This window comes from Populus alba, chromosome 11 (genome assembly GCF_005239225.2).
Source record: "Populus alba chromosome 11, ASM523922v2, whole genome shotgun sequence".
NCBI classification, from domain to species: Eukaryota; Viridiplantae; Streptophyta; class Magnoliopsida; order Malpighiales; family Salicaceae; genus Populus; species Populus alba.
Genome location: NC_133294.1, coordinates 13,030,530 through 13,137,250, shown reverse-complemented (window position 1 = coordinate 13,137,250; position 106,721 = coordinate 13,030,530). Strand labels below are relative to the sequence as shown.

The following is a 106,721-nucleotide window of genomic DNA, read 5'->3' as shown; positions in this document are numbered from 1 at the left end:
ATTAATTTAAGTATTATAAATTTTAAAATTATTAGAGATTTATATAATTATTAATTTTAAAATTTAATTAATTGAAATGCATATAAATTAATATGTATATAAAAAAATATATTTACTTAAAGGAAGTGTGGTCGAGAGAGAAATATATGCATTATGTCTAAAAAAATCTTGGATTGGTTATAATTACATATGGTTACTGTTTGGAGATATTCAGCTGATTTTGTTGAAAGTGCTGATTTCTTTTATTTATTTATTTATTTACCATTACATTGAGAGGATTTTTTCACCTAATCTCCTAATTCGTCTTCTTTTTATAATGTAGGTAAATTTCAATTCTTTAGATGATCCATAATTGGAGATCCTCATAATTATTTTTCATGACCCATTTTCATTGAGTAAATTACGTGGTCATGAAAAAATAAAATATTTTGTATTTATCATACAAAGTTAATCAATGTACTTTATAGAAAATTATCACAAATTATTTTATATATATATTTAAAAACATTTACGAATATAATAAATTATTATATATATAAATTTGGGTGCAAAGATTCAATGGATCAAAAGATACCCCACCTTCATCTCAATTACTCAAATAAATAAGGCATTTCTACCTGATTTTATCTTTGCGTGAATGAAATTAAATTTCTATAAAGATGGGTGACCATTGATCTATAACAAGTCTTAAGGTTTTCCATGGAAGCCTTTCGTAGATGATAAGGCAATTTGGTATAAAAACTCCTCCTTTTTTTCCACTTAACGATTGTCTAATAAATTAAAAAACCACAAAAGTAATTAAATGACAAAAAATATTAATTGATAATCTCAGTACCTCATGGCCTGATGGCATGCCGATGATTTTAGGAACATGTGTTTTATTCTAGTTTTGTACAGTTTATGATGGTAAAATTCAATAAGAATTACCAGATAATCTATTAGAGATATTGATTAAGGTAATTACAAGTTCAAGAAGTAAGAAGATTAAAAAAGCATTTAATAAGTTTATTTAGGATATTTGATTAAAGTTAAACTTTTAGACTTCAATTAAAACAAAATCAGAATTTAATTAATATATATAATCTATACAAGAGTTAAAAAAGCTTAAATTTGTTGTTAGCTTTATTTTAATGCACAATTTTACATTAACAGACACAATTTTCAATCTGAAAGTTAGATTATGCTGAAAGTTTCTAGAAGATTTTAAAGGTCTTGTTTTTTATATAGTTAAAATTTTATAATGATCAAACATCTAAAAAACCTTACAATAAGATACAGAAGTTACTATACAGGATTTATATTATTTTCATAGTTAGTTTATGATTTCTTTTTTTATTTGGATTAGTACTCTTTTATTATTATTTTCATCATTGTTTAAGATATTTTTTGTGTCCAAGGTTGCTCTAACTCTTGGATCTTCATTTAATTCTTTAGAACTTATAAAAAAACAATTCCTTTAAGGTGTTCATCCTTATAACTTTGATTTTTTATTCTTTAGAATCAAAGCATTGGGGTCTTTCAATCAATAATTCTGATTCCTTGGTTCAGGTAATCGTTAGGTTGAGTTTTCTATCAATCTAATTTTATCTTTCTTGGGTTGTTTTTTTTTTTTTTTTTATGGATTTATGGGTTCTTACCCTTTAGATTTACATCAGTTAATATCAGATAAAGACTTCAAAATCAGCTTCTATATATCTATCTTTAAGTTTCCACATTAATCTTTTTCATTATTTTCAATATGTTCTTGGGACAATAATATATATATTATATATATATATATATATATATATATATATATATGTTATTGGATTCCATTACTGTTGAATCAATATTGTATTAAAAAAAAGAGAGAGAAAAAGTGTTGAATTGTGTTACAAAAAATTGAAAGTTATGATTCTTAAGAAATTGTTGTTGGCAAGTTAGTGTTGTGCCAAAACTAGTGTGTTTATCAAACATACTAGCTTGAATTTGTTATTTATCATTGATTTTGGGATTAATTGAGCATACTTGGGGTTCAGGTATTTGAGAAAATTATGAATCAGTGTTTATCAAAATCAGTTTACATCATCATTCGATTTGTTTGTTTGTTGTTTTTAGTTTAGGGTTTATAATGTATTATAGTTTTTGGTCATTAAAGATTTTCTTATATTAGTTTTCGCTTTCATATTTGTTGTTGTGTTTGTTGACATATGCATTGTTGTTTTCAATTTTACTTTTATTTTTATTTTTATTATTATAAATATGTATCATTGTTATTTTATTTTTCTTAATTCTAAAATCTATGGCTGATCATTATGAGGCTATGATTTTTTATTGTCTATGATTAGTTCCTTAAAGAACTTAAAAGGAGACCATGCGAGGTAAAAAAAAAAAAAAAAAAAGTGATAATATTATTATGAAAAGCTAGAATTGAGTGAAACATGAGTGGAATAATATCTTATTGAGTGTAAACACATGAGAATTGTGTGAGTATATTGTTTTTAGTACTAATATAAAATATAGATTTTGACAATGTCTTTCAAAGATGGATGACCTATGAAGGAGAAGGAAAACTAATTATTTATGTTACGGATAATGCAACAATAATCTGAGAGGATGAATATGGTGTTTGGTAAGGTGCAAGAACAAGTGGAAAGACAAAAGGTTGTGATAGCTAATTTTTTAGAAGGGTCAGTCTGAAGGGGCCCTAATATTAGAAGGTTGGAAAGACATGTTACCTCGCTTTTAAATGAGTTAGTTGATGAGAATAAAGATGAAGAAACCAAAGATCTTGACCATGTATCATTCTACCAAAGTGATGGATTTTGACAGCCTAATAGTGGTGATGGGGTATTTTGGCAAGTTGAGAATTTTGGACATAAAGGAGTAAGAAGAGATTTTAGGTATTATAATGGTCTAGATAGAGATTTGAAAAGTATTAAGATGAAAATTCTAGTTTTTTAGAGGAGGAATGATCCTCAAACATATTTAGAATTGGAGAAAAATATAGAGTTGATATTTGATTTTCACTACCATTCAAAAATAAAAAAAAAAGCATAAGACTTGTTGTAGTTGAATTTATTGATCATGTTATAATTTAGTGGAATCATCATGTTTCAAGTAGGAGAAGAAATCATGAGAGGCATGTTAACATATGGAATGAGATAAAAGCAATCATAAGAAAGAGATTTGTTCTAAAATATTATACCAAGATTTATATCAAAAGTTGCAAAGTCCAACTCAAGGTTCTAAGAGTGTAAAGGACTTTTATAAGGAGATGCAAGTAACTATGATTTAGGAGAATGTTGTGGAGGATAAAGAAGCTATTATGACTAGGTTTCTGAATGGGTTAAATTGCAAGATAACAAATGTAATAGAGTTACAACACTATATGAAGTTAGATGACATAGTGGATATGAATAAAAGGTACAACAACAACTTAAAAGAATGGTAGTATATGGCAAGTTCAAAACTCGAGTTTATTTTTGATATAGAGGTTGAATTTTATAAAAGAGAGGGTTACACAAATCATATTGACTGTAGGGTCTAAGGTCAAATAATATAAAGGCAAGAAAGAAGTCTCCACTAATGCTAAAGATAAATCTAATACTCAAACACCTTGTAATCATGATATTAATTTTATTTTTTTTTTATGTTTGGGAAAAACTTGATACCAAAGGTGGAAAAATAATACAGCTCTATAGAAATTATATAAAATTTAGGTTAAATATTTTAATGGATGGATATAAGATATATTGTTATTCATGTTTAAGCATAATAGTAACAATACAAATAAATATATTTATAATGACTATAACAACACAAAAATAAGATTACAATAATATAGTAAAATCAATCAATAATAAATTTTATATAAATAATTGATCGAGATCAAAATTATATTATACTAGTTACATTACCCGCGTGATGCCGCGGGTTGATTTATTTTTGCTTAAAAAATATCAAAAAAATAAGGTCTAAAAGTGTTACGTCTTTCTGTAAAGTTATACCCAAGAGTCTTGGGTTTGGCTGCAATACCTGATCCAAGAGTAATATTTATAATATTAATAATAACATTAAACTTGCATGACCCAAGTTTAAATGGGTCTGACTGCAATACCGGACCCAATAGCCTTGGATGTGGGTCTGGCTGTAAGATCGTGTCATAAAAGTATGATAATCAAATAGATTAATTAAAAAAAAAAATAAAGAAAAAAAAACCAACAGGAAGAAAAAAACTAACGAAGAAAAAGAATTTTTTTTTGAATTAACTAGGTTAACCTTCAAGCCAGATTAACCCGTCAAACCTTGGATTCATGTCGTAAAAAGTTTGATAACCAAATAGGAAAAAAAAATTGATGGGTTACCCAGAATTAATTGGGCTAACTTGTAAAATCAGGTTAATCTATCAAACCCGGAGATTTGTATCATGAAAGTTTGATAACTAAATATAAAAAAATTTAACATTAACAAACTAAATTAAACGAACAAAAATTTAACTAAAAAGAAAAAAAAAAAAAACAAACAAAAAGCATCAACCTTTTTCATTGTAGACTGCACTGTGAAATCCACAGTCAAAGGCATAAAAACAGAAAAACAAAAAAAAAAAAATAAAAAAAACTAAAGGCATCAAACGATAACTAAATAGAAAAAAAAAATTTAATATTAATGAACTAAATTAAATAAAAAAATATTAATTAAAAAGAAAAAATAAAGAAAAAAAACATATAAGAGGAAAAAAACGAATGAAGAAAGAGAACAAAAAATCTTAATTAACTATGAATTAACTGGGTTAACCCATCAAATCTGGGATCCGTGTCATAAAAGTCTGATAATTAAATAAAAAAAATTAATATTAAAAAAGTAAATAAAAAAAAAAACAAAGAAAAAGAAAAAAAAAAAAACTAAAGGCATCAACTTTTTCACTGTAGATTGCACTGTGCAGTCCATAGTAAAAGGTTTAAAAAGGAAAAGAAAACAAAAAAACAAAAAAACAAAGGCACACACCACTGGTAAATTTTTTTTTTCTTGCATAAAAAATATCAAAAAGGCTAAGATCTAAGAGTGTTAGGTTTTTCTGCAAAGATATACCCAAAAGCCTTGGGTTTAGCTGCAACGCTTGACCCAAGAGTAATATTTATAACATTAATAATAATATTAAACTTACATGACTCAAGTTTAAATGAGTCTGACTGCAACATCAGACCAATAGCCTTGGATGTGGGTTTGGTTGCAAGGTTGTCATAAAAGTGTGATAATCAAATAGATTAATTAAAAAGAAAAAAAACCAACATGAAGAAAAAAACTAATAAAGAAAAAAAAATCTGAATTAATTGAGTTAACTCTCAAACCAAGTTAACTCGTCAAACTTGGGATTCGCGTCATGAAAGTTTGATAACTGCATAGAAAAAAAAAGTTAACGGTTAACCCATAATTAATTTGGTTAACCCATGAAACCAGGTTAACCCATAATTAATTTAACAAAATAAATTAAATGAAAAAATTAATTAAAAAGAAAAATCAGAAAAAAAATCTGGGTTAACCCGTTAAACCTGGAATGCGTGTTATAAAAGTTTGAGATAAAAAAAAAATTTAACAAAATTTTTATTTTTTAAAATTATCGATTAAAAAAACAAAGAAAAAATGAAGAAAAAAAACAACTTTTTTAAAAAAGCACAAAGTTAAAAAAAAAAAAAAAAAAAGAATACAGCTCACATTAACAAAAAAATTTTTTAAAAATTATCCATTAAAAAAACAAAGAAAAAACAACTTAAAAAAAAAACACAAAGTTTAAAAAAAAAAAAAAGAATAAAGCTCACATTAAAAAAAAATTTTTTAAAAAATATCCATTTAAAATAAAAAAAAAAAAGCACAAAAAGTTAAAAAAAAAAGAAAAAAAAAAAGAATACAGCTCAGCTTTTACTGTGGGCTGCACTGTACAGTCCACAGTAAAAGACTGAGCCTTTTAGTTATAGTTTAATTAATATACTAGATTAGATATTTTAGGAGATAACAGTTATTACTTATTTATGGTTGAATACTCATCCACTTAATACATACTAGTTTATTATTGGTGTTTTTGTTGAAGGTTGGATTTAAATTTTTTTTAATGTGAAAAACACAACATCTAAACTAAGCTGTTGGTATTATTATCAAACTTAGTTTAATGGCGAAGCTAAACAAATGATGACTTGATTTTTTTTATTAGTTTGAATTTTAAATCAACTTCTTTGGTATTGGTATAATATAATTTTATTAACTAGGGAGGTTTAAAGAGAAAAGAGAGAGAGAGAGAGAGACAAAGTAGATTTATTTTATTTTTTTATCAAATTCATCACTTAAATTATAAATTTTTATTAAAATAAATTAATTTTATTATTTTATTATACGGTAAAAATACAAAAGCTGATCTATAACGGCACTGAACAAAATGAAGAGAGAGAAAAAGGAGGCTAAAAAAACAAATGGCACTGCCATGTGACTACACAAAAAAGCCTAGTTTGTGGGCAAGAAACAGGCACTATAAAAGGGCATGGGCCTATACCAAAAAGTCTAGGCATCAGACCCACAAGCCTGTGCCCTTATGTTTTTTTTCACTTTATAAAGGGGTTATAGACAAAATATGTCGGCTGTCACATCGCTGAAAACATTAGCAACGTGAAGAGCCCTTGGAGCTGCGTTTCTACCTGTATTTCATAAAATTTTGATTTTTTTAATTAAAATTAAGTATGATTTGTACTTTTTGAATCGTTTTGATGTGCTGATGTCAAAAATAATTTTTAAAAAATAAAAAAACATTATTGACATGTATTTTGACATAAAAATCTATTTAAAAAACAAGCACTACCACACTGCCAAACACGATTTAAAACTCGAATCGGCAACCTCAATCACGCCTTGCCATACATCATCTGTGTTAATAAATATTAAAAATATTACATCAACTTCGTTCATGTGAGCACTGATCCCCTCGTCTTTTAGTAATTCTTTGTAGTTTGTGGTCGAATATCAAAGGACTGAAAGATCGAGATGTGGCGGCATCTGCATCCATTTTCTCACAGGAAGGAACAAAAGAAGCAACATGCTAGTACATAGAGCAGCTAGCTGTGTTTTTTGGTTAGTAGCAAGAGCTAGCACCCGGTTTTCCAGTGGTGTCATATAGCGGCGCCCTGGTGTGGCTAGAAGGAGAAGTTGCAGAGGGCTAGTATTTTCCCTACTCAGAGAGATTTGTGTTTGTCTGCACGTACATAGAGCAGCTAGCTGTGTTTTTTGGTTAGTAGCAAGACCTAGCACCCGGTTTTCCTGTGGTGTCATATAGCGGCGCCCTGGTGTGGCTAGAAGGAGAAGTTGCAGAGGGCTAGTATTTTCCCCAGAGAGATTTGTGTTTGTCTGCACGTACATAGAGCAGCTAGCTGTGTTTTTTGGTTGGTAGCAAGAGCTAGCACCCGGTTTTCCGGTGGTGTCATATAGCGGCCTGGCGTGGCTAGAAGGAGAAGTTGCAGAGGGCTAGGTCACCATCTACAGGCGAGAATCCAGCCAGCCTAATCCAAGCTACAAACAAATCAGGACTGACGACGAGGAAGCTTGTCGTGAAATGACGGGCTATGAGCATGACTTGTGAGACTTGAACTTGTATATTTCTCCGCCTGCAAGTTTTACGGAGAACCGTCAGAACTGTCTCAGGCTGGCCGGTGAGGAATCTCGATTATACGATTTACACGTTGTTTCTGCCATCCCTATTTTTCAAAGAATCTAGCAGCCACTCTCTAGGCTAAAGTACCTTTGGCGCGTTGTGTGGCTTCCATAGATTAAGATGCTCAGACAACCACCCGAAGACAAGAGAGAAAAATAAATCCTCATGATAATGATTATATCGGAGAGTAAGGAGATAAATTGTCTTCATTAGTTGCATGCATTCCTTTTTGTACGGAAGCAATAGGGTCACTACGTGCATGAAATATATCTCTTCAAATCAAGAGCTTCTCATTATGTCCCCCATTAGGACCCCTCATTGACATTACAGATGCCATATACATTGAAAGTCTCTCTGCAGTAATGTTTTGAAAGGTTTTTTTTATTTAAAAATATATTAAAATAATATTTTTTATTTTTTTAAAAAAATATTTTTGATATTATTACATAAAAACAATCCAAAAACATAAAAAAAATAAATTAATTTTAAACAAAACAAAATAATTACTTGTCTCCACTCAAAGTGAAAACAAACTTGTTATAAATGGTTTTCTTCCTTCCCCTTCATATTGCTGTATATTTTAAAGAGATATAATTTTAATCTACTGGTAAATTCAATATCCATTAATTTATTCTATCTTAGATTTAAGATTTAGATCTCTCATTTAATAAGAAAAGAAATAACCCTCAATTAATTTATTCTATTTTATTATTATTATTATTATAACATTTTAAAATGTTTTTTGTCTAGAGATATATTAAAATAATGTTTTTTAACTTTTTAAAATTTATTTTTAACATCAATACATCAAAAACAATATAAAAATATTATAAAATTTAATTTAAAATGAAGAAAAAATATTAATTTTTTAAAAAAATACTTTAAAAAAGTAAAAACAAATCTGCTTTCGATCAATAGTGTAATGACACAGCTTCCAATTCCCTCTATTTAACAATATTGAATTTGATGAACTCAAAGCATTTCAATTAAACTCACTCACTCTCTCTCAAGGTTGCATAAAGGGTGCTGAATCAGAAGGCAACCACCTTCACAGGAAGCTAAACTTTTTAACTCGGTGGTGAGTCGACATGCTTTCTGCGAAAGGGATAATATAAAGTATAAATTGAAAAGAACAAAGGGCACAAAGAAAAGTAGATGCATTAAGATGTGAGTGAGCTCAGCACTGACAACCGCACAAAGGATGAGAGATACAAAGGCATAAAGTTGATGGCCTCACGATCACCGTGCGCATGATCAGTTCAAATCTGAAGTAGTTCATCAGAGCCGCTCCTTTCACTAAATCTTTCTTCATTTATTATATTCCATGTTTTTCAATGCGAGTGGTGTGGCGGTGGAGAAAATGTTTATATATCCAAATGATAAAAAAAAAAAAAAAAAAAAATAAAGAGTACAAAATGTTGTATGCATTTGGTTAATTAACTGAGGGCCGATTAACTTAAATGATAAAAACATTAGTGTGGCGGTGGAAAACACTCTTCTTTTTTTTAATTTTTTTTATTTCATTATTTAATATATTGAATTGATTGAAAATTGAGTTTTGTAATATGTTTTTAATACGTTGATCCAAATCTTATTTCCTAGATCACAGGTATAAAATGTTAACTCAAATTGATGTTTGTTGGTCTTTTTTTTTTCATTCACTGATTATTTTTTCAGTTTCATCTTTTAATATTGATTTTATTAAAGATTGAGCTTCTTTTTTTTTTTTTTTTCTATTTGCTTTCTATGAGAACAACTTGGCTTCACTAAATCATTGGTTTGAATTGCCTCTCATTGAGATTAGCCTTTCATTTATATATGGAAAATTGTCTTGTACACAATAATTGCAAAGATTAATTCTAGGGAGCTATATATGTTAAGCTAGATCTAGGGAGCTATCTATGGTAAGAGGAATCTCCTATTTATATCTAGTATTTATAGCCTGCTTGAATTCAGCCTTTCTATTAACCTGTATACTGCTTGATTTTAGCTTTCTATTAGCATCTCCCCTCAAATTGATGTTGGCTTGTCCATAAGCATCAATTTGTTCGCAAGAAAATGATGACGCTGGCATGTGAGAGTTTTGGTGAAGACGTCAACCACTTGAAGATTGATGGACACATGGGGAAGAGATATAATCAGAGCCTCAAAAACATCTCGAATGACGTGGCAATCCACCTCAATATGCTTCGTGTGCTCATGGAAGATAGGATTGGCAGTAATATGAATGACACTTGTATTATCAGCATAAAGATGAGTAGGGGTACATTGTCGAAAACCAAGCTCAGCAAGGAGCCTGTATAGACAAAATATTTCTAAACAAGCTTAGGACATAGTTCTGTACTCAGACTTAATAGAAGACTTGGAGACACAATCTTGTTTCTTGCTCTTCTAAAAAATAAATGTAGGGCCAAGAAACATACATCAACCAGTGGTTGCATCAAGTGTCAGAACACCCAGCATAATCAACATCACTACAAGCAATTAAATCAAGAGAAGTACCAACAGTATAGCAAACCCCTCTCCAAATAGTGCAATGAACATAACAGATGATTCTTCTAGCAGCATCCATACAAAGGAGCTATGAGAGGCCATGAACTGACTAACATGTTGTACGGTATAAGAGATATCAGGTCTAGTGTTCGTAAGATAGATCAAGTTGCCCACAAGTGTACGATATGCTGCTGGGTCCGATAAAAAATCTCCCTCATCTTCGCGTAGCTCGATATTAATTTCCATTGGAGTATCAAGAGGTGGCAAATTCTGGAGAGCAATAACAACTACCAAGTCCATGGCATACTTGTATTGTGATAGAAAAATGCCATGTGAACCAGCATAAATCTCTAGACCAAGAAAATATGTTAGATTACTGACATCCTTCATGTGGAAGGAGTTCTGCAAATGCTATTTTAGTTGATCAATTAGAGTTAAATCAATACCCGTGATGACTATATCATCAACATATACCAATAGAAACACAACTCCATTTGCAATTGTACGCAGAAACAAAGAGGGATAATATTTGCTCTTGAGAAAATCAAAGTTAAGAAGGATAGATGAAAATTTCATGTACCACACCCAAGGAGCTTGTTTGAGACCATACAAAGAGTGACACAACTTACACATAACAGAAGTATGATTGAAAAATAAACCGACTGGTGGACACATATAAATATCTTCATTGAGATCACAGTGAATAAAGGCATTCTTCATGCCCAATTGGTGTAAACATCAATGTTGAGAAGCTATGATGGCCATAAGTGTCCGAATCGTAGTCATTTTAGGTACTAGAGCAAAGGTCTCCTCATAATTGACTCCATATCATTGATGGTTTTCAAAAGCCACCAAGCTGGCTTTATGTTTGTCCAAGCTACCATCAACCTTGATTTTAACATAATAGACCCATCTATATCCAAGAGGAGTGACACTAGAAGGACAATCAACAACATCCTAAGTATGATTAGCATCAATGACACTTAATTCTTCCTACATAGCTTGCTGTCAGCATGACTCTTTAGTTGCCTATAAATAACTGGTAGGAATATCAATAGAGTTTAAAGTGGTTGAGATAGCAATTTAAATTAGAGATATGTGTCACGGATGGGTTAAACTCATACCTATCAAGGGGTACAAATACCTTAAAAGAGCATCGTAAAGGAGGCAATAAAGAAAGTAAATTAGTTACCTCAGAATCCACCAAAGGATGCAAAAGAGCAAATGACAGGACATTAGCTGAAAGGGGCAACATTAGTAGCACTGGTAGTCTACGCTTGTACACTAAATGTGGCTTGATTCTATCAACATGAACACTGGGTATATGAGAAGTGTCATTAGAGGAAGGCAAAAAGGCAAGAGATGTGGTTGAAGATTGTTGTAACCCAATTTTGACCCATTGGTTTTTAATTTAATTTTTACAGGGTTTAAAATGTAAAATTAAAAAATCAGAGACTTATTTCGATGAAAAGTGTGATTTGTCAACTTGCATAAAAATTAAGGACTATAATGTGTGTTTGTCATTCTATCCTTGTCTTTGAGATAATCCTTACTTTCGAGATAATCCTTACTTTCAAAATAATCCTTATCTTCAAGATAATCATTACCTTCAAGATAATGATAGTTGTCTGCTCTCGAATTCGATCCTAATTCGAACTTTAAAAAAGAGAATGAGTTTTATTGAGACTTTACTTCTTGCAAGCGAAGAGACTCTTGTACTATAAATATTGATCCCAGTCTATGCAAAAAAAAGAGGAGGATGGAAAGGGAGGAAAAATCCTAAAAGAAGAGACCCCAGAGGAGGCCATTACCAGAAACCCTAAAAGAGAGAAACATAAAAAAGGAAGGGGGCGACAAACCCTATACTAGTTGCCGCCCCCTTTAACCCTTTTTTTTTTAGCCCAATCTCACTCGACTTCGCCTCCAGCAGCTACACGCCTAGGTAAGTTTCCTTCCTTCCTTGCTTGCTAAAATAATTAATTGGTTACTGTTGCATATATTTTTCAATAGCAGAAAATTCCAAAAATATTTGGGGCCTTCGTTGATTTATTTATAAGCCCCACGCACTTTGTTTTATTTTTTTGGTTCTTTGTGTTTGTATTTTATAGATGTGCTCAATCTGTGGACTATTACTGTTAAATGCAAATATGTCATGCAATGTTTTTTTTACTTCCATCTAAAAAAACAGAAAAATAAAAAAGGTAAAAAAAGTAAAAAATGTGTATGCACGAATAAAAATAATATAAATTTATTGGTTTATCCATTGACGCCAGAGTTAGGAATAAAAATACCGGTTTAAATTTATATTATTTTTATTTGTTGTATTTTATTTTATTTAGCTAGAAAAATAAAAAAATATATGTGCATGCGTAAAAATAAATTTATTTTTTTATTTATTTACTGGCGCTAAAGTCGGGAATAAAAAATATTGATCTAATTTATTTTATAGCTACATGATATTTACCAACGCTAGAGTTGGAAGTATCCGTAGTTGAATATTCACTGCCGTCAAAGTCAGGAATATTATAAGCAAATTATCATAGCATAAACTAATAAACATTTAGCAATTTATGACGAAACTAGCAATGCAGCCTGCCTCAAGTAGGATGTTTAAGGGGTAATAATATCTTCCTTTTTACGTAACCAGTCTCGAACCATATAATCTCTATTGACCAGTTAGGGTTCCTAGTGATCATAATACTAGGTGGCGACTCCTTAAACAAGACCTTTTCCTCTAAAAAAACAAGATGCCAGATATCTGTTCCTTTTTCAATCGAGTTTTAATTTTTTAATTGGTCGCCGCGATGTCCAGGTGCGACAAAGATAAAGACAAAGGAAACAAACATTGATTTTCAAATAAGACAACATTTCCAGAAATGTGAACTCGATTGGTCTGTGGATCAAAATAAAGATAACTTTTTTTATTGACACTATACCCAAGAAAGGCACAATGAATGGACTGAGCAGAAAGTTTATTTCTATAAGGTGGAGGAAGATGCATAAAGCATACACACCCAAAGGTGTGAAGATTTGTGTATGTAGGATGGCAATGATGAAGCCAAAAGTATGGAGACTCTAGACATAAGATTTGTGAAGGAAGATGATTCATTAGATAAGTTGTGGTAATGAGAGCTTCTACCTAAAACTTAAGAGGAATTGAGATTTCAATGAGCAAGGTTTGAACTATATCCAAAAGATGTTGATTCTTACGTTCTGCTACTCCATTTTGTTGAGGAGTATAGGAACATGATCATTGAGAAATAATACCTTTAATTTGCAAGAAAGATTGGAAATCATTAGATATATACTCCCCACCCGAATATGATCTAAGAATTTTAACAGTGGTAGAAAATTGAGTATGTACAAGTCCCAAGAATAGTTTAAATATGAAGAAAACTTTTGATTTGTTTCGCAAGAAATAGACCAATGTATAACAGTTATAGTCATCTATAAAGGTTGTAAAATATTTGTAACATGCATGAGAAAGGATAGGACTAATTCCCCAGACATCACTATGAACTATCTCAAAAAGATTTGTGGCTCTATTGTCTTCAGAGGGAAAGGGTAACAATTTACTTTTGCCAAGCTTACATGTGACACAATCAAGGAACATACTAGAAAAGGAATGCAATTTATTGTTTATTAATCTAGACATCTGGTCCTATACAATACAACCATGTTTAGAAAAATATACATCACAATTATTGTCCATAAACTGACCTACAGAAGATAGATTTATAGCAAGTTTAGGTGAGATAAAAATATCCTTTAAAAGAGGTATATCACCAACAGCTACAATGGAAAGAGCACTGTCATTAGTTGTTTGAATATGTGAGGATCCATAATATTTTCGGATATTACTTAAGCCACCAAATGAGTTTGTCATGTGGTTAGAAGCACCTGAATCTAAGATCTAAGAAAGAGTTGAAGAATCAGTACCTTGAAGACCAAGTATCGAGAAAGCACTCACAATCATTTATTGCATTATCTATCTGGCTAATAAATTTACTAGAGGCTGTGAGATAGGTGAGCCAATAAGAGTTTGTGGAGTAGAGGAACCAGTAGTGGTAACAATAGTGTGCTAAACCTTGTTGAGGCATGGAAGAGGATGAATAGAACATTCCTTGATAATTTATCCTGGTTGTTTAATAGTTGCAAAATTTATTTGGACAATGAGGTGCAATATGGCCATACTTATTACAACTATAGCATTATGTCTTGCTCGTATCACGACCCTTCCCTTTACTGTAAGCAATATAAGCAACTAAGGCAACTTTTGTCTGCTCTATAACAATCTAAGTATGGAGACAATGTTCTTCACGAAAGAGTTCTCCAAAGCAAGCATCCAAGGATGGAACATGATCACAATTGACTAGAGAGGCACGAACTAGTTCATATTCAGGTCGCAATTTCATCAGAAATTGGTCTCTTTGGTTGATCTTATAGACTTGTTGCACTGCCAACACTCCTTCTGCAGAAATCTTAGCTGTAACAATATCAGAATAGTCATTCCACAGAGTCAAAAATCCAGAATAGTATTCTTGAATAAAGAGATCTCCCTGGGTATAGCGCCAACTAAAGCTGAAAACGCCTAGCATTGTTATCTTGATTATAGACTTGTGTAAGGTGATCCCACATAGCTTTTGTTGATCTATGAGGATGCAAAGACAGGATTAGATGTGACTCCACAGAACTAAGAATCCAGGACATGATTTGTGCATGTTTAGCTGCCCATGTTACCTTAGCAATAGCAGATCCCTCAATAGCCAAGTCTTATTCGTTGATGTCATTTATATAGCCCCATAACTCCTTTCCCTTTATAAAGATCTCCAACTCAAATGCCCAAACATAATTTTTGCCAGTAAATCTGACACAAACATTATCTGACTTCTCCATAAAGTTATGACTAAGAAAAACTAAGATTTATAAATTCTATGAAAGAGGCTCTGATACCATAGCAGATTGGTTTGAATTGCCTCTCATTGAGATTAACCTTTCATTTATATAGGGAAAATTGTCTTGTACACAATAATTATAGAGAGTAATTTTAGGGAGCTATATATGTTAAGCTAGATCTAGGGAGCTATATATGGTAAGATAAATTTCCTATTTATATCTAGTATTTACAATCTTCTTAAATTCAACCTTTCTATTAACCTGTATACTGCTTGATTTTAGCTTTCTATTGACATTCACGACCCGGGTTGTAAATTTGTCATGCTAACTCAGATCGGCTTAAGGCTTTTACATCATTTTATTTCATTCGAGTTTTATGTCAAGTTTTCTCCTTATTTTTTTTTCCTTTGATCTATTTCTTAGATTGATTTTCTTTTTTCAATCATATTCTTCAACATTAGTGAGCTTTATAATTTTTTTCATGTGATGATTCAATCTTATAACCTGAGTCACATGTATGAAATGTTAACTTGAATTGCTAATTTTTTTTATATTTATTTTTTTATTGCATCCTTCAATAATATATTTATTGAAAATTTAACTTTTTATTTTTTTTATTCTTTCTATGAGGATAGTCTGGCCTCACGACCCGTGTCATGTTTCTTAAGCTAACTTGGATTGACTCTGAACTTTTATAACGTTTTATTTTATTTTATTTTATTTTTATGTTAAATTTTGTCCTTATTCTTTTAATTTCTTTTTTTTTTTTCCTTTGGATCCTATTTTTAAATTGATTTTGTTTTCTAAATCTCATCCTTCAACATTGAATTGTCGAGAATTAGACCTCATAATTTTTTTATACAATTATTCCAGTCTCATAACATGTGCAAATGGTTAACTCGGATTTACATCAGTATATTTATTTTCATTTTTTTTCTTATCATATAATTAAATTAAACCACATTGTTGGACCCAATAGGATTTATGACTTAAGTTTTGAATTTTATTTTTATTTTTTAAAACATGCTAGTAATGATTAACATTGTTTTTTTAAGTTAAAAAAAATCAACTCAACCCATTACAAAGCACTGGTCACCTATCTAGTTATTTTCTATTCACAAAAAGGTATGATTTTAGATTAATTTCAATTGATCATGATATATAAGGACTCTTCTTTTCATATCAATAAAAAATTGACATCCTTTTAATAGTCAATACATCCTTGTTATTTTATTATTCAGAATTAACTAAATTAATGTGATGGAATAGATATATTCATCAAGTTATGACTAGATTCAAAGAATCTAAACCCAATTACATGGTCAAATTATAAGAATTTAGACCTAGACCCAACCATCATTGAATCCCTAGACATATCCATCATTGAGTCCCTAGACTTATTCTGATTCCAAGTTGTTGGCTTGGTATTGAACCTAAGGTAAAAATGCCCACTCGTTATCATATTTTGATTTGCTCCTGTATTTTAAATTAATGTGTTATATTCTTGTGATTCAATTTAATTAATATTATTTGAGATTATATAAGTGTGATATATAATTATGAATTTAATACTATTATTGAGATAATAGATGGCTGAAATGAGTGTTGATAGCATAACATATTGGTTAACCCGGTAGTCTCTATGGTCTTAGTTGCCTTGTTGGCTAACCATATTCCTACATGTGCTCCAAATGGAGAGAAAAAAATAAGAACTTAAGTGGTGTGAACATAAATAGAAAGCATGAAAGAGTGAGTTTTTCCATAGGTCCTGATGGTGGTGGCAGTAGTAAAAAGAAGTCTAAATGAACTTGATTTATTTGCAACAAAAGACACCACACTAAAGATTGTCGTCATCATAAAAATAAAGAATGCTAAGTCAACGTGATTGAGAATGTTAATGAAAACGCTATAAAGCTATTGCTTTTGAGTCAGAAGTAAAATTGATAGATAACCCTAAAAAATGGTGGGTTGATATTAGATTCATTGTCATATATATTCTGACATAAATAGTTTTTCTGAGCATGCACCAACTACAAATAAATAATAGTTGTTCATGAGAAACTCTTTTATGAGTAAAACCCTAAGTCATGGAAAGGTGGTGCTAAAGATGACATCTAGGAAACAGATGACTTTTCAACAACAACATGGTTTATGCTTTCGAGATTTAAAAGAATTTGGGTTTTTGCTTGCTATTGAGCAAGAATATGTGTAGGCTGGTTTTATTTCTAACAAGTTTGTTGTTACCAATAGTGGGATATTTGTGAACAAGTAATATCTATGTGATGGGCTATTTAAATTTAATGTGATGATTATTGTACTAGGAAAAATAAAGAGAGTGAAGATTAATAAATGTTATTCTTTTGTTTATATGGTTGGGTCTTCTAATTTATTTCATAAATAAAAGTAGCAAACATCTAAATTTAATTTACATTGATATTTATAACTTAGAATTTATACAAGCTAAAAGTTGCAAAAAGTATTTTATTCCTTTCATCAATGATTACTTATGATATTATTATAAAACTTTCTTACAACAATACCTCAAAAATATTTAAACATTTCTAAAGTATTTAGCAAGAGGAAGACACTAGTACAGTATTAGCTCTGTTTGTTTCAAAAGTATTTAAACGTTTCAAAAACGCTTTTAAAAATAATTGAAATTTTTTTATTTTTTTATTTACTTCAAATTTATATTTTTAGCATTTTAAATCATTTTAATATGCTAATTTCAAAAAATAATTTTTAAAAATTAAAAAAAAATATTATTTTAATATATTTTTAAATAAAAAAAAATTAAAAAAACAATCACAATTATGTTTCCATCAATCCTACGTGATAAGAAGAAATAAGATTTTACCTGGGAAAATAGCATATCATTGGTAAATTTGCAGTCATTAAACACAGCCGACCCTGTCAGCATCACACAATGCTTTTAAGTGCGTCTTAGGAATCTTGATAAGCAGGAGACCATGATGTAATGTGTTTGACATATCGGTGTTCTCCCCTGATGGCTTCTGAGGTGTACTCATGAACTGGCAAAGTCTGTTGACCGAAAGGGCAAAGATTATTTAAGTCTTGTTTATTTCGATTTACAGAGAAGACGTGAATATGATTTGTTAGAAACAACTTTTTTTATTTAAATTAAGATATTGTTGTAAAATTGAGTTAAAATTTTGATTTAATAAAAGTTATAGTTTTTAACATGAATTATGAATTCTAACTTACACTGCATATCTTATTTAAAAATAATTTTTAGGTTCTGTTTGGTATAAATTTTTTTAAATTGATTTTTTTTTAACTCATTAAAAAGTTATAGATATTATTGGTGGAGATAACCTGTAATTTAAATCAACTTTGATTGTAAAATTAAGAGCTGATTCGCATGATTTATGAGAAATGATTTTTAACTTTAAGTTATAATTCACAAGTTGTTTTTCAAGTAAAAAATAAGTTAAAGTGACTTTAAATTATAATTATATTTGATAAAAATGATTTAAAATTACTTTATATATATATATATATATATATATATAAGAGATCTAGTATAACAGAATCTATAAATTTAAGTTGTAAAGTTTAACTTTTGATTAATTTAAAATTTTGACTTAATTTTGTAACATGATTTTTATATAAGTCAAAATTTATTTTTAACTAAACATGTTTATGATTTTTTTATAAGTAAAAACTTAAAATAAAAAAATATATATAATTCGATTTGCAAATGTCATGTAAAACAAAATCTAAGTCAAAATCTTGTTTTAATCAAACATTAGAAATTTTATATATATATATATATAAGTTCATTTGAGTAATTTTTATTAAATGTATTTTTAATATAAAATTATTTTTACTTTTCTCATATATTATTTATGAAAAACAACTTTTGAATTTATATTAGAATAAAACAATTATAATTCAAAAGTTATACCAAACAAACTCTTAAATTATAATTTCTGAAATTTTAAATTAATTTTTTAAATCATGCAAATTTCATTGTGTTCCTAAACACATATCATTTTTCACCACAATAATATAATTATAATTATTCTCTTCCAATAAAAAATCAATGAATTTGCTATTGCGTGGAATACAGTATTTTTCACATGGGCTATAGTTATTATGAGATTAATTGAGAATAATTTAATCTTTTAATATTTTAAATGTACAATGTAAATACTATATTACTTTTTTAAAAAAAATATTTTAGAAGGTTAATCAAGAACAATTTGGTATTTTTATATTTTATATGCATAGTATAAAAATTATATTACCCTTACAAGTAAAATTTGCTAATCTATTTTACTTTTATAAAAGTATAGTATACTCTTAAAAACAATTTTTTGCAAGCTTGCATCCATGAAAATTTTTTATATTTTTAAACTGGTTTTTAGTTATTAACAAGTTGAATGGTGTGATATTATCTTTTGACATACATAATTATTATTTTAAAAAAAAATTGTCGGCGCATGAAACGCCTACACTATTGGTTTTTTTTTAATATTTTTTTGATTGATTTTTTTCTTCAATTTCATCCATTGTTATTTTGTTTTATTTAATTTTTATATTAAATATGATCATCATTATTTTGATTGTTGTTTTTTTCTTTTTCTAATTGATTTTTTTTTTCAATTTCATCCATTAACATTTAATTTCAAATTATTTTTTATATCAAATTTAGTCCTTATTTTTCTTATTGCTATTTCTTTTCTTCTTTTTTTTTTTATCCTTTTTTATTGTATTTTTTTCAATCTCATCCCTTATCATTTTATTCATAGTTCTGAAACTCAGCCCAGGGGGTCGACCTGGGGCTGGAACCGGGTCGAGTTGAAAAAAAAATAAATAAAGAAAAAACCTGGTGTGACCCGGTTGACCTGGCGGGTTGACATGGCAAAACTCAGTTAAAAATCCGGTTACAATCCATTGATTTTTTTTACTAAAACAAAGTCGTTTTGATTTTTTGTTTAAATAATTAATCAGGTTACTCAGTCAAAACCCGGAACCAAGCCTTGGATCGGGCCGAGTCTAAAATCTATGATTTTATTGATTTAGAATTTTTTGCGTTGTATTTTAGGGCTTGACTTTCATAGGGTTGGCCTCAGGCTCATGACTAGGGTCACAAATTTCGATAGTTAATACATGCTAACTTAGGTATTTTTAAGTATTTTTAATTTAATTTTTTAATTTTTCCTTTCAACATTTAATTTATTAAGAATTGGTGTTCATATTTTTTACTTTTTTTTTTCTATAGGTTCATCCCAATCTTGTGCCTAGAATCGCTAGTTAGTAAGTTAACTTGAATTGACTTAGATCATTTTTTTGTTATTTTTTTCTTTTAGTTTTTTTTTAATTTTTTTTTATTTGAAAGTTTGACTTCATAAGTTTATTCAGTTTGCTTTCGATAAGTAACATAGTTTTTTTTATGCTTTTAATTTTTTTTTGTTGCTTATTTATTGTTGTTTTATTTTTTTATTAGTATTATTTAAATTAAAATTTTTTATTAAACTTAGTTGAATCTCATATTATTATTATTTTAATATTTTAAAAAATATTTAACTATTCTTAACAATTCCTTTTTTTATATTGAAAAATATTTGGGCTAGCTTGCTACTTATCTTGGGCCCAACAAGAAAGGCACAAATTCATGAAGAAATGATATGAAAGTAACGAGAGGGGTCAATAATGGTTTTTAATGGTGTTTGAGATTGTAGTAATAATTATTTTTTATAATATATTTTATTTTAAAAATATATTAAAATAATATATATTAAAAAAATATTATTTTTGATATTAATATATCAAAATTATAAAAAATTAATTTAAAAAAAAATCAAATTTTTTTTTTTAAAAAATAAACATGCAGAGAAGGAATGAAAAAGCAGGGATCCTTAAAGTACTTTGAAGGAAAAAAAATTAAAAATTAGCGGTAAAGTAAATTCAAAACAGATAAAAAACAAGAAGAATAGATTCCCACCAAACCAGTGGACGAAAGCCACACTCTCTCTCTCTCTCTCTATCTCTATCTCTCTCTCTTGCCCGCCAAAGAAAAAAAGAAAAAAAAAATCCCACCCTGACGGAATCATGTCTCCTCGTATATAAATCTTTCTTTTACCACTTAATTCCTATCAATCTCTTTCTCCAACAAAATTTCTCACTCTCAATTTGCAAGCAGCCATTATATATCGAAGGAATCTTCGATGAACTCAGAGCTCCATCGAAGCAGCTGATCATCGTCGTTCATGTACGCATATCCTGGTTCGGCTTCCTCTCAGTCTTCAATTAAATATTTAATTATTTGTCTTTCTTCTTGGATTTTGGAAACTTAGCTTTATTTTTTTCCTTATGTGTTTGGCTGCTTTAATTAATTTCATGATCGAAAATCTTCAATGTTAATCAGACTGCAGATTCAATCAAATACGCATGATATATTCCAATCTTACATCTGCCTTTTAGTTTGTCGTCTTCGTATGTGCACAACACGATAAATACAGACATATTTAGCGCATGTTGAGTCCTTCTAGGCGTAGTCTATCAGTACTGATGGCTTATTTTCCTGGTTGATTTTTTCAATTTCCATATGATGCCATGTTCGTTGCTGTGAAAACTGAGCACCAATAACGGAAAGTGAAGTTTGAAAGTCACGTTTGTTTGGCTATTCTATTCTATTATGCGCGCGCGCGCGCGCACATCACATGCCTGTGATCTAGTCTCCAAAATTGACAAACAATATTTTCCAAGTAAGCCTTATCGTTGATGGTTTTGTGATCCAACAGAAAATCTTCCTTCTTCTTCTTTTTCTCTTTTTTTACAGATATATCTTAACCTGTTTAAAAGTCTGGTAAATTAACTCAATTGAACTGCAATGTCAAATAAAAACTTGGTTTCATAGTTTCCTAGTAGTATATAGTAAGAGAGGTCCACAATTGAAATTTATCCAACATTTAACGATAATGAAATTAATGTTATTAAATTTTAAGGTTGCTTCAAGTATTTATATAGAAATTAAAGCCAGTTTTATTAAAAGAATCCAAAAGTAAGTATTAAAATCCACCTAACCAAAAAAAAAATCTAAATATAAGTAGAAAAGGATATTAAAATCCAAAAATAATTAAAATAACAAAAATATCTTGTAGATGGAGTTCTGGACGTTCATCTGTTCTGGAGACACTTGAAAGAATATTACTTGTACCATATCGCATTATGTCTATTGTCTAATGCTTAAATCCCGTGTCTCATTATTCCTCCTATTCCAGTCAGTGTCACGCACAAATTACTTTCTTTTGAATCATGCCTGTTAGAGTTTTTTCTGTAGTGTGTTGGTAATTCCTTTTTAAAATATTTTATATTTTAAAATGTATTGAAATAATTTAAAAAAATGTAAAAAAAAAAAAAAATTAGGATTGGAAAGACAAAATGACTAGTCACGATTCCGAGTACGTTAGGTAGAGAGTTGGCGTTACTTGGCAGAGATTTGGCGTTACTTGGCACAGCGAGTCCCAATCACTGGAGGACATGGTGTGCTTGCAAATATCAAAAATATAAAAAAGAAAGTGAGTAGTATCAGGTCAACCAGGAGTCCATTTCTGCTTGTAGTTGCTGGTCATTCTAGATTACACCAAATATTTCCCTGCAATCCATCCAAGTCCAATATTGATCCATTGATTAAGAAGTTCATGAGGGTTTTTTTTTTTTTTTTTTATATAAAAAAATAGAACAATATAAATAATATGGTTTAAAAAGTTATATAATTGCAAATAGTATCCGTGACTCCTTTAAAAATATTGAATTTTTTAAAGCTATTCTAAATTTAAAAAAAAAATAAATATTATTTATTATCATTATCAAATAAATTTAATATTTTAAAATATAAATTCTCAATTATAAAGATAATACATAATATTTACAGGTTTTAAGATTTTATTTTTTAATTATGAAAAAATGTTTATTATTAATAAATATTATTTCATAAAAAAATAGACACACGTGATTTGATTAACTAAATTGCTGTGATTTTTTTTTTCCTTTCAAAAAATTACATACATTTATCTTTTTAATGAAAAAACTATTTATTAATAATAAATTATTTTTATAATTACCAAATAAAATGTTAAAACCTATGAATTTTAAAATATTATCTTTTAAAAATAAATTAATAATTATCACAGTTGGGATAAAGATAATAGATAATATTTTTTAAATTTAAAACTTAAAATAGTTTTTTTTAAATATATTATGTATGATTCTATAAACTGTATTATTTTTTCAATTACTTTTTCAACTGTCCTGTTTTTCAATATTTTATTTATCCTGTGCTACTAAAAAAACTTCTCTAAATTTCTTAGAAGTTGCTCGGTGGATGCTCTGGCTTTTATGTTTCCAGACTTGACTATTAAAAACTTAAAAGTGCTCTGCTGCAGCTTTCCAGATTATTTATCCTAACGGTCCTCAAATAATTAATTGGCATTAGGTAGTGCTCAATAAATGCATGAAACGGAAGAAATCAGAATTTCTTCGAAAAAACTTGAGTCTTTTTGGTTCTAGCACATTAAGAAAATACATGATAAAATAAAACACTGAAAGAAATATCTATAAAAATAGAACGGTTTAGAAATTCGTGGATGATATTTGTGATTCATGAATTATAAGTATTATTTATAATTTTTTTAAATTGTAAAGTTATTGGATACATGATTCATTAGAGAGAGAAAAATAAAAATAAAAATAAAAATAAAAATAAAAAAGGCATACTAAAGCTATGATAATGACATCATCATTATTGTTGAAAAAATTTTGACAAGACTAATCCAAGTGACCAGAGTGGGTCACATGAGCGGTCTAAAGACAAGTGAGTCCCAACACCTTTGGACCCCTCGTGTGGCCTACTTTGTTCATCGTTTGTAACTTTATTTGATGTCGTTGGATTTATCTTATCAAGATCTTTCTAATAGTACTAGTAATATCATCATTGGAGTTTCAGTGTGCTTTTAAAGTTTTTTTTCTTTTCTTTTTTTTCCTCTCTCTCTTCACATGGTACAGGGTGGAGAGAGATAGAACAAATGAAAAAAGAATATCAAAGACACACCAAAACTTCAGTGATGACATCACTAGTATCGTTGGAAAGATCTCGACGAGACGAATCTAATGACACCAAAATAAGTCACAAATGATAAATGAAGGGGACCATATGAGTTGTTCAAGGGTATTGGAGCTCACTTGTCTTTGAACTGCTCATGTTGTCCACTCTAGTCATTGTTGGTAACTTTCCAACTGTAATGGTGGTATCGTTATCGGAGTTTCAATTTGCCTTAATAGTTTTTTTTTTCTTTTTTTTCTCTCTCTCTTTTTCTATTGAATTAAGCATCCAATAATTTTATATTTTGATAGAGTTGTATATGATAATTACGACTCAGAAATCACACGCGTTATTTGTAATTTTTAAATTATATTATTCTTTTAAAATATTTTTTTGCACTTATATTTTTTTTTCCTATGCTAGAAACCAAAAGTACTAAAAAAATATGATACAAATGTTCATGATACATGAAAGTCTGCTTAAAGGGATTGTGCAAAGCGAATAGGTATTGATGAAAAATAATTAGAAAAATTAACCTACGTTTGTCAACTTGACAATCATACTGGTATATGGTTGTTCTATCTTGATTGATAAGATAATAGTGTTCTTAAAATTAATAGTCTACCCGATAATTTAGAAGGTATCTGAAATCAATTCTCAACAGTAAAATTTAATTATAGTATTTAATTAATAAATAAATTGAATTCATATATTTAGAAGAGATAAAATTTAGTTTATTTTTTTTCTATATAACCCTCATTATCTTTATTTTTTTTCTTTAAAAGTCTTTTAAAAAAGAGTGAAATATGTATTTTGAATTAATTAATAAATATTAATTACGATTATCTAAATTATGTTATTTTTCTAAATATTTATGTTATGTTGTTTTATCAAATTTTTAAAAGTGCTAAAAACCAAAAAAAACTCCATTTATGTCCCACCTGGTCATTAGCTCATATCACAAGTGACAATTCTTTAAAGAAGTTTTGGCAAATACTCACGTCCCCAATTTATTTTTCGGCAAGCCTTTTCTGACCTTGAGATCTTTTTGTGTTTTTTACCGGCTGGTTGAGAACTGGGATTTTACGGTGAAATTCAAAAATTGACTATTGAAAAGAGCAAGTTACAAATGAATGGCTTAGATCATCTCATCAGTTGATCATGAGGCCTTTGGGTTAGGGACAGGGTATCTTTCCTAGCGGGACCCATAAAAATCTTTGAGTACCAAACCTCTTGCGTGTGTGAGAAATTCATGGCTTTGCTGCGAATTCCTGTCTAGGTGTTTGTTGGTCTTCACGGGCTCTTCTACTCGAGAATCCCATGAATGTATCTGACAGCAGCAATGATACTAACGTCCACTTGCCTTTGTTTGGCAGAGAAAACACCAAGTTGCCTGCGAGTATTTTTCTGTCATTACCTGGTTTAGCTTCCATTTACCTTGTTCTGTTCATTTATTATTTGATTTTATATTTAAATTTTTTTTTGCTGTAAATTAAAATGTTTTAATATTTTTAAATTATTTTAATATGTTAATATAAAAAATAATTTTTTAAAAATAAAAAATATTATTTTAATACATTTTTAAATAAATAATATTTTAAAAATAAGTGCAACCAGGTGAGTTCACATGTTTTATGATTGGTTTTCAATTACTTCAATTTCAAACGAGCGATGGGGAAGTATAATTCTTCGATCTATCAAGTCATAGATATATTAATTTAGAGATATTTCTGCTGTCGCTTCTCAGGACCGAAAAAGTATTTTCCTCTGCATCAACATGCCAATGAAGAAGGTAAACGCTCCCAGAACAGATTAATATGGTATTATTTTCTGTTAACATGCTATTACAAACAGCATATTTATTAGAATCCAAATTTCTATGCTCATGAATTACTTTCTGGATTATCGATGTCATCTTGATTGCATCCGCTTTACCTGTTCTTCTCATTCTCATGAGCAATTCTTTTTGGCCAAGGCATTTTTTTTGCCCTGAGCATGCTTAGAATATGCACCAGAGTCTGTTTTCAAACATTATGTGCCGAGATTAGAATTCAGAGCAGGAGAAATTGAAGTTGTCGTTGCGTCTGTGCATTCACCATGCTTTAAAAAATCCAACTAATGAGGCCAATTAATGATGGAATAGACAAAGTTCTGATTGGGATTTCAATAGCTATATAGTGCGGTCCACTTAGCTTTCAGATGATCATTTTTTTTTTTTTAATTACGTGAGCTTTTTGGTTTACCGGAATGTGATTGTGGTGGTTTTTATAATTTTTTTTTAAATATATTAAAATAATATTTATTTTTTATATTTTAAAAAAATATTTTTGAAATTAATATATTAAAATGATTTGAAAACACAAAACAATATTAATTTAAAATAAAATAAAAATAAATTTTTTCAAAAATATTTTTAAAACACAAAAACAAATATATCTGTACTTTAATAGTGCCATGACATATGATAGGGTTTGGTGTAAAGCTTCACGTGGTGTTTTTTTAATAAAAAAAATTAAAATTTAACATATTTTTAAAAAAGATATAAAAATATTATTTTAATATATTTTTAAATAAAAAATATTTTAAAAAATAATTCACTATACTAAACACTAACTGCGAATAATGGTGTTGGCATAAAAAGTGACTGCCACTAATGATAGGGATAAACTCCACATCTATTAGTATACATCAACCGTTTGGATGGTACATATGGTCTATTTTTTTGTCAAGTCATGCCCCCCCTTGAGAGAAGCATTCCTCCATGCTCCAGGTCTCCTTTTAAGTTGTACGAAAAAGATGATTTAAGAAATCCTGAATTTCCTAATTAATCTCAAATCAATTTTTTTATCTATTAATATTATATTGTTTGGTCTAAGTATTTAATTATACAAGAAGTAGAGTCCTTAGTAATTTCCCCTTGCAAATCAATTGATTACACACACACACAAATTTTTTTAACACGAGATGCATGTTGGATTTGAGTTGAGAATGAATGCTCATGAGGAGATAAATTCAAAACCAAATATAAAAATTCTTTTATATTTTTAAGATGATAAAGAAGTTATTCCTAGAAAATACAAAAACCTCTCTATCTAAAGATTTTAACATTTAATGGGTTATATTCTCTATGATTTTACAATTGATTTTATGAGTTTATGCGGTTTGATTCTATCCGGATGAGCTTTTATAAACTCTATTTATGAAATAACTTGTATTTACTCAACAATTTCTCCTACTAGAAATTATTAGGTAATCTTGTCTACAATAGAGTGTGTGGCATGATGGCAAGTAGATTTCTACTCGTCATATCAGCTGGCTGCTAATAATTGCAGAACACTAGCCGATACATCACCGTTAGCCTTTTCTCTGTGGGGATTGGACGAGAAATAAACCCCAACTAAAAATCTCGTCTCCTCCTTGTCCTTGTGCTTTCTGAAAAATGGCCACTGTCTAAAAAGCGCGGTTTTTCCTGTTATCCCCCGGAAATGTTTTTTCCCCCCTGTGTAGCTAAGTCTTGATTTTTTTATTTTAATATGTGTATTTGAATTAATTTACATTGTAACTCAACTAATTCTATAAATCTTAAAAATCTTTAATAATCCTAAAAAAAAGCCTAAAAAAAGTCATGATTTTTTAGCACCTCTAGTAGGTGGGGGCAGCTGGACACCACTCACTTAGCTAAGCACTTTTCAGAGCATGTATGTAGCCTGTGGCTGGCCAGGACACCGTCATTGCCTTTTTATTGGGTCCATTATAAGTTCATGATTGAATCAATGCCTTGGTGGAAAACGATATTATTTCTAGCCATCAGTTGGCCGCTTACGTTTAATAATCTATTTCTACATGCAACCGAAGCTATTGGTGCGGTATGGTTACTTCTTCTGCTTCTCAGCAGTTTAATAATCTTTTCGGATGTGGATCTGGGGGTTGAAGTTGACATCATTTTAATTAGAGGGGTGAAAATAGTAATTAAGTTTGTCAGGAGTTAAAAATTAAGTTTGTGCGTCCGTCTTCTTCTTCAGAAGTTTAGTCGTAGAATCTAAACTTAAAAATCACCACACCAATCTCTTAGTTTTATAATTCTAGCCGTCAAAGTTTCAACATTTTGTAATAGAAATACATTAATCATGCGTATAAAATAGTTGGAAATAAATCCTGCAATGAAACTCGCTTGGGTAAGCAGCAGGAAACTCGGAGGAATTCCCTCTCAACTACTGAATTAAAAAACGAATAGGAAATCTTTAAAGGGATTTGATTCATGGAATAGGAAATCAATTTTTTTTTTAAATAATATCATCTTGGTAAAAAAAAATAAAAAAATAAAAGTAAAGTTTGTTCTTGTGTATTTCTCAATAAACAATACATTATGGAGTTGTAAGTAACCAAGTATGCTAGGAGATATTAATGCACCCATCTGCTTAATTGCTTTAACGCGAAGTCTGGAGACTTTTTCCTGAATTAAATAATATGATTACTTGTTCAGAGACGTTGGATTGAAGGGTTTCATTGGAGTGTTTAGTTGAATAAATAATTAGGTTAATTTAATTGGATGATCTTCAAACAATATTTTGATCTTTACATTAAAACTCTTGTTATTTTGGTTTTGGGTATCCAATTAGATTGTGTGTGTGGCACAATATAATTTGTGCATTTTTGAGTGAAAAAGAAAAAATGATGGCACCTCTGATTTTTTATGTAATTATTATTATTATTATTTTGTCCCACAAGTTTTTTTTTTTTTAATTTTTATTACTTTTTACCATTGAACCTGCAATAAATTTGCTCTTACAATTTTCGAAAACGAGAATAATATAATAAATATCATCAATAATAAATCTACGCATAATTTCTCTACTTAAGGCAATATAATTTTCTTGGTTGCTAATAATGCAAGAAATTACTAAAAATGTTGTTGCAAATAAATAGGCATTATAATTACAAACCCCAACAAATAGGCATATCAATTAATTAAACCAAATGATAACTGAATATATATATATATTGAATTTTTCTTTCTTTGTTTAAAACTATTTTCTTAATCTTTAGCGTTGATTGTTTAAATAATGAATACTTATCCAATTCTTAGGTCAATATTACTCATTAATCTGTATCATCTTTATCTGTAACAAAATATTTTACATAATTAATACTAAAATATTTGTTAGTTATCGTGGTAAATGATATTTCCTTAAAAATCAGACCTCAAATTTTTTATTAATCACATACCTTTTGATGGTATAAAAGATTGTGTATTATTATTTTTTTAAAAAAAACACAATCCTTGCATGGCTTCTGAATCTTGATGCACCCTATAAAGCTTGCACGGGGATTTTGTGCTCCCTCTCGTTTTTCTTTCTCCCGTCTCTCTCTCTCTCTCTCTCTACTTGAAACCCATCTTTATAAATTCAAATATAGCTTCACAAGTGAGTGAAAAGATCAGTCTTTTTCACCGAATCCTTGTTTTTTTTTTGTAATCCCCGAAAGTCTGGTGCCAACTGTCAAGCTAGTTCTTGTATTGCCTGCCTAGGTGGGTTATTGATGCCGTTCTTGTTTGAGTTGTAATTCATGTTTTGTGTTTGGAATATCTTGGATTCTTTTGCGTTTGTGTTTTTAAGCTCAACTTGATTTTCAAGTTGGAGGAAGTGTTTAGTAGTATTTCTGTTCATGCAATGTATTTGCCTTTTCAACTGAGTGAGAATAAACAAAGAGAGCTCTGTTTTTGTGTGCTAAATTGAATTGCTTCTGTGGATCTTATGATTCTTCTTGTCCGCGCTTTGCCAATCTGTCAGTCTTGCTTTCATGAACTGGAAAAAAGGGTGGTGATGCTTTTTTGGATATTTGAGGTTTATTTTTTGAATGAGAAGGTTCAAATATTTTGGCTTAAATAGCTAGGATTTTTTTTGTAGACCCCATTTTTGTTGCTTCAGTGCTATTCTGTGGATCCCATTCTCTGTTTTATCTCTTTCTTGTTGCCTTTATGTCATTTTGTGTTTGTCTTGTTTGATGAATATGCAAAAGATGCTCATGCCATTTATTTCAGCCCGATAATTGGATTTTATACAGCCGTAGAAATGTGTTTCACTCTGTTTTTTAAGATGTGACAATGATTTGATGTAGTTCTCTTAGTTTCTTACTTGCTAGGACTGAGATTTTTGTGTGGCTTATAGGGATTACTGAGCACTTAATTTACTTTCAAACAAAATGTAGGAGATTCAATTGCTCTGAAAACACCATTATCCCATCAAATTGTTGATTGGAGGTTGGGTTACTAAAGTGAGCGTATGCCTGGAAACCAGTACAACGGTAACTCTACCCTTAACTCAGGTCGTGTCGGACGGCTCTTAAAGAGAAGAGAGCAAAAGAGAAGTAACAGGCCTGCCTATTCAAATGAGGTAACTGATAACCATAGAGGAACTGAACCATGTGAACATGATTTGCGCACGCGAGAAGGTGACAGCTTAAACAATTCATTTATCGAACAATACTTGGAAGGTGCTATAGCAGAGGGATATGAAAAGCTGGATGTCAGGCCTTTAAGGCAACGGCTGTTGGTGGTAGCTAATAGACTACCTGTATCTGCAGTTAGAAGAGGTGAAGACTCATGGTCTTTGGAGATAAGTGCTGGGGGCTTAGTCACTGCTCTTCTAGGTATGCAATTACATTGATTTTTGTTATAACCATTTGATGGAATGGAGAATAACAATACATGTAGTGGACCCCAAAGTAATTGAGACTAATAATACTCGAGTTGGGTTTGTCATTGAAATTATTCATTCTTAATGTTCAGGCTTCTGTATCTCCTCTGATTTGTTCTCTACTTAATTCTGTATTTTATCTTTGTTGCATTTTCTCATTCCTCTTGTGATCATGTACCTGATGTGTTTCGGACAACGTTACCCAAGGTGTAAAGGAGTTTGAGGCGAAATGGATTGGTTGGGCTGGAGTTAATGTGCCAGATGAAGCTGGCCAGAAGGCGCTTACTGAAGCTTTGGCTGAAAAGGTAAAACTTTCTGTGCCTGAAACCTTTTGAACTTGACAAATCAAAAGTTTCTGATTCTCTCCTCTTCTTCAATTATTGCAGAGGTGTATTCCGGTATTCCTTGACGAAGAGATTGTTCATCAATATTATAATGGCTACTGCAACAATATATTGTGGCCCCTCTTTCATTACCTTGGGCTTCCACAAGAAGATCGACTTGCCACGACCAGAAGTTTCCAGTCTCAGTTTGCTGCGTATAAGAAGGCAAACCAAATGTTTGCTGATGTGGTGAATCAGCACTATGAGGAGGGTGATGTTGTCTGGTGCCATGATTACCATTTGATGTACCTCCCAAAATGCCTTAAGGAATACAATAATAATATGAAAGTTGGTTGGTTTCTCCACACACCCTTTCCTTCTTCTGAAATCCATAGGACGCTGCCATCTCGATCAGACCTACTACGTTCTGTTCTTGCAGCCGATTTAGTTGGGTAAGTTTCACTTATGTAATGGAAGTCTCTTAAATCATATATAGCATTCCATTTTAGCTTTGCTAGTATTGTTGATACGGTTAAACATTGACAAGGGAAAATGGCTGGATTTGTAAATTGTTTGAAATTCACTTAAACTAGAATGGTTCATTCATTCATCATTTCCATATTTTGCACCCTCCACCTGAGTTAGTATCTCTTGTGTTCACTGTACACGTAATTAATGTAAGGGACTTTATTTCTGTTCCTCTTCTGAACTCCCTTGTCTATTTAGAGACAAGTGCGAGTGAAACCTAATGCTCCAATGAGATTCCTTGTTTGTTATTTTTTTGTGGCAGGCAAACAAAAAGTTGAAGTGCATTTAGGCTTGAAATCATCAGATTGAACTTTATCTGAGTTTTGGTAGTTACAGTTAATGAGGGAAGCTAGAGGAAAATTAGTAATTTAGGAAAGGCTTCCATAAATAACTGACTGCTCTGAACATTTTGATGTACGGTCTTTAAAACTAGCATTATTGAATGAAATATGGAGTGGTTCTGTGTCCAGGGTTTGTATAGGTAGGAATCTAGAACTAGGGTTATCTTTAGTTTGACATTAAATCATTTGGTTTTAGAGGCCACTCTTGGTTGTTGAATATAACAGGAATTTTGCTTTCAAACTCACTAATATTTTTTTGATACTGCAAATTAATTTCATGGTAACATGAATAGGACCCCTTTTCCTTTTGTTTTTTTTTTTTTTTTTTGCCTCAGATGTAAGAGCATTCTTGCAGTATTTGCTAAGACTTATTATTACTCACGAATTTAACTTAACATGTTAATTTTTTCTCCAGGTTTCACACCTATGACTATGCAAGACACTTTGTTAGTGCTTGTACTCGTATTCTTGGGCTAGAGGGCACACCTGAAGGGGTTGAGGATCAAGGGAGGCTGACTCGAGTTGCTGCGGTATGTTTGAGTAGAATTATTCATTTGATTTCCCCTTGCCTTTTTTCACTGAGTCACTCCTTACTTTTTGGGGTTGCACCACAGCATGAGCAAATAAGGTTCTACTCCTGTTATACTAATCATGCTCTTTCATCTTCTTGTAATCAGTTTCCCATTGGGATAGACTCAGATCGGTTCATAAGTGCTCTTGAACTCCCTAAAGTCCAGGAACACATTAAAGAACTGAAGGAAAGATTTGCTGGCCGAAAGGTAGATCTGATCTTTACTTGATTAAGTTCTTCATTTTCTAAAATATGGTAGTTGAAACCTATAAGTTTTTCAATTATGAACCTGACATTTATTGCATGAGTATATGATTTGAAGTACTTGAAACATATGTAGAAGGCATGAAATGGGATCTCTGATTTTTGTTGGCCATGGAAACTTGGAGAACCTCCAGTGCCAGCTGCCAAATCATACATAATTTGAATTTCTGTTTTATTTCATGTCAGTTGAATTTTGTTTCTCATGAACACTTGAACAGTCAGTTCTCATTACTAAAGTATTTGAGGGGAAAAAAAGAAGAAAAGAAGAAGATGGTCAGCTGTTTTTGACCCATATTTTTTAAAATGATTAACTAGCTCCAGGCTCCAGCACCAAGACTAGCATATTCTGAAATTAGCACTACTCCATAAGAACCTAATGGTCATTTGTTCTGATCTTTATAGAATTAAACCTTCATGTAATTATCTAAAGTCTTTTAACTTTTAAGGTTTAGGTTCTCTCACGCTGTCAACTTCACTGTCATCCCTTTTTTTCTCACAAACCATGTCATTAGATTATATTCTACTATCTCATTCCTGCTGAAATTATTATAATTAACAGGTAATGCTAGGTGTTGACCGCCTTGACATGATTAAAGGAATTCCACAGAAGATTCTTGCATTTGAAAAATTTCTCGAGGAGAATCCCGTCTGGCGTGATAAAGTTGTTCTACTACAGATTGCTGTGCCAACAAGAACAGATGTTCCTGAGTGTATGATTTCTAACACCCTTGATACAGTTCCATAAATGACATTAGTCACCATCATGTTGGCATTTCAAACTGACTGTTCTGTGGAATTCATGTCTTTAAGAGTTATGTTGTTCCATATGCCGAAACAATATATGCTACGAAAGAAAAGGTTTGGGAATCAAGTTGGATCTTCGCTCCTAAGCACTGGTTGTGTCCTATGTGTACAAAAATGTTCCAAATTGCACTGCTTATGTTACTATTTTTTCCTAAATGATAGAAGCTACATTTATATTTTTCTGGTTTTTTCTTTTTCAATTTTTCTCTATAGTGGAGGTCACTGTAAATTGAACCTAAGGTCTCTATGGAAATCCTCACCTCAGGCCTTACAACTAGAGTTAGCTCGAGCCTTCAGCTGGCACTCAAAAGGAAAATGAGGAATGTGAACATGAAAGCTGGATCTCAACTCTTGAGCATGCCATCATACCACAATTACATGAGGTTATTGCCCATTGCGAGTTACGTGCAAAATATTGAGTTGGGGTCAATTGATTTAGCTACCCTAATAAATTGGACATATTAAATGCCATTTTAGGAATTATTTACTCACATGCCCTTATATTTTCGTATTTTTTCTCATACAATCTTTTCTCACTTTTTGAAGGAAAATGTCAGAAAAATTAATTTTAAAAAAGTTAGAAAAAAATGAAAATTTCATTTTCAAAAATTAAAACAAAAACTTGAAAAGCCAAGGAAAATCCCAAAAGATATATAAAAAAAGGGTCTTGCTTGATGTGGGTTTTCAAAATTTTCACTTGTTTTCAATGTTTTTATATTTTTTATGATTTAGTTCATTTTTATATTGGGATGTTCCAAGTTCTTACTTTCCTAGTTTTTTCAATTCTATTCTTTATTTTTCATTTCTTTTTTATTTTCTAGGTTTTCCTAGTTCTATTCACTTTTAAAATTAATTTATAATTTTTTTTATGTTTCTTTGTTTTTTTTTTCTTTGGTTTGAGGGCATTATTTTTCAAAATTAGAAAAATGACATATGAGAGAAAACATATACAAGGGACAGAGGAGAGTGAAAAAAATGCATGAGAGAATGCTCCCAAATATATATAATGGTAGATAGTGAAAAAAAAGTGCTTATAGAAGTTAGTAACACCTACGAGATAACTCAAGATTTTCTAGTTTAGTAATAGTTTGTGTTTTGTAGTAGTTTTTTTTAACTCTTATCTCGTTATTATTCCCTTGATAAATTCATTGGTTACTTGGAAACTGGGTTTTGATTTCCTTAATTTCATTTCTTCTGATTTGTCATTCGAGGTGCATCGATTTTTTTTGTCTTCTATTGTATTTGTATCAGCAACGTAAGGCTTTATTGATTTCGATGTGCTTGTTGTTGTCTCAGCCATGATAACAGATTATTGACTATTGACTCTTAGCCTTGTGTAGCATTCAAAACTGTGGCTTTTGTGCCTTCTCGAAAAAGATAAATCAGTAAGTTTTTCTTGTTATATTCACAGATCAAAAGCTTACAAGCCAAGTTCATGAAATTGTTGGACGCATTAATGGCAGATTTGGAACATTAACTGCTGTTCCAATACACCACCTGGTATGTTTTTGATTTTTCAAATCAATGTTGGATTATAAATGAAAATTTTGAGGTGCATTATAGATTGCTTGTTGGCTTGACAAATTACTATTTGAAAGGAGTAAATTTATCATTGGCTGTATGTTGATCTCATTTCTAGCTTCTTGCGATACTTTTTAGAAATGAATCTCTTCTGGAAATTTACTTGTGTCTAAACCAAATACGTGAATAAAATACCTAGCCACCATAAACATTTTGACTCATATTTGAATATAAAAATAAGAACTCATGCAGATCTCTGTTTCAGAAAAAAAAGATGAGCCAAAGGGCGTTTGGCCTTCATATTGAAAGGAAAATCCTGGCATACGAAGCTATAGCCAAACATAATTGAATGTTTTTACATTCTATGTCCAACTGAAGTGGAAGCCATTGAGAAAACGTTTTGAGAAAACAAAAGGATTTTATGTGGGAGAAAACAGTTTTTGTGTGCAAAGGTTTTTTCAGGTCTCAACAAAACAATACAGTATGGGGGGAAAAAGAAAAAGAAAAGAAACAGATAACAAGATGCCAGTTTTTGAGCTGCGTGGTTTATAAATAAGAGGAATCTGAAGACCTTGGCTAGGTTTCTGCTTGCCTGTGGGAGATTTTATTGTAGTATTAGAACTTCTTTAAAAATTTATACTCTGCTCTTGAAAAAATGCCTTGTTTTTCTGAGTCATCTTCTAATGATTTAATCTTGCATCTGGGGATCATTAATGGGAAATTCCTGAAGCAGTTTCTTTTGTGCTTGCAGGATCGCTCTCTCGACTTCCCAGCCTTGTGTGCTTTATATGCAGTTACTGGTAATTTTTTCATCCTTTAACTTAGGTTTCCTACTATCTTCATTTTTTTTGGAATTTTTTTTATATTTTTTTCTATTTCTGCATAAGATTAACCTTAATAATATTTCTGCAACTGAAAACAATGGAGCAGCCAATATTAGTGGCTCTTATTACCAATTGTCAAATATGGTTTCACTAAAAGACTCTTAATCATGATGCCCTTATTTTAACCTTTATAGACCTGTTTTTAAGAAAATCTTATCTCTAACTTAAGCTTTTACCCACAATTGACACGTATCTTATTAAATACAGCTGGCATGTAAGAGATAAACATTCCTGTTTTGGCAACTACTATGTGGCTAAGTGCATATGGGCAGCACACAAATGTGTTTTATTGAAATATTTTTGACCTATAGATTGATCATGTGCTATAATCTTCGGAGTTGGATGTTTATTTCCCTGAATTTGGTTAAGTTTCTCTTCTGAATTTATTTAATTTTCCCCCATTTTCTTTACCAGTCATTTTAAAGTTTTTAATCCTTCTTACCATTTCCACAGTAAATCTTGCTATGTGGCAATGAAGTATCAAACAGAACAAATTCTCCTTCATTTAGAAGCACTGCAGATTAATTATTAATGATAAATGTAATGATAACAACAACAATAATGACAAGGTAAAGATGGAAATGACAGCCAATACTAAAGTTCGCATCCTTGCTGGTTATTCAGACTGCAGCCTATGTTTCAAACTCTTGCATCAGTTAGAAGCCACCTTATTTATTGGACGGCAACAGAATCCTCATTTAAAACGGTTCTTATCTGAAAAGCCACATAGCACACATTTGTATATAATGGAATGGATGTGCAAGTGGGAGCGCGAATATTTCCTGATAGCTGCATTTATATAAGCAGGGTTGGGAATGACTTCAAAAGCTAAATCATCAGAAAAGCTAAATAATAAGTTTAATCTTATGAAGTGGAATGCAACTAGAATATTATCAGTTTGACACATCAATTTGTGTTTGTGCACTGTCTGTGCTTGTGTGTGTTTAGTAGCATATCCTTTGTGCATTACATTCTACTTATCAAGAATTGTTACATAAATATTATCAAAACCCAAGACAATGACTACGACATGATGATACTAAAATTGACATCACTTTGGTTTTTGTTACTGCAAACTGTTCCAAAGGCATTTGCATCTCTTGGATGTTAGCTCATTATTAGGACAGATATGGAGTTTGTTCAAGACAATGTTCATCTGAACAGCCACGTCACACACACTTTTCTAAATGGAGCGGACACATACATTTATGCATGCACTCGCACGCGTGCGCACATGTTTGTATATATTTTTATGAGCAAATCTTTTTGTAAGAAGTCCTATTTGTTCACAAGTTATGTTATTTACACATTCATATTGTACTCTGCTCATCTTCACTATTTGAATATGTGCCTTTCCTTATGTATTAACTGCTATAACTGGAAATGATATACTTCCAAGCAGGATTTTATGCTATTGTTTAATGTTTGAGTCTCATCTTCTTATTACTTGTGAAATGCCATTCTTCCAAGAATTGACTACGAAAGTATGCCATCTGTTCTAGGGTACCACATGGTGTCAGATTTACAGTCAATTCATGAAGTTAGAAGATTTGAAATCAGACAATGTATAAATATCAAATTGTCAGTAGAGGTCTGGAAATGCTTTCATTTTAGACTTTGGGCAAACTTCAAGAACTAGAACTTTGTCTCAGAATGTTGACAGTGTTAATCACAGTGAAAATCCACAATGTTTTCTCCTAAAAGTGAAAATCCCACTAGTTTAATAGTATTGTTATGGGAAATGGAATGAACATACAAGAAACCTGATCTGTTTTGCAGATGATAATTTGTCATTCCCCATAATGTTTTTTCTCTCCCTTTGCAGATGTTGCTCTTGTAACTTCTTTAAGGGATGGAATGAATCTCGTCAGTTATGAGTTTGTAGCATGCCAAGATTCGAAGAAAGGTGTGCTCATTCTTAGTGAGGTAATTACAGATGAGTTAAAATGTGTGATGTCTGGATTTTATCTAAAATTTGTGATGTTGTTTATCTCTTGCAAGTGCGAAAACGTAGTTTTGTTAGTCTTGTCGTTTTTTTGTAACTATTGGTGTATCCTTTTAATGGATCTCTTTCTTTTTATTGCCTTAACGTTTTGGCTTGACATGGCTGGATCTGACACCTTCCATGATGTTTGCTCATGTAGCAACAAGCAGCAACTTTCATAAACATAATCACCAATTGCTGGGAAAATAAATTTAATGTTGAAGTTAGTGAACAAAAGTTTCTTTTTCTTCCGAATAACTAATGGAGGACATATATCAGTTCTCGAAATATATCACAAATTTTTTTTAATTCCTGTGAAATAATTTGGTAAACAATGAGACTGGAATTCCCACAAACGTCAGATGCAGAAGACTTGGTTTTTAAATTGTAGTATATGATTTTGACTTGTACATGATTCCATAGTGAAGCTCTATGATTTTGATCTAAGCAATACACGTGGAGTTATTTATCTACCGATGACCAAATACAAGCTCCATGAACACCTAACCTTGATGCTGTGTTTTTCTGCATTGATTTGGAATGAAAATCAATCATTTATTATAAATTGTCAATAGCTGTATATTTGAATAATTACTATCTGTATTTTATGGATTATAATCTCCCAGTCTTAAAAAAAGCAGGCCTTTTGTATTCTTGTAGTTTGCAGGTGCAGCCCAATCTCTAGGTGCTGGAGCAATCCTTGTGAATCCTTGGAACATCACTGAAGTTGCTGATTCAATACGGCAAGCTCTAACCATGTCCCCTGAAGAAAGAGAGAAGCGACATCGCCACAACTTTGTCCATGTGACAACCCACACTGCTCAAGAATGGGCTGAAACTTTTGTGAGGTACACTTGTAATAGCAGAAATTATCTTTGAGAAAAAGACCAAAAGTACTTTAGGTCTTAAAACCTTTTTGGACATCGGTAACTAGGTTGTTGATAATATTTTTCTATTGTAATTAGGAGGCTTATGAGTTCACAGCATGGAAGAAACCTGTTAAATGAAACCCCCTTGTGCTATCATAACCTTGTCCTAAAGAACTACCTTCTTTCTCTGATGCAATGCATCAGAGTACACACTTCTATTGTGCTTTTACGCACTCGAATTTGAGATATTGTGTTTCATGATATTCGCTAATCTGGCTGCTTGCTTCACAGAGAAGGCTTCTTTTTTCATATGCATAAGGTTTTGTGGGAGACCTTGCAGGTTTATTCTTTAGCACCTATGAAGGAGGATAGATTAAGTCTGGATAAGTGAAATTGATTTCAATATTATGGCCTTTAATCAGTTTTTTACTTTTGAATGCTGTTGGTGCATGCTAATAAATGACCATACCACATGTGTATAGGGTGAAGTATAATTGGAAATAATTGATCAGTACCAATAACCTTTAAATAGTGATGAATAGACTCGTTAAGTATGTGAAAATGAAAATCTTCTGGTGTTTTTGTTTAGCAAATATTGTCAAGTATGATATTGCTAATAATCATAATTCAACTTGGAAATGCGTAGTACTGCTGTATGAAAACTTTAATATTTAATGTGGCTATTTTGATATTTTGCAGTCTTTATGAAAACAAGAATAGAAATTTCCAGCTTTTCAACTTTCATTTTGTGGTGCTAAACTTTGATTTTTGAATATTTTCCATACAGTGAACTAGATGATACAGTTATCGAGGCACAACTAAGGACCAAGCAAGTGCCACCTGCACTTCCAGAAGAAGATGCAATTAGTCGTTATTTGCAGTCTACTAATCGATTGCTCATTCTGGTATGCTGCTTTTTTTACATATATAATTACTGGTTTGCTCTTTTTAAGTTTGAAAAAAATCATTATGTCTCGGTTCAAAATAAGAAATCCTGTTACAAGTATATTTTGGACACATGCCAGAATTTGTGCGACTTTGTTCTGTTAGGAATCTAGACAATCTATTTCTAGTGAAAGAATTTTATGTCCTTCATTTTAATTTTTTCTTTAGCCTGTTAATGGTATTCTGTGTCCCAGGTTGTAGAGTATGCTGAGCCAACACTCACACACACACCAAACTAATGCAATTAAATAAAACATTAAATCACTCAAGGTTGAGCTGAAAATGGAAGTTTTAGATCTTGGAGAAAGCACCAATTTCTACCTCTATTCCATGCCTTAAAGCCTACTAGCACCGTATTAAAAATTGCATCTGAATTATGTTGGGTGAAGCAGCCTTGCAGTGATGGATAAGGTCAAACTTCTCATCTATTTTACATGGTGATCATCATGGCATCACCCATTGCCTCAATGATCAATAAATTCGTAACAAAATGAATTCATGACATGAATATTTCTGCTATTTTTCTGAACAAAGCATAACCTTGGAACATATTAAATAGGAGTTACCTGTCATATTAAACATGTGGTTTTCTTCTTTCCAGTATGATATATTGAAATCCTAACGTGGATTTTGGGAAATTTTCATCATAGTCTAATATATGGTTTATGTACCTGATTTTAATTGTTTTAAAAATGTTTCTGTGCTTGCTTTCTGCCTTCAAATGATTGGTGTGGACACTACAGGGATTCAATGCAACATTGACTGAGCCAGCGGACACTCCTGGGAGAAGAGCTGATCAAATTAAAGAAATGGAACTTAAATTGCACCCAGAGTTAAAAGAAGCATTGACAGCACTTTGCAGTGATCGAAAGACAACCATTGTTGTTCTCAGTGGGAGTGACCGAAAAACATTAGATGATGTATTTTCTCTATTTCACATTAATTTCCTATTTACCCTGTTATGAAAATGTCTTAACCAAGTGTTATCTCTTCCTCAGAACTTTGGGGAGTATGACATGTGGTTGGCAGCAGAACATGGAATGTTTTTGCGACTTACAAAGGGCGAATGGATGACAACAATGCCAGAACACTTAAATATGGAATGGGTTGACAGTGTGAAGGTGCTTCTGTTATAATAGTGTTCATTTTTAATTATCCCTTCTTGCCTATAGCCATATGACACATTTCACTTCTTTTCAGCATGTTTTTGAGTACTTCACAGAACGTACTCCCCGATCACATTTTGAACGCTGTGAAACATCACTTGTATGGAATTACAAGTATGCAGGTACGTGTCTTTTTGGAATTTGGACCAGCTAAATTTTGAAATTTATTTATCTCTGCTGCTTGCTTCATTGTTGTTTTGTTCTGATATTACTATGATGGTAGATGTTGAATTTGGGAGGCTTCAAGCAAGGGATATGTTGCAACACCTCTGGACAGGCCCAATTTCAAATGCCTCTGTTGATGTGGTCCAAGGGAGTCGATCAGTTGAGGTTCGAGCAGTTGGTGTTACAAAGGTAACGATATGATTGATATAGTCAAAATTATTGACGCCACTAAATTTTTTCATTGTTCTAGTACAATACTTGTTTGTCCTGTATATGACAGCTTTGTATTTATTCAGGGTGCTGCTATTGATCGTATACTGGGAGAGATTGTCCATAGTAAATCCATGACAACACCAATTGATTATGTCCTATGCATTGGCCATTTTCTGGGAAAGGTAATTTCATCAACTTTAATCTCTCTAGCAATATTAAGCAGAATCCTGGGAGACCAAAATCTCAATCTGATGTTGGTTTTCAAGACTTGGTGTATGTACTTGGATAAGTGGTGATCATGCTGGATTTATTTTACACATTGATTTAGCTTTTAATAGGCTTATATTGTGTCATAAATGGGAATTATTGTGCATTTTATTAAGTCGGAAAACTGAAACTATTAAATTAACTAATGTGATAATCATGTTGCAAAACTTTCTTTGCTGGCAGCTTGAGTAAACTTGCTTGAGGATTCAATATGACAGCAACGACAATGCTTTCTAAATCATCTTTTTTTAAAACCCTTCTTAGATTTACTTCCAAGATGCACGGAGTACCCTTTGCCCTTCAAATGGCTCATTAGCTCAAATGTCGAGCATTCATGTAAACCATTCTTCATCTCCGTGTGCATTTTTTTTTTTTTGGAAACACGGGGTATTCAGGTTAATTTACGCGCACTACGACTAATCTCCGGACCTACTGAACATCCTGCAAGCCCAGTAGGCAAGTAAGGCACCGCGGGGGTGGCAGGCTGGTGCACAGAGAGGATCGAACTCGGGACAGTCGCAAGGCAAGCCTTGCAGTTGACCACTGAGCTAGACCCTCAAGTGGACTGTGTGCATATTTCTCAAATATGGTATTGGTCATTGATAGGATGCACATAAACCTCAGATGTCAGATCTATCTGACCATCCTCTAGTCATGCTAATCCTCCAACAGCCTTGTTCACAGAACACCTTCTGGAATTTAGTTGACTATTAACTGTTTGCAAAACCCGTTCTCAATTCAGGCCTTAAGTAGTTCTTCATAAATTAACCGTCTCTGTCTCATCTACTGTTCGATGGAAAACGTGTCTCTTGATTTGGTGTGCTTGCATTTTAATTGGTGGAATCTCAATGTTATCATGTTCTTGATCACCAGGATGAAGATGTGTACACCTTCTTTGAGCCAGAGCTCCCTTATGATAGCTTAGCTGTTGCAAGAACTAAGCAAAATGATGGACTAAAATCGCCCATTGATAGACGACCTTCTATGAAGCTTCCAGCCGTTAGAAGCGTGTCTAAATCATCTCAAGGTAAGGCACAGCGACCTTTACTAAGTCCCGAGAAGAGAGCAGCGAACCACGGCTGTGGGAGCGGGCGACGGCCATCAGCAGAAAAGATTTCATGGAACGTGCTTGATCTCAAGGGAGATAATTACTTCTCCTGTGCTGTTGGTCGAACTCGCACAAATGCTCGCTATCTACTTGGATCATCAGATGATGTCGTGTCCTTCCTAACGAAATTAGCCAATGCATCTACGTGAGACAAGCAGTGCTGAAGTCGAGAAATGTTTCTCTCCTGCAAATGGTAAAGCATCCACTCAGAGTTCAAGAACCAGGTGTGGTTCTTGAAGGCAGGAATGGTGAGGCAACAGAAACAGTCCTCTATAGGTTCGGATGTTGTAACGTCAATAGTTAGCCTCACATAAGCAAATGCATGGTACCGAGAACCAAGAAAAAGATAAAAAGATAAAAAAACAAGAAGAAAAGAAAGAGCAGCAAGCCACCGCAGTGGGACCTTTGTTGAAAGATTTGGGGAAGATAACTCTTATAGCCTCAGCTTCTTCATTTCCGTTCTTTTGCTTCTATCGTTCCTAATGTTTATTTTTGTCCCAGATTTTGGAATGAGTACTCGCAAAAGAGCAGTTATGTTAGTAAATGAAGCTTCTTTGCTTCTCCTGGCGTGTGTACGTATAAGAGCTGTCATACCCTCTAGTTTATCGATTAAAGAAATACTGATATCCCTATGTAATGCTTGTGTGCTTTGAGTCCTGAAAACAGTGATACCGTCCTTCAGGGACCAGGCAGACATTTAGCCTGTTAAAAGGGGCATGTTTTCGGGTGCGAGTACGATGTGTAAAAAACAAGAGAACAATTGCATAGCAAGTTAATATTTATGTGACTTTTATACTTTGGTTGCATAATACATTATTTTTTTTTTTTATTAATGTGGGTGTTTAGTTTAGTTTGTGAGTACTTTGATTAATCTCATGAATCTTGAATTTAACAATTATATAAGTCTTCAATTACTTTAAAAAATTTTGAATTTATAATTATTGAGAAGTAAATTCAAGATGTAATCAATTAAGTTACTTTTTAGATATTATAAATACAGAAAGATATTATAAATACAGAATGTGAGAATGTTGTAACATAATTTTCTTTTAATATAATTAAGATGTATTACAACTGAATAAATATATGGTTAATTTATATAAAATTAATATCTTTATGTTTAAAGACCAAGACCAAGCTGGCAAAGAAATATCTGAAGCCCAAACTAATGAAAACAATCATGTTTTATCTTGTTATTACATCAAAATAAAATTTTAATAAAATATTCTAAAGGTTTTGTTACCTAAATTTCTAAAAAAAATTAGGTAACATACCTATATTCTACCTAGAAGCTTCTAATCAGGATTTTCTTTATTTTTCTTATTAAATATAGGATTTTATCAATTACAATTTTTTCTTGTATTTAAAAATCCTTGTAGGCTAATTTTTTCATATTAGGTTATTGAATTACAAACTTTTCAAAAAATATCAAAAATTTTTCTGTATTTCTCTACAGTTTCAAGTTGCAACCTTAGGATTTGAGAACCTTAATTTTTATTGATAATGTAGAATCAATTGGCAAGTGTGTGTAACAAGCATAATCAATCATATAAGTGCATATATGAAATTTATATGGTTCAACAACTCAGATCCACTCCATGGATGAAATGATAAGAGAAATTAATCGTAAGAAAGTAGAAAATTACAAGGTATTGCACAAAATTACTTTCTCGTAAAAAATTCTAAAGTAACCTAAAATTCATTTTTTTTCTCCTTTCTCTAGCCACCAAAGTGTAGAGAATGAAAACACTAACAAATAAGACTTGCTGTAAAATATAAAAACTTTAGGGTTTATATGGACTAAGTACATAAGCATTTATTTTCTCACTTGGACGCATAATTTAAGACAAACCTAATAAATTTCCACGTTTGCTTAAATTGAACCAATTTATGAAACCTAAACTCCTCTTTGATTGTCTTACCAAGAACCTCTCAAGTACTATGCACAAACTAATTAAATCTACGTAATGCTTGAACTTAATTGTAAAAATAGGCCTCATCAACATAACTGCAGAGCTCTTAGTTATAGCGAATTATTTCACTAATACAACACCATATAATATGATAATTGGAATGCAGTGATACATAACATCAATATAGTGTTTACAATTAACTCGTGATAAACTAGGATTATTAATTGAACCTCTGATATACCCAGTCTTTGTTATAGACAATGCAATAATGGATTAAAAAATTATTTTTCAACTAATTGCATATTTTAAGAGAGTAAAAACATAACCTGCCAACGACCTTCTCCTATCTAAATCACAATCACAATTTGAATTTACAAAGCCCTCAATACTACCCCTAGCATTATTACCCATGTCATACACCAAACCAACATCTAAATTACCTTTAAGATTAAAAAAAAAAAAAAAAAAAGCATTCATTTCATGGCATGTCAGTGGACTTTACCAGGATTTCTTTTAAACTCGCTAACCATACTAACAACATGTGAAATGTAATGTGATCTTAGCTTCAACACTAAGAGATCCATTAGAGATGACATTGGATCTGATCACAAGACCTAGATCAAAAAGGAAATTAATGAACTTCTTCAAGATACATGAGCTAAGGTGGACTTCGAGAGGATATCATATAATAAAGAACAAGATCTATTTAATTTGATTCATGTTCAAGAAGGACTTGTAGGGAAGCATCCAAACATAACAGAAATATTATAATAAGAAGATTCAAATATGTTAACTTTTACCTGTCGCTAATGTTTTGGCCATAATTAGAGCTATAAAATGAATTTTGATGTGATCTCAGTTACATTGGAAAGTAAATATCGATAGCTTTCCATTCATATATGGTACACCTTTTAATTCATAAAGACGAGGGATAACCATATGTTTGGAGTTAGCTTTTGGTTCTGCTAGTAGATTATAAAATTAAACTTAATCTTGTTTTAGTTAGTTGTGCTATAATTTATTTATCTTTTAGTTTATTTTTGGGCTTGTGAAATTTAAAATTTTATTTGGGTTAGATTTTATTTTATTATTTTAGTTATTTTGAGCTTTTAATGTGTTAAACCCTATTTATCAAATTTGGGTCCATTAAGTCAAATTAGGATTAGCTTTCAAATATATAAATTGATTGTTAACATTTCATTTTAGTTTATGATTTTTTTCCTAAAGTTATCGCAAATTATGTACTTTATATCTCTTTGTGTTGTTGAGTGATTCCTATACTAAGTTCTAGATTGAACTTGCAAACTCTTCAAATGATTGATCAACTTCATTGTGATTTATACTTCTTATTCGTGTCTCGTTATAGGTATAGGTTAGGATGATCAATTGCATATAATTTTAGTTCTCTAATGTAAGATTCTTGTTTGGTCAAGTTGTAATTTTTTAAAAAACCCTCACATTAGAAATCTAAGGGAAAATTTTGTATCAATTTCATACCAAAGCATAACTAATTTTAGGTTATATATCTTTAATTTTCATTATTACAAGTAATTCTAAGGTTTTCTTTTGATCTTGTCATATCTAGAATTTGTTTTCATGTTTTTCTTAGTTTATTTCTTTCTAAAGTTTTGGTTAATACAAACAAAAGAAACATTGATTCTTGATTAATCTAAGTTGTGTGATTGATTTAAAAAAGAAGAAGAAGAAAATCGATTTTAATATGGAAAAGTCTTGAAGTTGTTGAAACAACAAATCACAATTTAGCATATAAAAAGAAACAAATTGTGTTCATTTTTGTGACTTAAAAAATTCATCAAATAAAAAAAAAACAGAGGAAATAAGAATCAAAATCACAATCTTTAAAGTATTCTTAGAGAATAAATTTAGAAATGTTGGATCTTGCATAAACTAGGGTTTAGTTGTAACTTGTCTTGAAAATCTTGGTGATCTTAATTGATTTCTTGCAAATTTGGGTAGGATAGAATTATCTTGCTTTAATTTTTAAGTTTCCTGATATCTTGCATCATTTTGTTTTATTCTTAAATTTCATAGTTTTCGTTGTTTCTTAATAATAATTCTTGCTTTTTATTTTTTGTTCTCATTTTTGTTATTATATTCACATAAATTTACAATGCTACTCATAAGTTTGTCCTCAAGTTTTGTTTTGAGAAGTTTGAATAATTATTTATTCTTGAGTCTTTAAACATAAAATAAATCCTTGCATAATTTAATTAATTATTTGATAAGTTTCTATATTACTTTTAACAACCAAAGTATAGGAATAAAGTAGTAAAAGGTGCAATAAAACTATTAGAGTAAAAAGCCTAATAAATTATGTGAAACATGAGAGGAGTGAATTATGTTGTAAGAGTAAACATGTGTAAGGTTTATGTGAGGAAAAATTGTCTTTTCTACTAACCTTTATTTCAGGTATAAACAATGTCTTCATAATGTGTTGAGTAAAAGAAGTGAGAATTGTGGAGGAAAGGCATGATAAAATAAAAGCTATGATGGAAGAGTTAATGAATAAATTTTGAGATGATTAGTGGACAAAGAGTTCTTAGTTGTAAAGAAAATGAAGTCGAAATGCCTAGCATTAAGGCTATAGTGAATAATGAGAATATGGGCGATAATTCTAAAGGAAAAAAAGGATGATGATAATGTAGTTGATTATGATAGAGAATCTCAAATGCAATAAAGCCCCTTATATTAGTCATGACCTATAAGGATAATGGAAGGTGGGTCATAGTTAACTAATATATTCGTCTAGGGTAGGACTTTTAAGGAGCATGATGGTTTAGATGACAATTTGGGTGTTATTAAAATCAAAATTCCAAGGTTTCAAGGAAATAATGATTTGGAGGCTTACTTGGATTGGGAAAAAAAAATGAAGTTTATATTTGATTACCCTATTCAGAAGAAAAAAAGCTTAAATTAATTGTGGTTGAATCCACTGATTATACAATTAGTTAGCGGGATTAGCTTGTTACAAGTAGAAGGTGTAATGGAGAAAGGCCAATAGAAACTTAGGATGAGATAAAGTTAATTATAAGAAAAACGGTTATACCTACTCACTATGATAGAGATATCAATGATAAATTACAAACATAATTTTAGGGCTTTAGAAGTGTGGATCGGTACTTTACAGAGATGGAAGTAACTACGATTAGAGCTAATATTTATGAGGATAGAGAAGTCACAATGGCTAGAATTTTTAATGGATTAAATAAAGATATTACTAATGTGGTGAAATTGTAGCATTGTATAAAGATTGAGGATATGGTTCATATGACTATAAAAATAAAGAAATAGTTAAGGAGAAAAGGTAGTGCAAAACTTATTGGATATTCGGGTTTCTCTTTGGTTTGAAAATCAAATTTTAGATGAGAGGGTAATGCAAAGGTAAAATCAATGACTACACCTAAAGTAGTTGAACCTTCCTTTATTAGGAAGCAAGTTGCGGTTTTAGAGGAAAAGGGAAAAATATTGCTCAGTCGAGGCATAAACAAAATATTAGATGTTTTTAATGTCAAGGGTTTAGGCTTTTATCACATGAATGTCCAAATAAGATAATTATGGTTATAAGAGATGATAGTAAGGTGGAATCGACTAGTGATTATGTTTTAAAAGGGATATCAAAACTTGATTGTAATTATGTGGAGTATGTTATGTAAGGAAGATCCTTGATTATAAAGAGATCTTTAAGTGTTAGGTTTGTGAAGAGGATGTAGAGCAAAAAAGAGAGAAAGTTTTTCATACTAAAAGCTACATTGATAATAAGGTATATAGTATGATAAATGATAATGATATTTGTACAAATATTATTAGCTCAACTTTGGCTAGAAAGTTGAACTTTAATACATCTAAACATGTTAAGCCATATAAGTTTCAGTGGTTGAATGAATATAGAGAAGTTAGGATGACTAAGCATGTTTTGGTTTCATTCACCATAGAAAAGTTTAAGGATAAGGTTCCATGTGATGTTATTCTTATGCATTCTACACACCTATTATCAGGGAGAACTTGACAATTTGATATGAAGGCCAAACATGATGAGTTCAAAAATAGGTATATTATGAAGAAAGATGAAAGATTTACACACTTACTCTATTGTGACCAAGACAAGTGTATGCTGATCAATTGAAGCTTAAGAAAGTTGAGGAAGCTAAATGAGAATTTATAAAAAATAATGGTGAGAATATGAGACTAAGTAAAAATAAGGTAAGTCAGTGAGTCTGAAACAATTAGGAGGAAAGTTTCGGCCATTAGAATTGAAGATTTTAAAACACTTAAAGAGCCAATGTAAGTTGAATAGGAAACATGCCAAATTAATTGAATTCATTGAGACGTTCTGATATGTTAATACAGGCATGGTAAGAAAAACATCATTACGGATGCATTGTCTTGAAGGTATGCTCTTCTTTAATACATTGAACACTAGACTTTTAGGATTTGAACATGTGAAATGATTATATATAGGTGATGAACAAGTGTATGGACAATGTGAGCATTCAACCTTTAATAAGTATTTTAGGCCTAATGGATCTTTATTTAAAGTTAAGAGATTACGTGTGCCTAAATATTCTTTGCATGATTTACTTGTGAGGGAAGCTCATGAAGATGATTTAATGAGATATTTTGGAGTAGCTAAGACTTTGGATATGTTATAAGAGCATTTTTACAATATTCTCTACAATATTCAAGGTAAAATTAACTAAATTATCATAGCCTACACACCACTTCTACAATAAGCTCAACTAATGTATTTTTTTGTATTGCCTTTGAAGCTCTAACCTTAAGCTCTACTTGCTTGCTAGTATCTTAGTCCATCTCAAAATCAAAACCAATTGACTCTTTTTCCTTATAAAAAATAGCTAGCTCATCAAAGATCATATTTTCTCTCTCTCAACTCAAGTTTAGAGTAATTAGAACAATCAAATATTATCATAAGTAGAACAATCAAATACTCTCAGTTTAGAGTAATTAGCAAGAGAACCAAACTATACCTCATATAGAGTCTTCAACTCTAAAACTATCAATTAAGATCTATTCATAAGATAACAAGCCATATTAATTTATTTAACCTAAAATTCCTTTAATAATCTAGCTTGTAAAAACAAACATGCTCTTTCTATAAGTGTCCTATTTTATACATTTTATAATCTTATTTTATTATGGTGTATTCCTAACAGCGTGGTGTTTAATGATTCTTTTATTTTTACAAAACTCATCAAACTCATTAAGCAAAATTTTACTAGTGTTTGATCTTCTTACCAGTTTTTTTCTCAGTCAAGGTTTTCCACTACTTGAAGATAATGAACATATCACTCTTTGTCCTAAAAAAATACACTTAGAACTTTCTAGATTAGTCATCGATAAATATAAATAAATATTGTGCTCTAACTTTTGACAAGACAAGAAGAAGAACCCAAAAGCTATAATGAACATAATTTATAGTACCCCTAGTATAATAAGAATTTCACTTTGCATTGTTTACTATAATTATAATGCTCATAGAAATCTAATTTATCTATTTTTTTCCACACAATAAATTTTATTTGCTTAACTTTATCACCTTCTCTCACTCCTATATCCTAGTCGTATATGTCATAACTAAGTAAAAACACTATTTGAATCAACCATAGATGATACAATAGCTAAATCAATAAATATTGAACCTTAAAGATGATATATGTTATTAACTAGTTTTACTTTCATCATGACAAGAGCACCATCACAAACTCTTAGAGCTCTATCTTTAGTAGAATAACAATACCTTATAAATCAAGAAGACTTAAAGAAATTCATTTTTTCCTCATTTTTGAAATATGTCAAACCTCCAATGTCCTAATAATGTCATCTTACATTATAATTCAAATTGTACCATATTAACAACAAAAAATCATTTGTTGTCTCTTAATAAAATAGTCTCTTTAACAACTTTATAAGTGTTAAACCAACTTCTACTATGACAAATATAAAATATGCAACCCAAATCAAGAATTCATGAATCACCTAACTATAAATAGATATAGCTAAAACATGTTCAACATCATACAAATTTTTCCCTTCACTGGTAATATTTACAACGTTAGAGGTTTCCTTTTTTTCCTTATCTTTCCATTTAGAAAAGTTTTTTAAAAAAGTGTCCTCCTTCATGACATTCAAAGCATTTAATTTTTATAAGCTTTGATTTTAATATAAAATTGCATCTATTACCATAACCCTTATTATTTATTATACCACTAACTATCAAACCCTCTATATGTTTCTTATTATGAATTTCTAACACTCATCTTTTTAACTCTCTAGAGTTTAAAGAAACTTTAACATTTCTAAACCGACTTATAAGAAAGTATGAATAAAATGGTCATAAAATAAAGGTAACGAACATAATAAAATCAAATCATAATTCTTATTTTCAACCTTAACATCATCATTTCACAAATATAAAATTATCTTATTAAATTCATCAAGATGTTCTTTAATGGACATACTTTTTTTTTTTAATTTGGAGAGTAAACAACAGATGTTTTAAAAACAATTGGTTAGTCAAGGATTTGGTCATGTTAAAAGTTCTCAACTTTTTTCATAATCTAGCAGTTGTAGTATATTCAACAATCTCTCTAGGAACCTCATTAGACAAATAAAGTTGAATAGCATTGTAAACATGTTCCATGAAATCTTTTTTTTCCTCACCATTCATCTATTTAAGCAAATTGCATATACCTTTTAGTGCCTTTAATAAACCTTTTTAAACTAACAAGACTCGCATCTTAATACGCTATATATTGAAGTTATAAATCCCTACCAAGACAATCAATTATCTATGTGAAAGGAGGGTGTTGGTGAAGACGAATTCAATAAGGGTCATAAAACCTTGGTATGCCAAAATAAACTATCATAACTTGAGAGATAACAAGCAAATGAGTTTCAAATAAGTTATAAATCCCTACCTTCAATGTATATTTGGACAGAGAAAAGTTCTTTGATTGGATTGCTAAATGTGATAAGGTTAAAGAATACATTGACATCATAAAAGTGAAGATGGTAACATTAGTTGTGTATAGTCTAAAGGGCGAAGCTTTATCCTTGTGTAAGCATTAAACATATACATGATTAAGAGAGGAAAGACAACCTGTTAATTCATTGATTTATATAAAACAAATAATGCATGAATATTTCATATGAAAAAAATTAAGAAACAATTCATGTGAATATATGCTATACATGTTGTAAATAATGAAGTTTAAAATATTATTTCAAAAGGTTTTTATCTCACATTAGAAAAGACATTATATTATCCTTTTAAGTTGAAATATTTAAACCAAAAGAGTTTTTTATTCTACATTGAAAAAACATAACTTTTTTTCTTGTAAATATAGAATATATGTATTAAAGGGTTTCAAATCCTACATTGAAAAAATAAAATATTTTTCTAGTTTTATATAGTAAACTTTAAAATGAGTTAATAATCAACTAAAAAATATGAAAAAGAAAGGTCTTTGGCTAGGAAAAAAACACATTTGAAAAAAACAAACGAGTCTCTACCGGGTTTTGTTAGGTCACCCGAGTTTCGGGTTGACTCGGCGGGCCAAACGGTTTTCTTTGGACCAATTGCAAGCTGGGGTTTTAAATGAAACAAACCTAGTCAAGGCTCCAGGTCTTGAGTTGACTCGACAGGTCGAACCGAGTTTGATAACTATACTAAAAAAATCAAACAATATCCTTTAAGTCAAACATTCAATAAAAAGGATAGTCTATATGACAAAGTTCTCATCCAAGTGTTAAAATAACATAAATATAACACTCAATGAACATAATTGTAATTTAATCAATACTTCTTTTAGATGAATGTCTAATCATCCAATATATATAACATCTATACTAAACATGCATCACTAAATAGTTAATAAGTTAAAACTAAATTTCAATTTAGTTATTTATTAATATGTTTGACATTTCAATCAAAATATATTTTACCAAAAATTTAATTTTTTTTACTTTAAAATATTATTTTAGTGTTTTTAGATATATATATATATATATATAACAATTCAAAATGCAACTGAAATGTCAAACGCGTACATTAAAATTACTTACCTGATGGTTCTCCTTAATTGACTCAGTTTTTTTATACCTGCGTAACCCCCCCTACACGCGCGCGCACACACAAACACATGTATGAACTCTCCTTAAAATCCTTCTCTACCAGACCATATCTTTGTACCAATTTCCCTTCTTTCTGTCTCTTGAATCTCCATTTCATATCTGGGATTTCCTTGATCTTAACCAGTTTTGGATTTGTAAGTCAATCTTGTAACTTACTTCTGTCAACCCTTTTTTGTTTTAAAATTTTCTATTTTCTTAAACAAAATTGGAGCATGGTTTATTAAAGATTTGATCGTGATCACTTGTTGTTGATTTCAAGCTGTTTAAGCTACTTTTTTTATCTGGGTTTTCTCCATTTTGTTAGATCTTCGATAAAGGAGAAAACTTTCTGTATTTTCTGTTGCTTTGTAGTAGATTTGGATGATCCACATTTGTTGCTTAATTGGATCTGGATCCTTTGTATTAAGAAAATGTAACTTGGAGCCATTGTTCAATGTCAGATTCATGTTTGGTTTGTTGAAATGGGTTTATGGAATCATTCATTTGCTTGAAAATTTTTGTGTGTATCTATTATGAATTGTTGTCTTAATCACTTTATGTGGGATCTGATGGTATGGTGGTGATCTTTCTTAATTTTGAGATTACTGTTTGGTTTGCTAATTGTTTTTATGATTTACTTTCTTGAGATTTTGATTCCACAGATAACTGATGTTTGGAAGTTACGTACTTAGTTTCTTGAGGACATGGACATTTCATTGCTTTAGATTTAGTTGAACTGCCTTAATTCTTCATCATATTTTAACTGGGGAAAATGAGAATCATTTTTCATTTGGTATATCGGTGACTACTTGAACCTATTATGTAATTATTTGTTACTATTTTACTGTTGATCTGATCATTTGGATGTGCATTCTCCCTAGATTGCCGTCAGATCTCGTCTTTTTTTTTCCTTCTCTCTCCATGCTTTACTTAATGTGAGCTGTGGTAGTTGGCTATTGTTTTTCTCCTGAGTTGGATGCTTGTGGACCCATCTATGATTGCATTCCTTCTAGTTTGTCATATATGGTGATCAAGATCTGCATTTCTATTTTAAATCTGGGCAAACATTATTCTCTTCAACTTACAGTTCTAGGGTTAAATTTGTTTTCTTTTCCTTGTAGAAGTTGTTTTGGCATGGCTACATATACTCCGAAGAACATCCTAATCACTGGGGCTGCTGGTTTTATTGCATCCCATGTTTGCAATAGGCTTATCCGCAACTACCCTGATTACAAAATTGTTGTGCTTGACAAGCTTGACTATTGCTCGAACTTGAAAAACCTTCTCCCTTCTAAGTCATCTCCTAACTTTAAGTTTGTCAAGGGTGACATTGGAAGTGCTGATCTCGTCAACTTCCTTCTGATCACTGAGTCGATCGACACAATTATGCACTTTGCAGCCCAGACCCACGTTGACAACTCTTTTGGTAACAGTTTTGAGTTTACGAAGAACAATATTTATGGAACTCATGTCCTTTTAGAAGCTTGCAAAGTCACTGGTCAGATCAGGAGGTTCATCCATGTGAGCACGGATGAAGTATATGGGGAGACCGATGAAGATGCTGTTGTAGGAAATCATGAGGCCTCTCAACTTCTCCCAACCAACCCCTACTCTGCAACAAAAGCTGGGGCAGAAATGCTTGTTATGGCATATGGCCGGTCATATGGGCTGCCTGTGATAACCACTCGTGGGAACAATGTTTATGGCCCCAATCAGTTCCCTGAAAAATTAATCCCGAAGTTTATCCTCTTAGCCATGCAAGGGAAGGATCTCCCCATCCATGGGGATGGTTCTAATGTGAGGAGTTACTTGTATTGTGAGGATGTTGCTGAGGCTTTTGAAGTCATCCTTCACAAGGGAGAGGTGGGCCATGTTTACAATGTTGGGACAAAGAAGGAAAGGAGAGTGATTGATGTAGCCAAAGATATTTGCAATCTTTTCTCAAAGGACCCTGATAAAAGCATCAAGTTTGTAGAGAATAGACCATTTAATGACCAGAGGTACTTTTTGGATGATCAGAAGCTGAAGATTTTGGGTTGGTCGGAGCACACTGCATGGGAGGAGGGGTTGAGAAAGACTATCGAGTGGTACACTCAAAATCCTGATTGGTGGGGTGATGTCACTGGAGCCCTGCTTCCTCATCCAAGAATGCTTATGATGCCTGGTGGGAGACACTTTGACGGGTCTGAAGAGAGTAAAGATGCATCTTATGTCTCAAATAATTCAAATCAGACCCGAATGGTGATTCCAGTTACAAAAGGAGGCACTGGATCTCCTCGAAAACCTTCTCTTAAGTTCCTAATCTATGGCAGGACTGGATGGATTGGGGGTCTGCTGGGGAAGTTGTGTGAGAAACAAGGAATATCCTTTGAATATGGAAAGGGGCGCTTGGAAGATCGATCTTCACTTTTGTCAGATATTCAGAACATTAGGCCTACCCATGTTTTTAATGCTGCCGGGGTCACTGGCAGACCTAATGTTGATTGGTGTGAATCTCACAAGACAGAAACCATACGCACCAATGTTGCTGGAACTCTAACTTTAGCAGATGTTTGCAGAGAGCACAACCTCCTGATGGTAAATTTTGCTACAGGCTGCATATTTGAGTATGATGCTGGTCATCCAGAGGGTTCTGGCATTGGTTTCACTGAGGAAGACAAGCCCAATTTCATTGGTTCTTTCTATTCAAAAACTAAGGCCATGGTAATCTTTTTCTTCCAGACTCATTTTATCTGAAATTATTTTTTTCCTACGGTCATGTATATTGTTTGAAATTTCAACCAGGTCGAAGAGCTTTTGAGAGAATATGACAATGTGTGCACACTCCGAGTTAGAATGCCAATATCATCAGACCTAAGCAACCCACGCAACTTCATTACAAAAATCTCTCGCTACAATAAAGTAGTTAACATTCCAAACAGCATGACTATCTTGGATGAACTTCTACCTATTTCAATTGAGATGGCAAAAAGGAACTTGAGGGGTATATGGAACTTCACGAACCCTGGTGTTGTGAGCCATAATGAGATTCTGGACATGTACAAGAACTACATCGACCCGAACTTCACATGGGTTAACTTCAACCTAGAGGAGCAAGCCAAGGTGATAGTTGCCCCCCGGAGCAACAATGAGTTGGATGCATCCAAGCTGAAGAATGAATTCCCTGAGTTGCTGCCAATCAAGGAGTCCCTAATCAAGTATGTTTTTGAACCCAACAAGAGAACCTAAGTGAAAGATTCAGTTGCAGATCATATCTTGCATTTCTGTGCGTCGGAGCACACTAATTATATTCTAATATTTTTGTTCTACTTGCTATCCATTGTTAGATTCATATCATGGTTTCTGCCATATTAGAGAGTAAGGAGGTTCTTTCTATCACTACTTAGATTGCTCATCATTCCTTTCCAAAGCAAACAATTATAGGTTTTTAAAATTTGTAGTCATCTGGGAGCTTGCAGGGGGGCCTCTTATTAGACAAATGTTTTGTTGTTCGATTCTTATCGCTGAGCTTTTCAATTGAACACGTACTACTACGTTGTTATGTTCAAGAATTGCAGAATTTAGTTTGTCCTCCAATAGCCAGTCCAATAATAATATTCCCATTGCAGAAACTGTTGTTAACATCATTTCAGCTGCTTGGAATGGCCTGTTTTTTATGCTTTAAGAACATGTACATGCCATATATTGAAAGACAAAATCCCAACTGTGCAAGGCCATCCAAACTATGAATCATGAATTAAGCAGTTGATGCTGCTGTGATCCCGTGGTTAAAATATCCTTTTTGATAGAAAAAGATAAGATAGTAGGCAGAAGGTGTGCTAGAATAGTCAAGGAAAAAGGAGGAAATTATGTCTTGGTAAAGGTTTTATTGATGAATGAGAAAGAAATCCCAAAATTGTTCGTGGACTAAATTGTATTTGTTAGAGGGCTGGGCACCATTTACACTTAAAATTGTTCATGTCCTGTGGGGTTAGGAGGACATGAATAATTTTAAGGTAGTGTTTGGGAACGCGGTTGAAATCATGTTCTTAAAAAATTTAAAAGTTTTTTTTTTTGTTAAAATTTAATGTGGTTTGTATTTTTTGGATCGTTTTGATATACTAATATTAAAAATAATTTTTAAAAAAATAAAAAAATCATTAATATATATTTTATCATGAAAAATTATTTAAAAAATAACTGTTATTATCTTTATGCTAAAAACGCTTTAAGTGAAGAATCGTCATTTTAGTTTTTTTCTGTGTCAAGGAAGCCCCATCAAGCAGGAGTGTTAGGAATTGTTGAAGATGATGGGATTGGGATCAGAAGATGATGGCTGCAGATACTAAAAGTTAGCTGTATAGTGTTTGAATGGATCCTCTTTTAATTAATACTACCTGCAACTTAACTACTAATGACCGTACAAACCCTCCACATTATTCTAACTTGTATCTACGGAGGTTTTGTATTTTAGTTGTAATTGATTTTTAAAATATTTTTTATTTAAAAATATATTAAAATAATTTTATTTTATTTTTTAATATTAAAACATTAAAATATTTTTTTTTGTTTTTTTTAAAACACGGCACAATATCTTATTAACTATTTGCAATTGGCCAGAAATCCGTACATGTTCTTACCATCCTCGTACTCACCGGCAGTGACCTTGAGAAGAGCTCTGCTGACCAATGCATGTTCTCTAGGGAGAATAATTGTTCATTTATGTCTAGAAAACTGTGCTATCAAAATTGAAAACAAAAACACCATGGCGTCGTTTATTTTTCGCCCGCTGTTTATGTTCGCAGTGAAATAAACTCAGCGAGGTATTTGATAATAAATTAAAGTAGTTGAAAATAAATTAAATTGTATTTTGGATTGCACAGCTTATTAAAAAATTAAGTTTGAAATATAATTTTTATACAGTATTTTTTTACATGCATTTTAATTAAGTTTTGTAAAATCTTATTTGTTTTTAAGTTTTAAAAATACTTTTGAAAATAATTAAAAATTATTTTTTTTTCTTTGCATTAAATTGATATATTTTTAGTGTTATCAGATTATTTTGATGTGTTGATATCAAAAATAATTTTTTTAAATAAAAAAATATTTTGATACATTTACAGGTAAAAAACACTTTGAAAAGCAACCGCAATCACATTTCCACCAAGCATTTTATACATGTTTTTTGCCACACATAAACTTCAATTATAATTTTTACCAAAAATGTATCTAAACCTAACTAAACACACTTTTTTTAAACTTATTTTTTAAAACTACAACCATAAAAGCTGCCTCAAAAATAAACACATTAAAACATATGTGATTTCTCCCATGCTTCAATGTTCAAACATTTGAGGTTTATTTGAGGTATTTCACTATTATTATGAATAGTGAAGTACTTTAACTTTTTTTAAAAAAAAATTATTTAATTCCATTGGATAAAGTTGAAAATTATAGTAGAAAGATCAAAATTAAAAAAGAGAGGAACATAATATAAAACATGGAGAAAATTCATTATCATTCTCAAATTACTGATATTTTTTGTTTTGGTCTATTAGTTCACTTTGTTTATTTTTTGATTTTTAAATTGAGAAAAGACAAAGAAAAAAAATTAGAAAAAAGAAAGATGAGAGCGAAAATTATTAGTTGTTAAGATTTTAGTGATAAAAATAACGATTTTAATGTCAATAAATTTCTTTTAATGAAAGGTGTTTGATGGTGGTGATTTTTTACGTTCATCTTACCAGACAAAGTAGATTAAAGCTTAAGAAGTTGTAATGCTATGAAATTTTAGTGTGATTTTTATCATTTTGATTTTTGTATATGTAAAAATGGGAGTGTTTTTTTTTCCCCCCCAACAAAGGCAATGCCTATATCATAACAAGTGATGTATCATATATTATTAATTTTCTTTTTCAAGAAATTTTGTCATTTGTCCCATTTGCAAATAAAAAAACTATAAAAGCCCATGTGTGTTGTTGACCTTGCTTATCAAACCGAGGAGTGCTTAACCTTCTTTTTTTTCTCATAATATGTTTATATAAAAAAATATTCTTGGTAAGAAAAAATAACCTATCAGTTAAAAAAAACTAAAAAAAAAACATGAAAATTAAAGGGAAAAACAATGGGTAAATATCATACTTATATATCTCATACTTATATATAATGATTATCTTTTTATTTTAGCATTTGATCAACATTAGCAGCTCTTTCTTAGTTTATTGATTCATACATTTTAAAAATTATTTCATTCAATGTAAACAATATTAATGAGTTTCTCGATTAAGAAAATCATTAAACGCACCTGCAACATTGCTATATTTTTGTATTATGTTAAAAATTAACTTAAAATCCTACATTTAGTGTTGCATTAACTCTTTTTGGCTTTTATTAATACATATAATTCTTGTGTTATTTTATTATATGTATGCATCAATTTTTTAATATATAGTCAATTTTTTTCTCAAAGTCAAAAAACACTTTAACAACACCTACATTTTTTTAAAACATTTTATAAAAATTTATTCGACATGCAATAAAGCGCATCTCAACTAACTAGTAAAGGAATGAAGAGGTGAGGTGAAAACATTATACAATCATATACTATGCAACCTTCACAAATCATTGTGCATTCAAGCTATGTTATTTTTTCTTTTATTTTAGTGCCTAAACTTTTTTCTCTTTGATTTGATTAGTTTGTAGCCAGCTTTATTGCCAATTGCTTACAATTTATTGATGAAGGTCATGATTAAAAGTAAAGGGACCAAAGTAAATAAGGAAAAAAAAACATGTGGCTTTTTCAAAATTAACATGAAAAGCTAACTTTCATCCTCCTTTTTTTTAATAGATAGATTTTTGGCTCTATAGTTTTTTAAAATTCAATATTGGTCTCACACTTTTTTTTTTCAATTTCTAATTTGAGAGAGAGACAGAGTCATCAAATTTTGATGGTAAAGAAAAAAAATCTCGGTTAACATCAATTTGGATCACAAAAATGATCAATTTTGGTGATCACGAGTTTTATTTGATGGGAAGATTTCATTGAGGGTGTTCTTTAACATTTTTATTGCCTGAGATGATAAATATGATATTGAGAAGTTTTTTAGATTTAAGTTGATTTTGGATTTTTAAGGATTATTCTTTAAATATTTTTACTTGTTTTAGGTAAAATAATAGGTTGAAAAATCAAAATTTCAAATATAAAATACCCTTGTCTTGATTTTTGAATGAACCTTGGGTCGTTGAATTTTAAGGTCACAATGTACACATCGTATGTGCATTGTATGCTTTTTAATATATAAATAAATAAGAGGCATGGCGAGCAAGTGAGGCTTTTTATGGGTCAGTCATATGTGTGCATTGCCTATATATATATATATATCCTTTTGTTTATTTCCCCCTTGCATTTTACACTGTGGTCCATTAAAATAAATTGGCCTAAACATCTGGCTTTTTTGTTATTTTTTTATATTATACATTTTTAATTCATCAATTTTTTAATATATATATATATATCATTATTTCTTTAAAATGATCTTTTTATATAAAAAAAACATTTTATTTTGTTATTTAACTTAAAAAAACTAGGCTTGTTTTTGTTATTTTAGTTCTACACATATGTCCTGATTGTTTTTTTTTTAAATCATACAAAAAAAATCTCATGCATCTTACTATCATCTAATTAAATAAAAAGTAATTCTATAAATAAAATTTAAAAAAAAAAACTATTAAATCTAGCTACGTACATATCCCTAATCATGAGTTTAGCATGTTCATTTAAGCCTTTTTCTTTTAATTTTTAATTGAATATTATTTTCTAACAATTTTATCATTTAACTTGATATTAATTGAGAATTGAGCTTTTTAATTGGTTTTAATTTGTCATTGTAGGGTTATTAAGGTCTCATGATCGGCCTACAGGTTTCTATGATTAACTCAGGTGGTTTAGGTTAATTTAATATGTTAATATTTTTTTTAAAACAAATATTATTTAATTTATCACCTTCTCAATATTTTAGAACTCATAGTTAATTTGTTTTTAGAAAAAAAAAATATGTGATGTCTAGACTCTTTTTTTTTTTACATTTAAAAAATTAATTAATTTGACCCAAAGCATACTCAAGCCATTCGTCTAGTTACATATCATGTTGGCCTATTTGGTTTGTCAAAGCTATCCAGATCAGCAAGATTTTATTATTTAAAATATTTATCTTCATTTTCATTTAAACAGACAGAAAATAACTTTTAAAATTACTTTATCTACTAGATTATTGGCCTGCAGTATGTTATGGGTCATATTTTTTTTTTTTTAATATAAAACAAATTATTCAAGCATGCTCATGAGTTTTATAGTAGAAAACACATCTTGTAAGAGTTAATTCGATGTAACTCAGTAGGTCAAAAAATAACTGAATTATTGATAAAAATATAGTTTGACTAAACAAATTCAAAACTATATTATTTTTAAAAAATATTAAGATCACAACATATTAGAATTGAAAAAAAATCAAATTATATTGAATGATGAAATTGAAAAAAAATTATGAAATTCAATTTTTAATCAACTTAATATCGAATGATGAAATTTTAAAAAATATCAATTAAAAAAAAACACAAAAAAAACAATCTGAGTCAACTCGGGTTAACCAGTCAAACTTGTGAATCGGGTCTTTAGACTAGGATAACCTCATAAAAAGTAAACCAAAATAAATTATGAAGCCTAATTCTTAATTAACTTAATGTTAAATGATGAAATTGAAATGATATTAATTAAAAAGGTCTCATAAAATGACTCGCATTAATCAGGTTAACCCACTGAACTGCAACTCGGGTTATAAAACTGGAATAATCTTATAGAAACTAAACCAAAACAAATTATAAATTTGTCAAGATCTCTAATGTCATTAATAACCATCACTTTAGCACCAAACCATAAGATATATTGTTTGTCGATCTTCTAATAATGTATGATGCCCTGATTTGAAAATTAACTTTAAATTTATTTTATTTGATGATAAAATTTTTTTTTGAGTAAATTTAAGCATCAATTGAATCTATATTGTTTTTACATACAATATTAATGAGCATAAATTGGTAAGAAAATAAACCATCCAATCCAGATCCTAAAAAAAAAAAAAACTCTTTGGTAAAATATGAGGATAAAAAAAAATTCAATTAAGAACTTATTTATAATAATAATAAAAAATAAAATATAAGGACCAATAAAAGTTTTTCAAGAAATTTAGGGACCAAAATATACATTAGAAAAATATTGCATGCTCTTAGTAGTTGACACATGTTATTATTTAACACCGTTGACTTATGAAAGGACCTAACAATAACAATCATATAACATACAAATATTATATGAATACAACAAAATAATAGTAGAGAGACCTTTAAACATTAAGGCTGTGTTTGTTTCCTAGAAACTGGTTTTACTTAATGTTAATTAATATTTTTATAATGTGGCCCTTTTACTTATTCTTTACTATTCAAATAAGTCTTCCATTTAAATTTAGATGTTAGATTAGATTACTAAACCGCACTATATTGAGGACCAAATCAATTTTTTTAGTGTAAAAAGATATTAAGGTGTTATTAACGTGTTTGTGGTAGAAAAAATAATTAAAACATATGGGGATAGCTCAATGTGCCTCAGTCGACTTGGTTGATCCAAAGATAACTCGGAAGACTACTAAAAATATAAAATTATTAAAAATAAAATCTCAATAACCCCATAGACAACAAATAAAGTTTTTTTATAAAGTTTAATTCTCAATCAACCAAATGTTGAAATATATAATTGAAAATAAAAATTCAATTAAAAAAATGATAAAAATGGACTTGAGTCAACTAGGGTTCATTTTTAAACCTGAGTCATAGGATCAAGATAAATCTATAAAAAACTAATCAAAATAAATTATGAAGTCCAATTCCAAATCAACTTAATATTGAAAGATTAAATTGAACAAAAAAATCAATAAAAAAGAAAAAAAAAACAATTTGAGTCAACTCGGGTTAATTTGTCAAAGTCATGAGACCATAATAACTTCATAGTCAATTGGGTTAACCTACAACCCGAGTCATGAGTTTAGCATAACTTCATAAACAAAAAATTATGAAACTCAATCCCTTGTAAACCCAAAAGTTAATCAACTCAATATTGAATGATAAATTTTTTTTTAAAAAAAAACCCATTAAAAAAATAAAAGAAAAACCTAAATCAACCTATATTAACTTGCCAAAATTAGGCCATGAGATAGGGATAACCTCATCAAAAGAAATAAAAAAAAATTATGAAGTTCAATTTTTACTCAACTTAATGTTTAATGATGAAATAAAAGAAATAAAAAAAAAAAAACAACACAAGTCAACTTGGGTTAACATGCCTAGGTCATGAGAGCTAGGTAATATCATAGAAAGCAAACCGAAATAAATTATGATGTATAATCCTCAATCAATCCAATATTGAAGGATACAAAGAAAAGAAATCAATTAAAAAACAGAACAAAAAAAAATCCGAGTTAACTGGGTTAACTCACAACTTAGATCCCAAGACTAGCATAACTTCAAAATACAAATAAAAAAAAATTATGAAACTCAATCCTTAATGAACCTAATTTTAAATGATAAAATTAAAAAAAAAAACTAAAAGAAAAAAGAAAAAAGAGAACATCAAATTACTATTCTAATGAACAATAATTTGTGAGAAGAGGAATAATTAATTTAATGCCTCAATTAGTGTTTGTTTAAAAACTATATATATAGAAGAACTTCACATCATTGTTCTAATAAATAGTGATTTGTTAGGAGAGGAACAATGAATTCCCATCCTTAATTAGTATTTGTTGTTAGATCATTGGCTTATGGTGCTCTAAGAGCCGAATCAATTTTTTTATGTAAAAAAATTCAAGTTTTGCTAGCATGTATTTTTATAAAAATAATTAATTAATCATGAACTTAAAATATGATGCATATTGGACAATATCTTTTTTAAATGTTGATGCACTAACATATTGAATGACTTTCTTTCCAATATTGAAAAAGCAATGTATTGGATCAATTTAAGTTAACCTTTTAAATCTATAACTCATGTCATGAGACTATGATGACTTTATAAAAAAAATCAAAATAAATTATGAATGTCAACTTCTAATCAATCTAAAAAAATTAAATTAAAAAAAAAAACAAAAAAACTTCTCAAGTCAACCTAGATTAACTTACAAACTTGGAACTCGGATTATGAAATCAAGACAACTAAAAAAAACAAATAATATTTATTTTTATAAAACCTCACTTTTTAATGTTGAATGTTGAAATAAAAAAAATATTATATCAATATTTTACTCAACAAAACAAATCAAAATAATTATAAAATATAATTTCTAAAATAATTTAATATTATTCAGTCCAATCCAATCAAATCAATATTATCCAGCATATAATATAAATGAGTGGTTGTTCATCCCTACTATAACTCAAAACTAAAATATCAATGTTCGTCAAAATTTTATAATCAAGTTGTGGCATCGCTAGATAACTCAGGCTAACTTAACCTTAAATTAGAAGAGAAAAAGTGAGTAGCAAATCCCATTTATGGGGTCAAATCAACATTTAATGCCTGGATTTGGACGAAAGTACTTATTTAAGCTTATTAACTCCCAAGTTTACCAGACAGGTTCCATTCTAAATTTGAAGCGACAGCTATCAATTTTTTTTTATTGTTTTTTATAAGGTACATTTGACTTTCAAAGTTACTATATTATTGCATATATTATTTTTTTTTAGCTCATGATCAGACGTGCAAGCATACATTTTATTTTTTATATTTTCTAATTTATTTCGTCACAGGGCTTTCTCCAGATTTCACGCATTGATTTGGTTCAGTAGCGTGTTTGTAATGCTTTGTGCATGTCTTGTGTAAGGAGTAAAGACAAGCAACAACCAAATTGTCGTGTAAGCGACTCCAGCATTCTAATTTCTATTTAAAAATTTGATTGTGATTATATTTTTAAAATATTGTTTATATTGAATTATATTAAAATAATATATAATTTTAATTTTTTAAAAAAATTATTTTTTAAAATCAGTGCATTATATAACAATTCAAAAAATATAAAAATATTAATTTTTAATAATTTTTTTTTTAAAAAAAAAACATGATTATAACTGCATTTCTAAATGTTTACTAAATTATTAAATTTCTTAGAAACATGAATATAATCATGTTTTCAAACGCCAACTAAATTATCATCCCACAGTGATTTTATCTTAAGTTGAAGACTTTACAATATTTTATAGACAATTAATATTGATTGATCCATTTTGGTACTTGAAAATATGATGAGTATGTTATACTCTAACGACAAGATTATTTATCCATGATTTTATTAATTATTTATTTACATGTTAATCAAAATTAAACATTATTTTCGAATGATTTATGGGATTTTTCATCTACATTGCTTTGCAGCAATATTCGTATAAATATTAAATTTTATGACAATTCCATCTCAATTTTTTTTTCAATTAAATAACTCATCGCAAACCCAGTTTTTGTATTTTAAGACTACTAAAAATTGTCATTAAAGTCAGTATCATTTTCCTGATAAAATAAGTTTTGATCATAACTCCAAGGGAAAAAAAAAAAAAAAAAAGAGGAGTTCAGCTATAAAATTAGACTCCTGCTGTTATAAGTTAACGGTTTTTTTATTATTATTATTATTGGTATTTAGATATAGTATCAAAACAAATAACCAAATAAAGAATAAAAGGTAGCCTCATATTAGTCCCCAACTTTTTTTTGCCATCAATTGTATCCCCAACTTTTTTTTTGACATAATTGTATTAAAACAAATAAGCAAATATCAAAGCCCTGTTTTTTCAGCAATTTCTAATCATCGGATTATGTAGAAAATAGAAAACGTGTTATTTGCTATTTTTTTTAAAATAAAAAAAACCACACCTTTAAGAAATTAAAAATAAAATAAAGACAAGCATTGACATGGGGCTAAGCTGAAAGTCCCATAAGCTCCTTTTGAGTTTTTTTTTTCTTACTATTTTATATTTGAGTTAAATTAATTGATAAAAAAATTATTTTACTCAATTTAGCTTATAATTCAGGTCCTATGTTTAATGGATTAATTTCCAGTATTTGTGCTGTTATTTATTTATTTTTTGTTTAATGCTTTTTCTGCCCCTCAATTAAAAAAATAATATAATTTCATCTTTTGCTGTTATTAATTTATTTTTTTCTTTAACTTAAACCTAAAAAGAATAAAAATTTGCCCTTTGTTATCAATCATGTATTTTTATTATCCCAACACCACGTGCATACCGTGGTTGATTTACTTTTTTTAAAAAAATTCCATACAAAAATTATTAAGCGTTTTGTTATTGTATAATCAAATGAAAAATAATATTTGGGATCAAAAAAATTATTAAATTTAATGACGTGTATGACTTGCATTGCGAGTTTGCTTAATTGACTTGAGTTCGCTAAAATGTTTTTTTAAGTAAATACTATTTTTTTTATTAATTTAATGTTTTAATATTTAGTTAATTCAAAATTAAACTTTCAGTTTATTTTTTATTTTAAAATTACTCCCATGAATTTTATAATTCAACCCATCTTAGCCTAAATAGATCAAATATTTTTCCATCTTGTAAAAAGATCATACAATTCATGATTAAAATATTTTTTTTAAAAAATATATTACCAATATTAGATATTTTTTAAGCTTCAAAATCCGTGGTATATATTTTTTTAGAAGACCAATATCTAAATATTTTGTTTGAGCTTTAAAATCCGGCCAATGTACTAATTAAGCTTAAATTAGAGCAACTTTTTACCGTATCTATGAATAAAAATCCCAAAGACTATTCCTTTTCATTTGAAATTGAAAGTTGAAAATTCTTTTTGCACTGAAATTAGAATAAAAATTGAATGATTCTAATGTTGTGTTTAATTAGTGTTTTTAAATAAATAGATAAATAAAGGAATAAAAAAAATACTTAATTAAAAATAATAAAATATATAAATAAATGTTTTTCATAATGTTTTTAAATTAAATTTTTATCATTAAAAAAAATCAACGCGTTCCATTTGTGCAAGTGTCTTGGTCGCCACCGTAACCTACGGGCCTGCCAGCTCAGCCCCTTGTCCGGAGTAAGACAGGGTGGGGGGGTGGCTGTTTTAGAAAAAAAAAAAGTGAGGCTTGCAATTCAAAAAACGTGGAAAAAATAAAATAAAATCAAGACACATGCTTTTTATAATGCCTTGTTGACAGAGAGACAAGAAGATAATATGGTTTGGTTTTGCTTCTCGTTGGTTAGATTATAATTGAATTGGTGTTAAAAGAGAGCATAGAGTTGTTTAGTGAAGGAGGGATTGATGAGTGATTCTATTCCTAATCCTGTCTGGACTGGTTGCAAGGATGCAGCAGGAATCGCCGGTGATCTTCTTTCTCTTTCTCTCCCTTGATTCTGATCCTTAATTTATGCATACATTGGATAGTGTATTTATGCTTAATCAATTTATCAGCCCTTTTGGTTGACGACTAAGGATTGTTTAGCTGCTTGCAATTCTCAGTTTGGAACTCGAAACAGATGTCAAATTACATGATATGATTTATGAAATGAGTGTATTTTCGCCACGTAAAATAAGAGGGAGAACCTAGAATTGGAATCCAACTTGAGAATTTTGTTTCTGATACCAGCACTATTTAATTGCTGCAGGGAATATCTTCGCTTTTGGGCTGTTTGTATCGCCTATGTAAGTCCTTCTTCCGTCCTAGGTATTCCTTGACCACTGAGATTGTTGTAATTCGTCCCTTGACTAGCTTTTTTTTTTTTTTGAAACTCTCAGACCAACATTTAGGAGAATCATCAGAAACCGGTCAACGGAACAGTTCTCGGGGTTGCCATATATATATGCGCTCATGAATTGCTTGATCTGCATGTGGTACGGCACGCCCCTCGTATCTGCTGATAATCTTTTGCTTGTCACTGTCAATTCATTTGGGGCTGTATTTCAATTAGCCTACATTATCCTGTTTATAATATATGCTGAGAGAAGAATAAAGGTATTTATCCCTTCAAATTTGCAAGCCTTATCTGCATTTTCTGGGTTCTATATGGTCATTCACTTACATTTTCTTCCCATTGTTGCTAGCAGGTCAGGACGTTAGCTTCGCTGCTAGTTGTGCTCGGCCTATTTGCAATCATAGCCGTAGGAAGCTTGCAAATAACTGATCGAATGATACGTTGGCTCTCAGTTGGCTCGTTGACTGTTGTTTCTCTCATATCAATGTTTGCTTCCCCACTATTTATAATTGTGAGTAAATCAATAACATTAACCTTAGTATTTCCTTCCAGTAAACTATTTACAGTAAATTGCTTAATCTCGTATTGCGTTTTGCTTATGTCTGCAGAATTTGGTGATCCGAACAAGGAGTGTTGAATTTATGCCATTTTATCTCTCCCTTTCCACTTTCTTGATGAGCACCTCTTTCGTGCTGTATGGACTTTTGAATTTCGATGCCTTTGTTTATGTAAGCTCCCCCTGGCACATTCATTATCTTCTCCAGCAACCTTTATCTTTTCCCTTTTTCCTCTTTTAATACAGTAGGCTTAATGTACATGCATTATAATGTTCTCCGTATATAACACAAATTAATTCCAGCAATCATAATTATGTAGCTGTATATGAATGAATTTATTGTATCCATAAATTTTCCCGCTGAAGACTATGATTTTCCTCTTTAAATTGCAGGTTCCAAATGGCATAGGCACCATTTTGGGAACTATCCAATTAGCCCTATACGTTCACTATAAGAAGAAATCCACACAAGACTCTATAGAACCCTTGATAGCTTCGCATGCATAAATTAACATGCTGAAATAAGAAGGTGAGGAATAACTGATCTCAATTCAATAGTTTTGTTCTCTCTAATTGCGTGATAGTTTTCTCTTTTATGAGAGGTTGAACCTTTTTTATGCCTGGGTTATTTAATACTGGGGTGCCAGGGCATGTTAAACTTCTGTTGTATGAGAAATGGAACTTCTCTGCATATCTGAATGATTTTAAATGGGTTTGTTTATCCAACTTGCTAATCAAATAATAACAAGAAAAGCCCTAGTTGGGCTTGTAAATGGGTAGCATATCCTAATTCATGCTATTTAGTCACTGTTGCGTGTGTGCATACACATCGGCTATCAAAATCCAATGTGCACTGCTGATGTGTGGATCCATAATTTTTATTATTGCCTTTCATCTTTAAATCTGTTAGCATTGTCTATACTTTTGTGCCGCAGTTGATGTACATCGTCTAGTACATTCTTTGACTGAGGATTCGTTTATCGAACCTCTTCTGCTGAAGGAGGCCTATGAGAAATACAATCCTATAGAAATAAACCAGCAATTCTGCTAAATAAGCAAGTTCCTTAATAGACTCACATGGTTAGAGGCATCTAGACAGTTTATTCATCAAACTGTGATAATTAAGTGTAAGAAACAAATAATGCATCCGTGTCACAAGTCTTATTTGGCTTCTTCCTCTCCTCTTTTGTGTTTGTTTATGTTTTCATCAACACAAAAAGATAGAGAGGGAGAGAAAGAAATAACGTGTAGATTAAAAAAAAATCAGACAAGCCGCGTAAGAGATGGAAGAGTTATCTCCGTTGTAGTCTAGGTCCATTGAACTGCTGAATGCAGAAAAGAAATCACATTATATTGCTCACTCATCTCTTATGGGGGTCATTGTCTCTGTCTGGTCATAGAAAAGTTGTGCCAGCCAATAGTATCATCCTTGATTTCTCCCTCCATTTCCAAGATGGTAGAGCAAGGGATGTCTCTTGTTTTAATAATCTCATTAGCTGTTGATGTCTTGATCATATACTTTTCTGATTTCAAATGTAAGGAAAAAGTCTTACGTGTAGGTCTGTTCTTCGTAATTCTGCAGGATAATCCATGGCGGGTCTAGCAGCTCATAAAGCTCATGTTACATTGTTACTGATCCTGTGTTAGCTGAGGCAGTTACCTGATTGTTTGCTGGTCACTTTTGTTCGTGGTGTTCCAGATTTGTTGCAGAAGTTCTTGCAAGAGTGTTAGTTTGGCAGTGTTTGGTCTTGAGAATTTTTTTTTCACAGTGATGATGACCTCCATTTATTGAGGACTGCTTTTCCAAGTTGCCACTTTTCCTAGTGTCCCTCATCTTCTTCCATTCGTAACTCTTCTCACCATTCTATTTCAATACTTGATTGTACCACTTGGAAGCCTCGTATGTTTCTTTCCCTGTTGCTCTCCTTCCTATTTTAATCTTGTTTCATCAGTTGCTCCATTCTTATTGTAATCTTGAGCATCATTGTTCTTTCAAAAGCAAAAATTGAAAAAAAAAATGATGCTGCGGTGGTGCCTTGGTGGACACAGCATTCTTTGGGTCACATGATGATGGTGGTATGTGCTGGTAATGTTCACTGTTAAGTTCTAAAAGGGAAGCTTAATAGTTCAATTCAATATCAGGTGGACTCGCAAAGAACACAAAACAAAAAAACAAAAAAAAAAAATTATTTTATTTGGAAATTAATAGATATTTATTGTCATTTCATGTTCATTTCTTAAAGAAATCTAACGGAGCCCACATTCCTTGCACATCCATCAATTGCTTTGCCAAAGACACGGGTTTTCGTTCCCAAAAGTTGGAAATATTAGCATGGATAGCTGTTGTGGGCCTTTTCGGATGCGTGCAAGTGTTCGTGTTTGTTTTCCTCCTTCATAACTCTAAATTTGGATGGATGCCTTTTAATTAGTGACCATTTACTAAAATTACAAACCTATCCTGTTTTTCAATGTAGCCTATCCACGATTAAATGTGGCTATGACAACAATAAATATATCATTTTACCCTTCATCCTTTAATTCTTAAAGCTTTATGTGAGGGGTAGAATGGTCCTTGCACAAGACCAACTTATCATTTTTAATTTGTCTGGGACAGCACTATCTTTTTATATTTTAATAACAGCACAATTATCATATTGCCTTTAGAGAGTAAATAATCAGAATCTTTAGTGCAAAGATTGTATTGTAATTTTAAATTATGAATATAGACCAAAAAATTAATAAATATACTAAAAACAAGCAAAACAAAGTTCATCTACAGTCAGTAAGTACAACTGCTCTTCCTATTAATTCTGCGGGAAACTATCGTCATCGAGGAGGCCAGTTTGTTCTATCTACCAGTCAGTAGCTAATCGAGACCCCTGCCTAGGATCTCTTGAAAGTGCTTTTCCTTTCCTTTTAACTAAGACAACTTCCCCTAACTCCCAACTCCTATAACTACAATTATGATTTTGCATGTAGCAATGCATAGTTGTATGAATTGTGGATAAAGCGAAGACGCGACATAAAACAAAAATGAAACTAATGAAGACACTAATTTGACTCCTAAATAACCCTAATATAACATAAACAAATTGATTTGGTCAAAACCATCAGTAGACAAACACATTTTGGAACGTGACACAAATATAACTTGTTATGTAATTTTAAAGCATTATAATTGAAACAAGACCTAACGATATTGGAATGATCTAAAATTAATTATGTAGTATCTTGATACCCAATAAACTACAAATCTCAGTTTATAGGTCATTATCTTATGTCTAGGTATCGAAACTCATATATGATCAATTTGCGGCATAATTAAACATCTAATTGAAACATTAAGAAAATGATATCAAAATAAGCTCAAATTTAATGCATAGTCCAATTTCACCCCAATAGTAAATATATGAAATTTCAATTAATTATGATATGATTTGCTTAGGGTTCTATATGGATTGTGTTTTTGTAGCAAAACTGCAACAAGTTTTGAATAACATCTCTTTTTTCTTTTTCTTATTTTTTTAATTTTATACTATTGATATGTTAGAGATAGTAACGAAATGAAATATTAATTTTCTTTTTTTACTATTATGCCTCAGACACAAAGAAAAAAAAGAAGATTGACGCAAACACCGAAAACTTAACTAACACTAGGAAAATGGAAATTTCATAAAGATATGACCTGATCTTGAAGCCTAGCTTTGATACCAACTGATGTGAACTTTGTGATCTCATGGTCACGCAACCCTCAATCAAAATTGAGATTTGATCCTGGAAAGCCAAAAGAGGTTTGATAGGAGTGTAATATAATAAAAATATGCCCCAAGGCACCAATACTATTAGAATGAAGTCGAATGACGCCACAAAGTAAGTTAATCTTTGATAAGTCAGATTTAGCTCATTTAAGAACCAAAAAATACAAGAAGCTCTTTCACACATTAAAACTGAAAAGTTCAAAAGTATTACTCACCAATGGCTTCGAAATTTAGGCTTACATGTGTTAAATAGTTCTAAAAAATTAACCTTAATATATCTATTATTGTGGTCTGAAATGATCCACATACAAAAACTGGCCTAAAACCTTTACTAGTAAGTCCAAACTCTGATCCAAACATGTCTTATATCCTAGCTAAAAACAAAGTATTAATTAAGCTCAAACAAGCCTTGGGTTGTAGATAACAAAATAAAAATAAAGTTCATAAGTCCTAAGTCTTTATCTGCCATGAGAAGAGAAGAAGAAAAGAAAATATTGTAGGTTTGATACAAGACTTAATAATAGCCTATAATGTTGTCCAATAATCCTAGGAACTAAAGAAGAAGTTGTCACCTCTTTGGTTAATAAGTTAGAATATAATTCTAATATCAGTCTTGTATTTATCTTTTTTTTAGAAGAAAAATGATGTCGTATTTAATGCTTCTTTTCGCCACCTCTTGGTATCCTTCTAATATTAGAAAACATAATTAAGTTATTGAATTATTCTCCTTGTACAATAAGGAGACTATGCCGACCATGTGTTTTCTAAGTCAACTTGGATTCCTTTGTTTTCTCTGTTGTGTTTTATCCTTGCCTGGCAATGTAATAAAATAAAAATAATAAATCCTAATATTTAAAAAAAATAATCAATGTTCTCACACATAATAGAAAATACAATACTAGTTATGACCCCACAAAACATATAAAAACATCACATAACAAAGTTGGTCGAAATTAATACAAAATTAGCAGCCTTGTTGTCGAAACTTCATGACCCATATAAGGGTTGATTGGGCCCCTCTTACATGTGGATTAAATATACTAAGGTCTTATCTTGATGCTTCAAAAGATCCATAAGTTCAGTCTTGGTCAAAACTTGTACAACCAGTCAATTCAATGCTTTCTTCAATGTCTTTGCTTTGGACCTTATGATGGGCCCATTTAGAATGTATAATGGGTTATTAATGGTCATAGGCTAATCCATATCAAGTTTACTAATGCATATTTAAATTTCATCATTTCAATTTAGTAATGAATAATTCAAATTTCATCTTAGCACTTACATGCTTTATTCGTATTGTTTATGTAAGATAGATACATGTATCCTTTTGGTTATGGTGTCTAGAAAACCAACAAAGTTTTTTTTTTTTTTTTTTTTGATAGGATGTTAGTAAACCAACAAAGATGAGTCATTTAGCATTAGAAGAGGGGAAAAAAAGAAAAGAAAAGAAAAGAATTTAAGTTTGGCCATTGCCATATCAATATTTTCAATTTTTTAATCTAACAACCTATTTTCAAGAAAAAATGGCATAAGTCCAAATAATTTGTAAAATAAAAGATATCAATATGACAACATAGTTGTACAACATCAAAACATATAAAATCTAACACTTGGCAATTACTGGTATATGATTTTCTAATCTTTATAAAACTAGGAAGGCAACATGTTTAGTAAGTATGATTTGGATCAGAAAAACAAAATAATTCAACATTCAGTTTTTTTCATAAAATCCATGCCATGTTTACTATACGGCCATTATTGTCAAGTGAAGTTATCCCATATGTTATCTCCCTTGTTTTCTTCATTCACAGCTCCTTCAAACTCGCACGAAACACAATATAACATCATTAAATTATATTATACATATAGAATAATAATTTTTGTTTCTCCTATATGTGATAAGTGGCACATGACAAGCAGAAGAGGCATTCTTAAATGTGAATCAGTAAGATATTAGTCATGATAGATTCCGTGTTTACAAAAAGACATGTCACTAAAAAGATCATGATTAGGACCAGTCTAATATTAGTCATGGTGATCAAATTTATTTTTTTTTGAATAAAAATTAGTAAGTTTTTAAAGAGTACAACTATTAGATGCAATTAAGTAGGTGGGGGTTTTATTTTATAATACATGCAAGGAATGGTTAGTACTAACTAATTACTTGTAAATTACAGTGAATAATATAAATAAAACAAAAGATAATTTTTTGATATGAGGGTTAAATAGAAAAGAAAAACAATTTTAACAAAAAATTAAAAAAATAAGGATCGAATTAGAAAAAATAATACACCATAAACTTTGATCGAATGATAAAATTGAAAGCTAATAAACTTTAACAAAATGTTTAAGGAAAAAAAAAACAAAAGAATAAGGACTTGATTGAAAGAAATAATATATGAGAAATTATAATTGAACAACTAAATTAAAAACAAATATATACAGATATATATAAAAGGACCAAGAACAAAAACTAGAAAACATGAGAATAAAGAATACAATTGAAATACCAAAAAAAAAAGGACCAATATGTACTTTTTAGGGGAGGACAAACGGAAAAAAGAAACAGTCATCGACAATGAACTGATCATTTGTTGCTTGTATGTGCCATACAGAGTGGAAAAGGATGCGACCTAACTTCTAACACCCTAATGGAAAGCAATATTCCAACGCCAAACATTGCCACACATGATGTTTAGATGGTGTGGACAATGTTCACTAGCAAGCACACACCAATAACTCTTTTTTTTTTTTAATATTTTCTATTATTCAAATGTAGAAATGCCCTTTATTGCTCCAAAATATAACAAAAAAAAAAAAAACCAAGATACAAAAACTAAAATACCCCTACAAAACAATTTCAATTTTTTGAACTCAAGGGTAACTTTTTATTTTATTGTGCAATTAAAATAAAATTACCATAAAACACCAAAACATAATACAATTTTTTTATAACTATAAGGCTACTTTGGTAATTATATTGTTTCAAGAAAAGACAAAATTATGAAAAAACCATAATATCTTTCCTCCCTTGCCTTTTGGTAATTTGTATAGACAAGGGTAAATTGAGAAAAACACTTTTATGTTGATTAAGAGCTTTAATCATCATAACAACTCAACTCTTAATCCACACGAAATGAAATGTCAAAATATGGCTACCATACATGGTTCATGCTTAATGATGAAAATAGGTATCTGCTAGTAATGTTTCTGCTATAATTAAATCTTAATTGAATAAAAAATTTAGATATTTATATTTTATTTATTAGATTTTGAGTATTCATTATTTAAATATTATATATTATTCAATATATAATGTAATAATAATATATGTATTTAAGGCATGTATACATATATTAAATGACAAAATTATAATTGTTATACACGTGTATATTTAGATGTGGAAAATATTCATTACAAAATAATATGTAAGAAAATGTGAAATGAAATTTGTTCACGTAAAGAATATTTATAATATATTAAAGAAAACAAATGTGTTTTGAAAATGATTTTTATTTTTTCATTTTTCTAGGAACACAAAACAGCTATAATCTAAACATTTTTTTTTTCAATTTTCTGACTAAGAAAATAGGTGGAAACTTAAAGAAATAAACATGTCATATGATTTTTTTTTAATAAAAAAAATAAAAACTTGTGAAGGAGTAGAAAATTGGAATTGAAAAATGAAAAATATTTTTTGATTTATCTAAACATCCCCTTAATCTTTCAATTTGCTAAAAAAAAAAGTCCGAAAATCATTAAAAGAAAAATATGAACATACTGATTTATACATATATAATCTCGCGTTAGAATTACAACAAACTATCCTTATTTTGAAAAATACACAGGATTGTTTTTCCTTGTTTCTTCTTTCCATGAGCTGTTGGGACAGAACAAAGGGAATCGAACATGGATCTTTCTTCTCAAGTATTATAAAATTCTTCCTGTTTGTATGAAATGTTTAGTTTATAAGTACATAATTTTATATATCATGATAATTTTATAAGTAAAATAAAAAACATATACAAAGACATTAACATGCACACATATATTAACAAAATTCTAATATACATATTAATAATGTAATATATTAAAATTAAAATATAAATTATAACAAAGAAATAGTACTTGTTAAAGAACTTAAAATATGATCTATCTTTGTTGTTGTCAATTATTAATATCAGGTGTGCAACAACTAATATGTTTGAAATAAACCTCCTAAAATTTTAAGACTATCATTTTATTTAGATGTTATTTTAAATAAGTATACAAACCAAAAAAAAATAATCAAATAAAGTATCTTTATAAAAAGAAGGAGCAGCTTAAAACAGAGCGAAAAGAACAAGCTGGAAACAAGGGAGATGAAGAATCTTAAAAAAAAAAAAAAAAAAAAAAAAAAAAACTGTATAAAAATCTCTTTCTTCAACCCCTTTTGGATTTTGAAATCAAAACTGAAAAAAATAATAATTTTGATAATTACTAGAATTAATTCCTCCATTACTAGCTTTAATTAACTGTCATAAAACCATAATTGATCTTGTCATGCTTTAATTTTGATGATTTTGAACAGAAAACATTATTTAGAAATAGTTCTCTTATTAAACTTTATTCATGGGTTGGACAACTAATATGCTAGCAAAAAATTATTATTTATGGATAAAAAAATTTATTTTATAATAAATTTAAATCCATGTTTAAAATCGATTAGCAATAAATAAACTCAAACGCAAGAGAGATCATAGACCTGTAAGCCGAGACCCGAGCAAAGCATGCGTAGGTGGGCAAATCCATACAACTTTACTAAAGCTTATCTGTGACCCTTCAATTTTCTACAATATAAACTAAAGAGAAAATTTCTTTTCTTTTCTATAAAGGATAAAGGGTCTTGTATTTTACAAAAAAAAAAACATGTAATCAAGAGTTATAATTTCTCATACTTAAAATTTATTCTAGTCATCACTAATAATTTTTTGTTGAGAACAATTTTCAATAAAATTTTAACCCTAAATTTTTTTATAAATCAATTTTATATTTAGATCTAGTCTTAAATGATGCCATTAACATGTTATATTAAAACAAATTAGATAAATAATAACTCTATGTCGCATAATTACCCATCTCTATTTAATCTAAGCAATAATCCGTGGGACACATTTTGTCTCTTGTGTGAGCAAGAACAAATAAGCGGTGCAATGTGACCATAAACTATCCCATATCTTCTTTTCTCTCCTAATTTCATTGGTCTCTAGAAGACGTAAATAGAAGCAAGCAAGGTGAGCAGCATGTAATGGAACTGCACCGCATTGAATGAGGGTTCTTATTGCAGAATAAAACTGGAAAACAATTCTTCAATTGGAAATCCCCCACATGATATCACTCTCTTGTCATGGTTACAAGCATCAACATCACCTAAATACTACGGCAATAGCAAATCCTTCAGGGTAGTTCTCAGAACAGCTGCTGGTTTTTCCTGCAACACATAAAACAGCAGATGAAAGGAGGATTTAGAGCTTTTCAAAATGTTTTTTTGTTCGGAAATATATTAAGATAATGATTTTTTATTATTATTATTTTATTTTATTTAAATCAACATATTAAAACCATATAAGAACATCAACACATTCAAAAATTATTGTTGTTGTTGTTCATGAAAGCAACAAGATCAATTCTATAATATAGGAGGAGTGTGGTTAGCAAATAAGCATTGCTCTCCTTTATTTACCTCGTGAATATGTTCTTTACGAGAAGATGTGAGAGAATGATCAAGTAGCCGTCCTCTTTCGTCATAGAGAATAAGACCACTATACCTTGGAAGCTCACATTTCTCTCCCATTAGTATAGGCCTTTGCCATACTGCTGACAAAGACTCAGAGCTTTGCCACCCCATACTTGACTCACACCTTTCTGACCCAAGAACCGGCGGTGGCAGCAGCATCCCACTGCCACTCCCACTACTTCTCTCATCCCATTTGCTTGCTCCACTCCACCTCATCGACTCCATCAACACCCTCCTTATTGTGATCCAATTGTTAGAGTCAGGCTCGGGCTCAGACCACCGTATTGAGCTATCTGTGCTTGGGTCTTCGTTGACTGCTCTTTGCTTTGTTTGGGCCTTCCTCTTAAGCATGATTGCAGCGCAAAGCGCCATGACTGCAAGGACTGTACAAACAAATAAGAGAACTGCTTCTTGGGTTGTCAACTTCCATTCGTCCTCCAAATTCCACAATGCTTCCATAACCGATTAGTATGAGTGTGAGACTGGTTGTCACTGATGATATCTATCATGCTAGGTTGCTGAGCGTGTAGCTTGGCTATATCCGGGTGTGTGTGATGACCTTCACGTGAGGTCCACCGCTAGCTAGGGTTAGGCCTAGTGGCTGCTCATGTGTAGTGTTCCCTTATGTTCTAGCCGTGGGAAGTATCTCACCGATTTGAGCTAATTAAAGCACCTCACGAGGGATATATGTATGATATGCAAACTATACATGACACAGATGCTTGCCTGCCTTCTGTGTGGTTAGAGTTGGCATGGTTTAATTGACTGCTAAGCTATGGGACAAATCACTCTCATGAAATTAAGCAAATAGTCAGAGCCCATCCTCACATCATCCCAAGTCTGAGTGCTCTATGGAACTTTCAAAATCTGCATCTTGTATATTTTTCTAGAGACACCCAATTATCATCCACGATCGCTGAAATTCAAGAACATGCAATTGGTACACAGATTCCTCTCCCCTTTAGAGTATCTTTAGCCGAGCACATCCTAAGCTTCTTATCGTTGACAATCATGAAGCAAAACACCATCAACCATTACAGTATGTGACTTGCAATTCTTAGTTTGCAATATATAGAAACAAAAACAATTGACTTGGTCTTTCTTTCCACCTGGAATTGAACCGCAAGAGAACCAATCTGCAGTTTGAAAGTAGTCAAGCTATGTCTCACTTAAGAGGAAAGTTTTGAACTCGAGGGAGGCAGAGGTAGATGCAATTGAAAGGTCTCCCCTTCCTTCCACATTGTGAAAAGACTGGTAGAATTCGGGTTAAGGCTTGTTTCTCTCTTCTTCTTGCTCCCCTGCATGACCATCCTGGGCAAAGCCACCAACCTGACACCTGCTAGGATGAGGGATCATTGCCACCTTGTAAACAAAACAACCAGCAAGACAAGTTTGGAAAGATCATAGAAGCCTGCGTTTAGAAACTTGTACTAATCATCATCAAGTAATGCCAAACCTTCTAAATCTGTCTAGCTCAACAGAATAAACTGCTTCTTAACCATAGTTCTTGTATATTTGTAAACAAAACTCTTATTAACTGCATAAAATACAAATCGTCATCAAGATAGAAATCACTGGCTAGATTTTACCATTAAATTACTGAGAACTTGACGGTGATCCTTGCCAACCAAATCTACACCGGACCAAGATATCCCAAGAATCCACCTAAGGGATTTTGCCACTTGGAGGGGAAAAAAAAAAGATTCATATAATATACACTACATCTGTAGTTTGTGACGGGACAATCAATAATATCTGAATTCAAAAAAGGGTCAAATTAGCAGAGGAGATGTATCATGATATTGATGGCAGAATCCAGCTCAACTCGTATCAGTTTCATTAGCTTCAACAAGATACACACAGACAAAACTGAGGATGGTGCCATTTTCCGATCTTCATCTTGATTGAGGCCAAAACTTCAATCTGGGTTCTATTTTATCTTTCATTTTCCAAATATCTCAGAAACAAATGGATCAATGTAGCATGGTATAGCTTCTCTACAAAGCACCCGTATTGCAAACTACCACGCCCTTTTGAACAAGCAACAGAGACAGTAATTTACCTTAGAACGAAGAAAACTTGAATAATGTCAAGAATTCCAATCTGATACATTTTAATATCTTCTCTCTACATGTTGTGGGGCCTTCAAAGACAGTGAGCATCCTCGCCGCCACTGAACATGGAATAACATGACAAAATGTGTGCTTCAGCAAAATATGAGAATAGAAACAGTCGAATGAAGAAACAGATTAGAAAAGCAAAGTGTGAAAAAACTGCTATGATTTGCAAGAATACACCCACTAATTTGCAACTTAATCAAGGTACTAAAAGGCAGCAAACACAGTGAGTTGTTTCCTTGTTTCAACTAAGGTTTTCTACGTTATGTTCACCCCGAGAAATCAATGGTTCTGCTAACACAATAAGTGATTTTCCCGCATACACTGCAGAAAGTACACTAAGACCATCACGATAGAAATCAATACCTAGATTTTATCTGTAAATTGCAGAAAGCACAGAATCCAAAATTAAAAAATACCTTAGCTTCTAAAGAACCTAGATGAGAAAGGGAGCCATTGAAGCAAGCAAGCAGAAGAGCAGAGACTGAAAAAAACAAAAACAAAAAATGAACCATTTCTCGATTTGTGGTGCTGCTAACACAATAAGTGATTTTTCCACATACACTGCACAAAGTACACTAACCCCATCACGATAGAAATCAATACCTAGATTTATCTGTAAATTGCAGAAAGCACAGAATCCAAAACATTAAAAAATACCTTAGCTTCTAAAGAACCCAGATGAGAAAGGGAGCCATTGAAGCAAGCAAGCAGAAGAGCAGAGACTGAAAAAAACAAAAAAAAATTTGGACCATTTCTCGATTTGTGCGTGTCATCCTTGCGCAGGGGCCATGCTAATCTTCTCTGTATCGTTCCAATTTTATCGGATGTCCCCGAAGGGACAAGCTATTGTTCTCTGCGTCGCGTATACAAAGGCTATTAAGTTTCTCTAACCAGCCGATGTGGGATATCTAGTCCCGTTGCGACTACGCGTTTTGGTTCGTTTTGTTCGCTCTCAACCTTGATCACGTCACCATCCGTTGGGAAATTAAATGTTTGACCCTTTTAAACCGCAGGCATTCATTATGTAGCAATTAATTAAAAAAGTAAAAAAAACAAAAACAAAAGGAAATGGAATAAAAAACTGTCTTCTCTTTTCTTTTCTTTTCTTCTCTTCTGGGTATCCTAAAAGCCTAATTGCCTGACCTTTTTTTTTCTTCTTTTCCTTCCACATGTTCTCTCTCTCTCTCTTAGAGGATGTGAGAGAGAGCCCCAGTTTGGGATCCACCCCAGGCGCCTTCCTCATCATGTTCTAGGCTCTTGCAGCGCAACAACAAGTCTTTCAATCTTTATTAGCTGACTACCTGCGTCCAGCTGCAACCCATGTTACGTTAAAGCAGGATTTGGAAGCGGCTCAGCATGCTTCGCAAAGGATTGCACATTGTGCGGATGCATTTCATTCAGACAAGGATGTTCAGATGAGGGAATTGGATGACAATTCTGTACGGATGGAGATGGATCTTCGTGGGGTGAGAACTTCGCGGAATGAGCTTCATCATGTACAGTGTGAGCTACCTTGGGTTCCCTTGACCTGCTGTTGAGTAGTGATGAAAACCATCAATCCCATGGGCCATGATTGATTGGTTACAAGCATTTTACTGCTTTACTTTCTGCGAGTAGGCAATCTTTTATTTGTGTTTCCATCCCTCGATTTTGTTTCCCAGAACAAATCTTTTCAGTTTCTTTTCTCTGCAAGTACACTAGTAGCTTGGTGCCAATCTCTTGGTTGTTGCATATGGTAGGCAGCCTTTTGTAATCAATCGTTGAGGCATTTCAAAGTCTTGAAAATAGACTACATGGGTTGTCTTCCGGTTGCGTTTTTTGAAGCAATATGAATATTGCCGGCGTATTATACGTTGTATTTCTTGGTTAACTTCTTTCTTCTTTCTTCATCTTCTTTCCTTGCGTGCTAGTTTTTGGGCACTTTCTGATATCGGTAGTGCAGGAGGGTGAAATAATGGGACAAAACATTAAATGAAGGGATTGGCGATGATGATTTGATGTTGACTTAATTTGTAAACTCTGTAATGCAAGAGTGATAAGCACTCTAGGAAGCAGCATTTTGACAGAGTTACACTGCTGGGAGGATAGGAAAACAAATGTGTTGTGATGTTTTATTTATGGAGCTATATTGCTTATGTGAATGTGCTGGCAGCATCATCGGTCATTTGTCTTGGCCATATCAGTGTTTCCTTTTGTTTATTCTGGATAGGTGTTATAAGCAAATGTGTTGGAGAATTGTCCTGCTTTTCGCTCACTCTGTGGTTCACATTTTTCTTTACCTGATAAAATCTAAAACTGGCATTTGCTTGCTGAGCTTAGACGAGTGTCCATAGTATTTTCTGACATTTACAATCATTGCATGATTCCTTACTATATATTTCTTGGAGAATTGGAGATGGTTCGAGTTGCAGATTCTTCTGTTAGAAATCTAAGCCATGAATCCTTATTTTTTCCTCTCCCCTGAGTTGCATGCTTTACTCAAACATTAACCTTTGTTTATCAATTACAGGATGCTGATGGTGTGTTGACGTATATGTAGTGTGTTTAATAAAGGTAATCTCTATAAAAACTCTAAACAATTCTAGATTTGTTTAACTTAATCCTCGGGGCTCTTGAAAAAAATTTAAAATTACCGTATTCATTGTGTATATATATGTTTTGAGAAACCCAGCAGCGAGGTACTCATATCTAGCAACATTTATTCCAAAATCCTCTTGATATCCTTCCTTTTCTGGCCGGAGTTTGGTGGTTGTGGAGACAATGTTACATGGTTGCCTTTGCTGAGACCTATGCGAGTGCAGATTGGTTGATTAAAAGGATCCTCTTGTTGGAAGATGATTGTCTCAGAGCATGGAGGTTGGACTAAAACCCCAAGGATCCCTCCGTTGGTGTCCTGGAAGGCTACGTGAAATTGGATGTTGATGGCAGTTCCTTCAGGAATTCAGAGAGAGTTGGATTCGGTGGTCTTATTAAGGACATGGAAGGTGCTTGGTTGGTAGGCTTCTCTGAGTTGTTAGCGATAAAACATGGTCTCCATATTTCTTGGGACTAGAGGCATGGAAAGGTTCTCTGCAGCTCCGTCTCCATAGATGCAGCTCCGTCTCCATGGATGTCATTTGTCTCATCTACAGTGAAGAACAAGTTATTCACAAGTCAAGACCTCTTATCCTTGATATCAAGAGGCTACTGTTGAAACCTTGGGAGGTACAAATGCATCATACCCTCAAGGAGGCCAACTCTTGAGCAAATTTCCTAGCCAAGAATGTTGCTAGAGGGATGGAAAGGTTTCAGATTTGGGATCATCCACCTCCAGGACTGAGCCATTTGCTCCTAGCAGATTCTTTGGGAATCTTTTTCATTAAGTCCTAATTGTCTTGTTTGCTTCCTTTCATTCGTACAAAAAAAAAAAAAAGGATTGATTTAGTGGAATAAGTACATTGTCATTTTAAAATATGCCGAATTATAGTAGCATTATTGGAGCAAGCGATCCTTGTCTTGTTTATCCAGCAGGTTTTTTTATGTGGTATCTTCTCTCATTTTTATATTTATATTTTAGCTGCTGAAAAGAAATATAAGAAAAGAAAAGCTGATGATTTGAGACAATTTCTTGATGTTGTCTAACTATATTATATTTTGTTGGCACTCGGAGGTGCATAGAGTGAGTTAACCCTAATTATGTCATTGGGGTGCATTAGTTGTTGTTGAGGAATCTGACCAATAATGTTCTGATTATTGTTCATTTGAAGCCTAGCATACTGACATAATATTTTTAACATAGTTTGGTAAATTGTCTACATTTACGGGAAAGGTCCATATTATTAAAAATAAATAAATGATACAAAACAAATACATTAAAAAGAATAATTACATCCACTTAAACTCAACTCTCAGCTCTCTTTGTAGCAATGGCAGCAAGGCTACTATCATTGTAGCTCTTCACTGTCTCTCTTGGTCTTTCACATTTTACACTCTCACTATCTCACTTTGCTCTGAAATGATGTTTTTATTATAAGCATCAATGGTAAGCTTCTCCAGCACATTTGTCAGCATAAAGGAGACAAGAAAGCCATAAAATATAGCATCAATCATTCCACAATTTGTGCTTCCACTTTATACTAAGTGGGTGATGAGTTGTCCCACTTGTACAAAATGAAAGTGGGATATTTGCCAAAATAATGACAATATCTTAACAGTTGTCTGTGATAGCATTAGAAGAACATCATTATTATTATCATTATCATTATCGTCAGAAAAATTAATTTGAAATTTTATATATTTTTATTAACTTGTATGATATTTATTATATTTTTATTATATATAAATATTAACTTTTTGATTCATGATTATATTTTTTACTCGGTATTAAAAAAACACGTTAATAACACCTATACATTAATTATTTTGCATTAAAAAGAAATATTCAACTTGCAGCGAAAGAAGTTGAATAAATGGCTTAACACTTTTATTTATTTAATGGAATAGATAGTTCTCAATATATTTAATTAAATGTATCTATATGCTTTTTGATTTATAATTAAAATTTTAAAAAATATATTTGAAAAGCTTATATATTTATTTTTTTGTCAAAAAAATATAAAACACGAGTAAGAATACATTGATTTATGACAACAAATATCATACGTCATATATATATATATATATATATGAAATATCTTGGGTGGGTACGTTCAAAAATGAGCTGACTGGCGAAGGTGCGGTTTATCTTGCAAAACTCAAAAAATGGAATAGGGTATTTTTGTAAATAAGGGTATTTTCATCATGGAACAACCAGCTGCTCATCCTCAGTTCATCACTCTCTGCTCTCTTTTTCCTTTGTGTTGAGCCACGTATTGATGAATCCGGTTTTTTATTTTTTTTTAGTTTAACGTGGGTGTCCGGACTAGCTTGCGCGTACCTCGACTAATCCCACAAGCCCTAAAGTTAACGACCATGTAAATCTCCAATGGCCATCATATGAGCAATCTAGGGCTCGAACCTGAAATCACAGAGGAAGCAAACCTCTTGGTCCCAAGCTCTTACCACTAAGCTACCACATAGTTAATCCAGTCTTGATCTGCGTAGATGGGTTGAAACTAGACAATCACGTAATTTATCTCAAACTAAATTACTAAAGATTAAATTATCCTTAATTTTGAGGCAAATTGAATCGAATCTTTGAGCTTCAATTTCTTTTTTATTCGAGTATTTCAAATTATTTTTTGGGAAAAAACAGAAAACAGTCATTTAATTAATTTAACTATAAGTGATAGTTTTAAACACAATATGTCTGTTGATGTTGATAATATATGATATAATAATAATAATAATAATAATAATGAAAGGATAGAAACCTGGTTAAACTAAATTTAGATAATTTATCATTTATTTTATTATTGATTTCATCACACATTTACACATTTAACAGCTAGTGTAGCGTTACAGGAATTATGGTTTAAAATGTATTTTACTTAAAAATTTATTAAAAAAATATTTTTTATTAAAAAAATTATTTTTGGCATTAGCTTGAAAATATAAAAAAATTAATAATTTTATTTTTTAAAAATAAAAAATATAATTTCAACCAAACGATTCCGAACAATTTCATAACACACAAATGCGTGATACACGTATGTTGAGTTAATTAATTTTGCTAGGTCAATCTGATAATTCATGCACACTTGCATATAAGATTAGCACCTTATTTCAAAACTCTTGAACATTCATCAATTTTACTTATTTGTAATTCTTTTTTTACTAAATGTTTTATTAGATTCTTCAAGTAAAAGAAAAACAATAACTGGCTAACTTCACTAGAAGATTCGTTGACTACAATGGATATGCAGTAATATTTATTTACACTTTGAAGTTAATATATTTTTTTTTTCCGAAACTTGTATCAAATGCACTACCAATCATTAAAAAAAAAATACATCAAAATACTATTGAACAAAAAGCAAGAGACTAAATATGCCAAGTAAATTTATATTGCAACAACATAACATTCATATTTGAATAAAATGAAGCATAAATCCATAAAATATTTTAACAAAACACCTTAACAGCAATGATCCACAAACTACACACATAACAGTTTACAAAAAAATTCACCAATTTTCCTATCTTCATCTTGATTGAGGCCAAACTTCAATCTGGGGTTCTATTTTATCCTTCATTTTCCAAACATCGCACAAACAAATGAATCAAACTAGCATGGTATAGCTTCTCTACAAAGCACCCGTATTGCAAACTACCACGCCCTTTTGAACAAGCAACAGAGACAGTAATTTACCTTAGAATGAAGAAAACTTGAATAATGTCAAGAATTCCAATCTGATACATTTTAATATCTTCTCTCTACATGTTGTCGGGCCTTCAAAGACAGTGAGCATCCTCGCGGCCACTGAACATAGAATAATATGACAATATGTGTGCTTCAGCAAAACATGAGATTAGAAACAGTCGAATGAAGAAACAGATTAGAAAAGCAAAGTGTGAAAAATACTGCTATGATTTGCAAGAATACACAGACTAATTTGCAACTTAATCAAGGTACTAAAAGGCTGCAAACACAGTGAGTTGTTTCCTTGTTTCAACAAAGGTTCTCTACGTTATGTTCATCCTGAGAAATCAATGGTTCTGCTAACACAATAAGTGATTTTTCCACATACACTGCAGAAAGTACACTAAGACCATCACGATAGAAATCAATACCTATATATCTGTAAATTGCAGAAAGCACAGAATCCAAAACATTAAAAAATACCTTAGCTTCTAAAGAACCCAGATGAGAAAGGGAGCCATTGAAGCAAGCAAGCAGAAGAGCAGAGACTGAAAAAAACAAAAAAAAATTTGGACCATTTCTCGATTTGTGCGTGTCATCCTTGCGCAGGGGCCATGCTAATCTTCTCTGTATCGTTCCAATTTTATCGGATGTCCCCGAAGGGACAAGCAAATGTTCACTGCCTAGCGTATACAAAGGCTATTAAGTTTCTCTAACCAGCCGATGTGGGATATCTAGTCCCGTTGCGACTACGCGTTTTGGTTCGTTTTGTTCGCTCTCAACCTTGATCACGTCACCATCCGTTGGGAAATTAAATGTTTGACCCTTTTAAACCGCAAGCATTTATTATGTAGCAATTAATTAAAAAAGTAAAAAAAACAAAAACAAAAGGAAATGGAATAAAAAACTGTCTTCTTTTTTCTTCTTTTCCTTCCACATGTTCTCTCTCTCTCTTAGAGGATGTGAGAGAGAGCTTCGGTTTGGGATGAGCCCCAGGCGCCTTCCTCATCATGTTCGAGGCTCATCGGGCAGCGCAACCACAAGACTTTCAATCTTTATTAGCTGAATATACACCTGCTCCTAGCTGCAACCCATGTTACGTTACAAAATAGTGACTATGCTGTAAGATAAAATGTAGAATCTTTTATTTATTTTAAATTATATCATTATAATATTTTTTAAAAAATTAAATTAATTCGAGCAAACTCATCCCACATGTGATCTAGAGCTAACACTAATTTGACCATAAATTAGTTTTAACAACTATGATTCATTAAGATAGGGTTCACGATGAAGAAGAAGAATGAGGGAAATGGTGAAGGCCTTGTTTTAGCTGTGTGAGATTCCTCATTACTTATAGGAAAATTAATTTTTTTTTTCCTTTCAATTGTTTTGTCTACTTGGTGATTAAATAATTCAAAATCACTTTTATTTTTTTTTTATTTTTTTGATACTGTTAATCTTTTTATCCAAATATTTTTTGTTTTTTTTTTTAAAAAAAAAAACATCAACTTAATAAGAAAATAACTCAATGATTTTGAAATGAGTATGTTTAAACTAAATGCATCCAAAGTAATTTTTTTAGTTTTTAGTTCTTTTCAGAAGAAGCTAAAAATACCAAAAAGAACCAAATGCATCAAAAACAATTTTTTTTTTTTAATTTTTTGATGTTTTTGCTATTTTTTGGATTCTTCTTAAAAACATATAAAAAAAGGAGGATAAGAAATTGGGTTATGACAAACATTATAATATATGAATCTTTAATTAGCTATTTAACCCGTGCTTTGATGCGGGTTAAATTTTTTTTTTTTTTTTTCAGTTACTTTAAAAATTTCGTGACCGTGGTTATGAAACAAAAAATAATTATATAAAAAACAAATTTAAAATACAAAATGTATAAATGACCTTGGTTTTTATCATATTTAAATTTACTCAACTCTTATGTGATCTATAAACCCATTAAAATTATTTGACTAATTCTGAGCTAGTTTACAATTTGACATGTAATAAGGATTATTTATAATAAAATGAAATGTAAAGACCAAAATAATGTTTTCAAAAACGTCTTGGGGACCATATTATTTATTAGTGAAAGTTTATTTAACAGCTGGGAAAAAAAAAGTAAAAATTAATTAGGAAAAATAATTATTTTTTGTTTGTTTAAAAGGAAAATTTCTTTTCGAGTTTCGTGCATATTATCGCTGTGGTTGGACTAATAATAGTAGAATTTTACATTTGAGTGTCCCAGGAAGCGTACGAACAAGCATTCTGTCAGGAAGATGGAAAAAAATATGGAAATCTTCGTCTTACCTTTACTTTGATAAAAAAAAAAAAAAAAAGTCTTGACCAAATAAATTAATATATTAGATTTCACAAAAAATTAAATGCAAAAGGACAGTAAAAAAAAAAAAGCATGAAGGTTAATTTTCAAAAAATTAAATTTTAAAAGTTAAAATTAAAAAAATAATAATTTAAAAAAGACAATCAAAAACTAAAATCAACTCATTAATTTTCAAAACTCATGAATGTGGTTATTATCTATAAAATGATCGTATAAAAAACAAATCTAAAACTAACAAAACAAAATTTTCAATAAAAAATATTGAGCGATGAAACTATAATTTTTAAAAAAATAAAAAAGATTTGATTGAACCGAGTTAATCCAATAACCTTACAAGTTACAACTATGGGTATAATATTGCAATAGCCCCATAAAAATAAAATTTTAAAAAAATAAAACACGAAGATCAATTCTAAAAAAATAAATTTTTGAAGGATCAAATTAAAAATAAATTTTTTTTATAAAAATACTTAATAAAAAAAAATAAATATATGTAAACCTTTAAAACTTGTGATTTTTTTCATAAGACCTAGACTAATTCCATAGAAGAAAAATAAAAGGAAGAAGCAAAATCATCAATAAAAAAGGGATAAAATTAAAAAAAAATGCAATAAAAAAAGATCCTAAACAAAATAAACAATAATAAAAAAAACAATGACCAAATTTGATATAAAAATAAATTGAAAAAAAAAATATTATGGATGAAATTAAAAATAAAATTCAATTGGTAAAAAGATAAAAAAAAATAAAAGAATAAAAATTAAATTTGATTTAAAAATCAAATTAAACCAAATGATTCAGGATGAAGTTAAAAAAAAAATTAAAAAAAATTAAAAAAATACTAATAAAAAAAATAAAAATCAAATTATATAAAAAAAAAAATAAATGACTGAATACCATCGTACTTTCATAAAGAGAAGAGAGAGAGAGGAAAAAAAAAAAAAAAAGCAACAAAAAATGCCCTTCAGATCTTAACCACAGTTTCATCGCCAACACACATCACACAATCAAAGAGAGGACATAAGCGTGATTCTAATTCCATTGTGAAAAAAGGAGTTTCACTGTAAAATGATGTTATAGGGGCTACTTGAAGGGCGATATCAACTCGCTAGCGCGTGTGAGTCATGAACTAACAACCTTTTCTTTTTAACAATAAAGACTAAATTGCCTTGTTAACGTTAAATTAACTAAAAAATCAAGAGTAAAAACCAAAAAGCTCTTGCAAGGAAACTTTAAAAATTTTGACCCCGAGACCATTTAAGTAATTTTACCGTGCATAAAAATTACAAGAAAGCTCTAAAATTTTTAATCTAAAGGCATCAAAGTAATTCCACTGTGCATATAAAATGGAATTGTCTATAAAACCCCTATACGTTGCTTCATTTTTTATTCTTTCTAAATGGTATTTAGTTATCACAGTTCCTGGACAATGTAAAAAACCCAATCTAACCCCACTAAATTTGAAAATAACTAATGTGTTCATATAAAAAGATCATTTTACCCCGTATATGGTCAATGCATTTGATGATTTCTCTAAGGGAAAATCAGGGTTTTGACTATCAATTGCTAGAGTGAAAACCAAATGCCATTCAGATTTTGTTAATTAATAAAATATTATTACAATAAATATTTAATATGAATTATTAGGATAGTTTAGATATCAATATTGAAAGCAATAGATCAGTTAGCTATTTGATGGTAAATTTTCATTAAGATATTATTTAGTTATTTTTCAAATTAAAGAGATTAATCATTTTGCTAATTTATAATTAACTAAAAAAAATTATCTTAATAGAGTATTTAAAAGTATGGCAACGGATGTTTTTTAAAATATTTTTTTATTCAAAAAAACATTACAATATTTTATTTTTAAAATTTATTTTTAACATCAGCATATTAAAATTAAAAAAATAAAAAATTAATTAAAAAAATTAAATTTTAATGAATAATAGGTTAAAATTCAATCTAAAACATTCCTTAAATCAACTATAATTAATACATAAAAAGAGGGTAGAAACATTTTGTTTTTGTATTTTAAAAGTGTTTTTAAAACAATTTGAGTTTTTTTTTTATTTTTTTTATATTTCAAAATAATTTTTTTAATATTTTTGTTTAAATGCTAACTCAAAAGATAAATTTTTAAAAATAATAATATTATTATTTTAATCCTTTTCTAAATAAAAAAATATTTTAAAAAAATAATTTATTTTAATAAAACAAAAATAAATTATGACAGGATGGCCGTGTCCAAATCATCACTATTACCAATGACGGTCTATTCATACAAACGCAATCCAGGTGGGCTCCTCAACGAGGAACCTATCCCAGTCGTACAGACTACAGAGAGACAGAACGGAAAAGAGGAGACGAAGCTAAAATGCCGTCATTACTTTCAGGAACATCAAACAATTTCGTATTCAAGCCAGACACAAAACTCTTTTCAAATCATCCAACAAGAATCAAACCACATGAACTCGCCTTCTCGCTTAAATCTCAACTCCAACCAAACTCACAAACCCCGCAAAACAAACCCATTTGGCCACTCATTTTGAAGCCTAAATTCAGTAGAAAATCAGCAAACCAACTTCACTGTGGCATTTCATCAAACGATTTGAGTACCGGTTCAAAAAGGGGCTTGAGGGAGTGGATTGAAGTGATTAGTGACGCAATATCTACAGCATTTCCGATATGGGTATCTTTGGGTTGCCTGTTAGGTCTCCTAAGACCAGCTTCTTATAATTGGGTCACTCCCAAATGGGTCGGTATTGGCCTTCCTCTTACAATGCTTGGTATGGGTATGACACTTACACTTGATGATCTTAGCAACGCTTTTGCTATGCCTAAAGAGGTGCTCTCTGGCTTTGTGCTCCAGTACTCGGTTTGTTCAACTCTCTCTCTCTAGCTGTTGTTCTTTTCTTTACGTGTTTGTTTGTTTCTGTCCAGTGTTCCCTTTGATCTTAACAATGTTTTCAATGAGCTTTATTCTCTAGTATTATATCGAGATTTGTTTGTTAGTTATTGCATTTCAATGAAAATCATCAGCATTATAGGACTATGGTAGGTACGTTGATTTAATAATTTTTGTGAGCATTTATGTTTTAGTCCTTTCAAGTTTTCTTTTATCAAACCAACCGATCTAAATGAGTTTCATATTAAGTTATTAACTAGAAAAAGGTTGATAGTGTGTTTTATGTCTTAGGGCTTTCAAGTCTGGTGAGATCAAATTCTTGCTACTTATATCGTTAGCTTCATGATGAAGATATAAAACATATTGGCTTAGGATTTTGAAAGAAAGGCTTTTCTATGAAATTAAAAATGAAGTATTAAGTCACCATTTGTGTCCACAAAGCCATTTGACTTTTGGAGTATTTAGTGGTTTACTCCTACTGTGGGCTGTCGAATACTCCTGCTGCAGTGCTTTAGCAAAGGTGCCTAAGAATGTACTTTATTTTGTGATGTAGAGCTGATGGGTAAGGTCAAAACTGTTCATGATTTAATAAGTCGACACTTGTATGAAGATAGGTTTTCCAAGTTATAATATTGTACTGTAAAAGTGCATTTTAAGCCATTCTCATACAAATCTCAGTTCTCATTTTGGAGAATCAATACTAGAAGTTCTCCTTTAAACGACCTTTGTTTTCACCACAATGAATGATATTGTTAATTTTTTTTAAAAAGCACTAAAGTAATAGCTAATAAACCAGTTCTAGGAGATTTTTCAGCTTTATATCAATTTCTGTTAACTGCTAATAGAGCATGGATGTGTGAATGGTTTGCAGGTGATGCCAATATCAGGGTTTCTAGTGAGCAAGCTGTTGAATCTGCCATCTCACTATGCAGCTGGTCTAATATTGGTTGGTTGCTGCCCAGGCGGTATGCATATCTGTTAATTGTGTACTATTGATCCTTTTTCTTGATTATTTTATGACTAATATAGTTTATAATTTTTTTGACTGCAGGAACAGCAAGTAACATTGTCACTTATATTGCCCGGTATGTGATTCCTACTGCTGTAATCATAATTATTTCTTTCTGTCCTTTTCTGCTTATTTACACTGGAACCAACAAATGTGACAATCCCTTTTGTTTTCCAGTGGAAATGTGGCGCTTTCAGTATTAATGACTGCAGCGAGCACTTTTGCATCTGTGGTTGGTAACTAGCCCTTCTCTCTTCTCATGTTCCCCTCTTTTACCTGGTAAAATTCAATGCATTAAGCTAAATGCAATATCATGTGAAGAAATTCAAGGATGATGCTTTTCACTCATACGAACTGCATTGACACCTCCTTTTAGCATTCATCTACTCACCTTTCTTTGTCCAGTTAAAATTTACAGGAGATGGATTTGTTTTCTCAAAAAGAAATTAAATTTTAGATTTATGACATGTACAGTACAGTTTTCTTGTGTTCATCTGTGATGTAGTTTGGAAGGAAGGAATTTTTAATTTTTCTTATTTTTGCTAAAGTAATTTTATTGACAATTGGTCCATAAAATGCAAAACACCTCCTTTGGAGTCTGTTTGCCTTTTATGGTTCCATAATAGTATTTTCTTTTCCCTTGCCGTTTGCAGGTGATGACCCCATTTCTGACAGCTAAACTGGCTGGGCAATACGTTGCAGTACCCTTTGGAGTTTGTTTGCCTTTTATGATTCCATAATAGTATTTTCTTTTGCCTTGCTGTTTGCAGGTGATGACCCCATTTCTGACAGCTAAACTGGCTGGGCAATATGTTGCGGTAGATGCCACTGGACTCTTAGTGTCAACCATGCAGGTGCATTTTCCTGCCTTGATCCTGTTTTTATGCCATTAACTTCAAGAGCAATTTTGTCATTTCCTGCTACAAAGACAGGTCGTGCTGCTTCCTGTACTTGCTGGTGCATTTCTAAATCAGTATTTCCAGAGCCTGGTTAAAATTGTATCTCCCTTGATGCCACCCATTGCTGTGGGAACTGTTGCTGTTCTGTGTGGAAATGCAATTGCCCAGAGTTCTTCTGCAATCCTGATGTCTGGCCGACAAGTGGTGCTTGCTGCATTTCTCCTTCACGCATGTGGTTTTTTCTTTGGATATTTGCTTTCAAGAATGCTAGGGCTTGATGTGGCATCATCACGGACCATCTCGATTGAGGTCGGCATGCAGGTAGATAATTACTCTTGCTGGATTATCAAGGGATGCTTCTCTCTTGTTCTCTATTTGATGACTCATATACTATACTTAACTGTACACGGTGGAGTAATAATATAGTAGTTTGTAGATTCCAATTCCAGGCAAAGTTTACGGTATTCTTCTTGTGGCTGCCTGCTGTGAATGGTACTTTTGGTGATTTTGGGAGCAGATCCTTGGATTGATGCTTTAATGGGGCCAGAATTTTACATTTGGCATGGAGGGGCTAAATATGTTTAAAAATCTATCCTTTTAGTTTTAAAGGGAAAGAGGCAAATTCTCTATTCATGAGGAGGACAATAAATTTCTCGCTGCATCAAAAGAGAGAAATTCTCAACTTTGGTGGGACCATGTCTCTTGGCCCCGTTGTGTCTAATGTCCATCACATTTAGAAACTGATCTCTGCTATGCATTCCCATTTTCTATGAAGACAAATAATTCAACTTTTCCTGTTTTATCTTTCAGAACTCTGTGCTCGGTGTTGTTCTTGCTACAAAGCATTTTGGTAACCCGCTTACAGCAGTACCGTGTGCTGTTTCTAGTGTCTGCCACTCAATCTTTGGTAGTGTTCTGGCCGGAATTTGGAGACGCAGTGTGCCTGCCCGGAATGATGATTGACATGACATCTAGAAACTCGATAAGCAGTAGCTAGTGACGTGAGCCTTTCATGGTTGATTTGAGACGTGGAATGCCATATTTTTCAGTAACATTATGATAACAATTTTTGAGATTTATTCTGTGTTTGAACTGTGGACTTTGCACTACAGACTTGTTATGTTCCCCCATCTTGTTTGTATTTGGTTTTGTAATTTCAAAGTACAATATTGAGTTCAACGGAAGTTTTTATGAATTGACCTTATTGTGTACATTGAAAAGAGCTTACAGAGCAGCAAGAATTGACCTTATTGTGTACAAGTATCGGAATGAAAATGCCTAAAGCACCCCACAGAGAAATCCACAGATTAAATTACAAAGATTATAAATCTGGTTTTTTTTAGTTTAGTAAAAAAAAAAAAAAAAGTACGTAGTTTTCTTTGGCTTAGAAGTGATAGATGCCCAAAATCGGAGAGAAGGATATAATTAAAATTTCCGGTGCTATGGGGACCTAAACGAGGCCTTATTGATAGTTGGAGGGGCATGAAAATTTTAAAATTAAGTTGCCGCCACAAAGCTTTGAGAAACTGAAAAAACGAAAACAAAAAACCAGATTTTGATAGGGTTGTTCTTCCCTTCCCGGGCTCTCTTCCCTCCAAACCCAATTTGCCTTTAATATTCAAAATTTTAACCACATAAAAGCCCGAAATCTCCGCCTCCATCTTTCTCTGCTTGCAAAATCCCAAAAAACTTCAGACACAGAATCAACAATGGATACCAAATTCCAATCCATACCTCCTCTCCAAAGGCACACGCTCTTAAAACAGCAACAGCAACAAGAAAACGAAGAAAATGTGCCCTTCTCCTCGCAATTGCCGGCCAAGAAGCGAAAGGAGTCCCGGAACCCACTTCTTGCGGATGCTGATCCGAAAGTCACTACTAGTGCTGCTTACTGCTTGCCAACCAAGAAGAGGGTTTGGGCACTGCATCCTGATTTAGTTTCCGGTAAGCCTCTTTCGCCGCTAATCGATCTCAACGTTGAGTATATTCCTTCTTCTAATGAAGAAATTAAAGCAGATGAGGAAAACAAGAAAACCCCTCTTCCAATTATTAATAAGTCAATTGATAGCTTACAACAAGAGGAGAAAGTCACATTTCTTTATGAAAGCAATCAACAAGAGTATAAGGAGGAAGAGGATGATGGTATTTTGTGTGCTATTTGTCAAAGCACAGATGGGGATCCAACAGATCCTATAGTGTTTTGTGACGGGTGCAATTTAATGGTTCACACTACTTGCTATGGCAACCCTTTAATAATGGGTGTTCCTGATGGTGATTGGTTTTGTAGTCAGTGTTTGGCTTCTAAATCCGACAGAGAAACCAAGCAACCATCCTTATCTTGTTGCTTGTGTCCAATAAAGGGCGGTGCTTTGAAACCCACCGCAACAAATGGCCGTGATGAGTCATGGGCTCATATTGTGTGCGCACTTTTGATTCCTGAGGTGTTTTTTGACAATCCAGATGGCCGTGAAGGAATTGATTATTCTAAGGTTCCTAAAAGGAGATGGGAAGAGAAATGTTATGTTTGCAAGAGTAGAAAAGGGTGTGTTATTGACTGCTCTGAGCCTAAGTGTCCTCTGGCATTTCATGTTACTTGTGGGTTGAATGAGGATGTTTATATCGAGTATAAAGAAGGGAAGAAGAAGGAGACTATAGTTGCTGGCTTCTGCAAAAGACACACTGAATTATGGGATAAGGTAAAAAAAGAAAAAAAAATGCATTACGCGTTTCAATTCAAAATTTTGATTGGTAGAGAGATCTCATGTTTCTATGGCTTTTTGATGGTTTTTTCCCTTTTTTTGCAGCAACAACAAACAGGGAAGTTCAAGATTGTTGCCAGAGAAGAGCACAGAAAGTAATAAGCTCTAGGTGGGCTATTGAATGACATTGATGAGGGTTTGAGAATGTGCTAGTTTTTGATGAAAATTACATTTTTTTTTTTCCAATATTGTTAAGATAGCTATCTTGTTTAGATTTTAAGTTGGTAGTTTTAATTATCTGAGCTGATATGATTAATTTTACCCAGTGTGATCATCTAATGGTCTTGTTGATTTCTTATGAATATCAATAATTTGTGACTAGCTATTAGCTTCTAAATTTCTTTTTTTTATTGAATTAGTTGGTAATTTAAGGTTGAAATTACATCTTGAATGATGTTTCCATTAGAGTCTAATATAAAAAATAAGAAGATATTTGTTGTTTTGATGGAGTTTAATATTTAAAGATATTGTGTTTTGGTGGAATGGTAATCTTACCATCCTTTTAACTCGCTAGAAAAAAACAACTATAAAAAGTTCAACTATAGCTTGTTTGGGGTTCTAGTTTAAGTTTTATAGTCATTAACAACTATGGTCATTTGTTGCAAGGTGTTTAGAATAATTATATTTAGACATTCCAGTTTCATTTATAGAGAGAAAATACATTGAATTTGTGTTAGTTTATGATAGTTGGTTTATTTTTTATGTTATATCTAGATCAACAAATATTTCAGGGTTTCTCCAAATGAGTTAGTGTGAATGAAAAGACAAATCTAACTCGCTAGAAAAAACAACTATAAGAAGTTCAACTATAGCTTGTTTGGGGTTCTAGTTTAAGTTTTGTAGTCATTAACAATTATGGTCATTTGTTGCAAAAGTGTTTAGAATAATTATATTTAGATATTCCAGTTTCATTTATAGAGAGAAAATACATTGAATTTGTGTTAGTTTATGATGGTTGGTTTATTTTTTATTGTTATATCTATATCAACATTATAAAAAATAACCAATTCCAAACACAAAAATAATCAATTTGTGTTAGTGTGAATGAAAAGGCAAATCTAACAATGATGGGATCCTCTAACAAGCACAAAGCATACTTATAATTTGCAAAAATATAAATGTAAAATTTAAACTATAATAAAATAGTAATACATAAGATTTGAAGAAATATTACTTAAATTTGTATTGGAAATGGATATAAGATATATGGGTATAGAGAATTTTGTATATGGTTATAAGAGGATCTTCCTGAATGTTTTGTTTAGAGAAATTTTTCTTTTATAGAGAAATTTTATTTTGAAGTCATGCATTGAATGCCTAAAAAAGTTCTCTTTTTATAGAATATTTTTTAGGAAGGCATCTTTGAATTTTGTAAAGCAATTATATTGCTTTTTGGAAAGTTGATGTAGTTGTTTGCCAAAAAATCCCACTACTGAAAGTCTATTATCTTCTTCTGCAAGTGGAGAAACAATTTTGGTATTTTCTAACAATAACGGAATTAGGCTAAAAGGGTCTCGAAAATGTTTAAAAATGAAAATGGGCCATAAAATTTTTTAGGCCTTTTAAAAATACATTTTTTAAAAAAAATATTGACATTTACATTTGTGAGGAGAAAATGTCTATGAATTTTGTATAAGTGGAAAAATACCATAATGATGATCTTCATTATCATTTGCTAGACCTATGATGGAACATGATGAAGATGAAGATGGGGTGAAATTAATGTCTTTGCTACTTTGTAGGAGTAGCTTCATGATCACAAAGTATTTTTTTTTAGATTTCGTTATAGTTAAGAATACGGAGGCATGAAATATTTGAGCTAAGAATTTGGATTTAGGATTAGGTTTTTAATCTCAACCTTTTAATTTTGTTTTAACTATTGTAAAATTGCTAGTTTGAAACTTTTAAATTCTATTGTAAATGAATCCTATCATTTGATTTTGAATCTTCTAATGAGTATGGGATATCCATGTTGAGTGTTGTAGTTAAAACACCATGAACAAATCTTTTATTATTTTTTAGGGCTTGAAAATTTTGTTTGATAAATATTTAATCATCGTTAATCATTGGATGAGGTTGAAGAATGTCTTTAAAGCAACCAAAGTATTCCTATCATTGGCAAAACCAATTTGATAAATTTGTAGTTTTTGTGGAAAGGATAAAATAAAATAGCCAGGAATTACTACCCTTAAAGTTTTGGAGAAAAAATGTATTAAGTCATGCCTATTGATAGTCTCAATAAAAATAAGATGTGTATGTATACTAACAAAAACAATCTCTAGTAAAAAAAAAAAAAATTACAACTCACTCAACAATTTCAGTGTCAGAGATATCTACTCATCAACCTGAAGACGATTGTTATCATGAACAAATACTATATTTTGAAGATGCTAGTCAATTTTACATCTTGATTACAGAGGAATGAAAATCATGTGTTAAAATCTCAGATAGTATATATTATATAAATTAATTCTACGTGTCAATGGAATGCATGCCTTCACATATATTTACCATCAAAATTATATGACTTTTGGATATCAAATTGCAACAGTAATCAGTAGTTATTAGAGAAAAGGCTATGTGAATTCATTCTTGATATTTAATAAGTTTAAATTATGATTCTAAAAGCTTCACTTGATCTTATTGTTTCAAAGCGATTAAAGTCATAGTGAAATAAAAGAAAATTGATCTACATTCTATCGAAAGAACTGAGTAAAAGAGTGTAGCACATCATCATGAAGCAAGCATACACAGAACTAGGCGCGTCATTCTCTTGCAATGTAATCAGGTTCCAAGAAGTTCGTTTCTGGCAGAAAATAGTTGGGCTATAACATCAGCAATGCCCATCCGTCCCTGTGGCGACTCGACAGAACAGGAGATTCCAGTTGTAAATACTGAGACCAAGCACTCAAGAACTCTATTTTGTTCGATAGAATTCCCTTCAAATTTTATTTGAAGAAGAGAAGGATCTGCAATCTGCAACACTTTCTCAGGCAAAAATGTCTTCACATAGCTATGAAGGTTCAGACCATTAAACAGGTCATCGGTTGGTCTCTTTCCGGTAAACATCTCCAGCAAGAGTATGCCATAGCTGTATACATCACCATATGCTGACACTTCGTTTCCCGCACCATACTCTACAATCATAATCATAAAATGGGAAGTAAGTTTGAAGAAACAGAGCACGAAAATATGATATTGAAATGAAAAAGAATGCGATGAACAGAACAATTGTATGTGCAACATTTACCAGGGGGAGTATAACCAATGGTCCCTCTTATTCCAATGGAGCTTGATGGGTTCGTCGAATGGTGAAGGGTGTCTTCGAGAAGGAATTTTGCTAACCCAAAATCACCTACATGGCCAACCATTTCGTCATCGAGAAGAACATTGCCTGGTTTGAGGTCACAGTGTACTATTTGTCTTTCACATTGGTGATGAAGATAGTCAAGTGCGTGGGCAACATCGATGGCAATGTTTAGTCTCTGCGTAAGATCTAGAATCCCCCGCTCCTCATCTGCTGCAGGACTTGGATGCAGCCAGGTTTCCAAACTCCCATTAACCATGAATTCATACACCAAAGCCTTGAAATCATTCCCATGATAATCAACACCTGAACATGCTGTCACTACCTTAACTAGATTTCGATGTCTGACGTTCCGCAGAGCCTCACATTCAGCCATGAAACTTTTAGAAGCTCCTTGACGCATTAGGTTAAGCACTTTGACTGCAACAGCTGTTCCGTTATGATCAAGAATTCCTTTATAGACAGAGCCAAAGCTGCCAGTACCAATTAAATTGATTGAGGAGAATCCATTTGTAGATTTTAGGAGACTTTGATAAGACACCTTCAATAGCACATTCCCATCAGAGCTTGGAGTGAATTCTCTTCTTTTCTTTCTTGACAAGAAAAGAAACAAACAAGTGATAAGTACTGCCACCACTAGAAGCAAGGAAATCACAAAGATTGTAATCTTCGTTTTTAGGCTCAATCTCTTCGGGTGTTTGAAATTGCATGGAGGAAGCTCAAAATCAGTTGTGCCACCGCATAGCTTGCTATTCCCAATGACTGAAGCTGCTGTTGCATTCTTGAAAACTCCTCTAACAGGTACCATCCCTTCAAAATTGTTATAAGATAGGTCCAAAATTTCCAAGGACTTGAAATCTTGGAAAAATTCTGGAATTTCCCCAGACAAATTGTTATGAGAAAAATTGAATTCTTGAATGCCTTTCAGGGTACTCAAGGAGGAAGGAACGGAACCTTCAAAAAGGTTGGCATCCAAGTACAAGACTTGCAGACTTTCACAATGTCCAAGACTACTAGGAATCTTACCTGATATCATATTCCCAGAAATAGCTAAAATTCCTAGATTTTCCAAATTTCCTACTTCCTTCGGTAGGGAGCCAGACAAATGGTTTCGAGATAAATCAAGATTAATCGACAGGGAGGATAGTCCAAATATTTCAGGGGGTATGCTACCGCTAATAAAGTTTCCAGAAAGATCCAACTCTAACAAATTGTTGCAATTTGCTAGACTTGAAGGGATGCTGCCTTGAACATTGATGTCATTTAAATACAGTCCACTTAAGTTAGTCAGGTTTCCTAAAGAGGATGGAATATGCCCTGAAAAATTATTCAATCCAAGATCCAATATTTCTAGATTTTGAAGCTTCCCAATGGCAGAAGGAATGATACCTGAAAGGTGGTTGTTTTGTACTTCAAAATCATTCAAGCTGATGAGATTCTCTATTCCATCGGGGATGCTCCCAAATAATAGATTGCTGTCCAGGCCCATGATTTCCAGTGTAGTTGACAAATTGCTGATTTGTGGAGGCAGCTGTCCTTGAAAGTTATTTTGCGTTATAATCAATTCCTCTAGGTTTGTGGCATTGGTCAAGGAGGAGAGAAAGCTCAAGTCATTGGCTTCCCCACTTCCCAGATTGTTGGAGGCAATGGTTATTGAAAGAAGCCTTTGTAGCTTTTCCAGTGAAGGCATTTTTCCTGTGAGCATGTTTTGGTTTAACTGTAGCATTTCAAGATTTGATAAGTTGGATATTGAAACAGGAACACTTCCAGTGAATTGGTTAGAATGGATGGAAAAGAATTCAAGATTTGGAAGGGAAATGCCCAGATCAGGGGGGAGATTGCCCTGGAAATGGTTAAGCCCTACTTCAAAAGCCCTTAACGAAGAGAGATTGAACATGGAGGGAGGTATGGTACCTGAAAATCTATTATTAAACAATGATAAAATCCTGAGGTTTACCAATTTGCTCAAAGTAGCAGGGAGATTCCCAAACAAGTTATTATCATTTAGCCATAGAGTCTGGAGGGATGACATGTTCCCTAAAGATGGAGGGATACTTCCTGTAAGGTTGTTGCCCGCTAGAGAGAGGTTTCTGAGCTTCAAGAAGGAGCCAAACTCCTTTGGGATTTCTCCTATGAGCTTGTTGTTTGCTAATTTGAGTGAAACGAGGTTATAGGAACTAGATATACTAGCAGGAATTTCACCAGTAAGATAATTATTATGCAGTAATAGTATTTGCAATCTATGCAAGTGGCCAATTTGCGCTGGGATTTCATGACTGAAGCTGTTGTTTTGAAGGTATATCTCCCTTAAAAAGCTCAGATTGCCGATATATGGTGAAACGGAACCTGAGAGTTTAAGGGACTGCAGATCCAGCACCGTCACCCTCTGGTGCTTCTGACTGCATGTGACACCGAACCACCGGCAGAAGTGGATGCTGCTGTTCCACAAGCGCATGATTCCGAGAGGATCATCGGTCATTTTGGACTTGAAATCCAGCAAGGCCAGTCGGTCGGTCTCATTCCCGTCGATTGACAAGGCAGAGGACGTGAGACACAGGAGAAGAAGAACAATGGCATGGGGGCAGAAGACTGGAGAAGGCACTAAAAAACCCATTGAGAACAATAGCTGAAGGTTTTTTTGACTGGTATAAATGGGCGCTTTTAGGCATTGATAAAGGCCAAGGGACAAGCTAGTTTGGCAGTGAACAAGGAGGAGGAAATATATGGTAATAGGATGAGAATTTTAGCAGAAAATATGAAAATGGGAACAGCCGCATTATTATAATTATTAATAACAATAATATGCTTCGGTTAAATTTAGATTTTGATGTAAAATGCATAATTATTTTATAATTTTCAATCCAATAATTGCATCAATTCAAACAAGCTTGGAAGCAGACCTCAAAGCCGACCTAAGCTTTGATAAAACCTCGTGATCAGAGAAAAGCTGAGAATTATAACTGTTACTATAAAACTGGATAATTATATATTTTATATTAAAATTTAAATTTAACCTTATCTAAATCATATTAAATAGCGGAACTGAAGTAGGACTAGTTTCGAGCGTGTAGAAAGGGCCATCAAAAGTGGTCGGCATTATACGATAAACAAGATACGATAATGCCGCACTGATTCTCAGTGTCCTGTTTGGTGGGTCATGATGATTATCACGGGAGCACCACCAGAATTCTATGGTCGGAGTAGTCTTTCCCACAAGAAACCAGTTTCGGGGTGACAATTATTTATACATTTAATGGTGTTTTCATTTTTTTTCTTTACATTTTTTTTGAAAAAACTATTTTTTTTTATTTTTTTATACTTTCAATATTTATTATTCTACACTTGATTTATTTATACCTTTTTTTTTTCTTTATAATTTATTTTTTAATTTTTTTTATATTTTTTTAAGAAATTATTAAGCAAGAACTAAGAAAATATACCTTACTCTAGCAATTGCAAAATTATTATATTATCCAATTACGATAAAAATTAACTTGAAATTTTATATATTTTTATTAATACATATAAATTTTTACTATATTTTATTATATGCAAGTATCAAAATTTTTATTTATAGTTATATGTTTTACTTGATTTAAAAAACATGTTAAAACACCTGTACATTAAAAATTAACTTGAGATTTTATATATTTTTATTAGCATTTTGTTTTTTGTATTTACTGGCATAGATGATTTTTCATGTATTTAATTAAATGCAAGCATAGACTTTTTTTTTATTTATAGTTAGAATTAAAAAAAATACATTTAACAAACTTGCATATTAATTTGTTTTTTGTCAAAAAAATTATCTGACTCGTAGTAAAACGCGGGTCAAATAACTAGTTTAATCTAATTTTAATAAATATTGAATCAAATTGAATGAGTGAATTTTTTTTTTAAATAAAAAGGAATATGTATAACATTTATATTATAATATATTTAATACACACACATATTCAAGTGTATATATATTATTTCTAAATTTTTTATTAAATAATAAATAATACTCAAATAATAAATATTTGAATGGATATTCAAAGTTTAATAAATAAATTATTGATATATAATTTTTTGTATATGTAAATAATAAATAAGATACATATATAATAAAATATAACTAGTGAATGCCATCACCATCGTAGAAATTCCATCAAAAACGTTTGAGCCTGCTACTGGTTTGAAATCTCTGAATAATATATAATAATTATAATTGCAATCACACTTTCAAAACATACCAAACATACTACAAGTTAACTAGAATACCTCATCCCTCCTATTTGTTTTACCTCACCTAGAGTTGGAGTGAAATTATTAATTTCTCCTTTTTTTATTCTAGTTATTTTTATTTATTAATATTCACTTAATTTTGAATTTATCTTTATAAATTATTTTAATTTGATTTTTATAAGGGTATTATAGTCTCAAATAACTAGTTTAATCTAATTTTAATAAATATTAAATCAAATTGAATGAGTGAATTTTTTTTAAAAAATAAAAAGGAATATATATATATATATATAACATTTATATTATAATTATTTAATATATGTATATACATATTCAAGTGTATATATATTATTTCTAATTTTTTATTAAATAATACTCAAATAATAAATATTTGAACGAATATTCAAAGTTTAATAAATAAAATATTGATATATAATTTTTTTATATGTAAATAATAAATAAGATACATATATAATAAAATATAACTAGTAAATGCCATCATCATAGTAGAAATTCCACTAAAAACATTTGAGCCTGCTACTGGTTTGAAGTCTCATGTCAATATATAATAATTACAATCATAATCAGACTCTAAAACATATTACAAGTAAACTAGAATACATCATCCCTACTGTTTGCTTTACCCCTAGAGTTGGAGTGAAAGTATTAATTTCCCTCTTTTTTATTATTCTAGTTATTTTTATTTATTAATATTCGCTTGATTTTGAATTTATCTTTATAAATTATTCTAGTTTGATTTTTATAAGAGTATTGTAGTCTCAAATAAATATATAGATATTTAGTTTGTACTCAATTTTATGAGTATTTATTTTTATTAATATATAATTAAATAAAAAATATTTTAAAAATAAAATTCTTAACCTCAGTGAAATTCATTACCTAAATCGTTAATTTGAATGGTTAATTTATGAAACTTGATTTGATCTAATATATTAATATGTCAATATTAAAAAAAATCATTTTGATTTTTTTTTAAATTAAATCATATTTTTTATTGATTATCCAAGTTATTTTTAAACCGGCTAAATCAATTAGATTATGTCAAAAATAACTCTTATACTGTTTAATTTTAAAACCGAGTTAAGTAATAATTCGGATTAAAATGTTTCAAGATTTAGACAACTTGACACCTGGTCCCTCTTTGTTTATAATAAGATTGAGAGGGTATTTGAGAGTGTAGCTGCAATTATTTATTAAAGTATTTTTTATTTAGAAATATATTAAAATAATATTTTTTATTTAGAAATATATTAAATTACTTTTATATTTTTGTATTCAAAATAATCTGAAAAGTACTTGAAAAATATTAATTTAAAAAATAAAAAATAAAAAAATTAAACTTTTTTAAAAATACATGGAACAAAGTTACAAACTTTCAATATTCTAGTTTACTTAAATCGTGTCTTGGAAAAAAAAGAAAAAAAGAAGTCGGTCGGCGAAGATGGTCCGTTGAAGCATTATAGATAGATACAGAGAAGTCAACAAACAGCACAGACGCGGGAACCTAAAGTAATAGGCCAATAGCAACGTTGAAATTTTTTCAACACGTTTCCCTCGAGAAGTTTCAGTTGTCAATTTTCGACGACGTTTCAGTTGTCAAATTACCTACGAAATATTACGAGATATTTAAGAGATAAGAAGTGTTTGTTTTTAAGAGTATTTTTTATTTAAAAATATAATAAAATAATATTTTTTTAAAATTATAAAATTAATTTAAAATAATTTTTGTTTGCAAAGAACTTTTAAAATAAAAAATATATTTTTTTTAAAAAGGAAAAAAATCCAAATTCTACCTTGTTAATTTCCTTACCTCTACTTGTAGTTTTTAGACCCAGTCTGAGACCTGGATTCTTAGTTTTGATTGAGTCACTAAGTTATTCGGGTTAATTTTTTTAAAAAAAATCAAAATGATATTGTTTTAATAAAATAAAAATAAAAAGCCAATGGATTGCAACCGGGTTTGTGATCATGTTTTGCCGGGTCAACTGGGTCTTGCTGGGTCAATTGGGTCACCGGGTTCATACCAGGGTTTTCTTTCTCTTGTTTTTTCTTCAATCCGGCCTGGTTTCAGCCCTGGGTCCTTGGATAGACTCGTCGGGCCAGGCTGGATTTCAAAAATATGCCTCTACTAATGCTAACCTTGTATAAAAAGTTTTAAGGAATTTAACAAAGATTTAACTTTGAATAATAATCATCTGATATAATAATAATAATAATAATAATAATAATAATAATTTTAAATAATTTTAGTCAAGCTTTAATTTAATTAATACTAATTAGTTTTAACAACAGTTTTACTGAATTCACTCAACCAAAACTATTAATTAATGAAATCTACTTGTATAATAAATAAGGTCTATCGCTAGTGGACACTACGCAACAAATTCTGTGTTCAATCCTTACAAGAATTGTAGGCTAATGTTGAAAGAAAAAGAGCAAAAACATTTTTGTTTCCCATCACTTACATTACTATATTACGACTTTTTATTTACATATATCTACCAAAAACAAGAATTTATTGCTATAGCATGTTCCTCCTTAACTAGGATGTTTAAAATTAAGGCTTTGGTAATTGGTAGTGAGGAGCATTTCATGATGAGTCAGTAACGTCAAACATGGGACATATGGAAAATGACTTCTAATATCTTTTTAGTTTTTTTTATTAATATGGATGATTGGACTAATTTGCTAGTACCTTGACTAATTTTACGGGCACTGAAATTAACGACCATGTAAACCTTTAGTGATTATTATATTAGTAACCACTGGCTTGAACTTAAGATCACAAGAAAAACAAACTCCTTAATCCCAAACTCTTATCACTGAACTACCTACTAGATAATTATATCATTTCAGCTCTTTGAAAGTATTTTGATTCTTCACCATTATTGCTTGTCTAATCTATTCATCATTTGGTCGTTGTTGTTATATGTTAAATACTATTAGTAGATCATATTACGTAGGCTTTAATTAAGATGAGCATGGGAGGATGAGATCACTAAATAAAATCTCGACGAAGCTAATGAAACAGATGACAACTAAGCTAGATTGTACCGGCAATATTATGAAATTTTTCTAGCTCTACTTGCTTTATGGGACCCAAGTAGTTTTA

At 31.0% G+C, this 106,721-nt stretch overlaps 7 protein-coding genes, 1 long non-coding RNA gene and 2 other non-coding genes across 35 annotated transcripts; 6 read left to right on the top strand and 4 right to left on the bottom strand.

The window, feature by feature from the left end:
• Nucleotides 1–21,054: 21,054 nt before the first annotated feature.
• Nucleotides 21,055–43,606, top strand: LOC118043714 (alpha,alpha-trehalose-phosphate synthase [UDP-forming] 1). 4 transcript variants are annotated; one of them, XM_073412568.1, is made up of 19 exons: nucleotides 21,055–21,299; nucleotides 25,879–25,923; nucleotides 30,339–30,779; nucleotides 31,034–31,131; nucleotides 31,213–31,601; nucleotides 32,434–32,548; nucleotides 32,696–32,797; nucleotides 33,413–33,563; nucleotides 35,069–35,157; nucleotides 35,930–35,978; nucleotides 37,888–37,988; nucleotides 38,707–38,894; nucleotides 39,703–39,820; nucleotides 40,604–40,780; nucleotides 40,859–40,981; nucleotides 41,061–41,148; nucleotides 41,250–41,380; nucleotides 41,488–41,586; nucleotides 42,545–43,606. In XM_073412568.1, exons 3-19 carry the CDS (start codon nucleotides 30,413–30,415, stop codon nucleotides 42,926–42,928), a joined length of 2,769 nt encoding a protein of 922 aa, XP_073268669.1. In that variant the 5' UTR covers nucleotides 21,055–21,299; nucleotides 25,879–25,923; nucleotides 30,339–30,412; the 3' UTR covers nucleotides 42,929–43,606. The 4 variants fall into 4 exon arrangements, with proteins under 4 accessions (XP_073268669.1, XP_034907663.1, XP_034907664.1 ...); XM_035051772.2 differs by having other exon boundaries at nucleotides 21,055–21,313; XM_035051773.2 differs by lacking the exon at nucleotides 25,879–25,923 and having other exon boundaries at nucleotides 21,055–21,313.
• Nucleotides 43,607–52,806: 9,200 nt separating this feature from the next.
• On the top strand, nucleotides 52,807–56,454 carry LOC118043713 (trifunctional UDP-glucose 4,6-dehydratase/UDP-4-keto-6-deoxy-D-glucose 3,5-epimerase/UDP-4-keto-L-rhamnose-reductase RHM1). Of its 2 annotated transcripts, none has more exons than XM_035051766.2 (3): nucleotides 52,807–52,998; nucleotides 53,968–55,546; nucleotides 55,628–56,454. In XM_035051766.2, exons 2-3 carry the CDS (start codon nucleotides 53,978–53,980, stop codon nucleotides 56,069–56,071), a joined length of 2,013 nt encoding a protein of 670 aa, XP_034907657.1. In that variant the 5' UTR covers nucleotides 52,807–52,998; nucleotides 53,968–53,977; the 3' UTR covers nucleotides 56,072–56,454. The 2 variants fall into 2 exon arrangements, with proteins under 2 accessions (XP_034907657.1, XP_034907656.1); XM_035051765.2 differs by having other exon boundaries at nucleotides 53,965–55,546.
• Nucleotides 56,455–67,032: 10,578 nt separating this feature from the next.
• LOC118043712 (bidirectional sugar transporter SWEET2) lies at nucleotides 67,033–70,155 on the top strand. The gene is made up of 7 exons (XM_035051763.2): nucleotides 67,033–67,278; nucleotides 67,562–67,598; nucleotides 67,692–67,908; nucleotides 68,001–68,159; nucleotides 68,257–68,376; nucleotides 68,598–68,733; nucleotides 69,787–70,155. Exons 1-6 carry the CDS (start codon nucleotides 67,218–67,220, stop codon nucleotides 68,709–68,711), a joined length of 708 nt encoding a protein of 235 aa, XP_034907654.1. The 5' UTR covers nucleotides 67,033–67,217; the 3' UTR covers nucleotides 68,712–68,733; nucleotides 69,787–70,155.
• Nucleotides 70,156–77,247: 7,092 nt separating this feature from the next.
• Nucleotides 77,248–86,852, bottom strand: LOC118043709 (uncharacterized). 22 transcript variants are annotated; one of them, XM_035051751.2, is made up of 4 exons: nucleotides 86,622–86,852; nucleotides 86,148–86,258; nucleotides 77,685–79,275; nucleotides 77,248–77,432 (listed from the first exon to the last, which is right to left on the bottom strand). In XM_035051751.2, the coding sequence occupies exons 3-4, from the start codon at nucleotides 78,195–78,197 to the stop codon at nucleotides 77,379–77,381; spliced, it is 567 nt and encodes a 188-aa protein (XP_034907642.1). In that variant the 5' UTR covers nucleotides 78,198–79,275; nucleotides 86,148–86,258; nucleotides 86,622–86,852; the 3' UTR covers nucleotides 77,248–77,378. The 22 variants fall into 22 exon arrangements, with proteins under 22 accessions (XP_034907642.1, XP_034907649.1, XP_073268424.1 ...); XM_035051758.2 differs by having other exon boundaries at nucleotides 77,685–79,149; XM_073412323.1 differs by having other exon boundaries at nucleotides 77,685–79,100.
• On the bottom strand, nucleotides 80,596–80,698 carry LOC118043720 (U6 spliceosomal RNA). The gene has a single exon (XR_004686697.1). It is a non-coding gene; the product is annotated as a U6 spliceosomal RNA (small nuclear RNA).
• LOC118043711 (uncharacterized) lies at nucleotides 80,901–83,470 on the top strand. The gene is made up of 3 exons (XR_004686695.2): nucleotides 80,901–81,361; nucleotides 82,368–82,411; nucleotides 82,530–83,470. It is a non-coding gene; the product is annotated as an uncharacterized lncRNA (long non-coding RNA).
• On the bottom strand, nucleotides 86,702–86,804 carry LOC118043719 (U6 spliceosomal RNA). The gene has a single exon (XR_004686696.1). It is a non-coding gene; the product is annotated as a U6 spliceosomal RNA (small nuclear RNA).
• A 3,915-nt stretch (nucleotides 86,853–90,767) lies between the features above and the next one.
• LOC118043707 (probable sodium/metabolite cotransporter BASS1, chloroplastic) lies at nucleotides 90,768–94,506 on the top strand. The gene is made up of 7 exons (XM_035051745.2): nucleotides 90,768–91,357; nucleotides 92,259–92,352; nucleotides 92,439–92,472; nucleotides 92,574–92,628; nucleotides 93,167–93,250; nucleotides 93,329–93,616; nucleotides 94,106–94,506. The coding sequence occupies exons 1-7, from the start codon at nucleotides 90,857–90,859 to the stop codon at nucleotides 94,256–94,258; spliced, it is 1,209 nt and encodes a 402-aa protein (XP_034907636.1). The 5' UTR covers nucleotides 90,768–90,856; the 3' UTR covers nucleotides 94,259–94,506.
• A 139-nt stretch (nucleotides 94,507–94,645) lies between these two features.
• Nucleotides 94,646–96,358, top strand: LOC118043708 (uncharacterized). The gene is made up of 2 exons (XM_035051746.2): nucleotides 94,646–95,991; nucleotides 96,100–96,358. The coding sequence occupies exons 1-2, from the start codon at nucleotides 95,005–95,007 to the stop codon at nucleotides 96,151–96,153; spliced, it is 1,041 nt and encodes a 346-aa protein (XP_034907637.1). The 5' UTR covers nucleotides 94,646–95,004; the 3' UTR covers nucleotides 96,154–96,358.
• Nucleotides 96,359–98,670: 2,312 nt separating this feature from the next.
• On the bottom strand, nucleotides 98,671–102,232 carry LOC118043706 (uncharacterized). Its single transcript, XM_035051744.2, has 2 exons — nucleotides 99,305–102,232; nucleotides 98,671–99,191 (listed from the first exon to the last, which is right to left on the bottom strand). The coding sequence occupies exons 1-2, from the start codon at nucleotides 101,973–101,975 to the stop codon at nucleotides 98,839–98,841; spliced, it is 3,024 nt and encodes a 1,007-aa protein (XP_034907635.1). The 5' UTR covers nucleotides 101,976–102,232; the 3' UTR covers nucleotides 98,671–98,838.
• Between the last annotated feature and the right edge of the window lie 4,489 nt (nucleotides 102,233–106,721).

Bases quoted from the DNA above. Each gene is read 5' to 3' on its own strand.
- LOC118043709 (XM_035051751.2), bottom strand. From the start codon at position 78,197: ATGGAAGCATTGTGGAATTTGGAGGACGAATGGAAGTTGACAACCCAA. The intron at 77,433-77,684 runs GTAAATAAAGGA...TATGTGTTGCAG, and splicing joins GTAAAGAACATATTCACGAG to GAAAAACCAGCAGCTGTTCT.
- LOC118043706 (XM_035051744.2), bottom strand. From the start codon at position 101,975: ATGGGTTTTTTAGTGCCTTCTCCAGTCTTCTGCCCCCATGCCATTGTT. The intron at 99,192-99,304 runs GTAAATGTTGCA...TTATGATTGTAG, and splicing joins CATTGGTTATACTCCCCCTG to AGTATGGTGCGGGAAACGAA.
- LOC118043708 (XM_035051746.2), top strand. From the start codon at position 95,005: ATGGATACCAAATTCCAATCCATACCTCCTCTCCAAAGGCACACGCTC. The intron at 95,992-96,099 runs GTAAAAAAAGAA...CTTTTTTTGCAG, and splicing joins ACACTGAATTATGGGATAAG to CAACAACAAACAGGGAAGTT.
- LOC118043712 (XM_035051763.2), top strand. From the start codon at position 67,218: ATGAGTGATTCTATTCCTAATCCTGTCTGGACTGGTTGCAAGGATGCA. The intron at 67,279-67,561 runs GTGATCTTCTTT...TAATTGCTGCAG, and splicing joins GGATGCAGCAGGAATCGCCG to GGAATATCTTCGCTTTTGGG. The intron at 68,160-68,256 runs GTGAGTAAATCA...TTATGTCTGCAG, and splicing joins CTTCCCCACTATTTATAATT to AATTTGGTGATCCGAACAAG.
- LOC118043707 (XM_035051745.2), top strand. From the start codon at position 90,857: ATGCCGTCATTACTTTCAGGAACATCAAACAATTTCGTATTCAAGCCA. The intron at 92,629-93,166 runs GTTGGTAACTAG...TGCTGTTTGCAG, and splicing joins CGAGCACTTTTGCATCTGTG to GTGATGACCCCATTTCTGAC. The intron at 93,617-94,105 runs GTAGATAATTAC...TTTATCTTTCAG, and splicing joins CGATTGAGGTCGGCATGCAG to AACTCTGTGCTCGGTGTTGT.
- LOC118043714 (XM_073412568.1), top strand. From the start codon at position 30,413: ATGCCTGGAAACCAGTACAACGGTAACTCTACCCTTAACTCAGGTCGT. The intron at 33,564-35,068 runs GTATGATTTCTA...TTATATTCACAG, and splicing joins AAGAACAGATGTTCCTGAGT to ATCAAAAGCTTACAAGCCAA. The intron at 41,149-41,249 runs GTACGTGTCTTT...CTATGATGGTAG, and splicing joins ATGGAATTACAAGTATGCAG to ATGTTGAATTTGGGAGGCTT.
- LOC118043713 (XM_035051766.2), top strand. From the start codon at position 53,978: ATGGCTACATATACTCCGAAGAACATCCTAATCACTGGGGCTGCTGGT. The intron at 55,547-55,627 runs GTAATCTTTTTC...AATTTCAACCAG, and splicing joins ATTCAAAAACTAAGGCCATG to GTCGAAGAGCTTTTGAGAGA.